Source organism: Bubalus kerabau, chromosome 23 (assembly GCF_029407905.1).
Source record: "Bubalus kerabau isolate K-KA32 ecotype Philippines breed swamp buffalo chromosome 23, PCC_UOA_SB_1v2, whole genome shotgun sequence".
Taxonomy (NCBI): Eukaryota; Metazoa; Chordata; class Mammalia; order Artiodactyla; family Bovidae; genus Bubalus; species Bubalus kerabau.
This window is the reverse complement of record NC_073646.1, coordinates 27,169,663-27,290,089: the sequence shown is the minus strand read 5'-3', so window position 1 is coordinate 27,290,089 and position 120,427 is coordinate 27,169,663. Positions and strand designations below refer to the sequence as shown.

General features: G+C 49.7%; 9 protein-coding genes and 1 long non-coding RNA gene across 25 annotated transcripts; 6 read left to right on the top strand and 4 right to left on the bottom strand.

Moving 5' to 3' along the window:
• Window positions 1-646: 646 nt before the first annotated feature.
• Window positions 647-24,293, bottom strand: LOC129637905 (uncharacterized). The gene is made up of 2 exons (XR_008707628.1): window positions 24,175-24,293; window positions 647-1,122 (listed from the first exon to the last, which is right to left on the bottom strand). It is a non-coding gene; the product is annotated as an uncharacterized LOC129637905 (long non-coding RNA).
• On the top strand, window positions 24,262-41,537 carry TMEM219 (transmembrane protein 219). 4 transcript variants are annotated; one of them, XM_055562207.1, is made up of 5 exons: window positions 24,262-24,393; window positions 25,431-25,629; window positions 25,723-25,912; window positions 37,678-37,907; window positions 41,105-41,537. In XM_055562207.1, the coding sequence occupies exons 2-5, from the start codon at window positions 25,465-25,467 to the stop codon at window positions 41,255-41,257; spliced, it is 738 nt and encodes a 245-aa protein (XP_055418182.1). In that variant the 5' UTR covers window positions 24,262-24,393; window positions 25,431-25,464; the 3' UTR covers window positions 41,258-41,537. The 4 variants fall into 4 exon arrangements, with proteins under 4 accessions (XP_055418182.1, XP_055418183.1, XP_055418181.1 ...); XM_055562208.1 differs by lacking the exon at window positions 24,262-24,393 and adding an exon at window positions 24,766-24,882; XM_055562206.1 differs by lacking the exon at window positions 24,262-24,393 and adding an exon at window positions 39,921-40,087 and having other exon boundaries at window positions 25,084-25,629; window positions 41,105-41,206.
• Window positions 41,538-42,085: 548 nt separating this feature from the next.
• On the top strand, window positions 42,086-60,149 carry TAOK2 (TAO kinase 2). 2 transcript variants are annotated; one of them, XM_055562201.1, is made up of 19 exons: window positions 42,093-42,683; window positions 45,678-45,844; window positions 46,027-46,098; window positions 46,196-46,297; window positions 47,007-47,052; window positions 47,183-47,279; window positions 47,421-47,534; window positions 47,641-47,732; window positions 49,790-49,883; window positions 49,984-50,065; window positions 50,841-51,008; window positions 51,183-51,443; window positions 51,577-51,738; window positions 53,194-53,559; window positions 53,646-53,849; window positions 54,172-54,411; window positions 57,499-57,711; window positions 58,642-58,824; window positions 58,906-60,149. In XM_055562201.1, exons 2-19 carry the CDS (start codon window positions 45,713-45,715, stop codon window positions 59,425-59,427), a joined length of 3,150 nt encoding a protein of 1,049 aa, XP_055418176.1. In that variant the 5' UTR covers window positions 42,093-42,683; window positions 45,678-45,712; the 3' UTR covers window positions 59,428-60,149. The 2 variants fall into 2 exon arrangements, with proteins under 2 accessions (XP_055418175.1, XP_055418176.1); XM_055562200.1 differs by lacking the exons at window positions 57,499-57,711; window positions 58,642-58,824; window positions 58,906-60,149 and having other exon boundaries at window positions 42,086-42,683; window positions 54,172-56,325.
• Window positions 60,150-60,813: 664 nt separating this feature from the next.
• HIRIP3 (HIRA interacting protein 3) lies at window positions 60,814-63,812 on the bottom strand. Its single transcript, XM_055562202.1, has 7 exons — window positions 63,651-63,812; window positions 63,453-63,573; window positions 63,222-63,336; window positions 61,795-62,774; window positions 61,526-61,694; window positions 61,346-61,444; window positions 60,814-61,259 (listed from the first exon to the last, which is right to left on the bottom strand). Exons 1-7 carry the CDS (start codon window positions 63,713-63,715, stop codon window positions 61,096-61,098), a joined length of 1,713 nt encoding a protein of 570 aa, XP_055418177.1. The 5' UTR covers window positions 63,716-63,812; the 3' UTR covers window positions 60,814-61,095.
• Window positions 63,465-72,195, top strand: INO80E (INO80 complex subunit E). Of its 9 annotated transcripts, none has more exons than XM_055562215.1 (8): window positions 63,465-64,506; window positions 64,624-64,745; window positions 64,924-64,976; window positions 67,441-67,519; window positions 67,617-67,728; window positions 68,106-68,222; window positions 70,932-71,024; window positions 71,735-72,195. In XM_055562215.1, exons 1-7 carry the CDS (start codon window positions 64,426-64,428, stop codon window positions 71,001-71,003), a joined length of 636 nt encoding a protein of 211 aa, XP_055418190.1. In that variant the 5' UTR covers window positions 63,465-64,425; the 3' UTR covers window positions 71,004-71,024; window positions 71,735-72,195. The 9 variants fall into 9 exon arrangements, with proteins under 9 accessions (XP_055418190.1, XP_055418189.1, XP_055418186.1 ...); XM_055562214.1 differs by lacking the exon at window positions 71,735-72,195 and adding an exon at window positions 71,588-71,721; XM_055562217.1 differs by lacking the exon at window positions 71,735-72,195 and adding an exon at window positions 71,588-71,721 and having other exon boundaries at window positions 63,479-64,506; window positions 64,675-64,745.
• Window positions 72,196-72,574: 379 nt separating this feature from the next.
• On the bottom strand, window positions 72,575-76,542 carry DOC2A (double C2 domain alpha). The gene is made up of 10 exons (XM_055562203.1): window positions 76,278-76,542; window positions 75,839-75,918; window positions 75,468-75,542; window positions 75,243-75,352; window positions 73,591-73,717; window positions 73,450-73,509; window positions 73,216-73,379; window positions 72,993-73,074; window positions 72,811-72,907; window positions 72,575-72,720 (listed from the first exon to the last, which is right to left on the bottom strand). Exons 1-10 carry the CDS (start codon window positions 76,540-76,542, stop codon window positions 72,575-72,577), a joined length of 1,206 nt encoding a protein of 401 aa, XP_055418178.1.
• A 7,099-nt stretch (window positions 76,543-83,641) lies between these two features.
• On the top strand, window positions 83,642-84,391 carry C23H16orf92 (chromosome 23 C16orf92 homolog). The gene is made up of 3 exons (XM_055561874.1): window positions 83,642-83,705; window positions 84,023-84,181; window positions 84,300-84,391. The coding sequence occupies exons 1-3, from the start codon at window positions 83,642-83,644 to the stop codon at window positions 84,389-84,391; spliced, it is 315 nt and encodes a 104-aa protein (XP_055417849.1).
• Window positions 84,392-84,743: 352 nt separating this feature from the next.
• TLCD3B (TLC domain containing 3B) lies at window positions 84,744-91,858 on the bottom strand. The gene is made up of 5 exons (XM_055561758.1): window positions 91,734-91,858; window positions 90,817-90,900; window positions 87,646-87,880; window positions 86,430-86,525; window positions 84,744-85,810 (listed from the first exon to the last, which is right to left on the bottom strand). Exons 1-5 carry the CDS (start codon window positions 91,856-91,858, stop codon window positions 85,523-85,525), a joined length of 828 nt encoding a protein of 275 aa, XP_055417733.1. The 3' UTR covers window positions 84,744-85,522.
• Window positions 91,859-106,009: 14,151 nt separating this feature from the next.
• LOC129637297 (late cornified envelope-like proline-rich protein 1) lies at window positions 106,010-113,419 on the top strand. 2 transcript variants are annotated; one of them, XM_055561302.1, is made up of 6 exons: window positions 106,010-106,138; window positions 106,357-106,392; window positions 107,344-107,487; window positions 107,739-107,894; window positions 112,661-113,070; window positions 113,335-113,419. In XM_055561302.1, the coding sequence occupies exons 2-5, from the start codon at window positions 106,387-106,389 to the stop codon at window positions 112,772-112,774; spliced, it is 420 nt and encodes a 139-aa protein (XP_055417277.1). In that variant the 5' UTR covers window positions 106,010-106,138; window positions 106,357-106,386; the 3' UTR covers window positions 112,775-113,070; window positions 113,335-113,419. The 2 variants fall into 2 exon arrangements, with proteins under 2 accessions (XP_055417277.1, XP_055417279.1); XM_055561304.1 differs by having other exon boundaries at window positions 106,037-106,125.
• Window positions 113,420-113,552: 133 nt separating this feature from the next.
• ALDOA (aldolase, fructose-bisphosphate A) lies at window positions 113,553-119,240 on the top strand. 3 transcript variants are annotated; one of them, XM_055561298.1, is made up of 9 exons: window positions 113,553-113,700; window positions 116,149-116,275; window positions 116,361-116,572; window positions 117,430-117,484; window positions 117,615-117,775; window positions 118,109-118,192; window positions 118,310-118,484; window positions 118,649-118,848; window positions 118,938-119,240. In XM_055561298.1, exons 2-9 carry the CDS (start codon window positions 116,164-116,166, stop codon window positions 119,031-119,033), a joined length of 1,095 nt encoding a protein of 364 aa, XP_055417273.1. In that variant the 5' UTR covers window positions 113,553-113,700; window positions 116,149-116,163; the 3' UTR covers window positions 119,034-119,240. The 3 variants fall into 3 exon arrangements, with proteins under 3 accessions (XP_055417273.1, XP_055417274.1, XP_055417272.1); XM_055561299.1 differs by lacking the exon at window positions 113,553-113,700 and adding an exon at window positions 114,662-114,795; XM_055561297.1 differs by lacking the exon at window positions 113,553-113,700 and adding an exon at window positions 115,795-115,950.
• The last annotated feature ends 1,187 nt before the right edge of the window (window positions 119,241-120,427 follow it).

Below are 120,427 nucleotides of genomic sequence, written 5' to 3'. Positions count from 1 at the left end.
GGACTTCACTGGTGGTCCAGTCACTAAGACTCTTGAGATTCCAATGCAGGGGGCCTGGGTTCAATCCCTGGTCAGGGACCTAGATCCCACATGCCACAACTAAGAGTTCACATGCTGCAACTTAAAAGATCCACAACTAAGACACAGCACAGCCAAATAAATAAATAGTAAATGAACAAAAAGCAAGAACATTATCCAAACAACAGAAATGACCCAATACCCACATCCTGCCTAATATAAATTACTTTTCCTTCTTTATCAGTGATAGCTTTAGTCTTCCTATCATTTAGATTAAAAGTGTTAAGATACCAATCATAGAATTATTCCTCACTTCTTCATAGCATCTAAATCAGAGTCAGCCCATTTCCCTGAATCCTCCCCAGAAACCTAATACAAGTTCAAGTCCTACAATAAGTCGTTTACAGCATCTCTTACTGAGATGTCTCACAGTTTCACATGTTGTGTGGTCTCCTTATGCAATGAGTCAATAAACCCAACTTTGTTCAATTATAGGTTTGTTCTTGAGAGCCTTTGACAGGAGGGCATTGACACTGGAAAATGGATTTTTTTTTTTTCACTGAAAAGATAATGGATTTTTTAAAAGTTGACTCAAAACATGTTTTAAACATTCTGAACTCATACCAGATAGGTTTGTGGGTTTTATTTGGCCTGGGGGCTGCCAGTTTGCAACCCTTGCAGTTGGATGATCTCCCTTCTGGGTATGAAAGATGAATGGTGAACAGTTATGCAGGATACAAGCTGAACCAAGGACAGAACACATCCTTTCACATGCATCATTTCATTTAGTGTTCTTTTCCACTTAAGTCATTCAGGACTCTCTTGGTTCTATTCATGCTGTACTATTTGCACGGTGGCCTGCTGCATGTTTGACTATAAAGGAGGTCAGATCCCAGTTTTACAGGAAGATACTGATGTATACCTGTTCCCTTTTCACTGTGAGCCTGTAGCCATAGGAACTGTGATACAGCAATCAACACCACCTCCGCGATCAAATCCTCGGGGAACATAGTTCATTTTAATGAAGTTGACCTGATCACAGAGGAATCTGGTGAACTTTCTGGGCTTCTCAGCATTGTGCCTCCTCCTGACTTTAAGCTGGCCCTGGAGAGGAAGAAAGTGGAGCTGTGTCAGGTATGGGCGTCTTCCTGGGAGCTGGAACTTGGGCCAGGCAGAGAAAGCCTGTGGGGAAAGATCCTTCCAGGCCTGCTTCTGAGGAGAAAGCAGAAGAGCCTTGTATAGCAGGTCCTGTGGTGTCTGAGGCATTGCTAGTTCTGTGAGTGTATGAATGGAGCCTAGAGCATAGAAGGATTCTAGCATCACTGAGGACGTTGGCTAAAATATCTTTAAGGACTCTTCCAGCCCTGGAATCACAGGAACGAGGGATTCAATTCTATGATATCTGCTTTGGTTTGTGAAGATGGAAAGGAACAGAACAGCTGAGTAATTTTTTTTTTTTAACCTGGCTAACTCACTTCCCTTTCTGTATGCCTGCCATTTCCCACATCATATGTCCTTCACTCTGTTCTGCAAAAGCCCAGGGACCTTTCCCACCTTTCACTGCCTGAGGTGAACTCTGGGGAACCCTAAGCCCACCAAACCCCTGCCTCTTCCATTTCCTCTGCTTCACGGGCCAAGTTTTCTGTCTCAGTTTCCCTGCATGACAGGACAGTTTCCCTAGGAAGGGAGCCAGCCCCAACCGCTTGGCAGCCCATACTTCCCTGGCCAATGCTGATTCTTGAGGTCAAGACAGTCTTCCTGTGCTCAGAATATCAGGCTGGGCCTTGTTGTAGAAGAAACTGACTACTTAGTATCCCCATTCTGAATATAGCCACCCCAGGGAAACTCTCACAGCCTCTCACATAATAAATATATGGATCTTAACCCCTAATCAAGATGCTTTGGACACTGTCCAGTGGGTGATGGCCACTATCTTTCCAGGAGTGGCTCAGTGGCAAGATCAAGTTCCTAATCCAAGTCTCCAGTTCCACTCCTTTTCCCTTTCTCATTAAGAGAGAGACTGAAGACAGAAACTCCTAAAAAAGATGTGACACTTTTCTGTCAGTCACTTAAGGCACAGTGGAGGGTTGAATCCTTCTCCATCCTTTCCTAATATGCAATTTTGAGTCTTACCTTATCATTAAAATTTTTTAAATTATTATTGGAAATGTAATATACATGATAAAAAATTCAAACTAATGGAGTATACAGTGTAAAATAAGTGTACCCCTCACCTTGACTTCTGATACACCAGTCCTCCTCTCTAGAGGCAGCCGCTGTTCAGAGTTTGTTTATCTTTCCAAAATACTCTGAACATATAAGCATGTGTATCTAGTGTTCTCCTTTTTGTGAAATACACATATTGGCATACTCCATGTTTACCGGCATTATGTTCTTTCTATCTGATACATCTCAGAGCTTGTTCCGTGTTTGTACATACAGATATGTCTCATCCTACAATAGCAGCCATAGAGTATTCTATTATGGATATACTATAATTTGTATAAGGCCCTACTGGTGGGACAGTTAAGTTTTATATATATGTATATGTTTATCATAAACTATGTCTCAGTGAATATCTCTGTATATTGGAATACTTGAATGAGTAAATATGACAGATGCATTCTTTTTTAAAATTTTACTTCTTTATTTATGGCTGCACTGGGTCTTGGCTGCTGTGCACGAGCTTCCTCTGGTTGCAGTCGAGCAGAGGCTGCTTGTCGTCGTCGTGCGCAGGCTTCTCACTGTGCATGTTTCAGTCGTTGTGGCACAGGGGCTCAGTCGCCCCTTGGCATGCGGGATCTTTCCAGACCAGGAATCAAACCCCTGTCCCCTGCATTGGCAGGTGGATTCTTAACCACTAGACCACCAGAGGAGAAGCCCTGATAGATACATTCTTAAAAGCAGAATTTCTGAAAGTAAATGTTTAACTTGATAGATATTTTCACTTTGTCCTGCAGGGAGCGTAAGTCAGTCAGTTTACACTCCTATCAACACTGGGCAGGCCTGTTTCCCACACAGTCACCAACAGAATATTTCCAGACTTTTGATCTTGGTGTGGCTTTGCTAGTTTATTTATCAAAATAATACATGTATACTATTGTCAGGCCCTGAGATGGCAAGAATAATAATTCTACAAGAATGTAGAAATATATCAGATGGGTCCCAAACTTTGCCCTCATAATCTAGACATACAAATGACAATATTATCTGGAAAATCCAACAATGGTACAAGATACAAAGGTAGCCCAAAGAAGGGGGAATTAATTTTGGGGAAAGTGGGGCTTGTTCACAGCTGGGAAATACTTTGTGAAGAACCTGATATCTGAGATGAGTTTTGAAGAATTAATTTAATTAATAAATTTGTGTGAACCACCCACGTTGTGCCAGGCACTCTTCAGAGTCCTTAGAACACGCTAGTGACCAAAAGATTCCTACGCTCGTGAAGTTTATGTTCTAGTGAGGGGGTAGTCAATAAACAGTAGACTTAATGAATAAGTAAATTATGTAGTATGTTACAAGGTGATAGGCACTATAGAAAAATAAAAAGCAGAACTTTCCCGGTGGTCCAGAGGTTAAGAATCCACCTTCCAATGTAGGGGATGTGTGTTTGATCCCTGGTGGGGGAACTAAGAGCCCACATGCCGTGAAATAACTAAACCTGTGTGCCACAACTACAGGGTCTCTGTGCTGCGATGAAGACCCCGTGCAGCCAAAAGAGGAAAGTAAAAGCAAAGTAGGATAAGGGGATCAGGAGTGTTCGTGGCAGAGGGGATGTGAATACTAATTTTAAGTAGGGTAGTTGGGTAGGCCTTGTAGAGAAGGTGACTTTTAAGCAAAGACTTGAAGGAAGTGAGCAAGTTAGCCAAGCAGATATCTAAGGAAAACTTTGCAGGCAGTGAGAACAACCAGAACAAAGGCTCTAGGGTGAGCATACACATGACATAATTGAAAAGTAGCAAGGAGGTCGGTGGACTGAGGGAGGGGAAGGGCAGTGGGAAATGAGGTCAGAAAGATGATGGGGGGCCTGGAGCTTGGAGGGCCTTATAGGCCATCGAGACAACCTTGGCTTTTCTCTTTCTCTCTGGATCCTCATACCACTGTTCCTTCTACCTGGACTCCTCATCCCCCAGAACTTCACACAGAAAATTTATTCACATCCACATCCTTAAGGCATCAGCTCAAATGTCACCTCCACGAAAAAAAAAGGTCTTTTTTCCTCTATCCGCTTTATGTATTTATTTAATATTTATCTATTTGGCTACACAAGGTCTTAGTTGTGGTACACACGATCTTTGATCTTTGTTGCGGCATGCCGACTCTTCATTGGGCATGTGGGATTTAGTTCCCTGACCAGGGATTGAACCCCAGTCCCCTGCATTGGGAGCACACAGTCTTAGCCACTGGGCCACCAGGGAAGTCCTTGACTTCCTTATTTAAAGTGACCTGGTGACTCAGTGGTAAAGAATCCAGTAGGAGACACGGGTTCAATCCCTGGGTCGGAAAGATCCCTTGGAGAAGGAAATGACAACCCGCTCCAGTATTCTTGCCTGGGAAATCCCATAGACAGAGAAGCTTGGCGGGCTACAGTCCATGGGGTCGCAAAAGAGATGGACACAACTTAGCAACTAAACAACAACAACAAATCATGTTTCCTGGGAAAAATACCAAAAAACAAAACAAAAATAAAGTGACCTGTCTCTTATTCCTTTATCATCCTATTCATTTCCTTTACATCCATTTCAATTTTTTTGGTCTGTCATTCTCACTACAGTGGAAGCTTTATGAGGTCTAACTCATAACTAACTATATCTAACTCATTTGCCATTATAACCCCAGCATCCAAATACAGTGTTGCTCTGTAAATATTTGCTGAATGAATATGGGTGGAAAAGGAGGGAAGGATGATTGAGGAAACCCTGAGGAGATGAGAGGAGATCTGGAGCACAGTGCAGGCACTGGTCTTGGGTGGACAAGGGACACATCTTCCTCTGTGAGCTGAGGCAAGGAGGAAAGCATAGATTGGTATGCAGGGTATGTAGGGTAGGTGGCAACGGTAGATGATAAAAGATTTCACAAGTGATGGCCATTCAAATGGCACAAAGTGAACAGCAACTAAAGAGCCTCTTGATGAAGATGAAAAAGGAGAGTAAAAAAACTGGCTTAAAACTCAACATTTAAAAAATGAAGATCATGGCATCCAGTCCCAATACTGCATGCCACATACATGGGGAAAAAGTGGAAACAGTGACAGACTTCATTTTCTTGGGCTCCAAAATCACTGCAGACGGTGACTGCAGCCATGAAATTAAAACACACTTGCTCCTTGAAAGAAAAGCTATGACAAACCTAGACAGCGTTTTAAAAAACAGAGACATCACTTTGCCGACAAAGGTCCATATAGTCAAAGCTATAGTTTTTCCAGTAGTCATGTATGGATCTCCTCAAGAAAATTAGGAATACCAAGGGAATATTTCATGCAAAGATGGGCACAATAAAGGACAGAAACAGTATGGACCTAACAAAAGCAGAAGATATTAAGGAGAGGTGGCACGAATACACAGAAGAATTATACAAAAAAAAAAAAAAAGATTGTAATGACCCAGATAACCATAATGGTATGATCACTCACCTAGAGCCAGATATCCTGGAGTGTGAAGTCAAATGGGCCTTAGGAAGCATCACTATGAACAAAGCTAGTGGAGGTGATGGAATTCTGGTTGAGCTATTTCAAATCCTAAAAGATGATGCTGTGAAAGTGCTGCACTCAATATGCCAGCAAATTTGGAAGACTCAGCAGTGGCCCCAGGACTGGGAAATGTCAGTTTTCACGCCAATCCCAAAGAAAGGCACTGCCAAAGAATGTTCAAACTATGGCACAGTTGCACTCATCTCACATGCTAGCAAGGTGCTCAAAATTCTCCAAGCTAGGCTTCAACAGTATGTGAGCTGAGAACTTCCAGATGTTCAAGCTGGTTTTAGAAAAGGCAGAGGAACCAGGAATCAAATTGCCAACATCTGTTGGATCATAGAAAAGGCAAGATTATTCAAGAAAAACATCTACTGCTTCATTGACTATGCTAAAGCTTTGACTGTGTGGATCACAACAAACTGGAAAATTCTGAAAGAGATGCGAATACCAGACCACCTTACCTGCCTCCTGAGAAACCTGTATGCAGGTCAATAAAAAACAGTTAGAACCAGACATGTAACAACCAACTGGTTTAAAATTGGGGAAGGAGTACATCAAGGCTGTATATTGTCACTTTGCTTATTTAACTTATATGGGGAATATATCATGTGAAATGCTGAGCTGGATGAAGCACAAGTTGGAATCAAAATTGCCAGGAGAAATATCAATAACCTCGGATATGGAGATGACACCACCCTTATGGCATAAAGCAAAGAGGAACTAAAGAGCCTCTTGATGAAAGTGAAAGAAGAGAGTGAAAAAGCTGACTTAAAACTCAACATTCAAAAAATGAAGATCAAAGCATCCAGTCCCATCACTTCATGGCAAATAGATGGGGAATCAATGGAAGCAGTGACAGCCTTTATTTTCTTGGGCTCCAAAATCACTGCAGATGGTGAGTGCAGCCATGAAATTAAAAGACACTTGTTCCTTGGAAGAAAAGCTATCATAAACCTAGACAGCATATTAAAAAGCAGAGACATTACTTTCCCAACAAAGGTCTGTATAGTCAAAGCTATAGTTTTTTCAGTAGTCATGTATGGATGTTAGAGTTGGACCATAAAGAAGGCTGAGCATTGAAGAATTGATGTCTTTGAACTGTGATGATGGGGAAGACTCTTGAGAGTCCCTTGGACTGCAAGGAGATCAAACCAGTCAATCCTAAAGGAAATCAGTCCTGAATATTCATTGGAAGGACTGATGCTGAAGCTGAAGCTCCAATACTTTGGCCACCTGATGCAAAGAGCTGACTCATTAGAAAAGACCCTGATGCTAGGAAAGATAGCAGGCAGGAGAAGAAGGGGATGGAGGAGGATGAGATGGTTGGATGGCATCACCGACTCAAGGGACATTAGTTTGAGCAAGCTCCAGGAGATAGTGAAGGACATGAAAGCATGGCATGCTGCAGTCAATGGGGTCACAAAGAGTCGGACATGACCTAGCAACTGAAGAGCAACAAAGTGATGGCCTCTCTGGTGAGATCATCTGCTGACAGTTCAGATAGACTGAACTGAGAAGTTGGGGAAAGGATTTGAGGAGAGTGGCAGAGATTTAGAACAGTTGCTGAGGGGAAGGGAAGAAGGAACTCTCCAACATTTTGAGACTCCCATGTGCCAGGTACTGTGCTGAGTGTTGAGGCTATAGAGACGAGGAGAGTGTGACACATTCTCTGCTTTTCAGGAATTCACATTCCAAAGGAGACAGATTTCTTCACAAAAAGGTAAAATGCAGGGTGCTCTGTACTGTAATATAAGGAGTGTTGCAGAAGCATGATGTGGGTGGAGGCTCAGTTCTGAGAGTGGAGGAAAAACATCACAGAGACTGTGGCCTTTGAGGTTAGTCTTGAAGACAAAGTATGTATATGGTAGAAGTAAGTAACTGAGTTCCATGAGGAGTATAATGCTAGCCCAAAATATGGTGGTGTGGAATAGCTAGAATCGCAAGATATTTATGTGGCTGGAGTGAAAAATGGAAAGATGATGCTGTGTGGTTGAGACTAAGTTGTGAAGGATGTCCCAGGAGCTGGAACTTTCTCCTGGAGCCAGTAGAGGTCATTTTTATTTTTATTTATTTTATTTAGTTTTCTTAAATGTTGTTTATTTTTTTGGCTGAGCCGTATAGGCGTGTGGGATCTTAGTTCCCCAACCAGGGATCAAACCCATGCCCCCTGCATTGGAAGGGTGGAGTCCTAACCACTGGACCACCAGGGAAGTCCAGCAGAGGTCTTAAGGAGGGCAGCAGAAGCTTGTGATTGCTATTTTAGAAAGCTAATTGAGTAGGTGACATGCATGATAGATTGACAGGAGGAGAAACTGGAGGCAGTGAAAAGGGTTAGGAGATAGCTGCATTGGTCCTGATGAGAGAGAATGAGAATCTGAAATAATCAAAGGCAGTAGGCATGAAGAGGAGGGGAAGGGTACCAGAGATAATTTTGATGATGGATGGAATGTGTGGGATAAGGGAAGAGGGTGGAGTCAAGGCTGACTCAGAGGTTTCTTACTTGGGAGATTGGGTGGATGGTGATCCTGTCACCTGAGATGAAGATGCAGTAAAAGGAGTATATATTAAGGTAAAGTAGTAAGTGCAATCTAAAAAAAAATTATAGGAGTATAGTTGATTTATAATGTTGCATTAGTTTCAGGTGTACAGCAAAGTGAATCTAATACAAATACATACATCCACTTTTTTTTAGATTCTTTTTCCATATTGGCCATTACAGGGTATTGTTCCCTGTGCTGTATTGTCCCCTGGTCCTTATTAGTTATCTATTTTTTATATAGTTATGTGTATATGTCAGTCCCAATCTCCCAATTTATCTTTCCCCCTGTCCCCCCTGGTTACCATAGGCTTGTTTTCTACATCTGTGACTCTATTACTGTTTTGTAAATAAGTTCATTTGTACCATTTTCTTAGATTCCACATAGAAGCAATATCACATAATATTTGTCCTCTGTCTGGAAAACCTAACTTTAAATTCATATATTTATTTAGATGGAGCTAAGGTTCTGCTCAGCATCACTGAACATGAAGTACCTGTCCAGAATATCTCCTGGAACTCTGTCATGTTCATTCTGAAAGTTATTGCTGGGTTTTTTTATTTTTTATTTTTGGTAATTCTGGGGAGGTACAGGCTACTGGAGGTACTAACTCCATCCTTTTCACCGATGTCTCTCCATGAGTTCAGTTTTTGAACATACTAAGTTAAGTCCCTGTACCACACCAAGTGTAAACAAGTATATAAATTCTTTAGGCTAAAGATCTGTTTGGTATATTCACTATTGGATCCCCAGCACTTAGAACAGTCCATAGCACACAGTGGGCACCCAACAAATGTATGTTGAATGAATGGAGCTTCATAGTAAAAATATTAAAATAGGAACATTAAACTTAACTTCAGCATATGGCTTAGAGGTAGGGATGTTTGACTCATCAGTGTATAGATGATAACTGAAGCCACAGATGAAGTTGTTTTCAAATTACATTAGTAACAAAATCCTTTTAGGACAAAGCAAAATTACTATTGCCACCTACCTCCCTAAAGTAGTTATACTGGCCCTGTGTCCCCTCCTAGACAATTTACTGTCTTTCTCTCTTTTTCACCAAATAAGAAACAAGCACATGAAAACTGTCAACCCCATTAGTCATTCAGTTCCAGTTTCAGTTCAGTCGCTCAGTCGTGTCCGACTCTTTGTGACCCCATGAACCACAGCACACCAGGCCTCCCTGTCCATCACCAACTCCCAGAGTCCACCCAAGCCCATGTCCATTGAGTCGGTGATGCCATCCAACCATCTCATCCTCTGTCATCCCCTTCTCCTCCTGCCCTCAATCTTTCCCAGCATCAGAGTCTTTTCAAATGAGTCAGCTCTTCATTATCAGGTGGCCAAAGTATTGGAGATTCAGCTTCAACATCAGTCCTTCCAATGAATACCCAGGACTGATCTCCTTTAGGATGGACTGGTTGGATCGCCTTGCAGTCCAAGGGACTCTCAAGAGTCTTCTCCAGCACCACAGTTCAAAAGCATCAATTCTTCGGTGCTCAGCTTTCTTCACAGTCCAACTCTCACATCTATACATGACCACTGAAAAAACCATAGCCTTGACTTGATGGACCTTTGTTGACAAAATAATGTCTCTGCTTTTTAATATTAGGGAAATGCAAATAAAAACCACAGTGAAATGTACTAGGATAGCTGTTATAAAAAAGATAATAACAAGTGTTGGTAAGAATGTGGAGAAATTGGAACCTTTGCGCATTGCAGTTGGGAATGTAAAATGGTGCAGCTGCTGTGGGAAACAGTTTGGCAGTTTCTCCAAGAGTTAAATTGGGTTACCATATGACCAAGCCAATTCCTCTCCCAGTCATAGAAAGATTTAAAAACAAGGACTCAGACGCTTGTACACCAAAATGTTCCTAACAGAATTATTCATAACAGCCAAAATGTGGGGAAAAAACTGTCCATCAACATATGAATGAACAAAATGTGGTGTGTTTATGCAATGGAATATTATTCAGCCTTAAAAAGGAAAGCAATTCTGACACATGCTATGAATGGATGAACCTTGAAGACGTGATGCTAAGTGAAATAAGCCAGGCACAAAAAGACAAATAGTATGATTCCACTTATATGAAATATCTTAGAATAGGCAAATGCATAAAGATAGGGAGTAGACAAGAGGTTATTAGTGTCTGGGTCAAGGGAGATATGATTGCTTAATGGTTACAGAATTTCTGTTTGGGGTGATAAAAAAATTTTTGGAAGTAAATTGTGATGGTTGCACAACACTGTGAATATAACTAATTCCACTGAATTGCACACTTCAAAACTGTTAAAATGGCAAATTTTATGTTGTATATATTTTATCACACACACACATACACACCCTAAGGGAGAAAAAGAATCAGGCAGATTCTTCTTTATGAAAACTTACAATCTAGTGAGAGAATTTGGACATTTTAAGGAAAAAAAGAAAGATTGCAGTGATAGAATCAGAATAGTGATGGCCTTTGGACAGAGAAGACAGGGAGTAACTGGAAGGGGAATGAGGGAAGTTCCCAGAGTACTGGAAGCATTTCATATCTAGATTGAGGTATTTTTAGTGGGCATTACCTTTCATAAATTACAATGTATGAAATTTTATACTTAAGGTCTGTGCATTTCACAATATATAAATTTTACCTCAAGGGGAAACATATCACCTGCTATTAATCTCTTTTTTTAATTAATTAATTTTTAAATTGAAGGATAATTGGTTTACAGATTTTTTTGTTTTCTGTCAAACCTCAACATGAATCAGCTATAGATCTCTCTCTCTCTCTCTCTCTCTCTATATATATATATATATATATATATATATATATTCCACCCCACCTTGAACCTGCTTCCCATTTCCCTCCCATCCCACCCCTCTAAGTTGATACAGAGCCCCTGTTTGAGTTTCCTGAGACTTATGGCAAATTCCGATTGGCTATCTATTTTACATATGGTAATGTAAATTTCCATGTTACTCTCTCCATACATCTCACCCTCTTCTCCCCTCTCCCCATGTCCATAAGTCTTTTCTCTATGTCTGTTTGTCCATTGCTGCCCTGCAAATAAATTCTTTGGTACCCTCTTTCTACCTCTTTCTAGATTGTATATATCTATTAGTATGTGATATTTGTCTTTCTCTTTCTGACTACTTCACTCTGTATAATAGGCTCTAGGTTCATCCACTTCATTAGAACTGACTGAAATGTGTTCCTTTTTATGGCTGAGTAATATTCCATTGTGTATATGTACCACAACTTCTTTATCCATTCATCTGTCAATGGACATCTAGGTTACTTCCATGTTCTAACTATTGTAAATATTGCTTCAATAAACAATGAGATACATGTGTCTTTTTCAATTTTGGTTTCCTCAGGGTATATGCCTAGGAGTGGGATTGCTGGGTCATATGGTGGTTTTATTCCTAGTTTTTTAAGGAATTTCCATACCATCTTCCATAGTGGCTGCATCAATTTACATTCCCCCCAACAGTGCAAGAGGGTTCCCTTTTCTCTACACCCTTTCCAGCATTTATTGTTTGTAGACTTTTTGATGATGGCCATTCTGACCAGTGTGAGGTGATATCTCATTGTGGTTTCGATGTGCATTTTGCTAATAATGAACAATGTTGACTGTCTTTTCATGTTAGCCACTTGTATGTCTTCTTTGGAGAAATGCCTGGTATTCTTAGGTATTTTCCCCACTTTTTGATTGGGTTGTTTGTTTTTCTGGTATTGAGTTGTATGAGCTGCTTGTATATTTTGGAAATTAATCCTTTGTCAGTTGTTTCATTTGCTATTATTTTCTCCCATCCTTAGGGTTGTCTTTTCACCTTGCTTTTAGTTTCCTTTGCTGTGCAAAAGCTTTTAAGTTTAATTGGGTCCCACTTGTTAACTTTTGTTTTTATTTCCATTACTCTAGGAGATGGGTCATAGACGATCTTGCTTTATATGTCATCAAGTGTTCTGCCTATGTTTTCCTCTAAGAGTTTTATAGTTTCTGGTCTTACATTTAGGTCTTTAATCCATTTTGAGTTTATCTTTGTATGTGGTATTAGGAAGTGTTCTAATTTCATTCTTTTACATGTAGCTGTCCAGTTTTCCCAGCACTGCTTATTGAAGAGGCTGTCTTTGCCCCATTGTATAGTCTTGCCTCCTTTGTCAAAAATAAGGTACCCATAGGTGCATGGGTTTATTTCTGGGCTTTCTATCTTGTTCCATTGGTCTAGATTTCTGTTTTTGTGCCAGTACCATACTGTCTTGATGACTGTAGCTTTGTAGTATAATCTGAAGTCAGGATGGTTGATTCCTCCAGCTCTATTCTTCTTTCTCAAGACTGCTTTGACTATTTGGGGTATTTTGTGTTTCCACATGGACCACAGCCTTGTCTAACTCAATGAAACTATGAGCCATGCCATTTAGGGCCACCCAAGATGGTCGGGTCATGGTGAAGAGTTCTGACAAAACGTTGTCCACTGGAGAAGGGAATGGCAAACCACTTCAATATTCTTGAGAACCCCATGAATAGTATGAAAAGGCAAAAAGATAGGACAGGGAAGCCTGGCATACTGCAGTCCATGGGGTTGCAAAAAGTCTGACACAACCGAGTGACTGAACTGACTGACTGACTGTGTTTCCATATGAATTGTGAATTTTTTTTGTTCTAGTTCTCTGAAAAATGCCATTGGTAATTTGATAGGGATCACATTGAACCTGTAAACTGCATTGGTAGTATAGTCATTTTCACAATATTGATTCTTCCTACCCAGGAATATGGACTATCTCTCCATCTGTTTATGTCATCTTTGATTTCTTTCATCAGTGTCTTATAATTTTCTGTATACAGTTCTTTTGTCCCCTTAAGTTTATTCCTAGATATTTTATTGTTTTTGTTGCACTGGTGAATGGAATTGATTCCTCAGTTTCACTTTATGATTTTTCATTGTTAGAATATAGGAATGCAAGTGATTTCTGTGTATTGATTTTGTATCCTGAGACTTTGCTAAATTCACTGATTAGCTCTAGTAATTTTCTGATAGTATCTTTAGGGTTTTCTGTATATAGTATCATGTCATCTGCAAACAGTGAGAGCTTTACTTCTTCTTTTCTGATCTGTATTCTTTTTATTTCTTTTTCTTCTCTGATTGCTATAGCTAGGACTTCCAAAACTATGTTGAATAATAGTGGTGAAAGTGGACACCATTGTCTTGTTCCTAATCTTAGGGAGAATGCTTTCAGTTTTTCACCATTGAAAATAATGTTTGCTGTGGGCTTATCATATATGGCCTATACTATGTTGAGGTAGTTTCCTTCTATGCCCATTTTTTGAAGAATTTTAATCATAAATGTCTGGGGAGGCCTTACAAATAGCTGTGAAAAGAAGAGAAGCGAAAAGCAAAGGAGAAAAGGAAAGATATAAGCATCTGAATGCAGAGTTCCAAAGAATAGCAAGGAGAGATAAGAAAGCCTTCCTCAGTGATCAATGCAAAGAAATAGAGGAAAACAACAGAATGGGAAAGATTAGAGATCTCTTCATGGAGAAGGCGATGGCATCCCACTCCAGTACTCTTGCCTAGAAAATCCCATGGACGGAGGAGCCTGGTAGGCTGCAGTCCATGGGGTCACGAAGAGTCGGACACGACTGAGCGACTTCACTTTCACTTTTCACTTTCATGCATTGGAGAAGGAAATGGCAACCCACTCCAGTGTTCTTGCCTGGAGAATCCCAGGGACAGGGGAGCCTGGTGGGCTGCCGTCTATGGGGTCGCACAGAGTCAGACATGACTGAAGCGACTTAGCAGCAGCAGCAGCAGAGATCGCTTCAAGAAAATTAGAGATACCAAGGGAACATTACATGCAAAGATGGGCTCGATAAAGGACAGAAATGGTATGGACCTAACAGAAACAGAAGATATTAAGAAGAGGTGGCAAGAATACACAGAGGAACTGTATAAAAAAGATTATCATGACCCAGATAATCACGACGGTGTGATCACTCACCTAGAGCCAGACATCCTGGAATGTGAAGTCAAGTGGGCCTTAGAAAGCATCACTATGAACAAAGCTAGTGGAGGTGATGGAATTCCAGTTGAGCTATTTCAAGTCCTGAAAGATGATGCTGTGAAAGTGCTGCACTCAATATGCCAGCAAATTTGGAAAACTCAGCAGTGGCCACAGGACTGGAAAAGGTCAGTTTTCATTCCAATCCCAAAGAAAGGCAATGCTAAAGAATGCTCAAACTACCACACAATTGTATTCATCTCACACGCTAGTAAAGTAATGCTCAAAATTCTCCAAGCCAGGCTCATCAGCAGTACATAAACCATGAACTTCCAGATGTTCAAGCTGGTTTTAGAAAAGGCAGAGGAACCAGAGATCAAATTGCCAACATCCGCTGGATCATGGAAAAAGCAAGCAAGTTCCAGAAAAACATCTATTTCTGCTTTATTGACTATGTCAAAGCTTTTGACTGTGTGGATCACAATAAACTGTGGAAAATTCTGAAAGAGATGGGAATACCAGACCACTTGACCTGCCTCTTGGGAAATCTATATGCAAGTCAGGAAGCAACAGTTAGAACTGGACATGGAACAACAGACTGGTTCCAAATAGGAAAAGGAGTATGTCAAGGCTGTATATTGTCACCCTGCTTATTTAACTTAAATGCAGAGTACATCATGAGAAACGCTGGGCTGGAAGAAGCACAAGCTGGAATCAAGATTGCTGGGAGATATATCAATAACCTCAAATATGCAGATGACACCACCCTTATGGCAGAAAGTGAAGAGGAACTAAAAAGGCTCTTGATCAAAGTGAAAGAGGAGAGTGAAAAAGTTGGCTTAAAGCTCAACATTCAGAAAACGAAGATCATGGCATCTGGTCCCATCACTTCATAGGAAATAGATGGGGAAACAGTGGAAACAGTGTCAGACTTTATTTTGGGGGGCTCCAAAATCACTGCAGATGGTGATTGCAGCCATGAAATTAAAAGACGCTTACTCCTTGGAAGGAAAGTTATGACCAACCTAGATAGCATATTAAAAAGCAGAGACATTACTTTGCCAACAAAGGTCCGTCTAGTCAAGGCTATGGTTTTTCCTGTGGTCATGTATGGATGTGAGAGTTGGACTGTGAAGAAAGCTGAGCACCGAAGAATTGAGGCTTTGGAACTGTGGTGTTGGAGAAGACTCTTGAGAGTCCCTTGGACTGCAAGGAGATCCAACCAGTCCATTCTGAAGGAGATCAGCCCTGGGTGTTCTTTGGAAGGACTAATGCTAAAGCTGAAACTCCAATACTTTGGCCTCCTGATGCGAAGAGTTGACTCATTGGAAAAGATTCTGATGCTGGGAGGGATTGGGGGCAGGAGGAGAAGGGGACGACAGAGGATGAGATGGCTGGATGGCATCACCGACTTGATGGACATGAGTTTGAGTGAACTCCGGGAGTTTGTGATGGACAGGGAGGTCTGGCGTGCTGCAATTCATGGGGTCGCAGAGTCAGACACGACTGAGCGACTGAACTGAACTGAATTTTGTCAAGGGCTTTTTCTGCATCTACTGAGATTATCATATGGTTTTTATCTTTTAATTTGTTAGTATGGTGTATCACATTGATTGATTTGCTATATTGACGAATCCTTGCATCCCTAGAATAAACCCAACTTGATCATGGTGTATGAGCTTTTTAATGTGTTATTGAATTGTTTGCTAAAATTTTGTTGAGGGTTTTTGCATCTATGTTCATTAGCGATATTGGCCTGTAGTTTTCTTTTTTGTGTGTGTTGTCTTTGTCTGATTTTGGTATCAGGGTGATAGTTGCCTTGTAGAATGAGTTTGGAAGTGTTCCTTCCTCTGCAATTTTTTGAAAGAGTTTTAGAAGGATAGGGCTTAGCTTGTCTCTAAATGTTTGATAGAGTTCACCTGTGAAGCCATCTGGTCCTGGGCTCTTGTTTTTTTGGGGAGATTTTTTTTTTTTTAGTCACAGCTTTGATTTCAGTGCTTCCAATTGAGTTGTTCATAATTTCTATTTCTTTCTGGTTCAGTCTTGGAAGATTGAACTTTTCTAAGAATCTGTCCATTTCTTCCAGGTTATCCATTTTATTGCCATAGAGTTGTTCATAATAGTCTCTTATAATCCTTTGTATTGTCTGTTGTAACCTCTCCTTTTTCTAATTTTGTTGATTTGATTCTTCTCTGTGAGGAGGAACTAAAAGGCCTCTTGATGAAAATGAAAGTGGAGAGTGAAAAAGTTGGCTTAAAGCTCAACATTCAGAAAACGAAGATCATGGCATCTGGTCCCACCACTTCATGGGAAATAGATGGGGAAACAGTGGAAACAGTGTCAGACTTTATTTTCTGGGGCTCCAAAATCACTACAGATGGTGACTGCAGCCGTGAAATTAAAAGACGCTTACTCCTTGGAAGGAAAGTTATGACCAACCTAGATAGCATATTGAAAAGCAGAGACATTACTTTGCCAACAAAGATCCGTCTAGTCAAGGCTATGGTTTTTCCTGTGGTCATGTATGGATGTGAGAGTTGGACTGTGAAGAAGGCTGAGCGCCGAAGAATTGATGCTTTTGAACTGTGGTGTTGGAGAAGACTCTTGAGAGTCCCTTGGACTGCAAGGAGATCCAACCAGTCCATTCTGAAGGAGATCAGCCCTGGGATTTCTTTGGAAGGAATGATGCTGAAGCTGAAACTCCAGTACTTTGGCCACCTCATGCGAAGAGTTGACTCATTGGAAAAGACTCTGATGCTGGGAGGGATTGATGGCAGGAGGAGAAGGGGACGACAGAGGATGAGATGGCTGGATGGCATCATTGACTCGATGGACATGAGTCTGAGTGAATTCCGGGAGTTGGTGATGGACAGGGAGGTCTGGCGTGCTGCGATTCATGGGGTCGCAAAGAGTCGGACACAACTGAGCGACTGATCTGATCTGATCTGTTTTTCTTGATGAGTCTGGCTAAAGGTTTGTCAATTTTGTTTATCTTCTCAAAGAACCAGCTTTTAGTTTTATTAATCTTTACTGTTGTTTCTTTCATTTCTTTTTCATTTATTTCCGCTCTGATCCTTATGATTTCTTTCCTTCTGCTAAGTTTGGGTTTTTTTGTTCTTTTTTTCCCAGTTGTTTTAGGTGTAAAGCTAGGTTGTCTATTTGATGTTTTTCTTGTTTCTTGAGGTAGGACTGTATTGATATAAACTTTCCTTGTAGAAATGCTTTTGCTGCATCCCATAGGTTTTGAGGTGTTGTGTTTTCATTGTCATTTGTTTTTAGGAATTTTTTGATTTCCCTTTTAATTTCTTCAGTAACCTGTTTTTTATTTAGAAATGTATTGTTTAATCTCCATGTGTTTGTGTTTTTTATTGTAATTGATATCTATTCTCGTAACACTGTGGTCAGAAAAGATGCTTGATATGATTTCAATTTTCTTAAATTTACTGAGGTTTGATTTGTGACCCATGATGTGGTCTATCCTGGAGAATGTTCCATTTACACTTGAGAAGGTGTATTCTTCTGCATTTGGATGGATTGTCCTGAAGATATCAATGAGATCCACCTCATCTAATGTATCATTTAAGACTTGTGTTTCCTTATTAATTTTCTGTTTTGATGATCTGTCCATTGGTGTAAGTCAGGTATTAAAGTCTCCTACTATATTGTGTTACTGTCAAAATTGATGGAGAAATCAAAAGCTTTTCAGACAAGCAAAAGTAAAGAGAATTCAGTACCACCACACCAGCTTTACAACAAATGTTGAAGGGACTTATATAGTCAGGAAATACAGAGAAGAAAAAGATCTACAAAAACAAACACCAAACAATTAAGAAAATGGCAATAGGAACATATATATCAATAATTACTTTAAATGTAAACGGATTAAATGCTTCAACCAAAAGACAGACTGGCTGAATGGATACAAAACAAGATGCATATACATGCTGTCTACAAGAAACCCACTTCAGATCTAAAGACACATATAGACTGAAAGTGAGAGGATGGAAAAATACATTCCATGCAAATGGAAAGCAAAAGAAAGCTGGAGTAGCAATCCTCATATCAGAGTAGACCTTAAAATAAAGACTATTATGAGAGAGAAGGAAAGACACTACATAATGATCAAGGGATCAATCCAAGGACATAACAATTGTAAATATCTATGCACCCAACATAGGAGCACCTCAATACATAAGACAAACACTAACAGACATAAAAGGAGAAACTGACAATCTCTTGACTATTAATATATATTGCAGTTATTTTCTTCTACTTCTCACTTGTATGTTTTTTTTAATCATTTAGAAACTTTTAAAAGGCATATCAATTTTTTCATTTATGGTTTCTATACATACATGTGTCTTTCTTTAGAAAGTATGTCTTATCCCAGGCAGGCTTATAAACATATTTTCCTTTTTTCCCCAGTATTTTTATCACATGTGTATGTATTACATGTAGCTACCGATATCTGGAGACCATTGGCAAGTTTCCTAACATTGCTAACCTTTTGTTTTCTCATTTGTAAAGTAGGGATAATACCAATTTTATTTTGATATTGACATGGTTGAACAAGGGAACATTTAAAGGCCATCAAATGCTTGACCCATTTAGAAGTTATTCAGTAGTGGGTAGTTATTGTTATTATGTTATGTGATTATCTCGGTATTTAACATCTTATAATTTTTTTGTGTATCTGCCTCTTAACTAAGGCTTTTCATTGATAGGAAATATGGTTTCCCTCATTGTGGCTTCCCAAGGAACCCAGCGAGTTCCTTGGTGGCCTAGTGGTTAGGATTTGGCATTTTCACTGGGGATGCCCAGGTTGGGGAGACATCCCACATGCCTCAGAGCACAGCCAAAAGTATTGCTTCTACCCAAGTGCCTGGCAGTTAGCAATATGCAGATGTTTGTTGAATGAATGAATTAGTTGATGGAATGGATGAAACCACATCATAAAGTGGGAAAGCAATAATCTTATCAAGCAGTTCTGATAGAAAACTAAACACAAAAGTGAGGTTTAACTAGGTATAGAAGGAACATTATTAAGTACTAATATCTAGGGGTTCTTTCTAAGGATGAGCTCCAAGAGGACTGAGGTTCCACTGATTTAAACTGTATGTAGATGTTTAGATGAACGTGCATTTTTCCAAGGAAAGTGTCTAGAAACAGGTTGTAGTTCCAGGAGGCCAGGGATCTTGAATACTTTGTTCACCATTGTATTCTTAGCTCACAGAATAGAGCCTTCTGCTCATATTTATTGAATGAATATCTGGTTGACTGAGTGAAAAGCTCATCAAATTTTCAAAAGGGTCTTTAGTCTCCCCAAGTTTTAAGACTCAATAATTTGGAAGGAAAAAAATAAAACAGCTCTCTGAGAGAGGCTTTATCTGAGTCAGAGGTCTGAGAGGAACTTATCACTGTGGAGTGATTGAAGAATCTCTCTTTAAATTCCTTTCAAGGGACTGGTTGATTCCCTTCTCCATCAGCTTTCTGATCCTCATATGATAGGCTGTAGACAAGCCTGAATCATAAGCCAGCTTCCGTCACCTACTGCCTGGTGGTCCAGGGGTTAAGACTTTGCACTTCCAGTGCAAGGGGCAGGGTTTGATCCCTGGTCAGGGAACTAAGATTCCACTTGCCATATGATATGGCCAAAAATAAATAAATAAACTAATTAATTAATTAATTAAACATGTCTAGGGCCAGGTTTCCACAGTAACATCCTTTGAGGGCCTGATGAGTGGATTAAGTCAGAATATTGGTGTAATGCTGGAGCATTACAGTTCACAACCAATTTTGTGTCTTCATTGGCTCCCCTCCACCTTTTAAGACATTTGTTCACATCCATTTACCCTCATTCGCAGACCTCAAGGAATTTTCTTGCTCTAACCAGTTTGCCTCTGTTGGTCCATAGGATTTGCTTGGTTTGGCAAGTAAATATCAATCATGGTCATTGACAGAAACTTCTGTCCAAATATGCCTAATTATTCTGAGGCACAAGAATAATGGGGGAAAATTGTTTGTTGACTTTCTATTGTACACCAGCACTACTGGGTGCTTCCGTGTCATCTTACCCTACAAATTAGACTTGTCATTAAGTCAAAACATTAACAAAATTTTTGCTATGTGGATATTAATTTTGGACCTGAACCATAGCAGGTGTTTAAAAAAAATGATTGTTGACAGAATAAACTTTCTTTTACATTTTAACCTAAATTTCACAAACATTCAAACCTGGGTAGACATGCTCCCAACCATAAAATGAGACTGAAAATCAGTGAGTTCTTGGGGAAACTGGGCTGTATGGAGATGTTTTTAGTAAATTCATCAATAAATATTTACTGAGCAAATAATATGTGCTCAAACTATGAAAAGACCTGGGGCTTGTGAGAACATGGTACTCTAGGAGCTGAGGTGCAGGTAGAGAGACTAGTTCAAAACTAGGGAAAGTTTACCTAGTTGGCCCACACTGGGCTGGATGTGACTACCAGTGAACGCGCAGAGACTTTTGTAGGTTTTCAGGAGAGAGCTCTTGGCAGAACTGAGAAAGGATTTAGTGGGAAAGGGCTGGATTCAGTGTTGGGACATGTGGGCTCTAGTTCTGGCTGAGGCTCAACTGGCTGGAAGACTTGGGGCAAGTAAGTCCCTTAATTTCTCCAGACATCAATTTTAGCCCCTTTAGAAAATAAAGGAGGATGGTGGTATTGTTGAACTGTTCAGTTATTAAAGTGTTAGTTGTTCATGTCCAACTCTTTTGTGACCCCATGGATGTAGCCTGCCACGCTTCTCTGTCAATGGAATTTTCCAGGCAATACTGGAGTAGGTAGCCATTCCTTTCTGCAAATGATCTTCCTGACCCAGGGATTGAACCCGGGTCTCCCTTATTACATGAAGATTCTTTACCATCTGAGCCACCAGGGAAGCCCATTGTTCAGTTATTAAGTGCCTTCCAATTCCTAGAATCTAAAATTCTGACAGCCACACTTATTTTTTCCTTTGAGAAGAAAATACTTCCTATACTTGGAATTGCAACAATCAACGGCATTTAAAAAACACCCACTAATACCCTAGGATACTGGGTCATAAATCCTCCCCAGGTTTCTTAATCATTATTTTTAATCATGGCAAAATGCACATCATTTACTATCTTGATCATTTTTAATTATATAGTTCAGTAGTGTTAAGTACATTTACCCTGTTGTGTAACCATTACCACCATCTGTCTCCAGAACACTTTTTATCTTGGAAAACTCAAACTCTGAACCCATTAAACAGTAACTCCCCATTCTCCTCTCTCCTGCCTCTTTATTTTCTGTCTCTATGAATTTGACTACTTATTGTATTGAATATCTTATATAAGACGAATAATACAATATTTGTCTTTTAGCGACTCACTTATTTCACTTAGCATAATGTCCTCAAAGTTCATCCATGTTGTAGTATGTGTCAGAATGCCCTTTTTAAAGGCTGAATAATATTCTATTGTATGGCATACCATTTGTTTTTTATCCACTCATCTGTCAATGGACACACTGAGTTGCTTCCACCTCTTATCTCTTTTGAGTAATGCTGCTATGAACATGGTACTTATATATCTTTTTGAGACCTTACTTTCAGTTTTGGGGGCTATATGCCCAAAAGTGAAATTGCTTGATAATATGGTAGTTCTATTTAAAAATCTTGAAAGATACACTGGTCTGTTTTCCATAGTAGCTGTACCAATTTACATCCTCACCCACAATGCATAGTGCTACTGCTGCTAAGTCGCTTCAGTCGTGTCCGACTCTGTGCGACCCCATAGACAGCAGCCCACCAGGCTTCTCCGTCCCTGGGATTCTCCTGGTAAGAACACTGGAGTGGGTTGCCATTTCCTTCTCCAATGCATGAAAGTGAAAAGTGAAAGTGAAGTCGCTCAGTCGTGTCCGACTCCTAGCAACCCCATGGACTGCAGCCTACCAGGCTCCTATGTCCATGGGATTTTCCAGGCAAGAGTACTGGAGTGGGGTGCCATTGCCTTCTCTGCACAATGCATAAGGGTTCCACTTTCTTCAGCCTTGTCAACCTTTGTTATTTTCTTTTTTTTGAGTGGCCATCCTGATAGCTATGAAGTGGTATCTAATTGTGATTTTGATTTGCATTTCCCTAGTGCTTAGTGATATTAAGCATCTTCTCATGGGTTGTCATTTTACATATCTTCTTTGGAGAAATATCTATTTAAGTCACTTTTTAAATCAAGTTGGTTTTGCTATTGTTGAGTTGTAGGAGTTCTTTATATACTTGAGATATTAACTCCTTGGCAGATTCATGATTTGCAAATATTTCCTCCCATTCCATGGACTGCCTTTTCACTCTGTTGATTGTGCCTTTTGATGCACAGAAGTTTTAAACTTCGATATAGTCTAACTTTCCTGTTCTTTTCTCTTGCTGTCTGTGCTTTTAGTGTCATATTGAAGAAATCATTGCCAAATCTAGTATCATGAAGTTTTCCCCTTATGTTTTCTTCAACATCTGTATAGTTTCATCTTTTACATTTAGTTCTTTCATGCATTTTGAATTAACTTTTGCATAGGGTGTGAAGTATGAGTTTAATTTCCTTCTCTTACATGTGGATATCCAGTTTTCCTGAAACCATTTGTTGAAAAGACAGGCTTTTCTCCACTGAATGGTCTTGGCACCTTGTTGAACATCACTTGACTATATATATGAGGGGCTTCCCTGGTGGCTCAGTGTAAAGAATCCACCTGCCAGTGCAGGAGATGAGGGTTGGATCTGAGTGGGGGGAGATCCCGTGGAGAAGGAAATGGCAACCCACTCCAGTACTGGTTGCCTGGGAAATCCCATGGACAAAAAGAACGTGGCAGGCTACAGTCCATGGGGTTGCAAAAGAGTTGGACATGGCTTAAGTACTAAACAACATATACGAGAGGATTTTGAGCTATAAAATTTTGGGGGTGGTGGTACAGAAAGGACATGGTTTCTGCTTTAAGGAAGCCTCAGCAGAGTTGAATACTCAGATTCTGTTTCATACAGCATTTGTCCAGTGCTGGTTGTGTGCTCAGTGGGTGCACGTTTTCCCACACTTTATCTCTTAATTTTCCCATTCAAACAGTGAGACAGATAAGATGATCCTCTTTAACAGAGAAGTAAACTCAGTCCCCAGAAGAGCACAGTTATGTTTTATGGAGGGGCAGGGACAGAGTCAAGATTTGAACCCAAAGTTATTGGTTCCATGTGTCCTGTCGGGTTAAGATGGACCTCCTGTTCTTATCTCTAAAATGCGAGCAGAAGTGAAAGCAGATGGTCTCTATTGAGCAGCCTTGCAGCTGTAGGATCCGATGCATCAAGGGGTCACTAAAAGCCATGGACCAAGCCTGAGGTGTAGACATTGCTGCTGCTGCTGCTGCTGCTGCTAAGTCGCTTCAGTCGTGTCCGACTCTGTGCGACCCCATAGACGGCAGCCCACCAGGCTCCCCCGTCCCTGGGATTCTCCAGGCAAGAACACTGGTTTGCCATTTCCTTCTCCAATGCATGAAAGTGAAAAGTGAAAGTGAAGTCGCTCAGTTGTGTCCGATTTTTCGCTACCCCATGGACTGCAGCCCACCAGGCTCCTCCGTCCATGGGATTTTCCAGGCAAGCGTACTGGACTAGCGTTCCATTAGACACTACTAAATTGCAGAAAAAAGTCTAAGCTCCAACGCCGGCCCGGAAGACCAGAGTCCCGGGACCGGAGCCCCGCCCCCGGGCGGACCCCAAGTTTTACCCGGAACTAGGGCGCGGCTGGGCTGTGCTATTGGCACGGGTGGGAGACGAGCAAAAGAAAATTGCCTGCGACGAGATTCTCGTTGAAATGCCCCCATGATCCCCGCGAATGGACAGATTACTATTTCAGAATGCCTCTAGGATTACCTCCGATGCCTCTCTCCCTTTTACTCACCTCCCGTGGCGTTATTTCTTTCCCTTTGCCCCTGCATTGGATGTTGTTTTGGTACGCCCCCACCCCGACCGGGAGGGGCGAGGCGCCCTCGCAGAGGCACTGCGCATGCGAATCCCGCCGAGGCCGGGTGGGGCGGCTGGGTGGGAGCACGGACCCCGCCCCTTCGCGACTCCACGCGTGACGTCGCGGGGGGCGCCGGCCTCCGCCCGGCTGCTAGCGGTGAGAGCGAGCGGCGGGCAGATCCGACGCTGCTAGAGCGGGAAGGGATGCGGGTGTTGAGTTTCTGCAGGAGGGGCTTGGCGGGGGAGGGGAGGCCTAGGGGCACCACCAGCCGCCGACCTCTGGCTCTGCCCTCCCCCTTCCTGCCTTTTCCGTCCTTCCAGATGTGCCAGGACGGGAAACAGGGCCGGGGCTGAGCCTTGGTGACACCTGCATTTCCCTGGAGCCCTCCTTCTCCCCCAGCCCATCTGTTTATCTCACCTTCCAGATGTTCCTTTTCATCAGGCTGTCGCTTCTCGCCAGGGAAAGAGCACTCACTTGCAAGAGGAGCCGGGTTTCAGACTTTGGCCCTTCCACTCCTTTGTTAAAGTGCCCGAACCTCAATTTTCCCCGTAGTTATTTTTGCCTTGTCCCACCAGGTTTTGGAGATCCATATGACCCAGAGAAATAGAAAGGAAATGAACGTTTGTTCAGTTCTTGCAAGGCCAGGTACTAGGGCAACTTTTATCTGCCCCATTTAGTCCTCCCTATTTGATGTTCCTAGAACTCCCATTTCACAGATTTCTTAAACTCACACAGGTTCGCTGATTTGTCTCCTTGAGCCAGTGAGCGGCAGAGGAGGATTTCAGTTGAGTTTAGCTCCAAAGTGGAGTTTTTTTGGTCCGACGCTTACTTGTCTGGACTCTGAGCTGGAACCCTGGCCAGACCATAGCCCCGGAACAGCTGCTTCCTGAATTTCTCCCCTGGAGAATTCTCCTTTTTGAGTTCCTTTTTCCGGCACAGCGTACTCTGCTCAGCTTCCGCCTTGATTACTTCAGAAATGAAATTCAGCAAACATTTATTGAGTGGTGCATGGAGATGAACACTCGGAGTTAAGAGCCTCGGATTCCTGTCCTGGCTCTGCCACACTGACTGGCTGTGTGGCCTTGGACAAGTCCCTTCTCTTCCCAATGCTTTAACTTCCCTTTGAATGAAATGGGTAAGTGCCTTCTTACTGGCAGGCTCTTGTCCAGTTCTCCCTTCCTGTCCTCCCGCAGGCTCTTTCCCGAGGCTCAGACCCCTCTGCTCCCCATGGGCAGCTGCCAGGCAGGGCACTACCTGCATTTCTGCCTGGCCCACCACCCACCTCTGGTCTGTGCCACTTTGATCCTGCTGCTTCTTGGCCTTTCTGGCCTGGGTCTTGGTGGTTTCCTCCTCACCCACAGAACTGACCTGCGCAGCCCTGACATCCCCCAGGTGAGTACTCACCCTCCTGCTCATCCATCCCCTGCAGGCCACTTCTTGCTGCTAATCTCCTCTCACCTCTCCTCACCTTCTTTTTGCACACAGGACTGGGTCTCCTTCTTGAGATCTTTTGGCCAGCTGACCTTGTGCCCCGTGAATGGGACAGTCACAGGGAAGGGGCGTGGGTCTCATATCGTGGGCTTACTGACCACCTTGAACTTTGGAGATGGTCCAGACAGAAACAAGACCCAGACATTCCAAGCCCAGGTCCAGGGTAGTCGGATGGGATTGAAAGGTGAGACCAAGGAGGAATTGTGGGGTTGGATATCAGAACACTCAGGGGTGGGGCCCTGCCTCTGACCTCACCATCCTGGTGACCTTGGCCACATCTCTGGGCCTTAATCACTTCTGCTATAATAGGACTAGATATTTTCAGTGAACACAATGCCCACTGTGTAGATTCTTGATAAATGTTTTCTCTGTCCCCTTCCAGCTTTGAGGGTCCTTTGATTCTATCCTTGGAGGTGTGGTGAGATTGGCAAGATTTGACCTAAAGTTCTTTCTCAGTCCTCTTCACCCCTTGAGGCTTCTGTTAGAGGCACCTTCTTTATTCCTCAGGGATATCAGAAAAGCATGTTCTATTTATTTAACCTAGTGTCTTTAGTCCCTGATACATGCTTGATACAGTGCCTGATACAGCTCTGTGTGCTATGAAGTACACAGAAAAATTAGACATTTTCCATTCCCAAATTGCTTAAGTCTTCTGGGAAAATGACGAGTGAGAGTGAGTTGGGGGTGCCATTAATTCCTGGGTGAGATTTGGCCTCAAGTTCCTTATCTAAAGACTGTGGAAATGAAGGAGGAGGAGAGAAAAGTGGAATTCTTAGACTTCTGTGGTCCTTTCCAACACTATCGTTCTAAGATTCTCCATGGAATCAATATGTGTATTTGTAGGGAGGCACACATATACATATATTGCCAGGTGAGAGTAGGTCTTTTTATTGTCAGGTGTACATGTGTGTGATCAGAGAGCAAGAGTAAAGGAATGTATATGATATATACAGACTTGGAACATTTTTTCCTGTTCTTTTTATGTAAAATATATATATATAAATATAAAAGATTCACATAACCATAAAATACACCTATTTAAAATGTACAGGTAAATGGCTTTTTTATATTAAAAAAAATGTTGCAACTGTCACCACTGTCCATTCTAGAACGTTTTCATTACCTGACGAAGAAGTCCTGTTCCCATTAGCATGTACTTCCCTTTTTCTCCTAACCTTCCAGCCCTAGGCAACCAGTAATACTTTCTATCTCTGAAGATATACCTTTTCTGGACATTTCATATAATATGTTGTCTTTTGTGATTGGCTTCTTTTACTTAGCATAATGTTTTCAAGGTTCATCCATATTGTATGATATGTTAATGCTTCATTTCTTTTTATTGCTGAAAGGCATTCGGTATATGCATATTCCACATTTATCCATTCATCAGTTGATTGACATTTGAATTGTTTCCATTTCTTACCTGTTACGAATGATGCTGCTGTAAACACTAATGTACAAGTTATTGCATTCTTTGTTTTCATTTCTTTTGAGTATATACCTAGAAGTGGAGTTTCTGGGTCATATAGTAACTCTATGTTTAAGGAACTGCAAGACTGTTTTCCAAAATGACTGTACCATTTTATATTCCTTCCAGCAGTGTATAAGAGTTCTAATTTCTTCACATTCTCACCAGCACTGGTTATTGCCTGTTTTTTGACTATAGCCATCCTAGTCAGTGTGAAGTGATATCTAATTATGTTTCTGATTTGCGTTTTCTTTTTTTATTGAAGTACAGTTGATTTACAGTGTTGTGTTAATTTATACTGCACATCAAAGTGATTCAGTTATACATATATATATTCTTTTTATATTCTTTTCCATTATGGTTTATCACAGAATATTGAATGTCCTGTGCTATACAGTAGGACCTTGTTGTTTATACAGTCTATATATAATAGTTGGCTAACCCCAGACTCTCAACCCGCCTGCCCCCACTTTCCCTCGGCAAACACAAGTCTGTTCTCTATGTTTGTGAGTCTGTTTCTGTTTCATAGATATGTTCATTTGTGTTGTATTTTAGATTCTGCATATAAATAACATCGTATGGCATTTGTCTTTCTCTTTCTGACTTCACTTGGTGTGATCATCTCTAGGTCCATCCATGTTGCTGCAAATGGCATTATTTCATTCTTTTTATGGCTGAGTAGTAAGTATTTAGGTTGTTGCCAGGTCTTGGCTGTTGTGGGGTGCCTGTGTCTTCTTGAATTATAGTTTTGTCTGGATATATGCCCAGGAGTGGGATTGCTGGATCATATGGCAACTCTATTTTTAATTTTTTAGGGACCTTTCATACTGTTTTCTGTAGAGGCTGCACTAGTTTACATTCCTACCAACAGCATAAGAGGGTTCCCTTTTTTCTACACCTCTGTTAGGATTTGTTATTTTTAGACTTTTTGATGATGGTCATTCTGACCAGTGTGAAGTGGTACCTCGTAGTTCTGATTTGCATTTGTCTAATAATTAGCGATGATGAGCATCTTCTCGTGTGCCTATTGGCCATATCTATGTCTTCATTGGAGAAATGGCTGTTTAGTTCTTCTGCCCATTTTTTGATTGTGTTGGGTTTTTTTGTTTGTTTGTTTGAGTTGTATGAGCTGTTTGTATGTTTTGGAAATTCAGCCCTTATCAGTTGCATCATTTGATTTCCATTTTCTTGATGACTGATGATATTGAATATTTTTTTCATATGCTTATTGGCCATTTGCGTATCTTCTTCAGAGAAATGTGTATTCAGAGTCTTTGTTCATTTTAAAAATTGAATAACTTTTCTTTTAATTATTGAGTTGTAAGAGTCTCTTTTGTTTTCTAAATACAGGATTCTTATCTGATGTATGATTTGCAAATTTTCTCTCCCATCTCTGGGTTGTCTTTTCACCTTGTTAATGGTATGCTTGGAAGCACGAAAGTTTTCATTTAGATGAGGTCCAGTTTCTATTTTTGTTGTTGTTACTGCTTGTGATTTTAGCATTATATCCAACAAGACTTTGCCTAACCCATGGTCACTAAATATAGGTTACTACTATTGTTTTCTTGTAAGAATTTTGTATTTTTAGCTCTTACATTTAGATCTGTGATCAAGTTTGAGTTAATTTTTTTGTGTATGGTGTGAGGATAGGGTCCAACTTTATTCATTTGCAGCTACTATTCAGTTGACCTGGCACATTTTGTTGAGAAGACTATTCTTTCCTCATTGAATAACCTTGGCAGTCTTACTGAAAGCAATTGACCACAGACATACAGGTTTATTTCTGGATTCTCAGTTCTATTCCATTGATTTATGTCTCTACTTATGCTAGTACCACACTGTTTTGATCACTGTAGCTTTGTAGTAAGTTTTGAAATCAGAAAATGTGAATTCTCATCTACGGCTGTACCACCCTGACTCAGAAGCTAAGCAGGGTCGAGCCTGGTTAATAATTGGATGGGAGAAAATGTGAACCCTCCAGCTTTGTTCTTTTTTTTTAAAAAAGATTGTTTTGGCTATTGCAGATCCCTTGAATTTTCATATTATTTTTAGGATCAGCTTGTCAGTTTCTGCTTCTGCATGGTTAGAAACAAAGTTGTAACATTCAAGATTGTTTTGGACCAAGTAAAAAGTAATCATATATGATTGCATCATCTAAGCAGTAATTATTGAACACCTACTAGGTACCAAGCATGGGGAATCGAGCAGTCTGTAAGACACGGATCCTCACCTCAAATCACTCACAATCTAGCAAGGATACAGATGTGAACAGAAGTAAATACCTTTCAGCATGTGCAGCAGAACACAGGGTACAGCGAGAGAACTCATAAGTCTATCAAGCAGGGATGGTGAAGACAGGCCTTTCCAAGGATATAGTAGGGCTTGAACTGAAGCTTGAGGGAGGCTTAAGAATGTGCCCTTTCGGCCAGTGCGTGCACGTGGGCACGGTTACTGTTGTGTCCAGTTCTTTGTGACACGGTAGACTGTAGTCCACCAGGCTCCTCTGTCCATGGGATTCTCCAGGCAAGAATATTGAAGTGGCTTGCCATTTCCTCCTCCAGGGAATCTTCCCGACTTAGGGATTGAACCCGTGTCTCTTGCATCTCCTGCATTGGCAGGCAGATTCTTTACTGCTGAGCCACCTGGGAAGCCCCATTCCAGTCAGAGGGAAGAGCATATGCAAAAGCAGGCAGACGGGGATTACAGTGGCACATTTAGGAACTTCGAGGGGTTCAGTTTGTTGCAGGGAAAGGAGTATTGATGAGTGGCAGGAGATGGATCTGAAGCAGCAGGCAGAATTCCATAAAGAGTCCTTTGTGAAGCCAAGGTAGTTGGACTTTTAACTATTATATTTGGCTTACTCAATGAGTTTAATCAGGAAGATAGTAGAATTTTGTTCTTTTGTTCTTTTTAAAAGATCATACTCTGTTGGCTGACTGCCTGGAAGGAATGGGTCAAGGTGCATGAAGACCAGTTAGGAGGTGATTGTGATAAAAAGATGATAAGGACTTCCTGCTGAACCAGTGGTTAAGACTGTGCACTTCTAACGCAGAGGCATGGGTTCATTCCCTGGTTAGGGAACTAAGATCCCACTTGCAGTGTAACGCAGCTCCCCCAAAAAAAGATGATAAGAAAAATTGAGCTAAGACGGTGGTGTGAAAGAGGGGGACTGATTTGAGAGAGTTGATAGAAGTATGAGATGGATAGGATTTGGTGAGAGATTTGATTTGGGGAACATAGAAGAAAGGGGAATTCTCTTATAAATTTCACAAATGTGTTTCTCAGTTGCAATTATGATGTATATACTGGTTTGTATTTTTTTTTTCACTTTATGACATCATGTTTTCTATATTACTGAATGGCCAGAACACTATTATTTTAATGGATATAAATCGATCTGTTAATTGGTTAGACCAATCTTTTAATGCTTTCTCTATTGATAAACATTTTTGTTTTCTATTTTTTGGTATTTTTCATGAAATTACAATAAACACTTGGTATACTTTGCATTTTTCTTTTGAATCCTTTTCTTAGGATTAGTTTCTACAAGTGGTATTACTGAGTCAAAGTATGGACATTTTTTTAAATACCCAAATTCATTTTGTTGTGGAATCAGATTACATAGAAATGTACAGAGCAAATGTAAAACTCTTCCTTACCTCCCCTGAAGAATCCACAGTTTGCTGGGCATCCTCTCAGTCCTTCTCTGTCTCCATTTAAAATTGCAATAGAAACAACCAAATTTTCCTCTAAAAGTGTCATCAGTGAAGAGTGCCCATTTCTCCACATTTCAACAACTCTTGTTATTATCACTCCTTTTAATTTTTACCAATTTAATGGTCCAAGGAACTACCTGATTTTTATTTTATTTTTTTAGTGAGACAAGTAAAGTGTTTATTAGGAAAAAAGAGTACAGTATGTATGGATAGACACATAGGCAAACTCAGAGAGAGTCATACCCTTCTGGTAGTTTAAATCACTTGTGACACATAGGCAAACTCAGAGAGAGAGTCATACCCTTGTGGTAGTTTAAATCACTTGTGTGGGGCATTTCTTTTGGGTTTCCTCTTTCCTGGGTTGGCAGTTTATTTTTTAAAAAACTAAAAACCCGGTTGTCTTATTTTCTTCCTTGTCCATCATTTTTCTTAGCAGAACAAGTTGCAAAAAACTGGGGAGGGGGGTTGTATTATCTTTGCAGACTGACATATTTGCAGTGGACCCGTGAATAACAATGATTCAAAAGCTCCTAGGTTTACTCGTGGATCAGGCAAAGAGCAAAGGACAACACAAGAAGGAATTTTGTTTACAACATCATAATAGGACATTGATTATGACAGTGCAGTGGTTACGATTATGTTCACAATGGGATATTCCTTGCCCAAACACCAGACAGGCTAAAATCACCCAGCTGCTTACAAATTGGAGGAAGCAGTGCAAGCAGTCATCTCAAGAGTGGGAACCCGAATGGGTAAGGCTTCTCTGGTGGTGAGACTCTTGACACCAACAGCTCCTCGCCCGGGCCCCCCTCCCTCACTTGAGTCCTGGTCTTTTGTTTCATCTAAGAGGGCGGAGCGGATCTCCAGCTTTTTCAGTTCTTCTACCAGGTCCCTGTGGTGCATTGCCACAGCCCTTCATGGACTCGCCGTTGAGGTGCCCTTGCGGGACAGTGGAATAGTCTTTAATGCCTTGCTGGAGCTGGCGGTGGTCCAGCATGTTGTAGGCCAGGTAGTCACGGACGCCGTGGAGCTGCAGGATCTGCACCACGGCGTTGCTGAAGCTGCACTGGGCTGCTCCGGCGTCCCCCTGAGGAAGAGCACCACCTTGTCCTTCTTCACCAATGCGTCCAGGTGTTCCCAAGAGCCGCTGCTGCCCAAGCGTTCTGCCCCGCACGCCCAGGATCCGCAGGCCACTACCTGCACCGCGCCCACAGTGGAGCAGAGCTGCTGCCACCTGGCCCAGGGACCTGCTCATCCCCGCGTGCTGGCCAGAGCCTTCGGCCCCTGGCGACCTGCACTGGCCCCTGGCGAACTGAGCTAGCCACTGGCCAGTCATTTTGATTTGCCTGAGTCCGTATTTGGTATATCACAGGATCCTCCCATGTATGCTCACGCATCTCTAAGCCAAGGTGGATTCCAGCAAAAAGGCCTGTGGGTAGTTTAGCATCATTCCCTTTTTGACCTCCAAGGAGTTATATAGACAGGAAGGTCTCCTTGACTTAAAGAGTGAGGAATATGTGGTCTCTTATCTGGGTAGGGCCTAGCCTCTCTTGATTGTCCTGTTATGAATATTTTGGAGTTTCTGACCACAGGGAATGAACTCCCAATTGTTCACCCGGTGAAGATGGACACATCTACTTCCTGCCTCAATCTGACATTGAAAACAGAGCCCCAGGTTGAAATTTTTTTACCCTGAACCCCAACAGTCCCATTGCCTGCTAAAACAAAAAGACCAACATTCTTCATAGAATTTAAACAAGACTATGTTCAGAATCTTGTAAATAATCCTTAAAATGTCATGATACAACCAAAATTATTCACCATATAAGGACCACAAAAATTTTAACTTGCACAGGAAAGAATGATCAATAGATGTCAAAATAGAATACACATGACAGAATTATTCGACAAAGATTTTAAGTCAGCCATTATAAAAACGCTCAATCAAGAACAGTCTTAAATGCTAACAATAGTCTGTAAAGAAATAGAGAACATAAAGATGTAAGTGCAAATTTTAGAATTGAAAATCACAACAACCAAAATTAGAAACTCACTGGCTGGACTCAGTAGCAGACAGGAAAGAGTGTGAACTTTGACTTTTGTTGTTGTTTAGTCACTAAGTTGTGTACAACTCTTTTGTTTTTGTGACTCCATGGACTGTAGCCTACCAGACTCCTCTGTCCATGGAATTTTCCAGGCAAGAGTACTGAAGTGGGTTGCCCTTTCCTTCTACATGATTTTTTTAATTAATTTATTTATTTTTTATTGAAGGATAATTGCTTACACTGATAGGATACTGAAAGAGAAACTCCGCAGGTCAGTAGGTGCCCAATATGCTACTGGAGATCAGTGGAGAAATAACTCCAGAAAGAATGAAGGGATGGAGCCAAAGCAAAAACAATACCCAGTTGTGGATGTGACTGGTGATAGAAGCAAGGTCCGATGCTGTAAAGAGCAATATTGCATAGGAACCTGGAATGTCAGGTCCATGAATCAAGGCAAATTGGAAGTGGTCAAACAGGAGATGGCAGGAGTGAACGTTGACATTCTAGGAATCAGTGAACTAAAATGGACTGGAATGGGTGAATTTAACTCAGATGACCATTATATCTACTACTGCGGGCAGGAATCCCTCAGAAGAAATGGAGTAGCCATCATGGTCAACAAAAGAGTCCGAAATGCAGTACTTGGATGCAGTCTCAAAAACGACAGAATGATCTCTGTTCGTTTCCAAGGCAAACCATTCAGTATCACGGTAATCCAAGCCTATGCCCCAACCAGTAACACTGAAGAAGCTGAACGGTTCTATGAAGACCTACAAGACCTTTTAGAACTAAACGCCCCCAAAAGATGTCCTTTTCATTATAGGGGACTGGAATGCAAAAGTAGGAAGTCAAGAAGCACCTGGAATAATAGGCAAATTTGGCCTTGGAGTACGGAATGAAGCAGAGCAAAGGCTGATAGAGTTTTGCCAAGGGAACGCACCGGTCATAGTAAACACCCTCTTCCAACAACACAAGAGAAGACTCTACACGCAGATGTCACCAGATGGTCAACACTGAAATCAGATTCATTATATTCTTTGCAGTCAAAGATGGAGAAGTGCTATACAGTCAGCAAAAACAAGACCAGGAGCTGACTGTGGCTCAGATCATGAACTCCTTATTGCCAAATTCAGGCTTAAATCGGAGAAGGCAATGGCACCCCACTCCAGTACTCTTGTCTGGAAAATACCATGGATGGAGGAGCCTGGTGGGCTGCAGTCCATGGGGTCGTGAAGAGCCGGACACGACTGAGCGACTTCACTTTCACTTTTCACTTTCCTGCATTGGAGAAGGAAATGGCAACCCACTCCAGTGTTCTTGCCTGGAGAATCCCAGGGATGGGGGAGCCTGGCGGCTGCCGTCTATGGGATCACACAGAGTCGGACAAGACTGAAGTGACTTAGCAGCAGCAGCAGCAGAAGGCTTAAATTGAAGAAAGTAGGGAAAACCACTAGACCATTCAGGTATGACCTAAATCAAATCCCTTATGATTATACAGTGGAAGTGAGAAATAGATTTAAGGGACTAGGTCTGATAGAGACAGTGCCTGATGAACTATGGATGGAGGTTCATGACATTGTATAGGAGACAGGGATCAAGACCATCCCATGGAAAAGAAATGCAAAAAAGCAAAATGGCTGTCTGAGGAGGACTTACAAATAGCCATGAAAAGAAGAGAAGCGAAAAGCAAAGGAGAAAAGGAAAGATATAAGCATCTGAATGCAGAGTTCCAAAGAATAGCAAGGAGAGATAAGAAAGCCTTCCTCAGCGATCAATGCAAAGAAATAGAGGAAAACAACAGAATGGGAAAGACTAGAGATCTCTTCAAGAAAACTAGAGATACCAAGGGAACATTACAGGCAAAGATGGGCTCGATAAAGGACAGAAATGGTATGGACCTAACAGAAGCAGAAGATATTAAGAAAAGGTGGCAAGATTACACAGAAGAACTGTACAAAAAAGATCTTTATGACCAAGATAATCACGATGGTGTGATCATTCACCTAGAGTCAGACATCCTGGAATGTGAAGTCAAGTGGGCCTTAGAAAGGATCACTATGAACAAAGCTAGTGGAGGTGATGGAATTCCAGTTGAACTATTTCAAATCCTGAAAGATGATGCTGTGAAAGTGCCGCACTCAATATGCCAGCAAATTTGGAAAACTCAGCAGTGGCCACAGGACTGGAAAAGGTCAGTTTTCATTCCACTCCCAAAGAAAGGCAATGCCAAAGAATGCTCAAACTACCGCACAATTGCAGTCATCTCACACGTTAGTAAAGTAATGCTCAAAATTCTCCAAGCCAGGCTTCAGCAATACATGAATCGTGAACTTCCAGATGTTCAAGCTGGTTTTAGAAAAGGCAGAGGAACCAGAGATCAAATTGCCAACATCCGCTGGATCATGGAAAAAGCAAGCAAGTTCCAGAAAAACATCTATTTCTGCTTTATTGACTATGCCAAAGCCTTTGACTTTGTGGATCACAATAAACTGGAAAATTCTGAAAGAGATGGGAATACCAGACCACCTGACCTGCCTCTTGAGAAACCTGTATGCAGGTCAGGAAGCAACAGTTAGAACTGGACATGGAACAACAGACTGGTTCCAAATAGGAAAAGGAGTACATCAGGGCTGTATACTGCCACCCTGCTTATTTAACTTATACACAGAGTACATCATGAGAAACACTGGCCTGGAAGAAGCACAAGCTGGAATCAAGATTGCTGGGAGAAATACTAATAACCTCAGATATGCAGATGACACCACCCTTATGGCAGAAAGTGAAAAGGAACTAAAGAGCCTCTTGATGAAAGTGAAAGTGGAGAGTGAAAAAGTTGGCTTAAAGCTCAACATTCAGAAAACTAAGATCATGGCATCTGGTCCCATCACTTCATAGGAAATAGATGGGAAACAGTGTCAGACTTTATTTTCTGGGTCTCCAAAATCACTGCAGATGGTGACTGCAGCCGTGACATTAAAAGACGCTTACTCTTTGGAAGGAAAGTTATGACCAACCTAGATAGCATATTAAAAAGCAGAGATATTACTTTGCCAACAAAGATCTGTCTAGTCAAGGCTATGGTTTGTCCAGTGGTCATGTATGGATGTGAGAGTTGGACTGTGAAGAAAGCTGAGCACTGAAGAATTGAGGCTTTGGAACTGTGGTGTTGGAGAAGACTCTTGAGAGTCCCTTGGACTGCAAGGAGATCCAACCAGTCCATCCTAAAGGAGATCAGTCCTGGGTGTTCATTGGAAGGACTGATACTAAAGCTGAAACTCCAATACTTTGGCCACCTGGTGTGAAGAGCTGACTCATTGGAAAAGACCCTGATGCTGGGAGGGACTGGGGGCAGGAGGAGAAGGGGACAACAGAGGATGAGATGGCTGGATGGCATCACCGACTCGATGGACATGAGTTTGAGTGAACTCCGGGAGTTGGTGATGGACAGGGAGGCCTAGCATGCTACAATTCATGGGGTCGCAAAGTGGGGGACACGACTGAGCGACTGAACTGAACTGAACTGAAATTGCTTACAGAATTTTGCTGTTTTCTGTCAAACCTCAACATGAATCAGCCATAGGTATACATATATACCCTCCCTTTTGAAGCTCCTTCCCACTCCTACCTGATTTTTAAAAATTAATTTCTTTGGCCACCTCCAGTCTTAGTTTCAGCATGAGGACTCTAACAGTGGTGTGAGGGCTTAGTTGCTCTGCAGCATGTGGGCTCTTAATTCCCTGACTGGGGGTTGAACCCGCATCCCTTGCATTAGAAAGGTAGATTCTTAACCACTGAACCACCAGGGAAGTTCCTGGAATTACCTGATTGTTTTAATTTGCTTTCTTCTGATTGCTAGTGAAGCTGAGCAATTTTCGTACAGGTTTATTGGCCATTTTCATGTATTCTCTGAATTTCCTATTCATATCCTTTAGTTATTTTTCTTTCAAGATATTTATCTTATGATTTTTTTAAGATCTTTATACATTCTGGATAGTAAACACTTTTGCCAATTAAATATGCCATAGGTATTTTCAGTCATTCTGTTACTTTCTTCTTTTTTTAAAACTTACCTTTCATTGTGCGGAAGCCTTTAATTCTTACGAAATTTATTGCTCTTGTCCTCAGGCTTTTAAGTTTTGTGTCTTTTTTTGGAAAGTCTTTGTTTCCCACTTTAAAATGAGAAAATATTCTTCTCTGTTTTCTTTTAATACTTACTTAGGTTTTTGTTTTGTTTTAGTTTATTTACAAAAGCTCTTTAATACATCTGGACTTTATAGTGTCAGGTAACAGTCTAACTTTTTTTCCAAATGGAAATTGTCCCAGGGCCATTGACTGAGTAGGCCATTCTTTTTCCACTAATTTGAAATGAGATGTGAACTTTTTAATGGATTTGGTTACCTAGTAGAAAACTTTCTTCAGAAGAATGGACTAGTTTATAGAAATTGATAGCAGCAGTGTGTATCTATCTCAGTTTTACTGCAGCCTTCTGAGAACTGGTATGACCGTTTTATTGATTGTGAGCTAACTTAAATTTTGTTTATATTGGTACGCAGTTATTTTCATTTCTCAGTGACATAAATGATGGTATTAAAGGACTTTCTTGAATACAATCAATACCAAAATACCTGGTACTGTAGGAAGCCTACAGAAATGAATAGATGTCTAAAGATGGATACCTCCCAGAATTTTCTTAATATCTCCTCCCCTGTGCCTCTCATAGGATCTTTTGCAAGAGAGCTGGTCCTCGTTACAGCCAGAGTGACCACAGAAAGGACCCCAGGAATCTGCCTGTATTTTAGTGCTATTCCAGAAATCCTGCCCTCCAGCCAGCCACCGATACCCTGCTCAGAGGAGGGAGCAGGAAATGCCACCCTGAGCCCTAGAATGTCTGAGGAGTGTGTCAGTGTCTGGAGCCACGAAGGTCTTGTGCTCACCAAGTTGCTCACCTCGGTAAGAGCCTCAGTAAACTTTGTCAGGCTTTCATAAACTGCCGTGCTGACTGCTGTGTTGTGAAGGCCCCTGGAGGTAGCTTTACCAGGGGGGAAAAGCACAGGCTTTATAATCTTGCCGCAGAGGCTGTGTGACCTTGAGCAAGCATGTGGACCTTTCAGAACCTCAGCTTCCTCATCTGTAAAATAGCAAACATGATACTATCTCCTCCTACTACTACTACTACTAAGTCGCTTCAGTCGTGTCCAACTCTGTGTGACCCCATAGGTGGCAGCCCGTCAGGCTCCACCGACCCTGGGATTCTCCAGGCAAGAACACTGGAGTGGGTTGCCATTTCCTTCTCCAATACATGAAAGTGAAAAGTGAAAGTGAAGTCACTCAGTCGTGTCCGACTCTTAGCGACCCCATGGACTGCAGCCTACCAGGCTCCTCCGTCCATGGGATTTCCCAGACAAGAGTACTGGAGTGGGGTGCCATTGCCTTCTCCGGATACTATCTCCTAGTACTAACAAATAAGGATAAATGAGAATGAATGTAAAGTGCCTAGTACAATGCCTGGTACATAATAGATGGGATAAATGTTACCTATTACTATTAACAGTTGTCTTTAGATACAATAAAACATGATTTTAACCTCAAAGGAGTTCAGAAGCAGTAATAAAAGGCAGAATGGGCTAACTGCTATCAGAGAGATGTGGGCAAAGTGTTATTCAAACAGAGTGAGGACCAATTAACTCTTAACTTGCACGTTTATGGGGAGTGCTTCACCAAGAAGGTGGCACTTAAAAAAGGGAATTGTTTACAGTAGTTTATAATGTACAAAGTGTTTTCAGGTTCATTATCTTATTTGATCTTAAAATAGCCTTTTGAGGTAGCTGTTATTATCCCATTTTACAGATGAGGAGACAGAGGGAGTGAATTGCCCCAGGCCATACAACTGGTTAAGTTGGCAGAGCCAGGATTGAAACCTGCAGTGTCTGACTTCCAAGTCTGAGGCTCATTCTGCCCTGTCAGGGTGATCCTTGGAGAATGAGGAAGACTTGGGCCAGGAATGCCATAGAGGGGGTTTGGGAGAGGGGAGGGAGACACGTTCCAGGCAAAGGGATTAGCATGAGCACAGGCCTGGGGATTGAAAGTGTTCAGTGTTCGGGGGCACTCCACGATGAGGGCTTAGAAATGACTTAGGGGAAGAGGCAAAGAGATGCTGGGGCCAGGTCATGATGCACCGTGATGCCTGGCTAAGATGCTATGATTTGATAACTGCAGGTCACAGGATTCCCTGGTGCTGGGTGGACAAGAGTGGCTAAGTGGAGGAGAGAGACAGTTAGGAGGCTGCTGCATACACTTCCCTCAGATTTGTAAAGACCGTGGTGAGGAACATGACCTGGGAGCTTGGAATCCAGAGGTCTTGGTTTCCAGACCTGGCCCTGCTTACACATTTCAAAACATAGACAGTAGTGAACTTCCCTGTCTCTTGGCATCATTACAGTATTCAACTTAATGTTTGAGCAAGAAAGTAGACAAGTGTTAAATTGTATAAAAATAGAGGGCTTTCCTGGTGGCTCAGTGGTAAAGAATCCACCTGCCAATGCAGGAGACACGGGTTCGATCCCTGGACCGGGAGGATCGCACATGCCATGGAGCAGCTCAGCCCCTGTGCCACAACTACTGAGCCCACGTGCTGCAGCTGTTGAAGCCCTCATGCCTAAGAGCCTGTGCTCTGCAGCAGGAGAAGCCAGCTCAATGAAAAGCCCTCACGCCACAACTAGAGTAGCCCCCACTCTCTGCAACTAGAGAAAAGCCCACGCAGTCACAAAGACCTAGCACAGCCAAAAATAAATAAAAATAACGTTTTCCCTTTAGTTGTTCCCTGGATATGGAGATCCTTTTCCCCCATGAAGGCTCTCTCTATAGCCCTTGGGCTGGGGGTGTCTAAGATGTCTTCTTCCCCAGGGAAGATCCTCCACAGACCCTCTCCATCATTCCTCCTCCCCTCCCCATCCCCACTCCTAGGAGGAGCTGACTCTGTGTGGCTCTCGGCTGCTGGTTTTGGGCTTCTTCCTGATTCTGTTCTGTGGCCTCTGCTGTCTCACTGCTGCATGCTTCCATCCGCGCCGGGAGTCCCACTGGTCTAGAACCCGGCTCTGAGAGCTCTGGCCTAGTTCCCGTCTTGTTCTCAGGTAAGGTTCTTTGACTCAGTCCTGTAGGAATAGGGGATGAGGTGGGGGTGGCAGTTCTGAGACAGAGCCATTCCTAAACAATACGGTTTGCTTTTACTTATTTCTGTACTCTATACAGATGGAATCATACACATTCCTCTGTGACTGACTTCTTTCAGTTAATACTCTGACTTTAAGATTCATAGCTGTAGTTTATGTCCAAGCTTTTTGGCAACAGTGGTGAATTAAGAGGGTTGAAATTTGATGATGTGCCCTGGATATAAATCCTATTTGTCTTGCTTTTTTCATGAAATTCTGATGCCAGTTTTATGATGTAAATTTTGTGAAATTCATCTTGAGCTGCTCAAAAGGATTGATGATGCCCATTTACTAGACACATGCTATGTGCCCGAGTACTTCACATGCACCTTCTCTTTTACATTAGCCATCATTGCATTTAGAAAAAGTTCTGCCAACAGGATCTTTGGAGGGACACAGCCCCCAAAGTGAGGGTAGGACATATTGGCTGGCTGGTTAGTGTGCTCACTCATTAAGGTAAAAAAATTCTGTAAAAAAAATCTTATCTTTTCAGGTGAGTCTTGTATATAATTTGAGAGTCATTTTATTGTGTACCTAGCTCTTAAACTATTTTCAGCTTCTGCTGGCTGCTGTGCCCTAGGAAGTCCCTGTGGAAGAAGAGGAAACAGCCAGGCCCAAGGAAGAGCGCTAACCAGAGGATCGACCTTTATGATCAACTTTGCTTATCTTGCTTAGGGCTAGGCCTGACTACTGCAGCCACCTACTTGGGTTGGGAAAAGGTGAAACCCTCTCAGCCTTTCTTAGATCTGAGCAGATTGGAAAAGGAAGGCTTTCTGGCTCCTGACACGTCCTGGGGTCCAGAGGCCATCTCACTTGGAATAAATGCCTGTGCTTATCTCTAGTTGTCAATTCCTCTGCTCCTTCCTCAATTTCTGCAACCATCCCAGAGCTTCCTCCAAGGGCCCTCTGACCTGCCCTGTCTTTTTTCTTTCTTTCCAGGTGTGGATCAACTTCTTGGGACTTGATTCTGAGTTGGAAGAGATGTTACAAAAAGTGGAGAGCTGGAATGTGGGAGGAAATAAAAGGCTTTTTTGCTCAGTGTTTTCCGGGGTGTTGATTGGGGGTTGGATTGAGGTGGGAATTTTAGGGTAGGAAGGCTAGGGAGGTTTGGGGTATTTTTCCTTGTTGACTCTTTAGGTTAGGGAACAGGTTTAAGGCATAGATGACTGCAGTTCTTGAGTGTGGTCGTGGAAATGGATTGACATAAATGCAGTGTGACCTTGTGCAGGTCATGGTGCTGTGAAAGGCCTCAGTCTCCTGATGGGATTTGAGTTTTCCTAGCAAAGATTCCTCGAACTTGGGAGCCCACGCCCAGGCTGGGTAGTTACTAACCAGGACAGTCCGTTTTCCCGCCTTTCCCGCGCCCAGCGGCAGTCTTCCCTTACCCCTCCCAACCTCTACCCTGCACGCAGGCGCAGATCACGGCTTCTCATTTCCTTCCACCCGCGCCCCCTCAAAGCTTCCCCTAGCAACAAGCTCGGGCTCCGCGCAAAGGCGGGGCGAACGCATGCGCCGCATCTCTTTCCACCACCAGTTGTCGGACAGCGCGCTGGTCTCCTCCCTCTCTAAGACTAACCCTCCCCGCCTCTTCCCACCCAGGGTCCGCGTGGCGGGGCGCGCGCGCACTCTGGCTGGGCTGCTGCCCAGCTCTCTGGCAGCAGCGGTAAGGGGCGAGGGGCGGGGCTGTTTCCTTTGGGGCCCCGCCCCCCTTGGCCCGGCGTCCTTACCGCGCTTGCGCGCTCCCGCCCGGTCTCCATCTTGGAATTGGGAGGAAGAGGGAGAGGGAGACCGGGACGAGACCAGGGCTGTGGTGCGGAGAGAGGCTGAGACTGAGAAGAGGAGAGGGAGAGAGAGCACGGGGACCGCCCTTCGCTACAATCTTTCAGCTATCCTCGGGAGAGAGAAGGGGAAAGGGAGGGGGCTGGGGCGGGAGTGGGGGCTGTCACCCTCGGACCCCGGCGTGAGAGGGGCCGTGCGGTCGGACGTCCTCGGGTAGGCCCCCTGTCGGTGGCCGAAGACCTGGGGCTCAGTCCCCTGGTCCCGAATTTCCGGGCTTGACCCCACCTTCTCAGATATCCGGGTATCAGCCCCTGAGATTCCAGATATCCGGGACTCGGGTCCCAACCTCTCTAAACCTGGGGCTCTGTTTCATAGGATTTCAAAAATCTGGGGTTCAGGACCCCGTGCGCACCAGTGTCCAGGGGTCATTCCCCACGAATTCAAATATCAGATTCAGCCTCCCCCCGTTCACATATCTGGGGTTCAGACCCCACAATCAGAAATCCGGGATTCAGCAACTGTCGCCCTCGAGGAGGAGGACTGGACCGCGAGGTCAGATCAGGTTGTCACCCCCTCCCCTCCAGGGGAGGCTTCCCGGGCCCGCCCCTCAGGAAGAGCGAAAGGCGAGGAAGAGGTGGCGAGGGGAAAGGTCTCCTTGCCCCTCTCCCTGCTTGGCAGAGCCGCTGGAGGACCCCAGGAGGAAGCGGAAGCGCTGGGGCACCACAGTGACCCCTACCAGGTGAGACACGGGGTGCAGGGGCGCGGGTCCCTGTGTCTAGATTGAGAAGAAAGGGTGCTTCTTCCTGGGAAGCTGGGCCTGGGTAGACTCTCTCCTCAGGATGGGGAAGCCAGCTGAGCCAGTGGTCAGCCTCTGGCTAGTCTTGGCTTCTGCTGCCACCTTCTTCCCCTTTCTCTTCCCCTCCTTATATCTAGTTGTTGGGGGACCTCAGATGACAGGGTCTGTCATGTCACCCGGGGTCACGCCCTACAGTCCTTGAGCTAATCAGATGGGTTTGCACCCTTCTGGTCATCTCCCTGTTCACTTTGCCCCTCACAGCTACTCCTTCATGATTGTAACTCTCTTTCCTTTGGGGTGTTAATTCCCAGACCTCTGCTCCCCGTGGTGGGTCTGCTTATCTGTTCTTGAGGCTTGGTCCGGATGGGTTTCTTGTCCTTTCAAGGAAGTGTATGTGTACATTTGTGTTTGGGGGTTCTTGGCAGTATTTCCCCTCACCTATTGTTACGTTCCAACCTCTTGCTGTGATGGTATAAGTAATCTCCTTTGTCGTAAGATTTATCGTTTACAAAGTGCTTTTTAGGTCCATTCTCTCATGTGATCTCTCATCCCATTCATGTGGTGGGGGGCTGTTTTATTGCTGTCTTCCCATTTTACAGTTGAGTATATTGAGGCCCAGAGAGGTTGCCCAAGGTCACACAGTGGCAGACTCAGGATTTGAACTCAGGTCCTTGATCAAGTCTTGCCCATGCTCCATACCTGTCTCTTGTCATCTTTCTTCTTCCATTCCTAGATTTAGCCAGGGGTCCAGAGTAGAATGGGTTGGGGTGAGATTGAAGAATGGGAGGGAGGAGAGTTTCCTTTTTAGGAGGGCTCTTCTCAGAACCTATCCTGATGGGAGACTCTGGCTCCTGCCTTCTGCCGCATGGATTTCTGTCTCTACTGTGACCTTCATCTTTACCCTGATCCCCGTCTTTGGCCTGGGTTCCTAAGAGGGCTGTGTCTTCCGACAAATGATAGTGATGTCTCTTAACAGTTAAAGCCAAGCTGCCAGGGGGTAGAATGATCCCCAAAGTATTTAAGCCTTGTGGTGATGACTCTGGAGGCAGGGAAGGAAAAATCCATATGCTGAGTGTCTGCATAATTTTTCTAAGTATGAGATCTCATTTAAAATTTCACAACAGTTCCACACGGTAATCCATTTTACTGAAGAGAAGACCAAGTGTTAAGGAACTTACTCAAAGCCCTGTTGCTGTCCACTGTGGATGAAATGCATTGGTAGTGTAGCTTAGGGTCGACAGGCTTGGGTTTCCTCGTCTATAGCATGGAGGTAACATTGTCCATTTTAGAAGGTAGTTATGATTTAGCACAAACCTTGGTAATCACTCAGATGTTTGTAATTTGAGGAAGAGGCCCCTTGTGGTGTTTGCTGGCATTTCTTATATGTGACCTGGGGTCCTCGGTTGGCATTCTTGGCTGGGTGCTGGTAAAGAGGTCAAGAAGATTTCTTTGTCAAGTTGTGAGCACCTGCCTTTGTGTGTGGGTGTGTGGTGGGGGTGAGGGGTGCTTGGCAGGGTTGCTGGCAGGAGAATGGAGAACAGGGCCTGGGAGCTGCTTGGGGCTGGGCTGAGGGCAGTCAATCAATCTCCCAGGCTATTCTGAGCCCTCTGCACCCTGGGGGCCCACCAGAGAGTGGGGCTTACTTCTTGCCCTCCAGCTTCCAGTTGGGCTGAGGAGACAAAATTAACAACACAACAGGAAACAATGCACAACAGAATATAATTACATGTTAAATTGTTAGGTGCTTTTAAGGAGCTAGAACTCTGCCCTGGGAGTCCAGTGCCACTGAAAACTCCTTTGTACCTAAATTCCAACAAGTGCTTATCCGGGCGCCTAGCCTGGAATCCCCTGGGGGGTGGGGGGTCTTGACTGATGTATTGCTGGAGTTTTCAATATTTTTCTGACTGTGGGCTCTAGAAGCTCTCCCCAAGAGCTGAGGTGGTCAGGGGAGGCTTTCTGCAGGAGGGAACCGAGCTTGGCGTGAGTTTTTGAGAGAGTAAATGAGTACACAGACCTGACTGGAGAGAAGAGCCTGTTCGCTGGCCTTGGAGAAGTCTTTCCTTTCTATGCCTCAGCGATCTCATCTGTGAAATGGTGATAACAATCCTTCCCGTCTTCTTGTATAGGGCTGTTAAAGTAGATAGGGGTAATAGTAACACCTCATAGGGTTGTGGTGAGGATTGAATGAGATAATGCACAGAAGGTGCTTACTACACATGCTCAGTACATGTTCTTTGTGCCGCCAATGTCCTGTACGTGTGTGATGGGTATGCCATCGGACTGGACAAGTAAGGCAGCCCAGATTGCAAGCCCACAGAGCCAGATGCCATTTCTCTCTGTCCTCCCATTCTGGATCTCCTGCCTGCCACAGCATCCCTGGCCCTTTTTGAGAGCGAGCCTCCTGGCCCCTCTGGGCCAGTACCCACTTGTAACAATGGCCGGATTTCCACTGCCTCCGGCCTGGCTGTTTCCTGCTCTCTTCCAGGGTGTGAGAGGTTGAGGGAGGAGGGGGCCTCCACGCCAAGGGGAATGGGAAGCTGCCTGGAAATATTTGGGGCATGGGACTTGTGGGACAGGACACTTGGGGACATGGGGCTCTAGCTGGGAGGCAGAATCTTTATTCTTGAGGGGAGATTTATGGGTTATGGGGAAATGAAACTTGTTGAGGGCTGAGAGTGTTGATGAGGATGCTGAACTCCCAGTCTTCCTGCAGTTTTAGGGACTCCAGGGACCCAGCCCCCCGTACTCTGGTTGCCAGGGCAACTTCATTATTTTTTTTTTTTGGAGCTTTGATGTTGTTCCTAATCTCCCCCTGCCCTTCCTTAGTAGTGCCTCCCCCTCGTCAGAACTAGGGGAGAAAGCAGAAACTTGAGGGGCTGGCTCCTTTCTCTCTTTGAGGCCCTGGTCTTTGTTCTAAGGGTCCCTTCTCTTCGCCAGGTCAAGCCCCACTCTCAGGGCCCCCAGGGGCCACCATGCCAGCTGGGGGCCGGGCCGGGAGCCTGAAGGACCCCGATGTGGCTGAGCTTTTCTTCAAGGATGACCCAGAAAAGCTCTTTTCTGACCTCCGTGAGATTGGCCATGGCAGCTTTGGAGCTGTGTACTTTGTGAGTTAAAGCTTGGGAGGGTGGGGTAGGGACTGTCTCCCCACTGTGGACCTCCAAACAGCCCTGTATGCTCCTCTCCTCCACCACACCAGTCTTTCCTGCCCTCTCCTACTGGGCCAGCAAGTCTTCTTGCTGCCTAATGCTTTCTGGGGACCTTCACTACCTTCTGGTCTGGTCCTCAGGCCCGGGATGTCCGGAATAGTGAGGTGGTGGCCATCAAGAAGATGTCCTACAGTGGAAAGCAGTCAAATGAGGTAGGTTGAGCTTGACAGACTGGGTAGGATGCCGAGGACCCCAGTCTTAAGATACAGGCTAAGTAAACCTCTTCTCCCCTTTCTTACCTTCTCTCAGAAATGGCAGGACATCATCAAGGAGGTGCGGTTCCTACAGAAGCTTCGGCATCCCAATACCATTCAGTACCGGGGCTGTTACCTGAGGGAGCACACAGCTTGGGTGAGCTAGCCCCCGACTCTGCCCTCATCATCTTTGCCAGTACTCAGGCCTGTCCTTATCCTGGTCTAGTCTCTGAGGTGGGCCCTGTTCAGGGTGTTGTCATGCAGATCTTGGGAGGGAGAAAATTTCTCCCAACCTTTTTAGTCCTCAAACAAACTCATAAGTCATATTGTTCATCCAGAAGGAGAGGCTGAAGAGTGATGTAGCCTGTTAGCAGTTGAAGTGGGGCGCATGGGCTGGAGGAGCAGGAGATTGAATGATAGGATTCAGCTGCTGGTGGTAGTGACGTCTTAGGCTCTTTCTAAAGGAAAGGAAAGTGAAGTTGCTCAGTCATCTCCGACTTTTTGCGACCCCACAGACTGTAGCCTACCAGGCTCCTCTGTCCATGGGATTTTCCAGGCAGTAGTACTGGAGTGGATTGCCATTTCCTTCTCCAGGGGATCTTCCCAACCCAGGGCTTGAACCCAGGTCTCCCGCATTGTAGACAGATGCTTTACTGTCTGAGCCACCAGTGAAGTCAAGGTCCTAACTCCAGGGACTTCCCCCACCTTTTTGTTTTCTCGGTTGTCCTTTCTCCCTGTTATTACCCTGGGGGGCGTTGCTTGAGTAGTGGCTAGGCAAGGAAGCCCTCTGTTTTGGATCTCTCCCCGAGTGAGCTAGGCCAGGGGTGGCCACGTCTGCTGATCTCTGACCCTTGACCCTTCTATAGCTGGTGATGGAGTATTGCCTGGGTTCAGCTTCTGACCTTCTGGAAGGTAAGTGATTCTTTGGCCAACAAGTGGGAGAAGGGAGAAGAGCAGAGAAGCTGTAGGGGATGGGTAAAGGGGAAGTAGTTCCAGCCCCACCCTGGACTCCCTCATTTGATGGTTTTCCCTTACTCCCCAGTGCACAAGAAGCCCCTTCAGGAGGTCGAGATTGCAGCTGTGACCCACGGGGCCCTTCAGGGCCTGGCTTATCTGCACTCCCACAACATGATCCATAGGTACAAGCAGCGTGATGGCTGGGAGGGAGCTGGTGTTCTGTGTACCACCCCTCCTTGTGCTGGGCTGTAGTCTTCTTGGCCAAAGCCCCTGCCCAGCCTTCCTGAGATGCATGTCTTACCCCTGTGCTTTGCCTTCGGCAGGGATGTGAAGGCTGGAAACATCCTGCTGTCAGAGCCAGGCTTGGTGAAACTGGGGGACTTCGGCTCTGCATCCATCATGGCACCTGCCAACTCCTTCGTGGGCACCCCGTACTGGTGAGTGGGAGTGGTGGTGAATGGAGAGAGCTCCCGGGATGTTGGGAGCAGGAGTTGGCAGGGTCTGGGCGGGTGATTAGCCTCTCTCTCCTGACCATTCTCCCAGGATGGCTCCAGAAGTGATCCTGGCGATGGATGAGGGGCAGTACGATGGCAAGGTGGATGTCTGGTCCTTAGGCATAACCTGCATCGAGCTGGGTAAGGATATTTGTCTCTCTGCTCCTTTACCCTCTTCTCTCCATTCCTTTCTCTTTTTCTTACTTTATCCCTACACTGTCCCATCCTCTGAGGCTTCCAGGCACCTGTCCATTTTGAGGACCCTTGATTCCCAGTACAAGCAGCTGTCAAACCCTGCCATTTCTTAGGCCAGAAGATTTCATAGCATTCATCTTTTTCTGTCCACTACTCTAGTTCTAAATCTTTTTTTTGAGTGCCCACTGTGTGCCATGCACTGTGCTAGTAGGTTTTGAGGGTAGAGCAGTGAATGAGGTTCCTGCTTTCTTGGAATTTAAATTCAAGTGGGGTAAGTAGGCATTTTTTCTCTCTATGTGAAAAAAGCTGAATGGAAATGATATAGTAACAGTACAATCAGAAAACAAGGGACTTGACCTAGTTAGGGGCTGAAGAAGGTCTTCTTGTAGCAGAGATGTCTAAACAGAACCACACAACAAATAATAGGTAACTGTTGGAAGGCTTGTAGAGAAAAGCATTACAGACAGAGAAGGAGGAGCAGGCCTGGGGAACTAAGACTAGCTTTAGTTAGTAGCAAAAAGCAGTGAGTGATAAGGCCAAAGAGTTTGGTTCAGTGAGTTCATGAGGTCTTGAAGCCATGTCGAGGTTCTCTTTTCTGCCAGCCAATGCTATTGCAACAACTGTTTTAGGGAGAAAATGTTTGTAAGCGCCCCGCCCCCCCTGCCACACACACACAAGTTCAGGCACAAAATAGGTGCCCAAGAAAGAGATGCTTTTAGTTACTATTACCAACAACTTCCTGTCATGATCTTTCCCACTGCCAGTCTCTTCTTCCTTCCATTCTCTTTTACATCAGAGATGTCCTGTTGTTTTCTCTCCTCCTCAGAGCCTCCCTGTTGCCTTCAAGACTGAAGCCATCCCCGTTCTTACTTACACCAAGCTTAAGGCTCTTGCTTCCTAAAGGCTGGCTTTCCCCTTTACAAGCTCCACCTCTAAGTGTGCTATGAATATTTCCTCTTAATTACCTTTGTACCGTGTCCTTGGCCTGATGTTGGAGATTTGGACTTGGCCTTTCCCTCTGTCTACACATGTACTGTTTAAGGCCATGAACAGATAGTAGGCAATGGAAGTATGTGAAACGCCAGTATAAGAAAAATCTAGAGCTATCCATTTTATTGTTAATTTTTGGTACAGAAATGTGCACAAAAAAACTATTTCTCTATTATAGACAGAAAACATCAATCTTGACTGTAAATGGCAACTGATACTCAGTTGGTGTCAGAGAAGCAGTATGGAGGAGACTAAGGCAAACTGGAGGTTGCTGTTCCCAGGAGAACAGGCAGCTATTGTTTAGCTCCAGCCCATTGTTATGCAGGAATGTAGGCTTCATTTCACCAGATCTAATTTTTTTAAAAAGAAACTGGAAATTTAGGTTATTTCGTTGCTAGTGTCAGAATTTAAAAATCATTGTCGAGGCCCAAACCAAAACAATACAAAACATTTGTCTGGGCCACAAGGGGCTTCTGGCTTGCAACTTCTGAACTAAAGCCTACCTCCATTATTCGTTTTTCCAAACAAGCTTCCCTGAAACCGCTGCAAGTGGACCAACTTGAAGGCCTGGCTTCCCAGCCATTTACTGTTTTGTTCTTAGGCCAGTTATTAGCACTTTGAACTTGATGTTATTTGTTCAGTCTCATTTAACCTTCTCTGTTAGACTGGAGATTCCTTGAAGACAAGGCCTGTCTGTTTATCTTTTTCAGTACCTAAGCAAGTTTTTTGCTCTCATTGGGCACCTGGTAAATATTAACTGGGCTGGCAAATGAATGTGCTTCCCTCTGCCTTTGTTGGTGCTTTTGCGTGTGTTGTTTTCTCTGATCCCTGTTCTACCCACGTGCAGCAGAAAGGCTGGATATTGCCTCTTAGAGAGGAAGGAATTGATTGAGGTTATGGGAATTGCTTAGGGTCGGGGAGCGGGGGGTGGACCAGAGTCTTCTGATTTCAATTTCAGTCTCCTCTGCCCACCTTCCAGCTCTCACCTTCTCCCCCTTGACCTTTCTCTGTAGCGGAACGGAAACCACCGCTGTTTAACATGAATGCGATGAGTGCCTTATACCACATTGCACAGAACGAGTCCCCCGTGCTCCAGTCAGGACACTGGTGAGGACTGGGGTTTCTGGGCCCAGGGGTTAGGCCGTAGGGGTAAGGCTGCCTGACTCATGTCCTCTTTACCCCACCCTTACCCTCCTGTGACTTCTAGGTCTGAGTACTTCCGGAATTTTGTCGACTCCTGCCTTCAGAAAATCCCTCAAGACAGACCAACCTCAGAGGTTCTTCTGAAGGTGAGGGCTCACTGACCTAGTATTCTCCTAGAATTGAAGTTTGTTGGAATCACAGAAACCCCTCAGTGAAAGTAGTGATTCCTGATTCTTCCTCTACCAAGAACTTCATTTATGAATTCCCATACCCATCCCCAGTGCCCAGTGGACTCTGTTTTGCAAGAGTTTGTCTAGGAGACTGCCTTTATCAAGTAATAGTTTGTTTTCACATCTTCCATTAATCCAAGACATATAATTGCAAGTCAGAGCTTCTGGTCAGCATGCGATAACCAGAGTTGCCACACTGATCTTAATGTAATTCAAGCCAAAAGCCTATGTAACCTTGTCATGGGTAAATGTATGATTTCCCTAGGTGTTTTTCAAGTTACCAAAAGTAGAGGGGCCCACATTCCTTCAGAGATCTATGGGGGCCCTGGGACCCCTAGTTGGGAACTGTCTAGTTTGATCCACTTATTTTATAACTGTGGGATGCCTTGTGAGGCCCAGAGAGGCCTCATGACATCTCCAGGGGCACAGAGCACTTTGAAGACCTGGACTAGAATCCAGATCTCTGGCTATTCTTGCCTGTCAGCCGTGCCTGGAGGAACAAGAGTGTCTGGGGAGTAGAGACTGGGTGTTTAAAATTAATGTGGGAGGAGGGCTTGGGACAAGGCCAGCATCAGGCTATGGTGGGCACAGGCCCCAGGGGAGTGCCTCGGGCCAGAGGGAATGCCAGGATCCATGGGATGTTGGGGTACGGGGGTGCTTGGCAGCAGGTCTCAGTGTTCTCTTCCCCCAGCACCGCTTTGTGCTCCGTGAGCGGCCACCCACAGTCATCATGGACCTCATCCAGAGGACCAAGGATGCTGTTCGGGAGCTGGACAACCTGCAGTACCGCAAGATGAAGAAGATCCTGTTCCAGGAGGCGCCCAATGGCCCTGGCGCGGAGGCCCCAGAGGAGGAGGAGGTGACCCAGGGTGCCCTGCCACCATCTTCACCACCGTGTTGTACTTGCCTCCGAGCAGCTGCTTGGTGCTGCTCCCCCACCCCTCTTCATACTCTCTGTCTCCGTGTGCTACTTCCACGTGCGCTTGCCTTGCCCTTCGCCTTCCCTGCCCAACAGCCCACGTCCTGTCCACAGGAGGCAGAGCCCTACATGCACCGGGCCGGGACGCTGACCAGTCTAGAGAGTAGCCATTCAGTGCCCAGCATGTCCATCAGCGCCTCCAGCCAGAGCAGCTCAGTCAACAGCCTGGCAGATGCCTCTGATAATGAGGAGGAGGAAGAGGAGGAGGAAGAGGAGGAGGAGGAGGAAGAAGGTCCTGAAGCCCGGGAGATGGCCATGATGCAGGAGGGGGAGCACACAGTCACCTCCCACAGCTCCATCATCCACCGGCTGCCGGTATGCAGCTGTGCCTGAGTAGGCTTGACAGCCACAGGGCCGTGCTCCAGGTCTGACGGGGTTTTCAGGGAACTCTCTCTGGACCCTCTGACCTCTGAGACTCGGGCATTCCTTCCACCTTCTCTTCCTCTAGGGCTCTGATAACCTCTATGATGACCCCTACCAGCCAGAGATGACCCCAGGGCCTCTCCAGCCACCTGCGGCCCCGGCTCCCACCTCTGCCACCTCTTCGGCCCGCCGACGGGCCTACTGCCGCAACAGGGACCACTTTGCCACCATCCGTACTGCCTCCCTGGTGAGCACAGCCATCCTAGGTCCCCCAGACTACTAAGTTCAGAAATGGCTTTCTCCCAGTGGGGTGTGATTAAGTCCAGATTGCAGACTCTGTTGCTGTCACTTCCTTCTTACCTCGACTGTCTCACCTAAATCCTCCCCTCTCGCCTCCCTTCTCTCAGTAGACTGTTTTGGTCATGTTGCCCAACTCTCACCCTGTCTTTGTGACTAGACTTAAATATCATCTCCTGGTGTGTCTTCCCAGGCTCCTGGCCAGCCAGGTGCTTCGTGTCCTGTGCTTTGGTGCTCCTGAACAGCATTGTGACAGGTTTGCTGGATTCTGTGCCCCTAGAGAACAGAGATGGTATATAGGTATCTGCCTGTACCAATAATTGGCTTGCCGGCCCCCACACCTGCCTGTATTTAATCCTTCCAACTTTTCTGGGAGGGTGAGGATATGATTCCATTTAAGAGATGACACAGTTGTGACTCAGAAGGGTTCCCTTTAGTAGTTCTCAAATTCTGTAACCAGTACCTTGGTCCTCTCCTAAAATAAAGGCATGGCATTTGGGGGTTTTTTTCCCTCAGTTGATAGGAAAACTATGTTTTCATAAGATACAGTTTTTTGTCTATAATTTTAGTAGACTTTTAGATTACGTTCTTGTATAGCTGTGTTGACAGTCCTCTTGGAGGCCATTGGTTGGTCTGTTATGTTCTTTTAGCTTCTCCTTATGACTGGTTGTTCTGCTAGGATAACTCTAAAGACCCTCTTAGGCTTGGTGCTTTGTGATACCGTGAGAAAGGTCTGGGACTTTTAGGGATTTGGCCATCTGAACTAGTTTGGGGCCATTGACATAGCCTTTGAACAATGGGATCTGAGTTCAAACTTAAGATGAGGGCATTCAGGTCCAGTGTTCTTGTCATCCAGCATCCTATGGTCTGTATTCTGCCTCCATACCTGAGCTGTAAAGGGTCTTCAGTGTTTGCTGAAGGGGAAGGAACAATCACTTTCTAGTTCAGAGTATTCTAGATACTATTACACAGGTAGCAAACTTAATCTCCACAGCCCCCTATGAGGAGGTGTTACTGTCTCCTGTAACAGAACTGAGGCTTAGCAGCATTAACTTTCTTGAAGTCACATGGTTAGAAAGTGGCAGAACTGGGGATCTGGGCCCAGGTCTGTCTTGATTCTTTTACTCTTTTGAATCTATCTGAATTGTCCCTACTTTTAGGCAAGACCCCGTGTTCAATCCCTTTTCTTGTCTGATGCGGTCACACCAACCCATGAGGGAGATGATGTCTCCATTCTCCAGTGGAGGTGGCAGGCTCAGAGAGGTTGAGTGAGGAAGGTGCCAAATGAGAATTAAACCCATGCATCTAAAACTCAGGTTCTCGCCCACACAGCACGAAGACCGCGTGTGTGTTACTAATACGGGGCCAGAGCTGCGCCCCACTCCTCACCTTTCTCCCTCCCCAGGTCAGCCGCCAGATTCAGGAGCATGAGCAGGACTCAGCCCTGCGGGAGCAGCTGAGTGGCTATAAGCGGATGCGACGCCAGCACCAGAAGCAGCTGCTGGCGTTGGAGTCACGGCTGAGGGGCGAGCGCGAGGAGCACAGTGCGCGGCTGCAGCGGGAGCTCGAGGCACAGCGGGCTGGCTTTGGGGCTGAGGCCGAAAAGCTGTCCCGGCGGCACCAGGCCATCGGGGAGAAGGAGGCGCGAGCTGCTCAGGCTGAGGAGCGGAAGTTCCAGCAGCACATCCTTGGGCAGCAGAAGAAGGAGCTGGCTGCCCTGCTGGAGGCGCAGAAGCGAACCTACAAACTGCGGAAGGAGCAGCTGAAGGAGGTGGGTTTGGGCCGCAGCTGTGGGTGGGGTTGGTAGGGGAGTGAGGCAGGCCCTGACCCCCTGGCTCTCCCACTGCCCTTTCCTAGGAACTCCAGGAGAACCCCAGCACCCCCAAGCGGGAGAAGGCTGAGTGGCTTTTGCGGCAGAAGGAGCAGCTACAGCAGTGCCAGGCAGAGGAGGAGGCTGGGTTGCTGCGGCGGCAGCGCCAGTACTTTGAGCTGCAGTGTCGCCAGTACAAGCGCAAGATGCTGCTGGCGCGCCACAGCCTAGACCAGGACCTGCTGCGAGAGGTAGGCCTCCCCCTCCCCTGGTCGCCTCCCAGGTCCCAGGCTCCTGCCCTGTTTAATCTGCCTCACTTGGGACCATCTTTTCTCTCTGCCCTCATTCATGTTGTGGGTTGGCTTCTTTTCAGCATCTCTCTGACTTCTCGTGCCCACCAGACCCCAAGTGAGTTCCCAACCTGCCAGGAGCTTGGCACCCTTTTCCCTTTCACCCATACCCCTCATCTCCCCACCGTCACTTCCCTTGCCAAGAAGTCCTGGGGCTCTCGTTTTCTTGACACTCACAAGGCTTCCTAACTGCTTTCTGGCCCCTGCCTCCCTTTTGCCTCAGGACTTGAACAAGAAACAGACACAGAAGGACTTGGAGTGTGCGCTGCTTCTGCGGCAGCATGAGGCCACGCGGGAGCTGGAGCTCCGGCAGCTGCAGGCCGTGCAGCGCACTCGGGCTGAGCTCACCCGCCTGCAGCACCAGACGGAGCTGGGCAACCAGCTGGAGTACAATAAGCGGCGTGAGCAGGAGTTGCGGCAGAAGCATGCGGCCCAGGTTCGCCAGCAGCCCAAGAGCCTCAAAGTACGTGCAGGCCAGCGTCCCCCGGGCCTCCCACTCCCCGTTCCTGGGGCTGTGGGACCACCTAACACAGGCACCCCTAGAGAAGAGCAACCCTGCTCACCTGGCCAGGAGGCAGTCCTGGACCAAAGAATGCTGGGAGAGGAGGAGGAAGCAGTTCCAGAGAGGATTCTGGGGAAGGAAGGGGCTGCCTTGGAGCCAGAGGAGCAGAGGATACTGGGGGAAGAGTCAGGAACCGCTAGCCCCAGTCCACAAAACCACGAGAGTTTGGTTTATGAGGAGGTTTGGGGGCTACCTGAGGAGGAGACAGAGGAGCTTAGAGTGCCATCCCCAGCACCCCAGGAGAGGAGCATTGTGGGCCAGGAGGCATCGGTGGAATGGAGGTTGTGGGGGAAGGAGGATGGCAGCCTCTTGGGTGAGGACTTTGAGCTTGACTGGGTCCAGGGTCCGGCACTGACCCCAGTCCCTGAGGAGGAAGAGGAAGAGGAGGAGGGGGCTCCATTTAGGACCCCAAGGGATCCTGGAGATGGCTGTCCCTCACCAGACATCCCCCCGGAACCCCCTCCAACGCATTTGAGGCCAGGCACTACTAGCCAGCTCCCTGGACTCCTGTCCCATGGCCTCCTGGCTGGACTATCCTTTGCAGTGGGGTCCTCCTCGGGCCTCTTGCCCCTACTACTACTGCTGCTGCTCCCATTGCTGGCGGCCCAGGGTGGGGGCGGCCTGCAGGCAGCCCTGCTGGCCCTTGAGGTGGGGCTGGTGGGCCTGGGGGCCTCCTACCTACTTCTTTGTACAGCTCTGCACCTGCCCCCCAGTCTGTTCCTACTCCTGGCTCAGGGCACCGCACTGGGGGCTGTCCTCAGTCTGAGCTGGCGCCGAGGCCTCCTGGGCGTCCCTCTGGGCCTTGGGGCTGCCTGGCTCCTCGCCTGGCCAGGCCTGGCTCTACCTCTGGCAGCTCTGGCGGCAGGGGGCAAATGGGTGCGACAGCAGGGCCCCCGGATGCGCCGGGGCATCTCTCGACTCTGGTTGCGGGCTCTGCTGCGCCTATCACCCATGGTCTTCCGGGCCCTGCAGGGCTGTGGAGCCGTGGGGGACCGGGGCCTATTTGCACTGTACCCCAAGACCAACAAGGATGGTTTCCGCAGCCGTATTCCTGTCCCTGGGCCCCGAAGGGGTAATCCTCGCACTGCCCGACACCCACTAGCCCTTTTGGCCAGGTTTTGGGCCCTGTGCAAGGGCTGGAACTGGCGCCTTGCCCGGGCCAGCCAAAGTTTAGCCACCTGCCTGCCCCCCTGGGTTGTCCACACACTGGCCAGTTGGGGCCTGCTTCGGGGTGAGCGGCCCAGCCGTATCCCCCGGCTGCTTCCACGCAGCCAGCGCCAGCTGGGCCCTCCTGCCTCCCACCAGCCACCGCCAGGGATGCTCGCTGGGCGGAGATCCCGAGCCCGCCAGTCCAGGGCCCTGCCTCCCTGGAGGTGACCAATTCCAGCTCCTCCCAAGCCTGAATCCAGAGCATTGAGCACTTTATCTCCCACTACTCAGTGAAGTTTCTCCATTCCCTGGCCTCTCCTCCCATTCACCCCACACCCCACACCTCACCCCCCAGCCCTTCAGCCTCGAGACAGGCAGCCTCCTCCGCCATGGAGTCTGGAGATGATACTTTGTGTTCTCCTGATGCTCCTCCCCACCCTAAGTTATTGCTGTTCTCCCGCTGTGTGTGTGCTCATCCTCACCCTCATCGACTCAGGCCTGGGGCCAGGGGTGGCAATGGGTGGGAAGAGTCATGTTTTTTTTTTTTTTTTTTTTTCTCTCTTTGATTTTGTTTTTCTGTCTCCCTTCCAACCTGTCCCCTTTCCCCCACCAAAAAAAAAAAAAAGAAAAAGACAAACACAAATAAAATATCTGAGCGGAACTGTACCTTTGGCCCAGGCTGCCTCTGTCTGCTTTGTCCTGCCGCCTAGCCTCCCCGGTATGCCCCCAGTCTGGACCCTTGGCCCCCAGTTCCATGACCTTTTCACCCCATCTGCGTTATCTCAACCCGTTTCACTCCTCAGCCTCATCTTTTCTACCTTCATAGCTTCATTGCACCATGACCACTACCACCTCGGCAGGGCTGGGTCCCTGTTGAGCTGCTTGGCCCCACGGTTCCCCTGTATGTGGATTCCTCCCAGAGAGTGCTCAGGTCCTGGGTCCTTTTCGTCCTCATTCACTGCCTTTTCTCCCAATCCACTCCCTGTGTGGTTCCCTTCTGTCTGGGAGCTGAGTTTCTCTCCTGGCATCAGGGCTGGGGGATGGGACTGCAAACCCTCCCCAGTAGGGGGTGGTGAGTTTGGGGGCCCAAAAGTGTGGGGGCCATGGAAATGGGATTGGTTGTGGGCTTGGAGTGGGAGCTGAGTGCACAAGGGCCGGGCTGGAATGTGGAGGTCTGGTCAGGGTGACAGCTGCTGGCCTGTTAAACTTGTCAGGCCCTTTCTGGCCACCGCCTTTGCCCCTTTCCCTTGTGTGACCCAAAATGGGGCCACCCTTTCTTACCCATTTCTTGGCTTGGTGTTTATCCTTCTTCCCTCCCTCCCACCCTGAGGTGATGAACCTGGGGCTTCCTCTCTTTCCTCAGCTTTGTTACTGTCTTCCATGGGTGTGTTGAGTGACTTGGTTTTCTCACTCGTGTATATTCTGTATCTGCTCACAGGCATCTATCTACAGGTCATATTTTCTTCCTCCTCTGCATGGTCAAAACTTCTTGTGTGCACTCAGTACTTGAAAGATTCTCAGTTCCCTCTTCATGAACTCTCCTGATGTTTCTTGTGAGTTGTCCACCCAACTCTGAATATGCTCTTGGAAGCTCTCTTGTTCTCTTTGCGTCTCTTGCCCATTGAGCATCTTCTTGATCTCTCTCCACACAACCCCATCTCTCCGTGTCTGTCTGTATACAGCTCCCCCGCCCCCTCTGTCTAACATGTTTTCTGTTTCTCTCCCTCTCCCTGTCTCTGCTGCTGTCTCCTCTCCTCCTCTCTTTCTTCTCCCCCTCTCCCCTGGTTGTTCCTCCTCCTCCCCCTGCCCCCATCTCCCTTTGGTCCGTCCACTGCATAGTCTAAGGAGCTGCAGATCAAGAAGCAGTTCCAGGAGACGTGTAAGATCCAGACTCGGCAGTACAAGGCTCTGCGGGCCCATTTGCTGGAGACCACGCCCAAAGCTCAGCACAAGAGCCTCCTTAAGCGGCTCAAGGAAGAACAGACCCGCAAGCTGGCAATCCTAGCCGAGCAGTACGACCAGTCCATCTCAGAGATGCTCAGCTCACAGGCGGTGAGGCCTGGGGTCCAGGGAGGGAGCATGGTGGAGGTTGGCCTTTATATTTCCAGCTTAGCTGTGAACACTGGAAGCGGGGAGTATAGAGAGAGAAGGGGCTTTTTGTTCTTGGGAAACTCAGATACTCTCCCACTGTTGGGATTCTCTGCAACAGTTTTATTATTTCTCTTTAAGTATTTTCTTAAGGTCTTGACAAAGCCAGCCTGCCTACTCCACCGAGAACCACCAAGGAAAGAATGGCTGTACTTTTTTCCTGGGCCTGAGTTAGTTTAATGTGTGAACAGGGAGCAAATCAAAATGAGTGTGGCCTTCAGGCCAGTTGGAGGGTTTTGAAGGTTGCTGTTAGCGATCACATGACACAGGAATGGGCCACTTAACACAGTATAAAAAGTGAAAGTGTCCTTATTCATTTGCCATGCCCTCACCTAATCCCACCTCTCAGAGGTAATTGTTAAAAATGAATTGTATTAGATTTTTTTCCTATGCATATTTGGAAATTATATTAAAAACTTGAACCAAAATGGAATTACTTTGCAAACTGTCCTCTTAACTTCTTTTTCCACCTAATATTTCTTGGACATCTTTCCATGTCAGTACATGTCTCATTTTTTAAGAGCATAGGATTTCCCATGGTACAGATGTACCATGATTTATTTAACCCATCCCTTATTGGTGGATGTTTAGGTTGTTTCCAGTATTTTGCTATTACAACGCTTCAGTGAACATCTTCGAGCACATGTGCAAGTATACGTGGGGGATAAATTCCTGGAAGTGTAATTGCTGTGTCACAGGGTATGATGACCTTCATTCTGATAGATGTTGAGACTGGCTGCTTCTTGAAACCTTAGGGCCCAGGCCTACTGGGGCAGGGGAGGATTGTGGGGGTTGGAGAGGAGGCCCTTAAAACTTGTTCTTCCTGGTCTCTAGCTGCGGCTTGATGAAACCCAGGAAGCAGAGTTCCAGGCCCTTCGGCAGCAGCTGCAACAAGAGCTGGAGCTGCTCAATGCTTACCAGAGCAAGATCAAGATCCGCACAGAGAGTCAGCATGAACGGGAGCTGCGGGAGCTGGAGCAGAGAGTAGCCCTGAGGCGGGCCCTGCTGGAGCAGCGGGTGAGAGGGCTGGGCTCCAGGATGGGCTGGGGAGGGCAGCCCCCATCCTGGACCCTCTAACCTCTCTTCTGGGTACCCCAGGTAGAAGAGGAGCTGCTGGCCCTGCAGACAGGGCGCTCTGAGCGAATCCGGAGTTTGCTTGAGCGGCAGGCCCGTGAGATCGAGGCTTTCGATGCTGAGAGCATGAGGCTGGGCTTCTCCAGTATGGCTCTGGGGGGCATCCCAGCTGAGGCTGCTGCCCAGGGCTATCCTGCTCCACCCCCTGCCCCCGCCTGGCCCTCCCGGCCAGTTCCCCGTTCAGGGGCGCACTGGAGCCATGGCCCTCCTCCACCAGGCATGCCGCCCCCGGCCTGGCGTCAGCCCGCTCTCTTGGCTCCCCCGGGTCCCCCAAACTGGCTGGGGCCTCCGGCACAGAGCGGCACACCCCGTGGTGGAGCCCTGTTGCTGCTAAGAAACAGCCCCCAGCCCCTGCGGCGAGCAGCCTCAGGGGGCAGTGGCAGTGACAGTGTGGGCCCGCCTGCTGCTGCAGTGCCTGGGCCTCTGAGCCGCAGCACCAGTGTCGCTTCCCACATCCTCAATGGTTCCTCCCACTTCTATTCCTGAAGTACAAGGTGGATATGAGCAGATGAATGAGGCAGGGGTGGGTGGAGCCTGATCCTGGAGGGCTGTAAGCCTGAGGTCCACCCAAGGGTGGGGGATAGGATGTTGGCTCCAGCTCCTCCCCTCGGACCTCATCTCATGAGCTTCTTGGGCTGGCCAGCGGCCCAAGGCCAGCTTGGGCATAGGTGCCTCAAGGCTGGCCGGGAGCCCTTGCCTCCCCACCATGGTGCCAGGGTTTCTCTCCATCACGGCCTCGGGAAAGGAGGGAGATAATGTGTGTCAAATATTTATCTAGTCCCCTGGGGGAGGGGGAAGGGTGGGTCTAGATATATTATATAAAGAGAACTATACTACCCCCTGGAATGGGGCCATGGACTGGGGACGCCAGGCCCCCAGACTTGGGATGTGGCAGAGCAGGTCTGGGGCCTGGGAGGGAAGAACGGGAGGAAAAGGCCTTCCTGAAAGGAGATCAGGATGGGGTCTTGGGGTCAGGATGCCTGGGTCTCTCCATTCCCCCGTTGCTGTCTGAAGTCCTGTGCCGTCTTGTCCTTTTATCTTTTTTTTTTTTTTAATTGAGATCAGAGCTGGGGCAGGTGAACAAGATAAAAACCTTGGAAGGGGCTGCTCCCGGGCCTGGGGGCAGTCATGAGAGCCCCTCCCAGCTATGGGGCTGGCACAGAGCCCTACAGCAAGCTTTTAATAAACTGTTGGTTATTCTGACAGATCCCAGAACTCTCACCTTTTCTGTCTTAATGTGTGTGAAGGAATGTTCGGTGGCAGGTGATAGTGTTACTTGAACTCACTGGACTGTGTAACTAAAAATTTCAGTGATTTCATTGACTTTGGACATGACTGAATCTAGATCTTCAGAGGAAGCCATCAGTCCCTGGACCTCTGCTTCCCTTTGCTTTGGCTTCAGATTTTCAGAAAGTTCACCTCACCCACAAGCCCCTGGCAGCTCCAGGCTTACAGCTTACTAACAACCTCAACAGTAAGAATTCCAGCAGTCCTGAAGTGACTCCATTGGTTTGATCTGAAGCCAGATGCCTCGGGTGCTCCAATTGGTCAGGTTTAGATCTTGTACCCACCCCTTTAAAGACTGAAAGTCAGCCCATGAACTAAGTGGCTGTTTCCAGGAGGGAGAAGAAAGACATAAACAACAGCTGTTCCCCAGTCCTTTCATTCTTGTTTCCCATTCTTCTTAAGGCCAGTTATTCAGATCCTCCTCCCAGCAAGGCGTTAGGTTATCAGACAGCTAAAAAGCAGGGTGGTCAGAGGGGCCCACTGATCAGGCTGGAGGAAGCAGTCACACTCCTCGAGTCAAGACTGGATGATAGGGTCTGGAGGCTGGGACTTTTGGAAAATCAGAGAAAGGGAATCAGACCAGGGGACAGTGGCTGCTCCTCAGCTTCCTGGACAGGGGTTAAGAGTGGGGACCAGTTTTGACAAGGTGATTCAAACACTCCTTTATTGAGTCTTTAAATCCCTGTAAACACCTTAAATTGAGAATGTGAGGCTGAGAAGTAGAATCCTAACAGGTTGTGTCCGTGGGGGCTGTGGGTCCTCTGAAGAAAGCTGCTTCTGCTCCGTAGGCAGAGTTGGGGGCTGTGGTGAGAGGAATGCTGTATATGCTTTCTACCAGAGGAAAGTCCCTCCCGGGGTTGGGGGAGCTCAGTTGCTCTCGCCATCACTGCTGATGATGCCCCGAAGATGTGACCAGTCTGGGGGCGGGGGGTGGGGCCGCTCTTCGTCTGAGTCCAGGATCCTGCGGTATAGCTCCCCTGGTGGGGCTGTTTCTCCTGAAGGGTTCCAGGCTGTGCGTCTGCGTGGCCGGCCTACAGGGCAGGAGAAAGCAGCAGAGGAGTTGCTGGACAAAGTCTGCGTCCCACCTGATCCTGGGGAGTAGAAGGAAGCCCCTCACCTGAACTGCTGATGATGTTCGTAATGTCCAAAGAAGCCACCTCGGCTGCCTCTTCGCGCTGCTCCTTCAGGGCCCGACACTTCTCTAAGGAAGGGTTACCTGGAGCAGAAGCAGCTCATGATCCTCCCTCCCCGGCAGCCAAGTCCCTCTCTGCAGACCCCAGGGCACAGCCAGCCTCACCCTTCATGCCCAGGGCTTCCAGCTCTGCCCGGAGAACACTCAGGCGTTCCTTGCGTGAGCGGCAGGAACCCAGCAGCTTCTTGTAGTTTCGATGGGCACCACAGGCCCGGATGTAGCGCTTGAGCCTCCTCACAGCGGGGTGGTCCTCACCAGAGCGACCAGAGCCAGCCTGGCAATGGAAGACAGCAGCTGAAGGCCAAGCCTTCTGGGCTGGAGTCAGGGTCTCCCTCTTCCCTGAGGGTGGCCTCCCACCCATCTTCAACCCTCACCTTCCTGCCTTTATGTTCTGGACTGCCATCTATGGAAGAGGAGGAGGAACTTCGTGTCCTGCTTTTCTTGGAGCTCTTCTTGGAAGAGCGGGTCTTCCTCTCCTTCTTAGGGCTCACCTCTGCCTCGCCATCACTCACTTCCTTCTCTGAGTCACTTGCCTCACCACTGATACTGCCCTCTTTGGCTGTCTTGCCAGTAGTTGGTTTCACCTTCCTCGGGCTGTCTTCTCCATCCTCCTCGCTGCTTCCACTCTGCCTTCCCTCTTCCTTCCCCTGGGTCCTGTCTTTGTACTTCCTCTGTACTAGAGGCACTTCATCTTCCTCACTGCTATCGCCACTGCTTGCTGCGGCTTTTTCCTTCTGTTCCTCTCTGTCCCCCCGCTCTCCCAGCAGTCGTGCTACCCTGCTTTTCTGCTTACAGCTCCTTTCCACCCGAACTGACCTTTTCCCTCCACTGCTCTGGTCTGTGGGTTTCCAGTCCTCTTCTTCCTCTCTGTTCTCTTTATTCTTGGTTACGGTCTCCTCCTCCTCACTCTCCTTTGCACTTCCCTGGTGGCTCTTAGCGCCTTTCTTTCCCCGCCCCTGGGCAGGGTCCTCCTCACTGTCCTCACTCTCCTCCCTAGCCTGCTTCCTACTGCCTGAAGCCTTGCCTGGTGCCTGCTTGGTCTTTGTCCCAGGCTTCTTCCTAGTCCTGCCCTTGGACTCCTTTTCCTCCTCCTCCTCCTCACTGCTCTCTTCTTTCCAGACCTTTCTCTTTCTGGCAGAGCCCTCTTCCTCCTCCTCACTGCTCTCCTTCACCACCTCCTTCTCTAATCTGATCTTTGCAGTCAGGTCCCTCTGCTGTTCCTCATCACTGCTCTCAGTTGCTTTCTTTGAGGCTTGATTTGGACTCTCATCCTCGGCTGGAGTGACATCTGCTGCCATCCCATTCTTTGCTGAGGGGTTGAGGCGGTCTGGACTGGAGGCTGCAGAGCTGGGCTCTGAAAAGTGGAGAAAAGAGAAGGTTGGGACGGGTTCCTTCTGTCCCTTCCCCCTCCACTTGGGACAGGTTGCCTCGAATCCTGTTTTGATGGTTGGAAGGAAGGGCAGTAGGAAAAAGCTCTCGGTTTACCGTGTTTCTGGTTCTTGACTCCTGGGCCACACGCCCTCATCTAAGTTCTTGGGACGTAAAAAAGATAGCACCAAGTCGTGTCCGACTCTTGGGACATATGGACTGTAGCCTGCTAGGCTCCTCTGTCCATGGGATTTTCCAAGCAAGAATACTGGAGAGGGTTGCCATTTCCTTCTCCAAGGGTTCTTCCGGACCCAGGAATTGACCCCAGGTCTCCAGCACTGCAGGCAGATTCTTTACTGACTGAGCTACGCGGGAAACATAACATGTCCAATAAATACTTTCTGAATGAACCAACTATGCAGAAGGCACTAACCTGACTCTGAATTGAAACGGAACCTTTTTCTCTCTGGGTCACGGCAAGGGGCAGGAGACCTTTTCGCCTTTTTGCCAACGTGGAGCCTCTCTTCCTTCGCACTCGCTTCATCCACCTGTGTGTGGTCAAGAGAGCCATACGTACGCCAAGGAAAGTTCTGCCGCACCCCTCTTAGGCCCCTCCTCCTAGGCCACCACTCCCGCCCGCGGCGGCCCAGGGTCACGCCCACACCTGCATCTTCAGCAGCTCCTCCTCCACCAGCCGCTTCAGTGCCTGCTTCTCCTCAGGTTCCAGGTGGTCGCGGCCCGCGTGAGCCAAGAATCGCCGCCGCACGATGGAGTGCGTAAGCGTGCTGCGGAAACACGTGTCAAGACGGAGTCCTTGTCCCGCCCCTGCCCTTTCCAACCCCAACTCCAACCTCCGGTGCACCTGAGGTCCGGGTGGCCTTGGAAGAAGCTACGGGTGAACTCCTGCATCTCATTCTCCCGCGCCATTTTGCTCCACCTGATATTGGCGGCTCCCGCCTTTTTTCTTCCCGGCCTCCGTCCAAGCGTTTGACAGGAGGTTGCGCACGCGCAGTGCCGTGACGCCGTGAGGCAGGAGACAGTTGCGGGTCGGTAGCGCGCCTCTTGGGCTGAATTTGCCAGACAAAACTTGTTTTTGCCGGGCAGTTGGAGGGTCTCGTGGCCCCTTCCTTTTCTTAGAAGGAATCGCTTTTTAAAGTTCTCGTTAGAAACCTATTCGGAGCCGGCTACACCTTTGAGTAACGTAATCAAACCGCGACGCTCCCTCCGTTCGTGGTCGCGGGCAACAATTAGGCCTCTGTGACTTTGAAAGACAAACGAAAAAGGGCGTCCTCGCATGAAGACTAGGAATCTCAGGGGGAAATGTCTTTTTGTGACTTCAAAACGCTAAGCACATTTCGAATCAGTTAAGGGCGCCCTCCAGCGTCCTCCATCTTTGTGACATCACGCTTCGATTCGGCGCCACCTTTCGCCTGGAAGCAACGCTCCTTTCTCTGTATTGCTCTGGAGAGCTGGTCGTGTGGTTAAGATCCCTGAGCGCGGGGCACGCCGGGAGTTGTAGTGCCGGCGGACCCAGCCCTGCCGAGTCCCCGGAAGTTGAGGCGGGAGAGGCCGGGCTGAACCGGCTCGGCGTAGCGGGACTTCGGACTACAGCTGAGGCGCTTCTCCCGGAGCCGGTCATGAACGGACCGGCAGACGGTGAAGTGGACTACAAGAAGAAATACCGGAATCTGAAGCGAAAACTTAAATTCCTCATCTACGTGAGTGCCGGGGTGGGAAGGTGGGGGGGTGGGGGGGCGGCGGTGAGGCCTGGCGCCGGTAGGTCGTCAGTTTACCTGTGTGTAAAGGGAGCAGGGTGAGTTGTGGTCGGCTTCCAGGCCCAATTTACGACTGCGGTTGGCTCAGCGAGCATCTTGCCCGTGGTACAGGAACACGAGTGCTTCCAGGAGGAGCTGAGGAAGGCGCAGAGGAAATTGCTGAAAGTGTCCCGGGACAAGAGGTGAGACACGTTGAGGAAGGAGGGAAGCCAGAGGGTGATGTGGCTCCTGTGGCTCGGCATTCGGACCCCATCCTGGAGTGGGCCACAAATGCATGAGGCCGGCTAGATGAGGCGAGGGCCCGGAGGACACTGCAGAGATGGGAATAACCACTCTCGTTCTCCTGGTCTCTTCCCTCAGTTTCCTTCTAGACCGACTTCTGCAGTACGAGAACGTGGATGAAGACTCTTCTGGTGAGCATGGTCATGAAAAACTGGTGGAGGACATGCCCCTGGCACTCCAGCAAGTTTCCTGGGCCCTCCCTTTAGGCCTTGGAGGCCAGGGCAGCCTAGTTGCTGGCCCTCCTCCTCTGCTCTTCTTTCACTGAAGTATTACTGAGTATCTACTGTGTTTCAGACACTGAGCTTTGCACACGGGATGCAGTGGTAACCAAGATAGACAAAACTTCTTGGAGTGTGTATTCTAGTTGCCAGGAATAAATAAGCAAAGAAATATATTAGAATTTTAGATTGGAAGGGAGTAAAATCAGGGTTAAGTGGTAGTCATTGGAATAGAGCGGGGGGTTGATAAGCTTTTTCTGTGAAGGAACAAGTAATAAGTATTTTAGGCTTTGCAGAACATACCATTTTATTGCACCTACTCAGCTTTGCGGTGGTAGTTCCGAAACAGCTATAGGTGTTGTATAAATAAGTGACCATGGCTATGTTTCAATAAAACTTTATTTATAAGCACTGAAATTTGAATTTCATAAAATTTTCACATCATGAGATATTTTTCTTTGGATTTGTCTTTTTCCCTAACCAACAAGTTAAAAATGTAAAAGCCATGCTTAGTTTATAGAGCATACAAAAGCAGATGGCAGGAAACATTTAAAGAGAGGGTCTTTTCAGGAAGTAATGTTTGCGCTGGGACCTAGATAGGAAGAAACCTATCTTGTGAAGATGAGTGAGAGATTTCCTAGCAGAGGGAGTCACAAATGCAAATTCTCTGAGGTAAGACTGTACCAGATTGTTTGAAGAGCTGAAGCCTAAAAAGCAGTGTTCTCAAACTTTTTGAGCACTCTTGACAATTAGTAATATATTTACATCATGACGGACCCTCATATACTTCCTTATTTATAAGACAATTGAATAAAACAACAGTGAGATTACCATATGTAGTTCTGATACTTTTTAGACTGATTTTTTTTTTTCCTCAAAAGTGTTAAGTTTGTGATCCACTATTAGGTATGATACCCACAGTTTGAAAAAGCCCTAAGGTTGGCCTTTGTGGCCCTGTTTTTTGTCATTAGCCAAGTCACATGCAGTCACCTTTCCATGGTGTCTAGAGCAGGGATCCGCAAACAGCCAGCCAGGTTGCTTGTTTTTGTAACTAATACCTTGCTCAAACATGCAGCACCCATTCATTTACATATTTTAAGAGAACAGTAGATGAGGTCAGAGAAGTAGAATCGGGCCAGCCCATGTACCTCATGGCAAAACATTCTGCTTTTATTCTAGTTTCTCATTGCCTTCCTGTTCCTTCCTGGAGGTCTTTCAGTTAACATCCTGTCGAGGGAGACTTCTCAGTTAACATCCTGTCGAGGGAGACTTCAGGATAGGCAGCATGAGGGAACCCAGCATGTTCATGGTCAGAGTGGGATATATCTGAGAAGCAAGAGCCAGAGATGTAAGCCACCTTTATACCTCAGAGAAGCCCACAGTGTGGTGAGGGAGACACCCACACGTGACACTGCCTGGCACAGCAAGGAGGGCCCTGACTATTGAGAATAGAGAGTTATGGAAGAATCAGCCATCAGCTGGGCCTGAGGGATTCTGGGAGACTTCTCAGAGAGGTGGCATTTAATCTGCTGCTTAAAGGATATCTGAGCAGAGCAAGTGGGAATAGTATATTTCACCTGTAAGTAGTTACTTGTTAAGTGAACCATGGGCCTTCTTGATAGAGACCCAACCTGGGGAATGACTTTCGGCTTTGAGAAAACAGGTTGGTGTGATGTGAATACAGTGTGGTTGGGAGACCAGAAAGGTAGGTTGAGGCCATAATAAGCATTTCAAATGCTGGCAGAGCTCAGTAAGGATGTGATCAATTTTACATTTTGGGTCATGCTGGGGTTGGGGAGGACAGACTGGCAGGAGTGGTGAGAGTCCTGAGCAGGTGGCTTTGACATGGTGGTGGCCTGGCCTGGTGTCAGTTGGAATGGGGAGCAGTAGGTGAAGGTAATATTTAAGGTGCACATTACCAGGAGCCTGGATATGGGGAGTGGAGTAGAGGTAAGTGCTAGACAGCTCAGAGGCAAATAAGAGCATAAAATGGTCAGGAGCCGGAGACCTGGGTACAAGCTCCAGCCCCACACCTTCATTTCCAAGCCTCAGGGACTGCATCTGGAAAGCAGAGGTGACACACTCCTCTTCCTCCTGGAATACTTCTGAAGACAATGAGAGGCAGCAGATGTCAAGCACCTGTTCAGAACCTGGCACATAGGAAATACTTGGCAATGTGTTGGCATGGAGGTGCCCAGCCAGGAATTAGGGTGTAAAGGGCATTTTAAGAAGCTGGGGAAGCTGCGGGCCTCTCCACAATAGCACCTGTGTGCCCTTCAGGTTCACAGAGGCCTTCTGTAGAGTTGAGATTACACCTCTCTGGGGTAGATAGGGAACCCCCCCAACTTCCCTACTGACCAGCCCTTCCCCTCGACAGACTCTGATGCCACTGCATCTTCAGACAACAGTGAGACAGAGGGGACACCCAAGTTGTCAGACACACCTGCCCCTAAGAGGTGAGACAAGTCATCATTCTTCTCTCGAGGAGGTGGGAAGTGGGGAGGGTACAGGCCACCTCTCTGCCTCTGACCCCCTCCCCTGTCCTTTCTCCAGGAAAAGAAGCCCTCCGCTGGGGGGCGCTCCCTCTCCCTCCAGCCTCTCCCTGCCTCCTTCAACAGGGTTTCCCCTTCAGGCCTCGAGGGCCCCCTCCCCATACCTGAGCTCGGTGAGTTGGGGTCAAGGGTGGGAAATGGTCCGATGCCTGGGAAAAGGTGGGCATCATTTGGGCAGAGGGGCTGGGCCTCAGGGTGAAGCCAGCCCAGCACCAAGGACATCTGTCTGGGGGTGGCCAGCAGGCATCCCTCGGAGGGGTGTGAGTCGGGGCTGCCCGCTCCTCTCTGGTGTAGGAATGGGGGACAGGCGTGACTGAGGAGAGCAGACGCCAGGACACAGTCCTGCTGCTGTCCCCTCCTGTCTGTTCTCAGGAGCCATACTCATCACCATCTCTTGTTTTTCCATTCTTCCTCCTGTTTGCATTTCTTCCCTCCACCCCCACCCCATCCACTCCACTTCCCATCTCCATCCCCTCACTCCTGCCTGCAGCTGGCTTCCCCCACCTACCCCCCATTCCCTTCTGACTACCTGGCCCTGCAGCTGCCCGAGCCCAGCCCCCTGAGGCCCAAGCGGGAGAAACGGCCCCGCCTGCCCCGGAAACTCAAGGTACCCTGTTTGGGGGACGCTAGGGAGGGGCCAGAACGTCAGGACAGCCATCTGAGGGAGGCTCAAGATGGCTCTAGGCTGGGGGCCTGGCCTAGAACTATGAAGGACTCATGTGGGACTGCTCCCAGGGGCCCAGCCCAGGGCTGGGTGCTGAGGGGTGGGTCCCAAAAGTCTTGGCTCCTGCAACACCAGTCCGGTCAAGCCCAGCCTCGGGGGATGCAGAGTAAAGACTGCTGGGGGCCAAGCTCCTTTTTACAGGTATTCTGTGATCCCAGGGTGCCACCGAGGAGGGATGGAGTTGTGGAATCTAGAATGAAGTCAAGGCTGCACCACTTAAAAACCATGTGACCTTGACCCTCTAGGTCTCAGATTGTGTGTGTATGAAGGGAGTGATAGACCACATGTAATCAGCAAGAACTGTGGAGCGCCTTCTGTGTACCAAGCACTATTCTAGGTGCTACAGATACAGTAGTGAACACAACAAAAATCCCTGCCTTCTCAGAGCCCACGTTCTTGAAGGGATAGGTGGAAAATAAGCAAGATAATTAGATCACAGTGTAGAAAAATGGATTCAGGTAAAGAATCCATCTTACAGTTGGGTGGTCAGAAATTTAAAAGGGAATGAGCAGCAGCCCTTTGGCTTTCTGGGAGGTGTTTCATTTAGGAAGCAAGCCAGTGTGGTCAGAGGAAAGTGAGAAAGAGTGACCAGAGTGCAAGTCAGAGCAGCATCTGAGGGGCAAGGACGTGACTCCAGGCGGTTTGGCCTGAGCAGCTGAAGAAGTGGAGTGGCCCTGCTGAGTCGGGGAGGATTGTGGGAGGAGCAGGTTTGGGAGGGAAGGTGAGTTTGGCTTTGGACATGTTGAGATGCTGTCTGGAAATGCGGACAGGACAACTGGGTAGTGTGAGCCTGGGCCACATGGGGTGCATATTTGGAAGTCACGGGCAGGGAGGTAGATGGAGAGAAGAGGCTGCACCCTGAGTGCCAGGAGAGATGAGGACAAGGAAGGCACAGGGCCCTTCCAGCTCTGAGCCAAAGTGACATAGGAACTGGTCTGATGGCTCTCCATTGGGTAGACTGTAGATTTGAGGCTCTGGAGCCAGAAGTGAAATGGGAGCCATGCCTGTGGTAGTCAGGAGTGTGGGTTCTGGAGTTTGAACCCCAGCCCTGCCACTTACTTCTGTATGACCTTGGCCTTTGAGCCTGGAAAATGAGTGACTGCCCAGCTTCTGTTTCACTCTCCTCAGCAGGGTTTTTGCTTCTGGTGTGTGGGGCGGGCTGGTGGAGAGGGCTCAAGCGGTTGAAACCTGGAGCAAAGGGTGGAGGTGTGGTGTGGGCTTGGCAGTTCGAGGCTCTGAGGTTCTGGGTCCTGAAGCAGAGGTGTGTCAGGAAGCTACGTTCTAGACATGCAGGGCAGAGGGGCCCAGATGGATCGCTGCATGGAGGAGAGGGTATATCAGGGAAGTCCTCAAAGAACAGGTAACATCTGAGTCCAGGGTGAGTGAGATTTGGGTATTCAGGCTGAGGCAATGGGGAAAAGGAGGCAGGGGCCTGGTGAAAATGTTGTTTGGGCTGAAGCTTGAGTGGTGAAAGGGAAGAACATCGGAAAGAAGATGGGGGCATGGGTCGTAGACAGCTGGATGTTCTGCAAGGAGAGTGAGGGGTCACTGAAGTTTCTGGATGTGTGGTGCGAGGAGACAGGAGGGGCAGATCTGAGGAGGAGAGGGAATGCTGTGAAGACTGAAGCAGGTCAGTCAGGAGCCTGGGCCTCATCCACGCATGCGCTGTGTGACTTGGGTGGATTGTTTGACTCTGGGAACCTCTGCTTGCTTCTCTGTTCAGTGGGGTCCCTGTGAGGATAAAATGAGTCAACAGAGAGAAGACACTTAGCCCAGTGCCTGGCCCCTGGCAGGCCACAGATAAACATTTGGTGCTGTGGGTCACGCTGAGGAGGCCATGGGATGAATCCAAGCAGAGGGGACTTAGGTAGGAACTTGAGAGGCTGTGGCCAGAGGAGGGGCCAGCCATGCCGCTGGCTTTCTCAGTCCCGTGTGTGCACATGGGTGCCTGGTACTGCGTGCGAGGGCACTGTGCAGAGCTGGCCTCCTGCCTGTCATCGGTCCTGGCAGACTCCTGTCCCCTGAGGTACAGATCCCCTCTGGCCTTCCATGCCACCCCAGGAACAGCAGTGAGTGGGGGGGATGCCTTGAGAAGCAGAGAGTAGGCCCCTGGGGCCCGAATGAGTTGAAGCAATCTGAAGGGCCACCGTGAAGACCACTGCCCCGCCCCCATCCGGGGGCCAGACTGGACACTGCCCGGTGGGAACCTGGGAGGCCTGTGCCTTCAGACCTCCACTCCAAGCCTCCGTTTCCTCTGGCCGATGACCTCTCCTCCCTTCCAGGGTGGTCTGAATGGTCAGAGGTCATTAGTGGAAGTCACCTCGCACATAGTAGGTGTTCAGTTTGTGCCCACGGGCAAAGCATGAAAGCATGAGGCCCCCAGAGCTCTGGGGAGGATTCAGAAGGACCTGGGGCAGGGGGCCAGCTGGAGGGTTGAGCTGGACAGAGGCCGCTTCCCAGCATCAGCACAAAGCCGGACTTCTGACCCATAGAAAAGGGCACTCCAGGTGGAGGGACCAGCCTGTTCTCAGGTGCTGCCTGTCCCCCGAGGCCCTCAAGTAGAGGAGTGACACACTCAGGTCTGTGTTTTAGAGAGCTCACTCTGGCTGCAGTGCGGAGGACGAGCTGGATCTGGGAGAGGCTGAAGGCAGGGATTCCAGTTAGGAGGCTGGTCCCATAGCCCAGGTGAGCTGAGAGGAGGGCCTGGCCCAGGCCAGTGGCTGCGGGGATCCCAAAGAGGGGCCCGTCCCAGACATAAGAGGTAGAAGCCTCAAATGGCGGGGGGGTGAAGACCTTGGACACCCTGCACCGCACCAGTGAGCCCCTCAAGAGGAGGAGGGAGAGGAGGCCAGTGGAGGCCAGCAATAACTCAGGTGCCCAGAGGCGGGCAGACAGGCTCCTGTCTGGCTCTGACTGCTACTACAGGGGCAGCCACGGTGCCTTACTGGCCAGGGCCAGGCCCAGCCTTTCCTTCCTGGTTTCCTGTGAGACCCCCTCCACCGCCACCCTCATCACCACCTCCATCACCACCCCTCACCCCCAGGCACTTGCTGATTTGAGGCTCTGAAGGGGCCGAGGTGGGGCAGGTTCCCTGACTCCAGCCTTGGCTGACCTGGTGTGTCCACTGCCCCTTGAATGAGCCTTTGCCCCCTTCCCTGGCCCTTAGAACTGTCTTAAGGGGCAGTGCCAGCCCCCTGGAGCTCCCAGTGCTTCCCTGATAAGCCCTCCCTGTGTTTCTCCTGCTGCAGATGGCGGTGGGACCCCCCGACTGCCCTGTGGGAGGGCCGCTGACCTTCCCAGGCCGGGGCTCTGGGGCTGGGGTGGGGGCAGCCTTGGCCCCCCTACCCCCACCCAAGATGCCCCCCCCTACGATCCTGAGTGCCGTCCCTCGGCAGATGTTCAGCGACGCGGGTAGCGGGGACGACGCCCTGGACGGGGACGATGACCTGGTGATCGACATCCCGGAGTGAGCCCCTCTGCCCAACCCCCTGCCCAGCCCCCTTGGAGCCAGCACACACGAGCCCCCAGCTTCCGCAGAGTTTATTGACGCCCAGTTGCCATGCTGCGGCCACGGACACAATCAGAAAAGGCGTAAACATGCATGAATGTCCCCCAGAAGGTGGGCCCTCTCCAGGGAGGGCAGGGGTCCTGCCCTCACATCCCAGCCCGATCCAGAGGACAGTTATTTAAAGGAGTGGCCAGGGCTGTCTGTCACCTCTCAGAGAGGCAGAGACCCTGCGGTGGCCCCCCGCTTAAAAGGGCAGCTGTACAGGGCTAGGTATTGTGTGTGTGTGTGTGTGTGTGTGTGTGTGTTTTTTTAAATGAAGATTGTGTATTAAAGAAGTGGCTCTTTGTATTTTGTCCTTTTTTTTTTTTTGGAAACGTTCTCCTCCAAACCCCACCTAATCCGACCTCCTCCTATAGGGGAGGGGAACGGGCAGCCTGGAGAGGCAGGAGAGAGAAGCAGCAGCCGGGCAGGGGCTCTGTTGGACCCTCCCGCAGGTGTGCTCAGGATGGGTGGTTTGCATATTTGCAGGTTGTAGCGAGTCAGGCAGAAGGAAGTTTGCATATGTGCATATAGATCTCCACAGTCCCTCACAAGAAGACAGACCCACGGTCACGGAGACTCTCACGAAATAAGACAGGTAGTGCGGGGTGGGGCATCCCCACCCCGTGTAAACGTGCAACACACTCGTGCGAAGGTTGGGTACTGGACCTGCCCCCAAGGGGGCCGCTCAGGCTGAGGGCAGAGCCCCAGCTGCGGGGGGCAGCTGGCTGGTGAGAGTGTGCCAGCGCTCCAGGGCCGCGTCCGGCTGCTGCAGACAGTCGCTCCAGTGCTTCCGGGCCTCTCCCCGGGCGCCTGGCCCCAGGGACACGCCACCTGGGGAGCAGCAGAGGCAGGCAAGATCAGGGCCCGGCTGGCTGCTAGGCTGCCCTCCATCGGGCACCACCCGGCAGGCTCCTCCCTTACCGATGAAGTCGTTGGATTTGCCGATGTCATAGTCCCAGACTGTGACTTCCAGAGTCTTGGTAGCCAGAGTGGAGAGCTCCATATCATAGAAGAACTCCTGGGACAAGGCAGGTCACACCTTCCATGAGGCGCTGTCCCCAGCCCCAGCTCCCCCCTCAATTTCCAGTCTCGGTCCCATTCACCTCATTAAATTCCGGGTTGAGAGTCTTCTTCTTCACGCGTGTTTTATGCTTGGATTTCTTATCCACATCTGGCCTCAGGTACCTGCCAAGGACCGGGGGGGAATGGGAGTGGGGGGGTGGAGGGCAGGTAGGTCAGGGACAGGCCAGACCACAGAGGGGGATGGGGCTGGAGGCAGGTCCCTGGGGAGGGGAGGACAGGCCTCAGGACAGGGCAAGCACTCACGTCTTGACATAGGGGTCGGAGTAGCCGTTGACGTCCATGGCAGCCAGGTGGGCGCAGCGCAAGATGCCCACCAGCAGCCCACGGCGCCGAGAGCTGTAGCTGAGGCTCAGCAGGATACGCCCACGCTCTTCCAGCAGCCCCGGCCCCTGCTCCGCCTGCTCCAGCTGCGGGCAGACACGGGGGTCAGCGGCACCCCCATCACCTCCCACCACAAGTCCCCCACAGGTAGCTCACCTCCTTCAGGTAACAGGAGATGCCCCTCAGTGCCGCAGACATGGAAGAGGGTGAAGCCAGCTGAAGGGGCGGAGAGAAAGTTCTGGAAACCTGGTCTCCCCTGAGCCCCCTTGCTGTGGTAACCCACTGCCCCACACAGACCGGAACCTGGCGCTCAAGGCAGATGTTAAAATGCTTCTTCTGTGAAGGCTTGAGGCGGCGGAGGGGTACTCGGATCTCCCCAATGAACTCGTTGTGGCTCAGCTTGTCTTCATCACAGACGGAGATCCTGGTGGGAAACTGCAGGGTCAAGGCCCCCTGGGGTACCTGAGCCCCACTCCAAGGTGGGAAAGGTCCCCAACTGAATTCTGAGCACCCGAGACTGGTCCCAGCTCTGCCCTCAATACTCTGTTGTTCAGTTGTGTCCTACTCTTTGCGACCCCATGGACTGTAGCCCTCCAGGTTCCTCTGTCCATAGGATTTCCCAGGCAAGAATACTGGAGTGGGTTGCCATTTCCTCCTCTGGGGGATCTTGCCAACCCAAGGGTTGAACCTGGGTCTCCTGCATTACAGGCAGATCCTTTATTGTCTGAGTCACCAAACCCCTCACTTGTAAAACAGCTGTCTCCAGCACCAGCCGTGGAGCTTGAGGAGGGTGCTTTGATTTGCCTGTGCCTCAGCCCCTTGCTTTCCAGCTGCTCAGGCTGCCCCTGCCCATCAGGACCTGCTCAGCTTGCTGAGGAAACCCTCACAAATCTTGGGAACATTGCCCCCTCACAAATCTTGGGAACATTGCCCCCTCCCCCCTACACACACATAACTGCCTCCATTCAGGGCCTGGGGACAGGATCCACCTGAACGTGCACAGGGTGTGCACTGGTGAATATGGATCACGAGACCAGGGCATCAGAGCCACAAGGGCCTGGAGGAGCCTTTCGCAGTCGGACCAGGAGCCCACCCCTCCCCCGCAGAGCCCTTGTCCTTTACTCTGTGGCGCAGGAGCCAGCCTAAAGATACTCATGAGCCCAGGAATTAAAAGATACTGCTTTGGGACTTCTCTGGTGGCCCGGTGGCTAAGACTCCATGCTCCCAATGCAGGGGGCCTGGGTTCCATCCCTGGTCAGGGAATTGGATCCCACATGCTGCAACTAAGTTCCCCTGAGACCTGACAGAACCAAATAACTTAAAAAAAAAATACTGCTTTTACTTCCATCCATCCCCCTCTGCAGCCCCCTGCCCTGTCTTCAGCTGTGATGCTTTTTGAGCAGCTCTATCCTGTAGGAATGTTCAGTTCCCAGCTCTGCCACATAGCCACAGCATGACCTTGAGCACTTAACCTCCCTGAACCTCATTCCCATTCCTGTCCCTTGAGACCTCACTCCTTAGAGATGAGGGAGACACTGGCAACAACAGGCCGCATAGGTCTGACTTGAGTCAGGGACTCTGAGAAGGCATCCCAGTGTCCAGGGAAAGACTGCAAGAGGAGGCAGAGCCTCGGATGATGAGTGGGGTTCAGGCCGGCAGAGAGAGGAGGCAGGAAGAGGCACAGCAGACAAAGGTCAGGAGTGAAGAACCCTCACAAGAGGGCAGTCCACGGAGGAGCAGTAGGAGATATTTGGGGGAGGGGGGTGGCAGGAAAGTCAGGGAAACATTTTGGCCTGTTCCTGAAGGGGGTGGGGAATCACTGATGGTTCTGGAGCATCTGAGGGCTTAAGGGGAGGTGGGTCAACCAACCAAAGAAGTTTCCAATGACAGCTGTCCCCAAGGAGGTGCTGAGCTGGAATGCTCGGGACCAAGGAGGATGGACCCCTCACCTGAGCACCTTGTGCGTGATGTCATCAACCGTGATCCCGCTATACGTCAGGTCCTCGTTCCACACGGGATTCAGCGTGTTCCTCTGAGTCTTAGTTTTTAGTTTATTGGCCTTAGGTGAGGGGATGAAGGATTCACAGTACGTGTCCTCCAGACCCACAGAGGCTGGAGAAGGTTGGGAACCCACAAGCTGGGGGGACTAGGGGAGGGGAGAGGCCAGCCAGTACCTTGCAGGCTCCAGGCAGCAGGTGCAGCTTGACATAGGGGTCAGCCAGGCCATTGAAATCCATGGGCTTGAGGCCCTGGGGAGGACGAGAGGGAAGACGGCTGTGAGCTCCAGGCCTGCCAACCCACCTACCCTCTCCCTCTCTGTCTCTCTACAGCGTGGACACTTAGGGGCTGGAGGGGAGGAGCAGGAATTAGGCCTGGGGAAGGGAAAGGAGTGGAGAAGGGAAAGGCTACTCCAGTACTCTGACCTGGAGAATTCCATAGACTTTAGAGTCCATGGGGTGCAAAGAGTCGGACACGAGGGAAAGGAGAATGGAAGCCCGCCCCTCTCAGGATAGGAGGCCAGCAGGGGGAGGCAGGGAGCACCCACCTTAGCCCTGAGGATACTACAGTGCAGAGTGCAGGAAGCCTGGTCGTAGAGAAGGTCAAACTCCAGCGTGCCCAGGGCGGCTGGAGGAAGAGAGGGAAGAGTTCACCTGAGTGAGTGTGCAAAGACAAGGTGTGTGTGAGACGGGCGGGCAGCCCCGGTCTGTGCACCAGCTGTGAAGGTGTGTGCATGTCTGCGGCTGTCAGCCCGCGAGCCTGTGCGCGTCTGGGTCCCTGGCTGGGCTGCAACTGGGGCTGTGTGGGTGGTTGAGTGTCTCAGCAGAAATATTGAATATTGAGCCTCGCTGAAGCTGTCATCTCCACTCCGACTGCAGCTGTAGCAGCAGTGCCCGCCACCTCCCCACCCCCAGCAGAGCCCAGGCCCTTCCCACAGCCTGGAGGCTCCCAGGAGTGCCCTGGGCCCTTCAAGCCCCCAGACTCACTGGTATCATCCGAGTCGTAGCTGTCCACCTCGGCTCCCTCCTCGGGCGTGGTGGCCCCAAGGAGGGCCGCCGGGGGGGCCAGGGCCAGGGGGGCCAGATGAGCAGCGGCCTCTCCGAAGCCCCTGCCACCCCCTTCGAGGCCGGGTCCCCGGCGGGGGAAGTAGTCGGAGATCTGGCGGATGGGCCGGATGGGCCCCGGGCACACGTTGATGGCCATGTGCTCCTGGATGTTGATGGCCATGCGGTCGCCCCTGCGGCCCCTCATGAAGCACCCCTAGCTTGGGGAGGGAGAGAGCGTGAGCCTCGGGCTGGCTGAGTCCTCAAACCTCCCATCAGCTGGCTGAGGGCCAGGCAGCAACCACCGGGGTCTGAGGGCCCTCACTGGCCTCTCTTCCTGGGCACTGAGGGAGAGGGCAGCCTGTGCCAGCCGAGGGGCAGCAAGGAGGCCTGGGACCTCCAGACCCTGAGCTGTGCTCCCCCTGGGGCCAGGCTGGCAGCCACTCCCTGAAGAGAGGTCCTGGCTCCAGCACAGCCTTGCCCACCTACCTATAGACTGTCCCCTGTCCTCGTCCCAGCTCCTGCCCCTCATTCTGGGCTTCTGTCTGCTCTGGGCCCTGCCGACCCCTCAAGCGGCCCCCGTAGGCCCCCTCCTCTCCCTCTCTGAGGCTCTGGCCATCCTTCTGCACCAGGCGCTGGTCTGGTCTGGGTGTCACCCGCCCCTTAGGTTCTCACTTCCCACAGTCCCTTCATTCAACCTCAGGGTCTGCCTGCTGGCTGGTCCCCCATCCCCTGAGGCCCAAGGTGGGGACCCCCACCTCAGATGCTTCCTCCTGAGATCGGATCTCCAGCGGAGCCAGGAATTGCAGCCTCCGGAGAGCCGAACACCCCCCGGAGGCACACACAGGCTGACACACACACGCTCACCCTCACCCTCTCGTCCCCGGCAGCCCAGCCCCCAGCACCTATCTGTACGCCTCCAACAGGTGCCCAAGCACTGGGGGGCCAGCGGGTGCGGGCTGGGCGGTGGCGGCCGGCGATTCCCAGGGCGGCCGGCGAGAAGAGCGCCGAGTCCGGCAGTCTGAGCCGAGCGGGAGGGAGAGCCGGAGAAAGTGCGGGGAGGAGGGGGTGAGCGAGGTGGAAGCTAGGAGGCAGCCAGCGCGGGCGGCGGGGGGCGGGGAGGGGCGGCCGGAGACTGGGGAGGGGGCGGGACTCTCCCGCCGGCGCCCGCCCAGGCACTCTTAAGGAACGCACCCGGGTGCACACACACTCACGGGCAGGCTGGCACACGCATCTTGCACGGACACTCCCGCGCACACGCCGGTGCCCACGTGCGCACGCTCACGGTCATGCACAAACCCAGACACGCGCTGGCACACTTACCCCGGAGAACTTCGCAGACACACGCTTGCAAACACACGGACAACCTGCGCCACCAGGAACCCTCAGCGAGAACAGCCCGGTGTTCCCCAACTCCTCCCTGGAGACCCGAGCCCAGGGCAGACCACCGGCCTAGTTGCCATGGCGACGCCGGATCATCCTACCCGTGCCCCCCCCCACCCCCCCGCACCACTCCAGTCCTCACGCCCCTCCCCTGCAGAGGAGGGGGGAGGGTGTCTAGCCTCCCCAATCAATATCCGTAGGGGCGGGGCCTGTGGGGCGGGGTTTAGAGAACCGCAATGACCCAGGAGCGGGCTGGGGAAGGGGATCTGATCCGCCTGCGGTCACTGGTTTGCGATCTCGCGTCCCGGCCGCCGGCTGAGAAACCTCACAGTTTGAGGCCCTAGGCTGTGGCTCACCTCACGCTTCTATCCTTTGACTGGTCAGGCTTCTTTCCTTGGACCCAACCCAGCTCCCGAGGATCCATGTCCGCTTCTTAGGGCTGGCATCTCCTTTGGGAATCCACTTTCTCTCACCTTCCCACTTGCAGTCTGACCCTCAAGTGCAAAGGGGCACAGGGCTTCGTTCTAAATGCCCCAGATCCCTGCAGGCCTTCCTTCTCCTCTCCTTCTCTCACCTGAGCCCAGCTCCTACCTGTCAGTCTAACTCCAGTCTTTGATCTTGGCTCTCTTCTGTCCCAAACTTGCCAGACCCCAATGACAAAGTCCTCACAGTGACCTTCAAGGCCCTTCAGCCTGAGACTGTGACTTCTCCCATCTCATCCCCCTTACTCATCTTGCTGGCTTTCAGGAACATTACTTGCAGTTCCTAGAACATACCTGGGTCTCAGTCAGGCAGAACTTTGTTCACCCAAGTTCCTCAGCCTGGAAGATCTTTCCTTTTTTCAGAGGGCACCTTGGACCCCCTCTTCCTAAGACACATCCCCCACACCCCCAGCTTCCTGAGCTCTTACAGCCTCAGCTGGTGATGCTGGTATGTCATGCCTGTTTACATTTCTGTCTTCACCACCACTGAGGGAGAGAGGCTGTCCCAAGCTGGGCCTGGCACTAGGTTGTCATCATAACTATTGTGATTTTAGGTTGTGTAGCAATGTGAATATACTTAGTATTGCTGAATCTGGTGCTTGAAAATGGCTAAGATATTGAGTTGGCCATAAAGTTCTTATTTTTCTGTAACATTTTAAGGAAAAACTCTAATGAACTTTTTGGCCAACCCAATATAACTATTCATATATGGATTTTTTACCCCCCCCCTCTTTTTTTTTTTGGCTGCGCTGTGTGGCATGCAGGATCTTAGTTGCCGAACCAAACTCATGTCCTCTGCAGTGGAACCATGGAGCCTTACACTGAACTTCCAGGGAAGTCCCTACCCCATTTTTTTTTTAAGTAAAGGAAATGTTAAACCAAACTACACTGAGATACCACTTGTCACTGATCACATGGTAACCATCAAAGCAAACGTTAACACACAATGTTGATGAGGCTGTGGATAAATGGGTACCATCTCTGTAACCACTGTTAGATTTGATCCAGTAATTCCGCTTTTAGGATTTGGCCCATGAGCAAAATAATAGAAGTTCAAGATTATTAACTGCACCCTATCTGCCATGGCAAAAGATTGGAAGCAGCTTAAATGTCCACCTGATTCAATGTCATGTCACAGTTCCACACAATGAAATAGCATGCAGCCATGACAAGCAGGCTCTTTATGTACTTATACAGAATCATCATCACAATCTCATGGTAACTGAAAAAAGCAAGCTACAGAGGAGCATGAATGGAATACTGCCGTTGAGTAAAAAAAGAGAGAACTTATATATGTTTGTTTATGTGTGCATAAATTTATGAAAGGCTGCACAGGAAAATGGTAGCTATGGTGACCTCTGAGGAGGCTGTCATGAGGCAGGTGAGGGCAGGAATAGGAAATGTTTATTTTGTACCATGTGCGTATGTTACCTACTCAAAAGAATACACTAAAATAGCATCTTTTAAAAAATAATTTTATTTATTTATTTTGGCTGTGCTGAGTCTTCACAGCTGCTTGGACTTTTCTCTAGTTTCAAGGAGCAGAGGCTACTCTCTAGTTGCAGTGCGCAGGCTTCTCTTGCTGTGGAACACAGGCTCTAGGGCACCTGGGTTTTAGTAGCTGAGGTGTGGGCTCAATAGTTGTGGTTCCTGGGCTCTAGAGCACAGGCTCAATAGTCGTGGTGCACGGGCATAGTGGCTCCACGGCATGTGGGATCTTCCCAGATTGGGGATCAAACCTGTGTCTCCTGCATTGGCAGGCAAATTATTTACTACTGAGCCACCAGGGAAACCCTGAAATAATATCTTTTTAAAATAAAAGCAGCCATAAGGCTTCCTTTGAGTTTCTCCAGGATAAGAAAGGAGGCAGGACTAAGGGAGATGCTATCCATGATCAGAGCTGGTGAGTTTGAGGAAAGGCAGACCTAGGTCTGCAGTGAGAGGAGGGGCAGGCTGGTTGAGAAGCCCACACCTGCTTCCTCCAGAAAGCCTTGTTGCAGGAAAGTGAGGATGAGGCTGGAGCTCTGGCTGGTTGTAGGGGGCATGCAGACAGTGCTGAGCCCTGGTATGTCTAGAGGTGGAAAGGCTTTTCATCCATCCATTAAGCCAATAAATATTTATTGAATACCTACTCTATATTGTGGTGCTATGGCTATGACCAAGATCGATGATCTCTAGCTTCACAGGCTTGTAGGGGAAATAGACAAATGCACAGACAACTCCAGTGCAGTGAAACTGATGTGGTGATGGGGAACAGTCAGAAAATTCAAGTTCACTTCCCAGGGGAAGAGTTGTCTCAGCTGAGACTTGGGAGATGAGGAAGAATTTCTGGGCCAAGTAGGCGGCAAGACAGCGGCCGGCAGAGGTGTATGCAAAGGCTGGGGTATGCTACGGAAAGGAAGCTGGGAAAGAACTGAAGTGGGTAGGTAGACAAGAGACTCACCAATCAGGGTAACAAGCTCAAGGGAAGCCACTGGAGAGTTTTAAGTAGTGGCTCCGTATGTTCTGGTTTGTTCTCAATGGGGGAAGAGCGAATAGAGATCACGCAGTCCACAAAACGTTGCAATAAGCCAGATGAGACATGGGGTTGGCTTGAATGAGAAGAGGGAAGTAGATGAACTTGAGATTTAGATTGGAAATTGAGCCAACAGTTCTTTTTAAAATATATATATTTTACTTATTTGGCTGTGCTGGGTCTTAGCTGAGGCATGCTGGATTTTGTTGTTGTTGTTGTTAGTTGCTGCATGGGAACTCTTAGTTTTAGCACACAAGATCTAGTTCCCTGACCAGGGATCAGACCCAGGCTGCCTGCACTGGCAGCGCAGAGTCTTAGCCACCAGACCACCAGGGAAGTCCTGAAGCAACAGGCCTTGATTATGGGTTTATCAGGAGAGAAACAGGGAGGGGTTTGAGGCAATTCCTAAGTTTTTATGTTGAGCAAAACATCTAGAGCAACAGCGAGCTTGTTTGCTGCAATGGAAAGAAGGCACAGGTTTGGGATAGGAGAATTGAGAGCTGTACTTGGGATCTACTGAGTTTGAGATGTTTTTGGACAGAGCCATGAAGCAGGAAGTTGGGTAGGGGAGTCTGGAGCTCAGAGGAGAGGGCCGGGCTGGAAATATACATCTGTGAGTCACCAGCATATAGATAGTATTTAAAGCCATGCGACTGGATGAGATCACCTAGAGAGAGAGGGTATAGATAGAAAAGAGAAGGTCCAAGCCTGAGCAGCTTAGAGGGGGAGGAGTCAAGAAAATCGGTGAGTGCCTAGAGGCAAAAATGTGTGCACTCTGCTGACAGTCAGAACCAACAGAGAAGTAAGGGTTAGATTTGGCAAGTTATGGGGTCCTTGGTGCACCCACCAAAAGTGACTTCAGTGGAGTGGTGGGGATGAAGCCAGTTGTGAAGAGTTTGAAAGATACATTAAAGCTGAGTGAGCAATGACAGCAAGTGTAGACAGCCTCTTAGGGTTAGTCTGTCTACACTCAAATAATGTGCATCCCTGAGTTCTCTCTCCTCTGTGGTCCCCCAGGGCAGAGACCATGCACTGGTGATTTCTATCTAAGCCATAAATGGAGTCCAGCACATAACAGGAGCTCGATACATTTATTTAATGGTTGGATGAATAAATGAATGGATAATTCACTGCTTGTGTCCAAAGGGCCTTTTCTGGCAGAGAGGGCAGCTGTGTTCCTTTGAGGCAACTCAGGAAACTGTCAAATTCACTCCAAAGGCTAAATAAAGAGTCTGGACCCCTTCTCCCAGGACCCCTTCTCCCAGCTAAGCCCTGGAGGACAACTGCCTACAGGCCTGCAGAGGGAGCCCTGGGCCAGAGCTAGGAATCAGGCTGAGTCCCTGATGCCCCTCACAGGACACTGGGCAAGTCACTTCCTTTTTCTGAGAAGAGATACATGTAGGGTTCAATCCCTGGGTCAGGAAGATCCCTTGAGAAGGAAATGGCCACAAATTCCAGTACTTTTGCCTGGAAAATCCCATGGACAGAGAAGCCTGGTAGGCTGCAGTCCATGCGGTCACAAACAGTGGGACATGACCGAGCACATACACACAGATCCAGTTCCCCAGAAGGCCCCGTAGATGTTAGTCCGTCTCCTCCTTTCCCCTCTTTTTTCTCTCTGCACCTTTTCCTTGTTTAGGAAGTAGAAGCTGACCCTGACAAGTACCTCCCAGGGTTGCTGTGAGGAGAATTGGTGGGTACTCCCTGAGGGTCGGAAAGATGAAGGTGGGGATCCAGTGGAGGAAGGAGCCTCCTTCCATAGGACAGAGGACCTCACACACCGCAGACACATGTCTGACTGGGGCATGTCACGGAACTTGTCAGAGACTGTTGAACAGGCAATTGTGTAGCAAAACCAAGAAGACCCTGAAGTCTCCTTGGGCTTGGATGGGGCGGGACAGATGTTTGACAGACAGGCCTACCTGCCAATCGAAGGGGAGCTAACTATTACGCTGAGGGAAGCCCACAAGAGTGAAAGTGACTGTTGGAAAGTGACATATAAAGGAAAAGAAGAAACCAGAAAGGGAAAACAGAATGGACCGTGGGGGAGCCTACCCAGAGACGGGGAGTCTGTGAAGCCTCTAGGCATGACCAGAGACCTGCCCCGAGATGGATCAGGGGACTTCCTCTGACCACCCCCATGCCTGCCATTCCTCCTGAGGCAACCTGATGGGATGAGGGAGGGCTTGGAAACCCGGAGCCGTGTCTTCCTTAGGTAAGGAGAGAGAAACAGGCAGGCAGACATAGACACTGCTGCCACCTAGCGGAGATGCTTGTTGTTTCTCTAGGTGGCTAACCCCAGCGTTGTCCTCAGAGGAGCACCGAGATGGAGTTTGGGTCATGGGGGAGATCCCTGGGCCCCTGCATTTGAGGACACAAGGCAAGGAGGGGGCCCAGGGAAAAAGATAGGTGCCCTTTGGAAGTGTGTGGTGCCTACATCACCTCTCTCTGTCTTGGCTCCCTCCTCTGTAAGATGAGGACATAGTACCTATCTTAGAGGATGTTATGATGGTTAAATGAGTCAGTCCATGAAAAGTACTTGGCATCGTGGCAAGTGCTCAATAAATGCTATCTGCGGTCGATCCAAGGGGGTAACTGGAGATGTTTAGCCTTGTCCTCCATCCCCCACCACCAATCCACTGTGCCTGCTATACAAATGCTGCTTTCCTTAGTTCTGGCTTTCAGCAAATTGTCCCACCAAACTCCTCATTTGTAAATCCTGGGGCTTCCACTCTTACTGTTCTAGCAACAGCATCAACCCAAAGGCTCTCTGAGCCCCAACCTCTCCCCTCTGAATCCAGGGGCTTGTAGAGGAGGGTCCTGGATCCTAGCACTTCCTCTCTCCCCTCACCCTAGAGTGTGTAATCAGAATGGCTCTGGGCTGTGACATCACAGAACTCTCACCTCGTCACAGGAGTGGAGGGGTGATGAGGCCAGGGCAGTGGGTGTGGGTGTGGATATGGCTGCTCAGGCTGGGGCCCCTAGAATCAGGTGGGAAGCTGGGAAGAGTGGGGAGGAGGAAGGCTGGGGATCGGGGTCAATGCCGCCACCAACCCCCACACCCCCGCCCCTGCCCCCAGAGGCTGGGAGGCCACGCCTCCACACTTCTATCCCATCCTCCCTGCCCAGCATAGGCCTTCTCCTGGAGGGCTCAGCCAACCCCTAAGAAGTTCTGGGAACAAAATCAAGGCCCTCCACAGCTACACGAAGGCTGTGTGGCCTGGCAGGGCCCTGGGTCTGTCTCAGCCTCTTGGGTGGGGTTCAGGGCTCTGCTTGGCTCTTTCATAGACTTCGCTCTGTGTCCCCAGCACCCAGTCTGGAGAGTGCCAAGGCCTCGGGCCGGGGAGCAGAATCTCTGCTCTTCCTAGACAGACTTGACTTCTTTGATTACCCAGACTCAGACCAAGCCAGGCTCCTGGCCGTGGCCCAGTTCATTGGCGAGAAACCAGTCATCTTTGCTAACTCAGGTATGACCCAGCTTGAGAAGGAGCTGTCCTCCTGGCCAGAGCCTGGAGGATGTCTGCCCTTGGCCCTTCGGTTGGAGTCAAGTCCAGGGTCCCCTGTCTCCCCGTCACTGTCGAGCAGATTCTGACTCCAGGCTCTTCCATCACATCCTGGTCGGTGCTCTGCTGGTGGCCTTCTTCTTCCTGCTTTTCCAGTTCTGCACTCACATGTAAGGCCTATCCCTCACCCCCTCACCCACCGCCCACCGGAACATTGCAGGGAAGAGGCTGAGGGACACAAAGCCCAGGGAGGCAGCGTGACCTCCAACCTCTGATCTCCACACCCCACAGGAGCTGTGAGAAAGGGGCCTAAAAAGCCAGAGGAGAGCCCTGGATTCTGCCCTGGGCACCCATGCCTGCTCTCCTCTTCCTGCTGATGAATAAGAGTCCTTGCTTCTTTCTCCCTGACTGCTCAGCTTGGGGGGCCTGCCCTGTCCCACAGTCAACCTGTTATGGTGCTGTCTGCCCCCAGATGCTTGATCCCTCCCCAACCCCAAAGAACTGGGTGACAGGGCCTTGGTGGCGTTCACGCTGATGTCTTTATTAGCAGTCTGTAAAGCACCTCCCAGGGTCCCCCCGACCCCAGATTGGAGGAAGCCTCGAGAAGTCTGTAGCACCAGGGACATGCCAGGGCCCAGGGGCAAGATGTCAGCTTAACAGGGAAGGGGCTGGGCGCTCCCCCACTTGCCCCCCGGGGTTGCTCAGCACTGGGAAGGCTGGGGGGTAGCAGCCACCTCCCTCCCCCCACCCCAACAAATTTGAATAAATAAATAAAATAAATAAGATTCCTCAGGCTGGCCTCCCTTGGAGAGAAGCTGTGGGGATGACCATACCAGGGACGTTAGAGGGGGTGTTGCCTCCCTCCCAGAGGAGTTTGCAGCAGGGGGGCTGGGACGGCCTTGGCAGCAGGGCCTCCCCCACAATTCTTTGAGTCCTGGTCCCGTCAGGCTCCCCACAGCCTCAAAAGCCCTAAGCGGATGAGAAGGGGTGCGCCTTCTTCCTCTTCGCTTCTCCAGGGCCCAGGGGATGTGATGGAGAAAGGGGTATGCAGGAGGGGGTCGACCCCTCGGCTCAGGCACTATGGGGAGAAGTCCCCTCTTCCTGCCTTCCGTCTCCCCTGGTCCCGGCCCCCAGCCCCTGAAGGGACGTGACTCGACCCCGTCGGAGTCCATCTGTCAGTTTCCGGGGGGCTGTCAGGGCCAGAGGCCCCTGGCTCCCACTCGTAGCCCAGCGGCCCAGAGCCCTGTTCCCACGCGGTGGGGATGGGGGTGGGGTGGGGAGGGTCCCCCGCCCTCGGCCCCACCCTCAGTCCTGGGTCTGACAGGGAGAGGGCGGCCGGGAGCCCCGGGGCCGGAAGAGGCGGCAGGCCCCGCGGCAAATGAGGAAGAACCAGTAGAGCTGCGGGGCGAGGAGCAGCGCGGCGCCCAGGTTGACGTGGACAGGGAGGGCGAGGGGCACGGCGAGCAGGGGCAGGCCCGCGTGCCGCCCGTAGGCCCAGTACAGGTAGGGGAAGAGCAGCACCCGGCAGCAAAGGAAGCTGAGCAGCATCAGGGCCCCGTTCACCTTGTGCAGCAGGGTGTGCTGCTGTTTGTACTGCGGGCGGGGCGGGCAGACAGGGGCGGGGTGAGGGGCGGGGCGGGAAGACAGGGGAGGGGCAGGCACATGGGGGCGGGGCGAGCAGACAGGGGCGGGGAGAGGGGCGGGGAAGGCACACGGGGGCGGGGCGGGCAGTCAGGGCCTCCGGCCACGCCCCCTACTCAGCCCCTTGGGCCACCTCCCCCTCCGCCCACCTCCCGGCCTTCCCTCCTTGGGACAGGGCCAGGTTAGGGGCCCCAGGACCCGCCCCCTCTCCCCCTCCCCCTCTGCCCTGACAGCTCACCTATACCCTACCTGATAGCCCCTCCCAGACCTGACTCCACCTGTCCTTTAAAAAATCCCAGTTGTTTTTTAGTTGCTAAGTCGTGTCCCCCTCTTCTGAGACCTCATGGACTGTTGCCCGCCAGGCTCCTCTGTCCATGGAATTCTCCAGGCAAGAATACTTTCCTCCTCCAGGGGATCTTCCCGACCCAGGGACCGAACCCGTGTCTCCTGCATTGGCAGGTGGATTCTTTATCACTGAGCCACCAGGGGATAATCCCAGATTGGTTCCTAAAAGCGCCCAACCCTTCCCTTGTCCTCCCTTCAAGCTAGTAAACCCTCAGTGTCCTCTCACCTGGATGAGAATCTTGCCAAGGCAGACGAAGGGGGTGCTGACCTCTGCCATCAGCAAGCAGCCTAGGAAGAAGTCTCCCTTCCCTTGACGCCACACCTGAGAGGAGAAGGAAACAGCCTGGCCTGAGCCTGGATTCCTGGCAGCACCTGTCCTCCTTCCCTGTCTCCTCTCTGTCCCTTTTGGAGATGCTTCACTCTGAAAGTCTGAGCACAGATGAACAGTATCAAATCTGGGAGCACTAACCCCCCATATCCCTCCAACCTCCCTGCAGGTGAGATGATATCCATGATACTACAGATGAGGATACTGAGTCTCAGAAGCGTGTGTGTGTGCTCAGTCATTCAGTTGTGTCCAACTCTTTGTGACCCCATGGGCTGTAGCCCACCAGTCTTCTCTGTCTATGGAATTTTCCAAGCAAGAATACTGAAGTGGGTTGCCATTTTCTCCTCCAGAGGCTCTGCCCAACCCAGGGATTGAACCCACATCTCTTGTGTCTCCTGCATTGGCAGGCAGATTCTTTATCACTGTGCTACCTGGGAAGCCCTGAGTCTCAGAGGCAGTGGTGTGTGTACATGTGTGTGAAAGTCACTCAGTCATGTTCAACACTTTTCGACCCCATGGACTGAAGCCTGCCAGATTTCTCTGTCCATGGAATTCTCCAGGCAAGAATACTGGAGTGGGTTGCCATTCCGCAAGAATACTGGAGTGGGTTGCCATTCCATTCTCCAGGGGATCTTCCCAACCCAGGGATCGAACCCAGGTCTCCCACATTGCAGGCGGATTCTTTACCATCTTAGCCACCAGGGAAGCCTGCAGTGGTGTGTGGTGGTGGTAGTTGGTGGTTTAGTTGCTAAGTCGTGTCCGACTCTTGCAACCCCATGGACTGTAGCCTGCCAGGCTCCTCTGTTCATGGGATTTTCTAGGCAAGAATACTGGAGTGGGTTGCCATTTCCTTCTCCAGGAGATCTTCTGGACCCAGGAATCGAACCCAGGTCTCCTGCATTGCAGGCAGATTCTTTACCAACTGAGCTACCAGCTCCAAAACATCACAGCTGGGCATGATCTAACCTCTTGCTGTTTGGAGCTGGGCTGGAACTCAGGAAACCCTCCCTGGTGCACTTCATCCTGCAGAGACCTGGACCCAGGGCTTCCTAGGCTCCTACAGTACCAGCATGAGCAGGACACAGGGCCCTAGTTCCCAGCAGCCCCCACTCACCACCGACAGCGGGAAGCACACGAGCACCATGACGGCGTGGTGGAGCACCATGAGGAACTCCTTGTGCAGGTAACCACGTGCCACCGCCCAGGTGCTGCCCGGGGCTCTGGTGCTGCCTTCGTCCCCTCCGTGCCCCTTGACCTGGTGCTTGTGCCAGTGACACAGGAACATGGCATAGATGTCATAGATGAAGTAGGGCACTGCAAACTGTGTGTAGGCGGAAGACAGCCAGTGTCTGTCGGGCAGAGAGAGGGGTGGGGTCAATAAGGGAAGGAGATGGACAGGCAGCTGCCAAGTGCTGGGGGCTATGTTGGATGCATCACAGGAGTCAAATCTCCAGTGATACTTGTAAGAACTCTGAGACAGAAGTAGACTCTCAAATTACACAATGGAATCCCAAGGTGGAGGGCAAGAAACTTGCCCAAGTGATCACAAGATCACTCAGCTGGTAAGCAATAGGGCTGGGGTTCAAACCCGGACTGAGCTCAGAATGCACACATTTTTTTCTTTCTTTCTTTCTTTTTGGCCACACAACGTGGCAAGTGGGACCTTAGTTCCCTGACCAGGGATTAAACCCGTGCCCCCTGCAGTGGAAGCAAGCAGTCTTAACCACTGGACTGCCAGGGAAGTCTCTCACTCATTTTTCATATTAATTCATTCATATTCTGTCTCTCTGCAATGTGCTAGGAGAAAAAGGAAGACAGACCAAAAGACAGTCACAGAACTGAGGGCTGAGACAGAGTGAGAAAACAGGCCAGACCAGCTCTAAGAGACAGCGGAGATCAGGACAAATTACAGCAGAAGTGGTAGGAATGGTGGGGAGAGATCATACTGGCTGACATTTAAGTGAAAGCGTTAGTGGTTCAGTCATGTGTCCAACTCTTTGCAACTCTTTGCAATGGACTATAGTCTGCCAGGCTCCTCTGTCCATGGAATTCTACTGGAGTGGGTTGCCATTTCCTCCTCCAGGGGATCTTCCCGACCCAGGGATCAAATCTGCGTCTCTTACATTGCAGGCAGATTCTTTACTGTCTGAGTCACCAGGGAAGCCTTGACTGACATTAATTGACTACTTATTATACGAGGGCCCTATTCCAATACTCTAAATCTTTTACAAGCACAAACTTATTTACTTCCCACAAAAAGCCTGTGAAAAGTAAGTATGACTGTCACCCCATTTTACAGGTGAGAGAGGCTGGGTCACCGGACCAAGGGATGAACATGAGACGTCTGGCTCCAGAGCCCTCGCTCTCAGCCCTGCTGCCCTCTAGAAGATTTGGGATGGGAACTGGTGATGCTGTCGTGCTGCTTGTTCTGCCCGAATGTGGCCCCACCTCTTGTTTTTTCAGGTATAGCTAAGCATTAAGAAAACGCTGAGCAAAAGGAGCCAAGAGCAGAGAAAGTTCCATGTGCTTTGAGAGTAAACAAAAATGAAAAGTGCATGAATATGCAACATTGCATTTTTCTTCTTGAGTCAGCACATGGAGTACGTTCTCAGAAGTCCGTAGTCCTGTGACAGGTTCGAGGTGGGGGCGGGAGGTCTAAGAGGCAAACCCAGCGGTACTCCCCAGGCTTGGCAGATAGATGAAAACAAAGTCAGCTGGAAGGCACGCAAATATGAGGACTGAATAAGAGGGGCTGCTGAAGGGAGAAGTGGAGTGAGACCTGGGGGTGGGCCAGCTAAGGACCAGGGGTGACATGAAAGGAGAAGGTGAACCCTGGGGAAGGCTGGCCTGGAAGAGATGATTTTTGGGGAAAAAAGAAGCAGAGAGCCATGCTGGAGTGTGTGATCAGGAGCGAGGGAGGGAGAGAGAGAGGAGAGGAAGTGGCAGCCCAGGTTAGAGACGAAGGGCAGGAAGGTGGAAAGGGGTCTAACTGGCCTGAGAGAAGTTAGAGCAGAGTGGCCTAGGGAGTCAGCCACAGCAGACACGGTGACACCACTGGCTTATGGGGGTCCAGACCCTGGGCTCGGGTGTGAAGGGTTAAACCCATCCCCACCCTCTTCAGCAATTAGGTGCTCAGAGGTAGGAACAGCTGTTGCCCCTGGATTAACCCTGATCCTCCCACCTACCTGAGGATTAAGTGGGGAGGGACAAGAACGGACTAGGGGGATGGGGAGGAGAACATGTAAGAGCTGGAAGGTGACCTCTGTGAGAAGGTGAGAGAAGGGAATGTGGGGGTGGGGGAGGATCCAGGCTCCTCTTGGACTCAGGAGGGGAAATGGGGTAAAAGGGCAGGAGGAAGCCAAGTCCCCGGGGCGGGGTCTGAAGAAGTTTAGCATCCACTCTGTATGGCCAGGACTGCTGTAGGCTTCTGACACAAAGTCAGTTCCTCCTCGCAGCAGCCCCTCCAGATAGGGGTGGACCTCACTCCGCAGATGAAGGAATTCAAGGGAAAGAGGAGACACCTCTAGGTCAGGTCATCCAGACCATGTCCCCAGGGCTCAGCAGCCACCAGAGAGGAGGAACAGGATCAGAAGTTAAGGATGGGGCATCATCAGCACCCTCCCAGGCAACTCGCAGCAATGACAGCCTGGGTCCACCTTGAGCTGGTCCGTCAGCACCACGGACAGGGCCCCTTTCCTCCCTCCTCCTGCCCCACGTCTCCGGCCTGGGCTCTTTTGGCAAGCACCAGGCACTGCATCGGCTCCGAGTGCCAAAATTTGGCCTCTTCACCCTTCACTCCCCACCCCACTGTCTAACCATTGGTGGCCTTGTTTTGTGTCATCTGTCCCTCTCACGCACAGAGCTGGCACTGGACACCTGGATTCTGGGAGGAGATGAGGGGTGAGCCTGGCACGAACGAGTAGGGAAGCACCCCAGTTGGGTACTGGTTGGAAATGGGGTCTGAGGGGGTGAAATAGTTGGAGGAGGGCGGGGAGGAAATGACACTCAGAACCTACTATGATCCAAGAGGCTGGGAAACCTAGGAGCTGCCTTGAGAATCCTTTTTGCTCCCCGTTTCTCCTCCTGGTGTTGACCTTTAAGGACAGGATGTGGATAAATTTGTCTCGGGGTGTTGGGTTGCAGCTATTGTAGTTAACTTGCTCAAGCCCAAGTTAAGGGCTTGGAGTTCACTGAGGGAGTCCCCCGGATGATCTGTACCCCACTCAAGGGTCACATGCACACAGTCTGCTGGAATGGGGGGAAGCGGTGGTCTCATGGCACTTACTGGTCATCTATGATGTGCTTGCAGGAGGTGGAGACGATATAGCCAGCAGTGGAGGCCATTACAGCTTGGACAGAGGACACTAGCCTAGGAGGAAGAGGAAGTAGCTGTAAAGGAGGGAGATGCGCCCCTTGGTTCCTCCTCTTTACTGTCCAGCTTCTGTGCTTCTCGGGTGCTCCCTGCCCATCTTTTCCCCAGGCTGCCTCGCCTGGGACTCAGCCCCACCACTTCAGCCTCCAGGATTGCTACGGAGTCGCCTTCCTCTCAGGAGGACACCCGGGAGGTCATCGTGAGGTGAGACAATGCCGAGAACCAGTGGCAGATAACAAGGTCCCTTCCAGGGAAGGGACAGGGGTCGGGGGGGGGTGACAGCACAGGATGGTGAGGGGAAGCCCTGGGCCTGTTCTTACACCTCTCAGCTGCCTAGTCATCGTGGGTCATCCCTGGCCCCTCGGTTGCCCCTGATTCGCCTCCCAGCTACTTTCCCGCTCTCTGCTTGCCAGCCACCATACTCCCCTCCCCAACTCTGGCCCGCATTCCAGGACTGTGCAGAGTTCCACCGTTCACTTATCTGTCCCTCATTCCCCCAGACACAGCAACCCCCCCCCCAATGATACATGGCCCCTTCCTGTGTTCCCTAGTATCCTATAGGAATGTTTTGGTCACATGCCAGCCCTGTTTTGGAGGGTAGGAGGCTGAATGGGAAAGGGAAGCAGAGCAGACTGAATCCTAGTAGACCAGATGGCTGGGTTTGGATGAGGTCTCCTGGGACAGTGAGTAAGGCAGTGCAGAGAGAAGGAAGCTGGAGGCAGAGCCCACCGACCACTTCAGGAGGCCCTGGTCCCTATGTGGCCAAGGGTCCCTTCCATCCCCATGCAGCCTGGGAAGGGGAGGGGGCGGAGGGAAGGCAGGCAGTTTACCTGGCTGAGACAATGACCGCGTCGGCCTCCTCCCAGCGCAGCTGGGGCAGCCGCTGGAGCGTGTTCTTGGAGAGGAGGAAGAGTCCAGGGAACACCACCCCCCCGGCCACCATGGGGGTCAGCATGGTGGCTCAGGCCTCCGGCAGGAAGCCCGGAAGCAGCCGGGAAAGGGCTGGGAGGCCGAGCTGAAGGGAGTTACGGGGGTGGAGAAGGGACGCCAGGCCGGGGAAGGAGAGAGAAGAAGAGAAAGGGGCACAAAGGGGACAGACAGGGTGGGGAGGGGATGGGACTGGAGAGCCCTACCCGCCCAGGATCAGAGAAAGGGAGTTAGATGGAGACTGGGGAGATGGGAGAGACTGGGGGAAAGGGAGGATCCGAGCAAGGGAGCCAGAGAGAGCCAGCCAGAGGGTTGGGAGCAAGCCGAGGAGAGGACTGGGTGAGAGGACAGAGGGAGAGGGGACAGGACGAGGAGGCTGCGGATGGGGGAGGGGAGGGAGAGAGGCAGGTGGGGGGGGGCTTACGTGGAGAGGCTGGGAGGGCCCGAGGGGGCGGGGTGGGGGTGGGGGTGGGACTGTGGTGCCAGCTCTGAAGGGGAGGGGAGGGAGGGAGGGAGGGAGGGAGGGGAGGGAGACCGAGGAGCGGCCGGGCAGGCGGTCAGCGGTCAGCACCGCTCTCCCGCCTCTCGCTGCCACCAGAGTGCCCGCGGCCCGGCCCAGAGGCAGCCCCGGGGCATTATGGAGAGGTCGGGCCCAGCCCCCTGCCCCCTCGGCGGGGAGGGGGCGGGGGGAGGGGAAATCACCAGCTTGGGGAGGGCGGGGGGAGGAGGAGGGAGTTGATGGCACCGACCAGACACCCAGAAACCGGACCTGCAGCGGCGTCTCCCCATGCAGCTCTGAGCCACAGCAGTGGCTGCGACAGAGATGGGGGAGCAGAGAAAGAGGGAGGGGGAGGCCCTTAAAGAGACAGCCGCTGCGGCAGGCACAGGGGGCTGCTGAGGACAAGGGCCAAGGGCGGGACTGCTCTCCTCTGGGGCTCCTTGGCCAGCTGGGAGGGCGGCCCTGGGCCCCCAGATGGGCCTGAGCCCGTTTCCCACCAGCAGTTTGCAAATGCCTGCCATCTCCTCCTCTGCCAAGGCCTCTCAATACTTATTCCTCAGCTGCCTTGGGGTCCCAGCTTAGGGGCACCCATTCCCACAGAGAGTAAGAGGATTCCCTGGGAAGGGACCAGAAGTTAGTGCAGCTCGCTGTCTCAGAAAGTTGAGTTTAGGGAATGGATGGGAATAAAAATACACCTTAACACAGTATCAGATTCAGAGACCTCCAAAACTCTGAGGTATAAGACCCTGATGGCTCAGATGGTAAAGAACATGCCTGCCAATGCAGGAGATGCTGATTCGATCCCTGGGTTGGGAAGATCCCCTGGAGGAGGAAATGACAACCCACTCCAGTATTCTTGCCTGGAGAATCCCCATGGATGGAGGAGCTTGGTGGGGCTACCGTCCATGGGGTCTCAGAGTTAGACATGACTTAGCGACTAAAAACAAAGCAACACAGACTTTAACATGAGGTGCCTCTGGGTCCCAACTCCACTGCGAGACTGTCCCGTGACCACCTCTAACTACTGTAACAGCATTGAGGTAACTGCATGTATCTCCTTTTTGCAGGTCAAGCAATAGTCCCGAGGCTTTCAGTGACTCTCCCTAAGACCAGGTAGCTAAGAAGACAGGAGCCCTCTCATACTGGGTGGCAGGCTTTGAAGAGGAAGCACAGTGTCTCCGAAAACTCACTTCAAGCCCGAGGATGCCCCTGCCTGTGTCCTTCAGGCTGCCTGGCTTCCTCAAGGCCCTGGTCACTCTCTTCCTCGTCAGGTTTATGATGGTCCCAGCTCCCCTTCCTCTGCAACTTCACAGCCCAGTTTCCATGGGGGAAAGGCCCCTGATTTGAGCCCCTCAGTCCACTGCAAGGAAATTGAGGCCCAGTGCCTTGGCCACGATCTCGCTGCAGTTCAGAGACTCAGCCAGAACTACACTGGCCTCTGAGCAGCTTCTCACACTTTCATGCCGCCTCCCTAGAATTCGGCCTTCTCATCCTGAACTCAACCTCCCCGTAGACTTCTGCATGACGTGGGGTCCTGCTACCAAAACCATACTTTGGTTTCCAAGTCTGCCCTAAGATATGCTTCCATAGCAACTGTACGATTTGCCTCTCTCTGTCCAAAGCCTAACCAAAGGACTGGGATTTGCTATTTTGTGCTGCCCTCTAGTGGCTTGCTGTGGAAACAGACCCTGAGAAGTCTCTGGCCTTAGGCAGCAGAAGCTAAGAAGTTAAGAGGCAACAGTGGACCTAGCTTCCTGGCTTCAGGGCTTCACTTAAAGGAAAAAGGGACCCAACTTCCTGAGTGTTTACTATGTACTGGGCACGGGGTGAAGTGGTTTCTGTTTATTCTTATTTAACCGTCCCAGATTATAGCATCTTTGTCTATATTACAAACAAGAAACTGAGGTTTAGACAATTAAGAAAAAAAAAGGAAGACGACAAAAAAGTTGCCCAAGATAAACAGCTATGAGAACTGGCAAAGCTGGCTTTCAAACCCATGTTTGCATAGGGCCAAAGCCAAAGATGGGCAAAGCTTCAGGATGGTGCTGTGTTGGGGCGAGGACAGGTGACAGCAAGCCACCCTGACTACTGGGTTGAGGACCACTGACCTGGTGAAGGGGCTGTGGCTTCACTTTGGATAGCAGAGATTAAAACAGGTAGGGATTTTTTTTTTTCTTTTTTTGGTCTTTCAGACACCTAGGTATTATAAGTTCTGCCTTCTGCCAGCTCCTCCTCCTCCCTAAGGTTTGGGGATAGTTCACCAGTGTTTTACTAATCTTTGTCAAATAGACCACAAATTTGCAGTGCGCATGCGTGCTAGATCACTTCAATCATGTCCAGCTGTTTGGACCCCATGGACTGTAGCCTGCCAGGCACCTCTGTCCATGGGATTCTCCAGAGAAGAATACTGGAGTAAGTTGCTATGCCCTCCTCCAGGGGATCTTTCTGACCCAGGAATAATAATAAAAAGTTCAACTTTTAAGAAAAAATGAGAAGATCAGACAACACTGGGGCCACACTTTAATTACATGATGCTTGGCTGGAGCCGAGCAGTTGCTGCCCCCGTTGGGATAAACGTAGTCCTCTGGCTCAGGCAGTCCGCACAGAGCCTATATCTCTTGTGTCACTTGAAGGAGTTTGCAACAACTATTTTTATTTTTTTTTTATTTTGGCCATGCAGGGCTTCCCAGGTGGCTCAGCTTATGAGATCTCAGTTCCCTGACTGGGGATGGAACCCAGGCCCCTGGCAATGAGAGCACTGAAGCCTAATCACTGGATTGCCAGGGAATTCCCTGGCCCTATTCTATAGATGTGAATTCACCTTACCCTTGCACAACATTCCATGAAGAATGGAAGGTGAGTATTCTTGTTAAATCCATTTACTAATGGGGACTCTGAAGTTCAGAGAGGTTAAGTGGCTTGCAAGAGATCCCATTGTTGTTGCTATTTAGTGGATAAGTTGTGTCAGACTCCTTTGTGACCCCATGGACCGTAGCCCACCAGGCTCCTCTGTCCATGGGATTATCCTAGCAAGAATACTGGAGTGGGATGCCATTCCCTTCTCCAGGAGATTTCCTGACCTGAGGTTGGAACCCGAGTCTCCTGCATCTCCTGAATTGGCAGGCGGATTCTTTACCACCTGGGAAACCAGAGATCCCATAGAGAGTGTCTTTCGATTCTATACCCCCACCCAGCCACCCTCACATACACACACAGTCTGCTTCTGCTCTCATCACTAACTCTTCCTGGAAGTAGGAGACCAGCTTCCCCAGCCCTGGCCCCAGGAAGGATGTCCTTGCCCTGTCCTCTTACTTGGATGCCACCAAAACAGCCTCTTGTTTCTCCATCCGCAGGTTGGAATGGTTCTGCAGACCCCAGCAGAGGACAGCAAAGCTCAGCGGGAAGAAGATACAGCCCAGGACAAAGAGCAGAGGCATGCCTGTCTGGGGTAGAGAAGGTAAGATGGCTGGGAGAACACCTCAGCACATTGTCCCTCAGACTCACAGACCACGTCCCCGCCAATCCCTATAACTCAGTGGCCTATAGGATGCATTTTTCTGTAACCATCAAAATCCATCAGGCATAGCTCTTTCCTGATCTGAGATCCTTATTGCACTTTAAATATGCCTTATCCTTGAGCAACTGGACATCCTAATTTTGTCTTATCAATCCAGTTCCATTAATTTATGTTCTTTGTAATCAAAGAAGCTGGTCTATACCTCCCAGCCCATCTCACACCTTAAAATTCCTTCTTTCTCTTTCAATTCTAAGTACGTGCCTGCGATTTCTTAATTCACCCCATCCAAGCTCTATCCTCCCACCCTAACCTCTTTGTGTCTCCTCTCCCCTCTCCTAGGTCCTCACCTGGGATGGGCAAGGTGGAGGCTAGAGAGGGAGGCTGGTGACTTTCATCTGCACTCAGAAATCGGAAAAAAACAAGGGGGCGGGTGTTTAGACTGTAAAGATAACCGAAATTAGAAAAAAAAATAGTTCTTTTAAAAGGAAAACTCTAAGTATTATCCCATTTAAAAAGCAAACAAACAATAGGAAAACCTTTGAAAACATTTACATATATGTTATTTTTGTCTGGAAAAGCCTCTTCTCCCATCCACTCCAGGGAAAGGAGGGGTGGGAAAGGCCCAGAAAGGATGAAGAGAGTAAGGGCCTGCCATCCTGCACCCCTTAAGCAGCTTTGAGGGGACCCTTTCAGGATACAAGGAAGGCGTCAAACTGCAAGGGCAGGAGGTGGAGGCAGTTCTACAGAGGCAGTTGGAGGGGGCGGGAACATCACCTTCCTATTGGTGGACTGGTGGACGGTTTGGAAAATGCCATCTTCCTATTGGCCCACTTCTTGACACATGTGCCCTATCGTATGCTTCATGGCAGAGGGGCCTGCTTGGGGGCGGGGCAGAGGGGGCGAAACCATCTAACACAGAACAGATCAATTAGAATTCGTTGATGGTTTGAAGGACAACTAGGATTCAAGGGTAGAGCTGAACGAGGGGACAGGAAGAGGAGGTGGGGGAAATGAGAGCAGCCCAAGCAGTCAGTGCTTTAACAGGCGGTATAGGATAACAGTTAAGAGGCAGGTCCTAGGGTGCGAGCATCTGAATTTCAAATTCAGAGTCCACGGATAATGGATAATAAAAGAAACATACCGTATGGCTCCATTTGGACGAAGTTGCAAACGGGCAAAATAACTTCCATGAAAAATCTGAACACCAAGCGTTTAACTTAGTGGGATGTACTGAGAGGAGACCTCAGGGAGCCTTCTGAGGGGTTGGGAATGCCCTTATATAGATCGTGGGCATTTACACATAAACCTCCTATGTGCATTTTAAGGTCAACTGGATTTTTTTTTTTTTTTTAATGATGCCCAGAGACATGTGGAATCTTGGTTTCCCACTAGGGATGGAACCCTTACCCCTTGCAATGGAAGAACGGAGTCTTAACCACTGGACTGCCAGGGAAATTCCTAGAATTTTTAAAACGTTAAACAAATTTAGGCTCTTCCATTCCCTGAGTGGTGGTTGGCTAATCTCCGTGGGCCTCAATTCTTTCATCTGTGAAGTTAGGATAATAATGCCAGCTCATTAAATGCTACTTATACAGACACTGATCTGAGTGTTTAGCAATATTAAGTCATTTTTTCAAAACAACGTTTCAGATGGGGAGGATTATTGTACCCATTTTACAGGTGAGGAAACAGAGGCATGGAGAGAACTGGTACCTTTTCCAAGGTTATGCAATATGGTTTTTTCCAACCATATTTTCTGAATGTATTGGTCTCTCATGTTAAATGGATATAGAAAACTCATAAACTCATTTTCCTAAAGAAACTGAAAGGTAAGAGAAAAAAGGAACAAAACAGCACTGAACAAAATTTAGACATGTCATCCACATTTTCAGAGCTTATCTCTGCTAACAGTTCTTACTTGTTTACTCCATATTTCCTCCTCTGGATGGGCCTTTGAAAATTAAAGGTTAAATCAAGAGTGAGATAAAACTGTTGAAAATGAGATTCTGGTTGCCTAACCGGTATCCATCTTTAACATCTTATTTTGCTGGAGACTGAAGTGTGCTTAATTAAAAAACTATATTTCCCAGCTGGCTAATGTAATAATGTAAACTGAAATCATTATGTGGGGTTATGAGGAAAGCACCTTTTTAAAAAGGACACACTGCAGTCACAAAGAAAGAACTATGTGAAAGATACAGAACTGAGGTTTGAAACCAGATAGCCTGAAGCAAGTCTGCCCTGTCACCTTCCCTCTTCCTGTATAAGCTCATTTCAAGGATTAAATAGAGATAACATGGATAACCTGGGTTCAGAGCCTGTTAGCTACATGGGCACTCACTGAACACAAGGCACTAAAATACTAATATACTTTATCCCATTTAAGCATCACTGCAGTCTTTTGAAAAATGTCCCCCATTTTATAGCTGTCCAGTTGAGGCTCGGAGAAGTTAGATGACTTGTTCTGGGATTGCACAGTAAATGGCAGCGCTGGGACTCAGACCCTGGTCAACAGGACTGCTGCCCTCCAAGGTGGGAGCAGAGAGGAAAGGAGACAAGGGAGGCAGAGGGAGGAATATTAGGGGAGGCAGTGAAGAGGAAGCCATTTTCCCCTCTGGTGCAGAGGGCCAGTCGTTGCCCTCTGCAGCCATGGGCTTACCCCGGAATAGAGACTGCGGAAGGGGAGAGTCCATGAGCTGGTAAAGGTCAGGCCCTAGTTTCACTGGAATCTGGGCATTCTCTTCCACGTTTCTTTCCTTATCAGGTTCTTCCTGTTCAGAGTTAAACAGTCCAAGGCTGCATGGGCTGGCCTGAGAGAGATAAGTAAGGAGGGGAGAAAAAGAAAAACCGTGGTTTAGAGCAATGACTTTCACCATTTTTTTACAGAGAGACACATTTCATGACTCAGCACATGCACACACATGCCAAACTTTCTCACAATACTTTCAGATTCTGATTATGTGCAGGGCACACTGTATTGTATCATTTTCCCTTTTTATCATTTTTTATCTCCCAAAATGCTTATCATGGCCCATTAAGCCTATTTCACAACCCACTTATGAGTAGCAACCCGAGTTGCTGGTTAAGGGCAGTATTTCTCAACTTCTTTTCACTATTGCTCCCCCAGCCTTTTTTAGACATTCTGTTTCCTAATGACCGTATTTCATGCACTTTTGATAACATAGATATGCTGTATTTGTTGTTCAGTTGCTCAGTCGTGTCCAACTCTTTGTGACCCCATGGACTGCAGCATGTCAGGCCTTCCTGTCCATCACCAACTCCCAGAGCTTGCTCAAACTCATGTCCATTGAGTCGGTGATGCCATCCAACCATCTCATCCTCTGTCGACCCCTTCTCCTCCTGCCTTCAATCCTTCCCAGCATCAGGGTCTTTTCCAATGAGTCAATTCTTCTTATCATGGCCAAAGCATTGCAGTTTCAGCTTCAACATCAGTCCTTCCAATGAATATTCAGGGTTGATTTCCTTTAGGACCAACTGGCTAGATCTCCTTGCTGTCCAAGGGACTCTCAAGAATCTTCTCCAGCACCACAGTTCAAGGCATCAATTCTTTGGCACTCAGCCTTTTTTATTGTCCAGCCCTCATATCTGTACGTGACTACTGGAAACGCCATAGCTTTGACTATGTGGACCTTCGTAGGCACCTATATATCTGTGCTTAATATATAGGGCTGCCCCGGTGGCTCAGATGGAAAAGAATACACCTGCAATGCAGGAGACGTGGGTTTGATCCCTGGATCAGGAACATCCCCTGGAGAAAGGAATGGCTACCCACTCCAGAATATCAATATTTAAAAGATCCCCACCCCTGAACCAATTTCTACCCTCTTTTTTTTTGGGGGGGGGGCTCTTATCTCTGTTGAGAATGCACAGGAGACATCATCAGTTCAGTTGCTCAGTCATGTCTGACTCTTTGCGACCCCATGGTCTGCAGGACGCCAGGCCTCCCTGTCCATCACCAACTCCCAGAGCTTGCTCAAACTCATGTGCATCGAGTCGGTGATGCCATCCAACCATCTCATCGTTTGTTGTTCCTTTGTCGTCCTTTGTTGTCCTGCCTTCAACCTTTCCCAGCATCAGGGTCTTTTCCAATGAATCAGTTCTTCTCATCAGGTGACCAAAGTATTGGAGCTTCAGCTTCAGCATCAGTCCTTCCAGTGAATATTCAGGACTGATTTCCTTTAAGGTTGACTGGTTTGATCTCCTTGCAGTCCAAGGGACTCTCAAGGAGATATCATAGCAACTCATTTTCTGAACCACCTTTACACACAGCATCCCAACATCCAGTGAGATAGTACTAGTTCCACTCTGCCCATGAATAAGCTGAGGCTGCAAGGTGATATTAATTATTGAAGATTGAGATGGCTGGTAAATGGATTAGGAATCCAGAGACCAACCCAGATCCTTGCTCAGCTGCTTAATCATCTTTTCCAAGGCTTCACTTCCTCAGGTGGAAAATGGTGGGATTTCCAAAGAAGTGTTCATTAAGCCTCAGGTCCTCCCCCACATATAAGCTAATAATAACAAACATTTATACTGGCCACCTACTCCAGTATTGTTGCCTGGAGAATTACATGGACAGAGGAGCCTGGCAGGCTACAGTCCATGGGGTTGCAAAGAGTTGGACATGACTGAGTGACTAACACACACACACAGTATATACCAGATGTCAGGCACGCATCTATGCCCTTCGCATATTTTAACTAATATAATCCTTACAATAATCCAAGAGGGAGATACTATTTTTTTTAAATTTTTCATATGGACCATTTTTAAGTGTTTATTGAATTTGTGACAATGTTGTTTCTGTCTTATGTTTTGCTTTTTTTTGGCCACAAGACGTGGAATCTTAGCTCCCCCACCAGGGATCCGACCCTCACCCCCTGCATTGGAAGGTGAAGTCTCAACCACTAGACCACCAGGGAAGTCCCATGGGAGATGTCATTATTAATTTCCTTTTCCAGATGAGGGAATCGAGGCACAGAGAGGTTGTGTGTCCTGCCCAAGGTCACACAGGTCAGAAGTGGCAATGCTGGGATTTGAACCTATAGTCTGGGTTCCAGAGTACCTGCTTTTAACCATGTCTGTTGAAAGGAAACATTTTATCAGTACTGAAAAAACTGAAAACCAATATCACTTGTTGTAAATAAGGTAAACAAAATAAAATGAAAAAACTTGTTCTTACATTCTCATTAGATATCATCCCACGCTCAGAATTCTGAGCCCGAGGCCTTCTCTCTCTTTGTTAAAAACAAGACAAGACAAGCAAGGATAGAGAGGTGTTAAAGGGCTTCTGGCAGCAAAAGGAGCCTTTGTCCTGGAATAATCAGATGTGTTGAAAGAGAACTGGAAAGAGAATGGCTTTCAGGTGAGTGTGTGTGTGTGTGTGTGCCTGTGCACACACGCTTTCTTTCTGACCGGTGTACCATCTAAAACAGCAGTCCCCAAGCTTTTTGGCATCAGGGACTGGTTTGGTTGAAGACAATTATTCCAATGACCAAGGGGTTGGGGGTGGGGGGGGAGAGTGGGTTGCGCGGGGGAGGATAAGGTGGGTTAGAGGGGTGTGGGGTGGTTTCAGGATGATTCCAGCTCATTATATGTTTGTGCACAATATTTCTAATCTAATGCCATCACTGATTTGACGGGAAGTACCTGGTCGGTGGCCCAGGGGTTGGGGACCCTTAATCTAAAATAAACCCAAGATGGGACACATTCCACACACCCTGATCCCCTGTCTGGGTGTTTCAGGAGTGTCTGAACATCCCGATAAGGAAGGCCGACACACCAGCCAGTCCTGGCTGGGACTGCAGTCCCAAGCTACCAGTGCCTCTGGAAGGCAGCTGGCAGCGCCCACAGGGAGAGGGGCAGCGAGGGGTGGCACTGCCACCATGCCCATCAAGGCTCCGACGACTTCGGCCGCAGCTTTCCTGCCCCAGCCTGGCCCCTCAGGTGAGTCTCTCTCTCACCCTCCAAGGGGACCTCACACACCTGTCACACAGTTTACCCTGGACCTGGAGTTTACCGTTTCCCCGCTCTTTCAGCCTCCTTTAAGTCCAAATGCTGACTCGCACATCTTCTTTGCCTGGGTGCTGTGCCGCCTCGGCCCTGCGGAGGTGTGCAGGTGTGACTATCATCAAAGCCTGTGAATAAGTAAACGATAAGCTTGTTTCCCACATGATACCCAGGAAAGGGTTCAATTCCCCCTCCCTGTGCTCTGGAGTGCGTCCTGGCCAGCATGCCAGATCATTTATTATTTAGTGCTTTTTTTTGGTATCTGTCCCAAGTTAGTTTCAGGCAAGTTCAGTCCCAGTCTTCATCTGTACAATAGAAAAGGGCACAACTGGTGAGCTAAAGTGAGAAAATCAAGCATCCAGACCCTTTTTTCCTCTCATGGGTTGGCTGTGTGATCTTCATCAAGTGTCAGAACCTCTCTGAGCTTCAGTTGAATACCCAGAGTCCCATTGCCTGGGCTCAAATCTTAGTTCTGTCACTTACTAACCAGGAGAACTTATGTGAGTGATTGAACTCCTCTGAGCCTCAGGCTTCTTATCTACAAAATGAGGACGAGAGCAGCCCTCTGCACAGGGCTCCGGGATGACTGAATGAGATGTATGGAAATACAATTCAGTGTGGCACTGTAAATATTCACTGTGACAGTCGTTAATGGTTCTGTTGTTCACTTATTTATGTATTTATGCGCGCACCTTGCAGCAGCACAGGATCTTAGTTCCCTGACCAGGTATCGAACTTGTGCCCCTCGCAGCGGAAGTGTGGAGTCTTAACCTTTGGAGCACCAGGGGAGTCCCCCTGTCGTTCTGTTTTTTTTTTTTTTTTTTTTTTTTTTGAGCCCTCATCTGTACCAGTTGCTCTACATACTTGTCTTCTAATCATCACAATGAACCTTGTCAGTGTCTTACGTAATCCCTATTTGCCAGGGGAAGGCTGAGGTTTGGGGAAGTCAACTGACTCGCCCAAGGTCACCTAGACACATGGAGGCATAACTAGAATTCAAACCTATATCTTGCCTGGTTCTAAAATTCCTTTTCAACTGAGTCCTAATTTGTTTCTATCTGTAACATTAGAAACTTTGGAAATGATAGTTTCTTCCACTTTCATTTTACTGTTAGGATGAAAGAAGACCAAGGCTGTGAAGAGGCCTCTACTGATGCTCTAACTCAGCTCAGCTTCTTATTCCCTCAGTGATAAGAAGTAATTAAGCATAGATCTTTCATTTTCATAATGAGGAGGTTGATGAACCCCTTCTTCATCTCTGGGAGGCAATATTATCTGATGTCCAGAGGAGGGAGTTGAAAGTATTAGATAAAAATCACAACTGTTAGGTTCCCTTCCCACATCCAAGCCCAGGTCTGCAGAGGTGTCTTTCATTGTCTGGGTTTTCTCTGCATCTCAGGTCCCCCACCACGGTGAATGGAAGGATGCAATCTTTTACTCTCTTTCCCAGGGCCAGTGTAAAACAGGTGACACTATCTGATATTGACAGCTTTGAACTTTAGGTAAAGGGAGGTCTTATGGCTATTTGGCTATTGTGAAGTCAGTTTCTCCCTGCCTCCAGGGAATGGTGTGATGTGGGTAGAAGTGGGGCCCTGGCAAAGGGGTGCATTCATCCCCCTCCTCCTGGCTTGCCTTGCAAAGAGCAGACCTGGTGCCCTGTCCACCCTCCTGCATAATGTATGCTCCCGTGGTAGGAACAGAATACCATCCATGGCGAGTTTGGCCACTGCAGCCCATGGATGTGTCCAGAGGTCTTGCCAAGGCTGACGTCTCTCTGTTGGCAGGAGGTGAAGGGAGGGCGGGGCCCTGTGTCACCTGAAGCCTTTTCCTGGTCTGAGGTGGGAACTGGTTTCATCTTGGGTCTCAGGATTCTGCAAAGATAGGGGCAGACGAGAAGACAGCCCTAAGCAGGCAGTCTGACCCAGACTTAGATTCAACAGAGGTGACACTGGGAACAGCTAGACTCGGGTTTTCTGGGCTTGAAGCTCCCTCTGAGTGGGCCGGGGTGGCAGAGCCAATGGGACCTTCTCAGTGTGGTCGAGGGGTAAGGGGAGACCTGGGAACCAGGGGCACAGACCCTGGTGATTTCATACACCCCCTGTGTTGGAAAGCAAAGTCCCAGCCGCTGGACTGCCAGGGAAGTCTCTCTCTTTTTAAAATATTTATTTATTTGGCTGTTGGGTCTTAATTGTGGCATACGAGATCTTCAGTTTACAGCATGTGGAATCTAGTTCCCTGAGCTGGGATCGAACCCGGCCCCCTGCATTGGGAGCTCGGAGTCTTAGCCACTAGGCCACCAGGGAGGTCTCTCCCCTGGCAATTTCCTTTTTTTTTTTGAATGTGGGTCATTTTTTTAAAAGTCATTATTGAATTTGTTGCAATATTGTTTCTCTTTTATGTTTTGGCACTTTGACCAACAGGCAGGTGGGATCTTAGCGCCCTGACTAGGGATTGAACCTGTGTACTCTGCATTGGAAGGCAAAGTCCCAATCGCTGGACTGCCAGGGAAGTTCCTTAAAAAAAAATATTTATTTATTTGGCTGCACCAGGTCTCAGTTGTGGCATGTGGAATCTTCAATCTTAGTTGCAGCATTCAGGATCTTTGCTACTGCTAAGTCACTTTAGTCGTGTCCGACTCTGTGCGACCCCATAGACGGCAGCCCACCAGGCTCCCCCATCCCTGGGATTCTCCAGGCAAGAACACTGGAGTGGGTTGCCATTTCCTTCTCCAATGCATGAAAGTGAAAAGTGAAACTGAAGTTGCTTAGTCGTGTCCGACCCTTAGTGACCCCATGGACTGCAGCCTACCAGGCTCCTCCGTCCATGGGATTTTCCAGGCAAGAGTACTGGAGTGGGGTGCCATTGCCTTCTCCCAAGTTGTGATATATGAACTCTTCTTTGCGGTGTGTGGGATCTAGTTGCCTGACCAGGGATCAAACCCAGACTCCCTGCATTGGGAGCTCAGAGTCTTAGCCACTGGACCACTAGGGAAGTCCCAGCCCTAGCCATTTCTGTGGCTGCCTCCCGGTGCAGGAAACTCTTCAGGCAGCAGCCATGGTGAGGTATATTGGGGCAGAGAATGTGCACAGAAGTAGGTGTACTGGGTTGCTTTCAGGGGAACATGCCAGGATGCAGTAACCAAGGGTTACATCATGAATGAATAAACCAAGGTAGCTCAGTGGTAAAGAATCCACCTGCCAAGCAGGAGATGCTGGTTAGATCCCTGAGTCAGGAAGATCCCCTAGAGAAGGAAATGGCAACCTACTCCAGTATTCTTGTCTGGAAAATCCCATGAAGAGAGGAGCCTGGTGAGCTACAGCCCATGGGGTGGCAAAGAGTTGGATACAACTTATGGACTAAACTATAACAACAGGGGACTTCTCTGGTGGTCTGGTGGCTAAGACTCCCGTACTCCCAATACAGGGGGGCCAGGTTCCATCCCTGGTCAGGGAACTAGATCTCACGTGCAGCTGTCCAACTAAGACCTCGTGGAACCAAATAAATAAATTAATTATAAATAAGTAAATAAACCGAAGATAGACAGTACCCAGAGTGGATGGTGTGGACAGTCGGCTAAAGCATTTGGGCTTTACCCTGGAGTCAGTGGGGAACCCTTTGGGGGGTTAAAAATTGAAAAGCCACAAGATCTGACCTGGATGGGAGAAAATCACCCTGATAGTGATATGAAGGGTGAAGAGATCAGATTGATGAATCTTAAATTTGGGCACTGTCAATAAAGATCGGGGGTCAGGTTGAAAAAATATTGAGGATAATTCTATGCCATTAAGAAGTAGCTCTGATTTTAACAATACCCCTGGGAGGCAGGCGTTTCCTCTTTATACAGAGAAGAAAATGGACTCAGCGAGGCGCGGTGACTCGGCCGAAGTCACACAGCCAGTTGGCGGCATAGCCCGGGGGCTCAGTCTGGCTTTTGTGGCGCCGCAGGACCCAGCACACGATGTGGATCTGAGCTAGGCGTGTAGTGGCGGGAACTCGCCCCTTCTATTCAGTAAGTACGGGAAAGTCCAGCGGATCGCTACTAAAAAGAATTGGTGCCCACAGATAGGAAGAGGGAAGCGAGGCGCGGCGAAGGAATGTTGGGTCTGGGCGGCCGCCGTAGGAGCGGTGCTCTCATCTCCATGGCAACAGCGAGAAGCGGCGGGAGGCCTCTGGGCGGTGCAGCCGCCACGGCGGATTGGAGCGGGAAAGACGCGGAATCCGTGAACTGCCTGTGGCCCCGAGGGCGCAGGTGATGGGGTTAGGTCGGTGGAGGGAGCCCGGGGATTAGGGAAAAACGGAGGGTCGGGCTGGGGCCTTCGAAGAAAGTGCTGTCCCGTACCCCCGATCCTCACTGTTCGGACCAGAGACCATCGTTGGGCCTCAGTTTCCCCAAAGGGGAAATGGGAGGAGGAGAACGGGCACCCGAGCGCAAAATGGCCCTTCTCAGTCATTGAAGCCCAGGACTTTCTCTCTCCTGCAGCTCCTGGACTGACCGGCGGTGTCCTGCCCCATGGACGTGAGTCTTAGGCCCCGTACTCCTCTCTGGCGCGGCCCCCTCGGCACCCCTAACTTACCCTGACTTTGCCTTCCTTGGCGCCTGGACTGGAGCTCTTTACCCAACATAGACCCTTCCAGCTCAGGACAAGAGCTGTGAGACAGAAAGAGTGCAGAGGTGGCCTTGCCAGGGCAGGGCACGCCACACTCTGGCAAGGTGAGGAGTTAGGAAATCAAGGAGGAAAAGCATCCCAGGAAAAAGGAACAGCGTGGGCAGAGACGTGGATGTGAAAGAGAGGCCAGGGAATTGCCAGGACTTCAGTATGGCTGGAGTATAATGGGGGACAGAGGGAGAGGCAGGCAGGGCTAGACTAGAGCCTTTGTCCCTGAGATAAGAAGTTTGGACCGAGTCAGTGGGAGCCACTGATGGACTGTCAGGGAGGGAGGGATACTCAAGGACAGCTGGTATGGAAAGGAGCATAACTGCAGAGTGCAAGACAGAGGCCGGTACTGTGGGCTGAGGGGTGGTAGAGTAGTCCAACGGAAACAGAGACAAGAGGTCTGTTTGGAGAGGCATTCTGAAAGGAAGAGCGGTAAGTCTTGGAAAAGTCTAGAATGACCAACAGGTCTCTGATGGCGCTGAAATGGGGATGACAAGAGAAAAGGCAGGTTTGGAGACAAGACGAAAATGAAGATGTTAGTTGCTATCGTGTCCGACTCTTTGAGACCCCATGAACTGTAGCCCACCAGGCCCCTCTGTCCATAGCATTTCCCGGCAAGAATACTGGAGCATGTTGCTATGTCCTTCTCCAGGGGCTCTTCCTGGCCCAGACAGTGTGGCCCTATTACTCTCTCCGCACCACATGGTGGCTGTTCCTCCCTGTTTCCCAGCTACCTCCTGTGTCCCTCCTGGTGTTTCCGTGTCCCCGCAGCCCCTCCACGTCTCGTCACCCTTTCTTCCTGTGCTGTCCAGGCCTCCTCTAGCCCGTGGAATCCAACCCCGGCTCCTGTCAGTGGCCCCTCCCTGCTGCTCCCCATCCCGGCCATCGTCGTGCTCTCCGTGGGCATCTATCTGTTGCTGTTGGGTCTCGTGCTGCTGACCAGGCACTGCCTGCTGGTGAGGGGCCTGGTGGGGGCTGGAGGGTGGGCCCTGACAGGGGAAGAGGTCAGCCTGTCCCCCCATTTGCAGGCTCTTACCCTGAGACACCTTTGCCATTTAGTCTCCATATCGGCCCCTCACCTGGGCCAGGAGACCCTCTTCTCCTCTCCCCAGCTGAATCTTCTCCGGCCCCTCTCTCCAAAACCGAGACTCAGCTGTCCCTCCCAACCCGCCACCTGGCCGGGATCCTGAGCGCTGCCCTCTCCTAGGCCCAGGGCTGCTGCACAGACTGCAGCTCCCCCTGCAGGAAGCAAGGCGCCTCCAGGCCCCAAGACTGTTGCCAGACCTGCGCCGAAGCCTGTGACTTCCCCCTGCCCAGCCCAGCCCGCTACTTGGATGCCTGCTGCCCCCAGCCCGCCGAAGCTGTGAGTTCTCGTCCTGGCCCCTGGCCCCTGAGTCCTGATCCTGGTACTCTCAGTGCTTTCGTGTGTTTTTTTTTTTTTTCGGTTCAACAAAATTTATTACGGAGCACCTATTCTAGGCCAGGCCTAGTTCCAGGTACTGGGTCAGGTTGGAGACAGGCGAAAACAACAACATATCAGATATTTTCTGGTAATGAAAGCTACTTGGAGAAAGAAGAACAGGGCAGTAGCTGGAGAAGGGTGACCTATGTAACATGCAGGGCATACTGCAACCTCTGAAAATGGTAGTTAAAGCAGACAGAGCTCCTTCTGTTCTTGGAGTGAGTACAATGTTCTAGATACTGTGCAACTTCATTAACAACCTCCAGAGCTGGGTATTTTTAAAACTCTTATGTACATATGTTTTTTGATTACAAAGTATACATGTAGAAATACATAGAAAGTACAAGTTACTTTATAAGCCAGCCCGCTAACCAAGGTTACTATGTTTGGTGTATGTCCCTTATATACTAATACAGTGTTATCACTGTTGTATTTCACTGTGGAAATGTATGCCACAGGGACTTCCTTGGTGGCTAAGACTGCACTCCCAATGCAGGGGGCCTGGGTTCAATCCCTGGTCAGAGAACTAGATCTCACATGCCACAGCTAAGACCTGGTGCAACCAAATAAATCTTTTTTACAAAATGTATGCCACACCTACTATTTCCTCCCAACTGCCACTTTCCCTTTTTAACCTGACATCACACCTTGGCTACCCGTCCATGCTTTTATCCTCCTTTTGCAGGGGGCATAACTTGGCTCAGGGACATTTAGTTGCTTCTCCAGTGTTCCACAGGACAGTCTCGCAGAGCAACTTGCTCCATCATGTGTTGAAACAGAACCTTCAGGGAGAAGCCTGGCTCACAGAGGACAGGCTGTTTTTGCATTTGTGGCTTTAAAGATGTTAAATGTCATTGACCACCTTCCTAGGTCATGCTTATTTTGGGCTCAGAGACTTAGCAAAGCTCCTGCCCTTGAAATGGGGACCTTCCCTAGGGAGGTAAGAGTGAGGGGAAAAGACCAAGCAGAACTTGGGTAGACTGCAGTTGCAAATCCCTGCAAGAAGTTTTGAGTTTCAAAATCAATTGCAGGGCAAGGAGTTCTCCTCTTTCAGATATAATCTGCTTTTGATTTCTCAGGAGTAGCGCAGAGACGAGGCCCAGGGCTTGGGCTCCAGGGATCAAGGGGAAAAAGGAGAAGACCCTGGGTCCTCCAACCTCCTATTTTACAGGAAATGCTTACTTACAAAATGATTTCTTGTTCCCTGCCCTGGGGACCCCACTCCCTTCGCCTTCTGTCTGTCGGAAGGGAGTGGTCAAGGGCTTCTCCTCCTCCCTGAGAATGAGGTGTGCTGTCTGGAGGGACTGACTCCTCTCACTGCCCCCTCCAGGGCTGCGGGGCATCCAAGCCAGGAGAACTGCAGGGCCTGATCCTACCCAGCTTCTGCCAGAGCCAGGACAGGTTCTAGAATGATGAATGGTGAGGTGGGGTCATTCCATCCTTGGGCTGTCTTTCCACAAAGCACAGTAAGGCCTCTGTATTCTTCAGTTTCCTTATGGTAACAAAAGCAACTGCAAATATTCCAAAGCCCTTGCCTCTTTCACAGCTGTAGAAGTTGGGGCACACAGAGGCCTCAAGCCAGGCTGAGACAAAAACCCAGGTTTCTCTTTCTCTCTATGGGAGAAACTCACCTGTGCTACATCTTTCACAAGTGTGTCACGAGGGCCTAATTCATTCATTCATTTATTTATCCACTTACCAAAGAGTTGAGACTTCCCTAGTGGCTCAGACAATAAAGAATCCACCTGCAATGAAGGAGACCCAGGTTCAATCCCTGGGTTGGGAAGATCCCCTGGAGAAAGGGAATGGCTACCCACTTCAGTATTCTTGCCTGGAGAATTCCATAGGCAGAGGAACCTGGCAGGCTACAGTCCACCGGGTCACAAAGAGTCGGACATAACCGAGAGACTAACACTTCACACTACCAAAGACTTCTGAAGTTACTGTTGAGGAACTGTGCTGGGCCCTGGGGGTGCAGTGGAAACAAGATAGATGTGGCCCTAACCTTCATGAGGCTTACATTCCTGAAAAGGACAGAGAGAAATAAGTAGACAGTGACATTCGAGTGTGAGAAATGATGCAATCCAGGACAGTTCTGGTTCTTAAGTGCCGGGTGTGATCAGAAGCAGGGATGAGGCTTAAACAGAAAGCCAGGCATCTGGGCCCCATGCCCAGTAGATTTGGAATGAGATTGGAATTTGCGAATCTTTAGCAAGTTCTTACATGGCAGACACATACACCAGGGTTAGAGTGCAGGGTTAGAGTGCAACATATGTACTCATCATACTGCTCAAGGGTGAGAGCTGTGACCAGAAGAGCTCCCCTTGGTGAGAACTCACTGTGTACCAGGCACCATGCTTCATGCCTTCCACTGATTCCCCAAGTGACCCTGTGAAGGAGGTGTTCTACTTCCTAAATCCATTTCAGAGATGAGAAAAGTGTGTGTGTGTGTTAATTGCTCAGTTGTGTCCGACTCTTTGCGACCCCATGGACTGTAGCCTGCCAGGTTCTTCTGTCTGTGGAATTCTCCAGATAAGAATACTGGAGTGGGCTGCCATTCCCTTCTCCAAGAGATGAGAAAACTGAGGGTCAAATCACGAATCGGCCAAATCTGGGCCTGAATTAGATTCAAACCCCGAGCTCCAAACAGTAACGACGGCTGGCCTTTACAACCCCAGAGTGAAAGAAATCAGAGTGAAAAACTAGAGAAATACGAGGATTAATGGTCATGCAGAGCCCTTGTTTAAAAAGGGCTTAAAAAGCAGGTTCCTTGCAGAAGCCACAGGGCTGATAGCGAGAGTCGAAATATCCATTAGCTAGTTCTTAATGACTAGAGCCAAACCCTGCCAGGGGGCCAGAGCCAAGAAATGCTTTTAATACCCTCTTCTCTGAGGTGAGGGCAGTGTGGCCTCTCTCAGCCCCCAGTTCTGCACACAGATTGATGGTGCAGTCCTCCAAAATTCCACAGAGCTGACTTCAGCCCAGAGCAGGACTCCCCAGAGACGCCCCCAAACCACACCCCATCACACACAAGGAAGCCGCCTCGCTCTCTCCCCTCCGCCATGATATACTTCTGCTTCCTCCTAGAGAATTCTTTTGGCAGGGGCCAATGCACCCTCCCCTCACCGGAGCCCCTAGTGATATCTGATCTCACCAGTCATCTGACACCGCACCCCAAAACCTCAGCTCTTCTAAAGGTCATTCCCCTATTCCTGGCTTGGCCTGGAGTCTGATTGAGCTGTGCAACTGTGACTGTCACTAGCCCTGCCTCAGGCCTCAAGGAGCCAATCTTCTGTCACCCATCCTGGGTGTGACCCACTCCAGCCACTTGGCCTGACTCCAGTCCATGCCTGGAGCAGTGGCAGATCATCCGTGTCCCACGGCAGGAGGAGTGGATTGGAGCGGACCGGTTCTCCCTTCCTGTCTCTAAGGACATGCTGTTCCTATTCCATGAGAGGCAGACTTTCTGCCTCCCCTCTTCTTCTTTGCCTATAGGGAAAAATGATGTGATTTGATTGATTCATTCATTCAATGTTCATTTGTATTTCAGGCACCTGCTGAGCCTGAGTCCCCTGGTAGCTCAGTGGAGATAGGAGGTGAATTGTCCCTGCCTTAGGCAAGCTTGAAAGAAGTTGGTATTCATGGCCCTGGGAAGCAGTGGGATCAAAGCGGGATCTCAGGGCTGGAAGCAGGCAGGCCCAGACCTATCCCAGCCCCCTTCCCTAGTTGTATTCCTTTGCATGATCACTCCCTCTCTGAACCTTTATTTCCTCTTTTGTAAGGAGGCCCCCTACTCAAGATTCTGATAAAGAAATGTGACTCCCTTTAAACAGTAAAAAAAATTAAATATGAAAATTACCATTTTTCAGGAAAACTAAAAAGACTTTTAAAATCATTCATGGACACAGTCTGTGCCTGGCACAGAGTAGGTGCTCAGAAATGGAGGGTGAATGACAGCCAGCTTGGTCTCAGGCCAAGAAAGAAATCCACAAAACCAGCAGGTGGTTTTCATCATAGAGTGTGTGTGCTTTCCCTGTCTTAATGACTTGCAATTGTATGAGGTCGTAAGGGTATAGTAGAACCATTTCTGAGCTGAACATTGGTAAGGGTGGGGCCAGGGCTAACTGATCTCTGGTCCTCAGTCTCCTCATCTATAAGATGGGAAGAAAGAAAGGATGTGCATGCATGCTAAGTTGCTTTAGTCGGGTCTGACTCTTTGCTTCCCCATGGACTATATAGCCTGCCAGGCTCCTCTGTTCATGGGATTCTCCAGGCAAAAATACTGGAGTGGGTTGCCATGCCCCCCTCCAGGGGCTCTTCTCAACCCAGGGATTGAACTCGAGTGTCCAGAGTCTCCTGCGTCTCCTGCACTGGGAGGCGGATTCTTTACCACTAGTGCCAACTGGGAAGCCTAGAAGAAATGACCTCTCCCACAAATGGCTTCTTCCAGCTCCTTCCAGTTGTTAGGAACATTGCCTCCTGGCTGATTTCTCAACATCACAAGGAGCTGATTTGTTCCCATGAGTGGTGGATGGTACCCTCTGGTCCACTGGGCAAGTGGGACTTTCCAGGCCTCTCTGTTCCCTTCTCCCTTGAAAAGGAAACAGCTCCAGCCTTTGGTCCCCCTCCCTCGCCCACCTCCCTCACCCCACCCTCCTCTCCCGCAGGACTGGGCCCCTCGCTGCCCTCGCTGCTGCCCGCTCTGCGACTGTGCCTGCGCATGCCAACTTCCTGATTGCCAGAGCCTCAACTGCCTCTGCTTTGAGATCAAGCTCCGATGACGATCCAGGGTCCCTGCTCTTTGGAGAGTGGCCAGCCCCCAGGGGCCACAGGCCCTGTTCCCTGAGGGGACTCAGGACACCTTTCTCCAGGCCATTGGAACCACAAATGGCCTGCCCAGCTCACCGACCTGGGAACCAGCAGTGGAGAGCCTGGCTCCCTGCAGAGCGGGACTCACAGAGCCCTTGGCCAGCAGGACGGCAGCCCCTTTGCAGGGCCAGAAGAGAGAGGGGCTGGTGCTCCAGCAGGTCCCCCTGCCCTTGACTCCCCCTCCCCAAGTAACTGATCATATTTGAAGGTGAGGTTGGGGGACACTGCTTACCATCCAGAGCATGGGACAAACTTGAGCCTTGACTATCAGGATGTAGGGTTACCCCAGGCACACCCTGTCCATGGACTCTTGGTTATTTTGAGGTATGAGTGTAGTGTCTGCCTGTGTGCTCTGCCTCTGAAGAATCAGGACAGCCCGTGTGAGGCCCAGAGTCAGGGGAGGGGGTATCTGAGGAGGAGGCAAGAAAGGCCACAGGTCTGAGTCCCCTTACCCCTCCTTCCTTCCTCACAGATCGCTGTCCAGAGATTTATTTCTCTCGACAGCCTGTTGAGGGCCTCAGTCTGGATTTCCAAGGAAGAAATCTCTGAAGTACCGGTGAGTGGGCAGGGGGCCCTTCCCCCCACCCCCAAAATAGGCAGGTCCACAAGCTTCTTCCCCATCCTTCACTTTAGGCCCCACGCTGGCGTGAATGTCAGGGGCTTCAGGTTTCCCTAAATATAGGTCCCTGCCAGGGGATCTATGGCGAGCAAAGGGCAGGGGTCACCGGAGAAGGTCGGTTGGGGGGAGGGGGTAGCTGCCTTATAACCCAGCCCGGGCGGGGCCTGGCTCACTCGCTGCTGACCGGGCTCGCCCGCTCCTTTGGCTTCCTCCTCACAGGTGGGCGCCAGTCGGACGGAGCGGGGTTGGAGTTGGGCTGAAGGCTCCGGGATTTAAGAGGGGAGACCCGGCCGGTAGGATGGGGAGGCTCGGAAAGGATCTGGGAGGCCGACAGCCGGGGACGGATTTGATTTTGGAGAGGGAAGTCGGCGCCAGGGAGTTTTGCAAGGACTCTGGTCCCACATCCCCAGACTTGCTCGGGCCGACTGGCGGCCCGAGCGGCTTCCCGCCGGGTCCGGCTTCCGCGGGAGGGCGGCGGGCGCGTGCGCACTCGCGGGCCACGTTGGCTCTCCCGATCCCGGGAGCCGGACCTGCCGGGATGGAGCGCGGACGCGGCGGGGATACCCGCCGGGCGGGAAACCCGGAACCGCCGCCGGCTCGCGCTCCGGGAGCCTGCCCGCGCCGCCCTCTCCTGAGCCGGGGCGGGCAGTCGCCGGGGCCCTGGATTCGGTTACAATGTGACACTCGCTGCCTCAGTGCCGCCGGAAGCTGGGGCTGCCCCGGGCCGCCCGATAGGCCTGCGGGAGGGAAGCTGAGCCTTGCTTTCTTCGGGCTCTGCCACCCGCTTTTCCTCCGACCCCACCCCATTCTCATCTCCTCCGGGGCCCAAAAATCGGCTGAGTCACGGCGCCCCGAAGCACGCCAGGAGGAGGGGAGGGGGGTCGGGAGAGGAGAGGAGGGAGGGGAGGGCCCTGGCGACCCGCGGGATGTGGCCCGAGTCACGTCCGAGGGGGAACGAGGGGGAAGGGCTCGGGTTCTCGCCGGACAGTCCCAGCCCAAGCGCCGCCTCCCGGCTTCGCCTTTCGGGGGCGGCCTTTCGCACATTTCCTCGCCTGCCATTGGACGCCGGGGCGCCTCCGGCCCCCTGCAAAGGGAAAAACTCGGCGCGGGGCGGAGCGGTGCCTTTATAAAGCCGGGAACCACCTCCTGCCCGCCCGCCCCTGCGCCCCGCCTCAGGAGTAGAATAGGCTGCGTTCCTCTTGGAACGCGCCGCCGAACCAGAGTCCTGGTGACGAGTGCCGCGTTCGCCCCCTCAGTCCACACCGCCAGCCCTCCACCGCTGCGCCCCGCCAGCCCGCCCCTCTCCTGTGCCAGGTGAGCGCCCCTCGCCACGTGCGAAGGTCAGGGAGGGGGTCGTGGAGAAGGATCCCGGGGGCAGACGCGGGTCGGGCGTCCTCACGGAGCCCCCCAACCCGGCCCCAGCATCTTCCTCCTCCGCCACCACCCACACGTTTGCTCCCAGCCAGGCCTCCCCGACTCTTCCAGCCTGAGCTCCCTGGGTTTGCTGCGCAACGCAGCGACCGCTCCGCGCGCTGAGTCACAGCGGGGAGGAAGGAAGCCAGGCGAGATGGAGGGCCGTTCCTCGCTCCCCTTTTTTTGTTAGGACTCCGGGTGCAAAGATGATGGCCCCTTTGCCTCTGCAGGAAACCTAGGAGGCATCGAGGGGTGGGAGCCAGCTCATTTACTGCCTCAGGGTTCCCAAAAGCGGGTGGTTGGTCCCTGTCCTGGGACATGGGTGCCCCTGGCCAGGAGGGGAAATCCCTTGGCAGCGCATGATGCCCCATTAACACTTTCCCTATCTTTCCTTATCGGGTGACCTTGATTCTGAGCCTGGAACAGCTGCAGCCGCGGAGCAGACAGGAGCATTTTCAGGGGAAGGGGTGGGGCGCTTGCCTCTCCTCCACGTTCTCTTACCCTGCATGAGCAGTGAGGGCAACCCTCACTCCTTTCCTCCCCCCACCCCCACCCCGGGCTAGGCTTCCTCCGCCGCCCTTTTCTGGGCTTCGGAGGACCACCCCACACCACCACTTTTTTCCTAACATCCTCCCCCACCTTGGGGGGAGCAGCCTGACCTTGGGGTGTCCTTGAGGCAATGGAGCCTGGGCCAGCCCTGGGATCTCAGGTGGATTGGAAGGAACACTCTTATCGCAGCCAGAGATCTGAGTTCTAATCTCAGATCAGGCCCTTGGGTTGCTGTGTGGCTTGAAACACAGCCTTTTCCCCTTCTCTGGCTTCTTACAGATGAGGAGGTTGGGCCTTCTGCCTTCGGCACAACTTCTAATTCCAAAATACTCCGGTTTGGTTTTGCTTCCAGGCAAGGTGACCCCCATGGCACAGCGCAAGCCAGAAGGGTCCGACTTCCACATGACCTGCCTGTCCATGGCTCTGGCTTATTCCTTTAGGCCAGATGCCAATATACAACCCCACCCTCAGCTGGGTAACACCCAGAAACAAACAGAGTTAGGAAAGGTACAGGAGGCAGGCCTACTATAGGGAAGTTGGGGGTAAGGGAGAGCCTGGGGCAGGAAGTGACCCGAGACCTGCCGGGAGTTGGGCAGGGGAGGTAGGGAGCCTTTTCCTTAACCTCCAGGCAAGGGGCCCTGCTGGTTGGGAGACCAGGGGAAGACTCCACTAACTAGCCTTCCCCCATGTGTTTCCTCCGCCCAGGCACTGACAGGCACCATGCCCCACCAATACCCAGCACTCACCCCGGAGCAGAAGAAGGAGCTCTGTGACATCGCTCACCGGATTGTGGCTCCGGGCAAGGGCATCCTGGCCGCAGATGAGTCCACCGGTGCGGGCAGGGCACAGGGGGAGGAGGGTGCGGGGTGGGGTTGAGGGGCTGACCCCTTTAATTCCCATGTGTTGCTTTCCTCCAGGGAGCATTGCCAAGCGACTGCAGTCCATTGGCACCGAAAACACTGAGGAGAACCGGCGCTTCTACCGCCAACTGCTGCTGACTGCCGACGACCGCGTGAATCCCTGCATTGGGGGCGTCATCCTCTTCCACGAGACGCTCTACCAGAAGGCCGATGATGGGCGTCCCTTCCCCCAAGTTATCAAAGCCAAGGGTGGCGTCGTGGGCATCAAGGTGAGGGGGCTAGGCCTTGGGGTGGGAGATGTGAGACGAATGTGTGTGTGCTAAGTCGCTTCAGTCATGTCCAACTCTTTGCAATCCTATGGACGATGGCCCACAGCTTCCTCTGTCCATGGGATTCTCCAGGCGAGAATACTGGAGTGGGTTATCATGTCCTCCTCCGGGTGATCTTTCCCACCCAGGGATTGAACCTGCTGCGTCTTTTGTGTCTCCTGCATTGGCAGGCAGGTTCTTTACCACTAGCACCACCTGGGAAGCCCAGTGAGATGGATGAGGGGCAAGGAAATCCAGGATAACAGGCAGGGGTCGGGGTGGGGATGAACTGGGTGGGGAGACTTGGGTGGAGTCTGCCCTGATCGCCTCCAAATTGTGTGTAAGAAGCCAGTAACTTATGGGACTTGCTTGGCATTTTAATCTTTGTGATTTTAAAAGCCACAGGTTATGTTTATACCATTGAAAAACCAGAAGCTCAAGGCCATGAAGTGTTTTGCTCACAGTTAGTAAATGGTAGAATTCAAGCTATCTGTGTGTATCTTGCCTCTTGGGACCAGATACCATGGCTAAGTGAAACACTGGCAAACCAGGAAGGATACTTAAGAGATGAAGTAAAGCTGGGACAGGGTGGGGCTACAGAGGAGAAAAAGGCTGTAGAGCAAGAGTTTTTGTTGTTTTTTAAATACTATTTATCTGCTGCACTCGGTCTTCATTGCGACACACGGAATCTTCCATCCTCGTTGCGGAACACGGGTTCTTTAGTTGCGGCGTGTGAGATCTAGTTCCCTGATCAAAGATTGAAAAAAGGGCACCAGAGACCACCTCCCATCCTATCTTGTTGCCCTCCACCCCCGCAGGTAGACAAAGGTGTGGTGCCCCTGGCAGGAACAAATGGCGAGACGACCACCCAAGGTGAGAACCGCTTAGCTCCTGGCCCTACCAACCAGCCCACCCTGGTCGGTACCCCTCTGGGTGCCCAGGCCATGTGGGAGCCACCTGCCCCCTCCGCTGGCCGGCTCTGACCCCTCCATCCCCTCTTCAGGGCTGGATGGGCTGTCGGAGCGCTGTGCCCAGTATAAGAAGGATGGAGCTGACTTTGCCAAGTGGCGTTGCGTGCTGAAGATCGGGGAACACACCCCTTCTTCCCTTGCCATCATGGAAAACGCCAACGTCCTGGCGCGTTACGCCAGCATCTGCCAGCAGGTGGGCCTGTAGGTCCCCAGCGGGCCACGTCCCACCTAATTCCATTCTAGTGTGGCAGCTGGCCTGCCACCCACCTGCCAGCTTACCCCAAGGCTCCGAATCCTCACCAAGCTCCAGGCTTGCGTCCACGAAGGGCTCTGCAAGCAGAAGGGCAGAAGAGGGTTTACGTGGGTGGATCTGTGGAGACAGCTAATCTCCTCCAATCTGTTTTGAAGTGGGGAGGGCTGTGTAGCCAGGAGTCCTGGGGATAAGATCTTGGTGAATAGCTGTGGAGGGCTGGAGGTGGGGCTCTGGGTTAGGAGGCCTCACTGTTACCCTTCCCTCACCCTACAGAATGGCATTGTGCCCATCGTGGAGCCCGAGATCCTCCCTGATGGGGACCATGACTTGAAACGCTGTCAGTATGTAACCGAGAAGGTAGGTGGCCTGCCTGCCTGGGCAGTGAGGTGGGCTAGGGAGCTGGGCCGGGGCCCCTGGGTTGACCCTCGTCCCCCCAACTCCACCTTACCCCACTTTGGTCCCACCCTGCTGTAGGTGCTGGCTGCTGTCTACAAGGCTCTGAGTGACCACCACATCTACCTGGAAGGCACCTTGCTGAAGCCCAATATGGTAACCCCAGGCCACGCCTGCACCCAGAAATACTCTCATGAGGAGATTGCCATGGCAACTGTAACGGCGCTGCGCCGCACAGTGCCCCCCGCTGTCCCTGGTGAGACCCATTCCTCATCTTGACCTCTGGGAGGTAGATGGACTTACCCGTGATCCTTGTGCCCATGTGGTCTTGATTTTCAGGTCAGCTTCTAGGGCCTCCTTCCAGTCCCCTGGGTTGCTTGACTACAACCCTTCTCCCCATGTCACACCCTCATTCTATAGGGATCACCTTCCTGTCTGGAGGCCAGAGTGAGGAGGAGGCATCCATCAACCTCAACGCCATCAACAAGTGCCCCCTGCTGAAGCCGTGGGCCCTGACCTTCTCTTATGGCCGAGCCCTGCAGGCCTCTGCCCTGAAGGCCTGGGGTGGAAAGAAGGAGAACCTGAAGGCTGCCCAGGAAGAATACGTCAAGCGAGCCCTGGTAAGGATGGGGCAGGAGGCGGGCAGGGTGCTGGGGTGGACGGGATTCTGAGAAGGGACCTTCTCACTCTGGCTCCTCTCCCCTCTTAGGCCAACAGCCTTGCCTGCCAAGGAAAGTACACCCCAAGTGGTAAGGCAGGGGCTGCAGCCAGCGAGTCCCTCTTCATCTCTAACCACGCCTACTAAGCCAACGTGTTCTAAGGCTGCCCCCTCAACACTCCAGGCCCCGTCCCCTCCCACACTCACTCTTGAAGAGAGGGGGTTCATCTGGGGCTCCAGGCTGCTCTTTCCCGTCACTCTTGCCTCCTCGTGACATTGGTGCCTGGTGTTGTCTGTGTATGCTAACTCCACCGTTTCCAGCCTACTGCCAATAAACAGCTATTTAAGGGGGAATCTGGTGTGCATGTCTGTGGTCTCTAGGGCAGGGGAGGCCTGCGGGAGGTGGCAGAGCTCAGAGAAGAAAGAGCCCTTGCTTTATGTTTTTTCTGGAGCAGAAAAGTGGGTGAAGGAGATGGTCTCCTTTAGTACTCTGTATGATGTTTACCCGGGGCTTCATGAGAAAAGCTTGCGGATTTTCTTCCAACTAGCTAGTGCTCTGCTCCTTCTACCAGCCTCTACCAGCAGCATCTGATAAGGCCTTTACAGTTAGGAAGTGTGTGTGTAACTGCCATTCTTAGGAGGCTGCAGCCTCAGCCTCAGTTTTAGGCCCAGAACTCACAGGTATAGAAGGCCCCTGTGACATACACAAAAAAATAGCCACTGACAAAAAGTAAGCTGTCCTGAATCTGTAAACTGGGCAACATGATAAGTATTCTGTAGGAATGAATAGGCTATTCCCAATTCTCCCTTAAGACATCTTGCTGGGAAATTGATTGATTGAAACAAGATTATGAATGCATATCTTTAATACTGTTGAGCTCATCAGTCTTCCCATCTTTAAAAGGAGAAGGGCTGACTTCTGAGCTGTGGAACCCCTTGAAGAACCTGGGATCCTAACACCCACATCAACAACACAGACACACAAATGTGTACCAACAGAACTGTGGCGCTCAGGTTCCAGGTTAAGAATTGAACCTCTGTGGCTTCTGCATTCAATGCAGCCAGAATGAGGGTCCTGCACTTACCCTATGTCATACCTGGAACCCTTCCCCATTGACCTAGGCTGTGGAGTACACTTACGACACCAGATCTTTTCAGGTATTAAAGATTCTAGTCATAGCCAGGGACTGCATTAGTCCTGCCACTGCCCATATTTCCTGATGTGAACTCTTTGCTGTCTGAGCTCCACTCTAGAGGAAGAAAAAAATTTTTCATCTTTTTGATCTCTGCACCTACTGAAGCCCTATAGAATCATCTACATAGAAACCTAGCACCTCCTGGGAGTTAAGAACTTTGTCCTTTGCTTTTTTCTGCACGTTTGCATCTGTTGCCTACATCCAAAACCGAACTGTATCTAGTGTCCCTTCAAATCTGCCAGCTGTACCTAGCCTCACTCAGCTCTCTGTGAAACAGTCTGAAGTAAAGCAAATAAAAATTGAGGGGCCATAGAAGATAGCAAAATGGACATTCCAAAAGGCCTC

Excerpts from the sequence above, each read along its gene's own strand:
- DOC2A (XM_055562203.1), bottom strand. The coding sequence starts at position 76,542 with ATGAGGGGCCGCAGGGGCGACCGCATGGCCATCAACATCCAGGAGCAC. Across the intron at positions 75,919-76,277 it reads CTACGACTCGGATGATACCA|CCGCCCTGGGCACGCTGGAG; the intron begins GTGAGTCTGGGG and ends CTCTTCCTCCAG. Across the intron at positions 73,718-75,242 it reads ATCACGCACAAGGTGCTCAG|GATCTCCGTCTGTGATGAAG; the intron begins GTGAGGGGTCCA and ends GTTTCCCACCAG.
- HIRIP3 (XM_055562202.1), bottom strand. The coding sequence starts at position 63,715 with ATGGCGCGGGAGAATGAGATGCAGGAGTTCACCCGTAGCTTCTTCCAA. Across the intron at positions 63,337-63,452 it reads AGGAGCTGCTGAAGATGCAG|GTGGATGAAGCGAGTGCGAA; the intron begins GTGTGGGCGTGA and ends GACCACACACAG. Across the intron at positions 61,695-61,794 it reads CAGAACATAAAGGCAGGAAG|GCTGGCTCTGGTCGCTCTGG; the intron begins GTGAGGGTTGAA and ends TTCCATTGCCAG.
- LOC129637297 (XM_055561302.1), top strand. Across the intron at positions 107,488-107,738 it reads TGACCAGGCACTGCCTGCTG|GCCCAGGGCTGCTGCACAGA; the intron begins GTGAGGGGCCTG and ends GCCCTCTCCTAG. Across the intron at positions 107,895-112,660 it reads GCCCCCAGCCCGCCGAAGCT|GACTGGGCCCCTCGCTGCCC; the intron begins GTGAGTTCTCGT and ends CCTCTCCCGCAG.
- ALDOA (XM_055561297.1), top strand. The coding sequence starts at position 115,810 with ATGGCACAGCGCAAGCCAGAAGGGTCCGACTTCCACATGACCTGCCTG. Across the intron at positions 115,951-116,148 it reads AACAAACAGAGTTAGGAAAG|GCACTGACAGGCACCATGCC; the intron begins GTACAGGAGGCA and ends TCCTCCGCCCAG. Across the intron at positions 118,193-118,309 it reads GTCAGTATGTAACCGAGAAG|GTGCTGGCTGCTGTCTACAA; the intron begins GTAGGTGGCCTG and ends ACCCTGCTGTAG.
- INO80E (XM_055562209.1), top strand. The coding sequence starts at position 64,426 with ATGAACGGACCGGCAGACGGTGAAGTGGACTACAAGAAGAAATACCGG. Across the intron at positions 64,746-64,923 it reads AAAGTGTCCCGGGACAAGAG|TTTCCTTCTAGACCGACTTC; the intron begins GTGAGACACGTT and ends CTCTTCCCTCAG. Across the intron at positions 67,729-68,105 it reads CCTCCCCATACCTGAGCTCG|CTGGCTTCCCCCACCTACCC; the intron begins GTGAGTTGGGGT and ends TCCTGCCTGCAG.
- TMEM219 (XM_055562206.1), top strand. The coding sequence starts at position 25,369 with ATGGGTAAGTGCCTTCTTACTGGCAGGCTCTTGTCCAGTTCTCCCTTC. Across the intron at positions 25,630-25,722 it reads GCAGCCCTGACATCCCCCAG|GACTGGGTCTCCTTCTTGAG; the intron begins GTGAGTACTCAC and ends TTTTGCACACAG. Across the intron at positions 25,913-37,677 it reads TAGTCGGATGGGATTGAAAG|GATCTTTTGCAAGAGAGCTG; the intron begins GTGAGACCAAGG and ends TGCCTCTCATAG.
- TLCD3B (XM_055561758.1), bottom strand. The coding sequence starts at position 91,858 with ATGCTGACCCCCATGGTGGCCGGGGGGGTGGTGTTCCCTGGACTCTTC. Across the intron at positions 87,881-90,816 it reads AAGCACATCATAGATGACCA|ACACTGGCTGTCTTCCGCCT; the intron begins GTAAGTGCCATG and ends TCTGCCCGACAG. Across the intron at positions 86,526-87,645 it reads TGTGCTTCCCGCTGTCGGTG|GTGTGGCGTCAAGGGAAGGG; the intron begins GTGAGTGGGGGC and ends TTCTCCTCTCAG.
- TAOK2 (XM_055562200.1), top strand. The coding sequence starts at position 45,713 with ATGCCAGCTGGGGGCCGGGCCGGGAGCCTGAAGGACCCCGATGTGGCT. Across the intron at positions 47,733-49,789 it reads CATAACCTGCATCGAGCTGG|CGGAACGGAAACCACCGCTG; the intron begins GTAAGGATATTT and ends CTTTCTCTGTAG. Across the intron at positions 49,884-49,983 it reads GTGCTCCAGTCAGGACACTG|GTCTGAGTACTTCCGGAATT; the intron begins GTGAGGACTGGG and ends TGTGACTTCTAG.
- C23H16orf92 (XM_055561874.1), top strand. The coding sequence starts at position 83,642 with ATGAGGCCAGGGCAGTGGGTGTGGGTGTGGATATGGCTGCTCAGGCTG. Across the intron at positions 83,706-84,022 it reads GCTGGGGCCCCTAGAATCAG|CACCCAGTCTGGAGAGTGCC; the intron begins GTGGGAAGCTGG and ends CTGTGTCCCCAG. Across the intron at positions 84,182-84,299 it reads AGTCATCTTTGCTAACTCAG|ATTCTGACTCCAGGCTCTTC; the intron begins GTATGACCCAGC and ends ACTGTCGAGCAG.